This window comes from Hyperoodon ampullatus (assembly GCF_949752795.1).
Source record: "Hyperoodon ampullatus genome assembly, chromosome: 5".
NCBI lineage: Eukaryota > Metazoa > Chordata > Mammalia > Artiodactyla > Ziphiidae > Hyperoodon > Hyperoodon ampullatus.
This window is the reverse complement of record NC_136918.1, coordinates 50,638,728-50,782,906: the sequence shown is the minus strand read 5'-3', so window position 1 is coordinate 50,782,906 and position 144,179 is coordinate 50,638,728. Positions and strand designations below refer to the sequence as shown.

Genomic DNA, 144,179 nt, shown 5'->3' with positions numbered 1-144,179 from the left:
GTACCAAATATCTGTGTGAGCAGATCACAACCTGCCTACATTCTGTATTGTTCAATATATACAATTGGAGTGCTGGATCTTAACAGGATTGGCAAATAGCACTGATGCCATCCCTCAGTACTATGCCCAATGTATAACTTCACTAATCAGAAATGCACTCTTCCCCTCTAAGCCTCATTACCATCCCCCAAATTCTTCTGAACACAGGTATCCTTCCCCAGCTTCAGCAGTTCACTTTACACCACTTCACATTTATGAAGGACCTACACTAGAACCTGTTTTTACTAACTGAAAGAAATCTAATGAGGATTTTGCTTTTATGGAAAAGCAAAAAGACCAAAAGCGAGAATTGCATTCAGCATTTGTTTTTTAACAGCCCTTACAGAGGCATTGCACACCCAGAGCAGCAAGGAGAGCAGCACTACCCAGCTCCTTCCCTGGGAAATGCACTCAGCATCTCAGCATCCAGCCGCCATATCTTTGAACTATGTCTGTGAGCATCTGGGCTTTATCTCGATTTATTTTGTGTTTCCATTAGGAAGATGGGTCCTAAGGTAATTACTTCTTCACTTTAGGCCATTTCAGCTTACAAATGGTTTCCTAGGAAGGTTCTACTTTTGGATAGCAGGGGAAACCTATACCACACTCCAGGAAGGCATTCTGATCTATTGGTTTGATGAGTAAAAACATTGTTATTGGCTATCTGTTGCTGTGGGACAAGCCTCCCCCAAACTTAATGGATTAGCACAACAGCAATCGTTTATGTTGCTCATTATAACCTACTTAGGCAGGGCTTGGCTAACACACTCTGCTCTGCTCTGGGCCGTGTCAGCTAGTTTGACTCTACTTTTAAGATGGCTCTGTCATATGGCTGGCAAGGTGGTGCTGGCTATTTGTTGGAAGACCAGCCAGGGCTGTGGACAGAGACCTCTGTTCCTCTTCACTTGGCCTTTCCATGGGCTACTTGGAATTCCTCACACTACGGTGGCTGAGTTCCAAGAGCAAGTGTTCGAAGACAACAGGGAGGAGGTGCATAGCATTTTCATCACTTAACTTGGGGAAGCACATACTGTAGCTTCCAGCATCCTCTCTTGGTCTAGACAGTCACAAATTCAAGTCATAGGGACATAAAACTCTTGATGGAGGAGTAGCAAGGTTCTAGAAGAGCATGTAGGCTGACACGTATTTCTGCAGCCATTTTTGGAAATACAAGCTGCCACAAGCATATTTGCTGACCCTGGGTTAATCTATGAGTCTAATGATCTAAGATTGTGTTTTTCCATTCCTTTTTCCCATTTAGCATTGTTTTATTTATTTATGCTAATGTGCTCTGTCTTACAGATATTTCAAACAATGGAAAATATCTTGCTTTCCTTGCTAATTTGGTTTTTTTGGCTTTTTTTCATTTTTAAAATTATCATACTGTGAAATTGATATTTTTCTTTTGGTGTATGGTTCTATGATTTTAAACACATGTACAGATCCATGTAACCATCACTACAATCAGGATACAGAACAGTCCTATCATCCCCCCCAAATTTCTCATGCTATCCTATTATTATTATTATTATTATCTCATCTCCCTCCCTATGCCCTAGCAATCATTGATCTGTCCTCCATCCCTACAGTTTTGTCTTTTCGAGAATATTACATAAATGGAATCATATCATATGAAACATTTTGAGACTGGCTTCTTTCAGTCAACATTGTACCTTGTTCCTTCTTACCACCGAGTAGTATTCCATGGTATGGAGGTACCACAATTTGTTTACCCATTCTCCCACTCAATGACATTTGGGATGTTTTCCAGTTTGGGGCAATTATGAACATAGTTTCTATAAACACTCATGTACAGGTTTTTATGTTAATGTATGTTCTCATTTTTCTAGGGCAGGTAACCATGAGTGGGATTGTAGTGTTATATGGTTAGTGTATGTTTAACCTTATGAGAAACTGCCAAATCATTTTCTGGACTGGCTATTCCATTTTTCATTCTCACCAGCAATGTATGGGAGTTCCAGTTGCTCTGAGTCCTTGTCAGCACTTGATATTGTCAGTGTTTGTTTGTTAATTTTTACCTTTCAAATAGATGTGTAGTGGTATCTCACAATGGTGGTTTATTATTGTATCTTCTTCAGCATCATATATACATGTTATCTCCTGCCTTCCCCTACCCTGATCCAGTCTATGCATTTCTGTCAAATTAATTTTCCTAAAACACAATAGTGATTAGATTCACTTTTGGCTCAGAGAACCTGCAACAATTTCCAATTACTTACTGAATTGAATATATCTGCCTTGCACTGGCTTTCAAGGCCTTACATAATCTGACTCCAACCTACATTTCCAGGTTCACCTTTTACTCCTTTATTTTTCTCTCCACCTAGCCTTTTTGCTCTTCTGAGAGTAGCCTTCTCATCTTTGTCAGTGTTGTTCCCCAAACTGTCTCCTCTGTCCTTCTCTCTGTATCTCTCAAGAACCAAGAACTTGAGGGGACTGTCCTTGCCCCTCTGTGCCTGGAATACCACCATGTAATACCATGCAATCTAACCCAGACACTCTTCCCAGGCTCTTCGAGCACCCTCCTGGACAGGTCAGAAAATCCAGGACCGGACAGGTATCCAGCTGGGGAATGAGTCTCCTTTGCTGATACAGACCAACTACTTTCCAAGTGATTCTACTTGGAAATAATGATGTTATCTCATGCCTATCTTACCAGTTCTCTGAGAGGTTTTTGAACCATTTTTGAGATTTGAGATTAATGATATGGTAATTTTTCAACTGACTTTGCAATAAAGCATGAAGAGCTCTGATAGCTGTCAACAATATATCACTTCCCTTCAGCAATGAAAGCTGAGAAAGAATAATTTAATAACATTAATTGTTTCCTGATAGAAACAATTGCTTTGGTCTGATACCAAGTCACTTAGCCTGGACTTCAAACTCTACCTAGGAAGTTAAAAAAAAAAGGTGAAAAGATGATATATAAATCAACTATTATGCTAAACATTTTTATTTGAATGTTGAAGAGACACCATTCTCAGTAACAACAAATATTAACAAACCTCCTCTTTCGAACAAACCTCTAACATTAAAGGAATGATTTTGAAAGTCTTCGCTTGCTCCAAGGATTATTTAAGAGAAAAAGAGTTATGTGTTGAGACTCCCTTAGCCATATTCTCTAAGTGGACCAGGACATCTAAATCATGTTTTCAAAAGCCTATATAAATTCTAAGAAAGTTAAGTGAAATTGTTAATGATAGCAAATTCAGTTCAGGTCAAGAGTAAGATGTATATTCAAGTTACATTCTACATAACTTCCCTCTTCTATAATTATGCCCATAATTATAGTGTCTAGAGCATAATATATTATTTTGCATGAGCTAGAGGTTTACAATTATATGACTATTCCATGCCACAGTCTCACTCCTGGGACTCACATCTTACCACTGTATCCTTAGTCTTAGCACAGTACCTGCATATAGCAGGGATCTCTCATGTTTGCTCAATGAATGAAACAATACAGAGCTCTAAGGAGAGGTTGCTGGGAGTTTCACTCATTCATTCATACATACATCCACTCATTTATTCATTCAATTGCAAGCATTTAATAAGTTCTCACACAAAAATGTACCTTCATAGCTATTTAGGAACGAATAGAATCAGACTAACAAAATGCTTGATTCAACATTAATGCTTCTAGGAGTGGAGTCTTCTCCTGGCAGATGGGTGGTCAAGCTGAGGCGGAAGCAGAGCACAAGGTCTAAGGCTTGGGACAGTTTTACACTTTTCCTTCACTCCGCCCTCTTATTGTCATTTTAAGTTCTTAATGTGATGTGGGGAGGGGCAGGGGACTGCTCTCACACTTTTGTCATCCAAAGGACAGCAGCTAATAAGGGTTTCTGGAGCAATTCACTCTCCTCAGGGACCAAGGATGGGCGAAAACTACTGGGCAGAAGCCAGCTTCTGTTCTCATAGGGTGTGCTGAGTGCACTAATGGGTGTGATATCATCACCTGTTTTTAAGTGCTCTATGGGAAAGCCCAGCTCCTTTGCATTTGAGACAGACTATTAGTGGGGGTAATAATGGTTTAAACAGGACTGCTTTTCTCTTCTTTAAAGTACCTTTAGAGGAAAAAAATCAACAAATAGGACTAAATGTCTGAAAATAAATATTTTAAATGCTCTAGAAACACGGCAGAGTTAAGGTTTTTTCAAAACAGAAACAATCTTCTTTGGAACAGATATCCTAAGTTAGTATTTCCCCTTTGGTATCTTTTAGGTTTATATACATTTATTGAATATTTAGGAATCAGCACTTCACATTATTTACCTCATTTACTATCTACAACAGACTTAAAAGGAGATATTATTATTCTTATTGTGCAAAGGAGGAGATTTAGGCTCAGAGACAATAAACTCTTGCTCAGTGTCCTGAGGTAGTGCCAGGGGATGAGTAGGAAGGGTTCAGGCTCCCATCCTTCTTATCTCTCTCTAACCTCCATCTCCAACAGCCCTCCTGGCTACCCCAATAACTATACTACCTAAGGAAAGGGTTATGCAAATTTTATGCAAAACCTGCCCCTCCCTCAGCAGTTCCCTACCCCTTGAGCCTCTCCTGTACCGAATCAAACACCTAATACATGATAGAGCTTTCAAATGGAGCCAGAACTTTCTGACCCGATGCTTGGGTGTGTTCCCGTCCCTGCTCTTTGAAGCCTACTCACCAGCAGTAACACAACTGCCCTCACTTAGGTTTCATTTTGGATATTGTATTTCCTTCTAAATAAATTAGGTCAAAACCTCTGGTTAATGAATGCCTCAGAAGTTTTTCTATCTCTTCAGTTGTATTACATAAAGAAAAATCAGGCAGGTGGAGAATTTAACCACTCCACCCTCATCCAGTTTGACTTGCCCCAACACTTACCCAAATCCGAGAGACTTCACAAATTCTTTCAGTCAGAGAACATCAACTTCTTTGCTCTTGTTTGCCCCCCACCCCTGCCCCTTTATCAGGATAGCTACTTACTGCTCTTCCCGTTTTGCTTTAACTGAAATGAATTTGAGCTCTTATCCCTTCTGCTGTTTGGATTTCCTGCTTAAAAGCTCTGAATCAGAATGACATTAATCCTACTTTTCCTGCCATGTGGCATTTTTGTTCATTACAGATACTTGTACTGCTCCTTCTTACTTTCTGAGAATTTCATGGACTTTCTCATTGCAAATGAGTCAGTGATTTGGAATTTGCATCTTCCCAAGTAACAAGTAGGCTGCCTCATTTTTTAAATCTCATTTTTTAAAGAAAATTCTAGTCCAATTTATCAATTTTTTCAAAATCTGATTTAGTTACACCCAAACCCAGAATTTAATTAACTAGTGTTTACATTATTAGCAATGTCCAAATTTAAGTATAGTTTCTGTAGAGATCAACCCTAGGGCAGCTGCACAAGTCTCTGCAAGAAGGTTCCTCTTCTTTGGTGACAATGAGTCAGATTTGTATTAACTCAAAAATGAACTTAAGGAGAAAAAAAAGAAACTTTGTCATCTAATGAGTAACTGTTTCATCTTGGTTTAGTTGATAAAGCAGCAGCTCTAAAAATAAAACTTTCTGTACATTTGTTCTTTTTTCTCTCTTTTAAAAACTAAACTCTTAACTTTGCCCTTTGTCACACCTAACGAATATATAATTTAACAAAATGACTCCAAGAATTAGTAGTTGGAAGGAATTTCTTGGTTTGGAGATGGTGTGCTAATTGCTTGGGTCCACATGTGAGCTGAAATACAAATTTCAAGAAAGTTTAAATGTCCCCAATTTAATTATTTTCCATGAAATCAGACATAGTTTTTTTTTTTTCCCACATTGACAATGATTGCCTAATAAGTCTAACCTAGGCCAACTAAAACATGACAACTATCCAGATCTTTTTCTTCCTCAACCTACAACTATGATGGTATTTTACACATTCCAGTGACATTTATTAAAATCTGCCTTTTATTGAAGTTATTTGTATAACTGTGTAAAAAGTGATTGTGTAATAAGAGTCTTAGAGATATAAATCAAGTCTGAACCACCTTTGTATCCCTTATGGCACCAAACAGAGTTTTCTGACTTTCTGGACCCCAATCCATCCAATATACTACTGTTAAATTCATTTTCCTGAAGTTGAGCTTTGCTTAAGTAACTTTTTGGATAAGAATCTACAACATTTTCATGTTGTTTACTGATTTAAATGCCCCTGTCACACCTGGCACTCATAGCCTGCCATTACCTAGCCCTAACCTGTCCTTTCCAGCTTTTTCTCTATGGTATTTTCCATTGAAACTTGGCTCTTCCTACTTCTGAGAAGAGGTCCTGGGATTTCCCACATTTCTTGTGCTATTCTCACTAACTAGAGGGCTTCATATAGGAACCTATCCACAAAGCCACATCCGATCCTCCCAACTGAACACATCTCTCCTTGTTTCTGATCTTGGCAGCACTTGGTTTATACTACTCTTGTGTACTTCTGTCACTACTGCCCACTTTGGCTTAAATTATAATCATCTGTGTGCTTGTTTTATCTCCCAGATTTGAGATTAGGCATGACATGCTGCAGAGAACACGAGCTATGACGTTGGAAAAATCTAAATTCATATAGTGCCTCTATCACTTCTGAGCTTTTTTTTTTTTTTCACTTATAGAAAAGTCATTGAATCACTTGCCTTCTCATGCTCTGAGTTATCACAAAATTATTGTGAGTAAAAAGAAGATTCTTTCCACTTTACCCAACCCCATTTGTCAGTACCAAAAAAAAAAAAGTGATAAAGATAAAAGGGAGTAAACAGAGTAATGAATAAAAAGAGACAGAAAGCTTGTACAGAAAGTCTAAGGAGGTTTGAAAAAAATAATTAAGGGTGTTTAGCTGAGAAAAGAAAGAACAGAAGGACAGATTGTATTTTTCAATTTCTTTGAGAAATTTTATTAGCGGTCTTTACATTCACTGAGTCAGGGAGCAATACCTGCAGTCACTCAAAGCAAAGAAGCCCCTGGAAATCAAAAAGAAGTCAAACTCATTTCTCTCTGAATCTGTCATTCCTCTACTATGTCTTTCAGAAACAAGACATTGAAAAGAAACAGTGCCATCTGGCATATATTGGGAGATCAGATACTTTGTCTCACAAAACAGAAGAAATTTATCATATTATAAAGGACAATTTCCTGAAATAAATTTGCCATTGTTTCTGCAGGAGAGGAAAAGAATTAATATACACATTAATAATAATAGTAAAAATAATAACCCTAAACATTTGTCAGGTGTTTATTATGAGCCCGTTAAGTAATTCGTATCCAAAACTGTTGTCTTGCTTAATAGTCCAATAATTTTGCTACTCAAAGAGTGGTCCATGGAGCTTGTAACAAATGCAGAATTACAGGTCCTGCTCCTCATATTCAACCTATAGAATAGAATCTACATTTAAAAAATATTCCCAGGAAACCACCAACAGAATAAAAAGACAACCTACTGAGTGGGAGAAAATATTTGCAAATCATATACTGATAAGGGGTAATAACCAAAATACATAAAGAACTCATACAACTCAACAGCAAAAAAAAAAATTGTGGTTTAAAAATGGGCATTTTTCCAAAGAAGATATGCAGATGGCCAACAAGCACAAAAAAAGATGCTAAACATCACAAATCATAATGAGATATTACTTTACGCCTGTCAGAACGACTGTCATCAAAAAGACAAGAATTAACAAGTGTTGGCAAGGATGTGGAGAAAAGGAACACTTGTGCACTGTTACTGGGAATGTAAATTGGTATAGCCACTGTGAAACACAGTGTGGAGGTTCCTCAAAAAATTAAAAATAGAGCTACAACGTGATCCAACAAGTCCACTTCTGGATATTTATTCAAAGAAAATTAAAACACTAACTGGAAAAGATATATGCACCACCATGTTTATTGCAGCACTATCTACAATAGCCAAGATATGGAAACAACCTAAGTGTCCATTAGTGGATGAACAGATAAAGAAGTTGTGGTATATGTATACATATAGTTGTGGTATGTATATATAATAAAATATTATTCGGCCATAAAAAAGAATGAAATCTTGTTATTTACTACAACATAGATGGAACTCGAGGGCATTATGCTAAAGTGAAATAAGTCATACAGAGAAAGACAAATACTGTATGATCTCACTTATATGTGGAATCTTAAAAAAAAAAAACCCAGGGATTCCCTGGTGGCGCAGTGGTTGAGAGTCTGCCTGCCGATGCAGGGGACAGGGGTTTGTGCCCTGGTCTGGAAAGATCCCACATGCCGCGGAGTGGCTGGGCCCGTGAGCCATGGCCGCTGAGCCTGCACGTCCGGACCCTGTGCTCCGCAACAGGAGAGGCCACAACAGTGAGAGGTCCGCATACCACAAAAAAAAAAAACACCAAAAAACCGACCTCATAGATACAGAGAACAGATTAGTGGTTGCCAGAGGTGTGGTGGTGGTGGTGAAATGGGTAAAGGGAGTCAAAAGGAACAAGCTCCCAGTTCTAAGATAAATAAGTCATGGGGATGTATGTACAGCATGACAACTATAGTTAATACTGTATTGCATATTTGAAAGTTGCTAAGAGAGTAGATCTTAAAAGCTCTCATCACAAGGAAAAAATTCTCTAGCTACGTATGGTGATTGTCAGTAACTAGACTTATTGTGGCGATCATTTTGTAATACATACAAATATTGAATCATTACGTTGTACATCTGAAACTAATGTAATGTTGAATGTCAATTATATCTTAAAATATCCCCAGGTAACTCATAAGTACACTACAGTTTGTGAAGCACCGATAAAGTCCTTTCCATGAGGATTCTAAGATCCTTAACATTACGAAACAGTTTTTCCCTCTCTCTTTCCACCTCAGTCTTAGTCACTTGAGGTTCTTTAGTGTCCACTATGATTTGGACTAATATGGGCTTGAAAAATGCAAAAACATACTAATGTTAATATGGTTGCAAGAAGGTTCTGAAAGTGATGGCATCTTTTCCACCTTGACTATACTGAGGCCAGGGAAATGCAGTCAATAATCAGAAATTCTTTTCTAGTCATCTATACCTGACCTTTTCGGGAGAGTTAGTATTAGTCTCACATAAAAGAGCTGTGGGTTGAACAGGTGAAAATAGACTTTGAGGAAATCAAATGGAGAGACCACTTGTAGCAGAATTTCAGATTCAGGTGGATAATTGTCAGTATACCCTTTCTGTAGGACAATTTGCCAATAGGTATTAAGAAAACTAAATCTCTTTGACCCAGTGATACCACTTCTAAGAATTTAGCTAAAATACATAATCAAAGATGCACACAATGATTAATGATTGAAAATTTTGTATGTGCCATTATTTATGTTAGTGAAAGTTATGTCACTTAGATATTCAACCCAATAATGGAATGATTAATTAGATGATGATGTAGCCACATGATGAATTAATATGCAGCTAATAAAATTTTATTTTTGATTTGGGAAAAGCTCACAATATTGTAAATGTAAAGGTAAGCTCACCAAATAAAAATGGAGTATGATCCAAATTTTATACAAAGTACTTACACGTAGAAAAGAAATATATCAAAATATCAACAGCAGTTATTGCTCAGTTTTAAATTGTGGGAATATTTAATTAATTTATTTATTATTTGTAATATTTACCAAAATTTTTACAGTGTGTTATTTCTATCATTAGGAAAAAAATTAAATAACAACAAAATGTATAGTCGGTACTCCATGATTAGTGCTTCTGATTTCAAGTCTTGAGTTGGAAAAGAAAGTGTATTTTTGAAGGAATATTCTATCATTTTTCTACTTACTGCCCCTATATTTGGAAAATGACCCTCCACAGACAATAAATATACCCTTTGAAAATGACAAAGGTCTGACTACAGACATCCCTTCCTTTATTCTTCTACTAAATTCAAGAATATAGCAGTAATTTTATCCAAGGTTAAAAGTCAATTACCCATAGTGAAGGAACTTTAAAAAAAAGTTTTACTTTGGAATAAATATAGATGCACAGGAAGTAGTAAGGATAATACAGAGAGGTGTGTTGTGCCCTTCACCCAATTCCCTCTTGAAGCAACGTTTAAACATGAATTATTTGCTGGATTTCATTTCTTTATCCTTATAGCAGGAGACTAGTGCTGAGCAGCTGTGTCATCAGTTCTAAAGGCAAGTCCAGTCCTTTCAGTTTCTCTATTTTGAAAACGGGGAAATAACTTTTTTCTTAACTTCCCACGGTGACTCTGAGTCATAGATGTTTACAAAGAAATCTCAGCCTGTTATATTGTATCATTTCTTCTGCCAAATCCATGTGTAAATGTAACCTCTTAGTTGTAGTTTCAGTTCAAGAGTGCATTTGCGCTGAGCTTCTCTCTTTATAGGGAATTACCAGGTACTGCTGGTACTCTGTTCGGCTAAATTGATGTAATGGATGCAGAGAAAGAGAATGGAAAAAATAGTCTTGACTGATATAAACTTCTCTATTGTTTTTAATGTGTTGAGGCTTCAACATAACTGAAACTTAAAACATTGAGGATTGAGCTTCCCTGGTGGTGGTGCAGTGGTTAAGAATCTGCCTGCTAACACAGGGGTCACCGGTTCGAGCCCTGATCTGGTGAGATCCCACATGCCACAGAACAACTAAGCCTGTGCGCCACAACTACTGAGCCTGCGCTCCAAAACCCGCGAGTCACAACTACTGAAGCCCATGAGGCACAACTACTGAAGCCCGCATGCCACAACTACTGAAACCCACGTGCCTAGAGCCCGTGCTCCACAAAAGAAGCCATCGCAATGAGAAGCCGTCACACCGCAAAGAAGAGTAGCCCCCACTTGCAGCAACTAGAGAAAGCCCACGTGCAGCAATGAAGACCCAACGCAGCCAAAAAAAGTAATTAAATAAATTTTTAAAAATTGAGGATTGAAAAAAATAGTACCCTATTAAAAGACATCTGCTTGATGATGAGATTAAAACCAAACCAAACCAAACAAAATGACAAAACCTGACTACTTTTCTTAACCATTGTTAATGGTAAAATCACGGAGGCTCAGAGATGGCAGGAGTCAATGGTTAAGTGGGCACTCTGGAGTCACTTTGCCCAGATTTAAATTGTGGCTCTGCCGCTTATGAGCTGCGTGGCCCTGGGCAATTTCTTATTCCTCAATTTCTTTATCTTCCTGGCGCATAGTAGGCACTCAAGAAGTATTAGCTATCATTCCTGTTGTAGAAATTATAAATAGTGAATTCACATTCTTTGGGATTACCAACCCCACTTTACTCACATTATTCAAGAAATCTTTCTCTTTTTTTTTTAGAGTTTGAGTAGGATTGGTATTAATTCTTCTTTAAAAGTTTGATAAATTTCACCAGTGAAACCATCTGGTCCTGGACTTTTGTTTGTTGGGAGGTTTCTGATTACTGACTCAATCTCCTTACTAAAAATCAGTCTGTTCAGATATTCTATTTCTTCATGATTCAGTCTTAGTAGGTTGTATGTTTCTAGGAATCAAGAGATCTTTAAAACCAGTATAAAGTTGCATATGTACTGCGATAATGTTGATTTACAGGACACTAAGACACAATTCAATTTTAGCCTTTAGCAAGTGATTCTATATAATATCACGTGTCTACTTGTTTTTAATTTAATTTATTTTTTAATTTTTTGGCCACACCGTGTGGCATGTGGGATACTGGTTCCCCGACCAGGGGTTGAACCTGCATCTTCCCCTCATTGGAAACGCAGAGTCTTAACCACTGGACAGCCAGGGAAGTCCCCACTTTTTTTTTTTTTTTTTTTTTTTTACATTATTATTGTTATTTTGTCTGCACTGGGTCTTCCTTGCTGTGCATGGGCTTTCTCTCTAGTTGTGGTGAGCAGGGGCTACTCTTCGTTGCGGTGCATGGGCTTCTCATTTGCAGAGGCTTCTCTTGTTGCAGAGCACTGGCTCTGGGCACGCAGGCTTCAGTACTTGCAGCACTCATCTTAGTAGATGTGGCACACGGGCTCTAGGGCATGCAGGCTTCAGTAGTTGTGGTGCTCGGGCTCAATAGTTGTTGCTCACAGGCTCTAGGGTGCAGGCTCTGTAGTTGTGACACACGGGCTTAGTTGATCCGCGGGATGTAGGATCTTCCTGGAACAGGGATCAAACCCATGTCCCCTGTGGATTCTTAACCACTGCGCCACCATAGAAGTTCCCCCACTTGTTTGGGTTTGTTTTTTTTTTTTTTGTGGCTGTGTTGGGTCTTCGATGCTGTGCACGGGCTTTCTCTAGTTGCGGTGAGTGGGGGTTACTCTTTGTTGTGGTGCGCAGGCTCATTGCGGTGGCTTCTCTTGTTGCAGAGCATGGGCTCTAGAGCGCAGGCTCAGTAGTTGTGGAGTGTGGGCTCAGTAGTTGTGGCTCGCGGGCTCTAGAGCGCAGGCTCAGTAGTTGTGGCGCGTGGGCTTAGTTGCTCCGTGGCATTTGGGATCTTCCCGGACCAGGGCTCAAACCCGTGTCCCCTGCATTGGCAGGCGGATTCTTAACCACTGTGCCACCAGGGAAGCCCCCCACCCACTTGTTTTTAAATGGCTGGAATTCTTTTCTCTCAACACACATCTCCAGGTGCCCAGTTGAACAAATTTCCTGTCTACAATTGGGTTTGTCTCCCATAAACATTCAGGCATCCTAACATTTTTATGTTCATTTTATGTAGAAATTGAAAAATTATTTGCGAGAAAATCAAATGAGATTATTAACCAGAAAGCCACCACTTTTCAGGCCAGGAGACCAGGACAGGGATAATTTGGCTTTGTCTATCCAGTGAAGGAGTACCAAAATTGAAAAACAAATTAAAAATCCCTGTCATTTTGCGAAGCTAATGGAGGAGTATTTCCCTAATCCACATAAAGGCATCCTATGAGCTAATTAATTAGTTCAATTAAAAGTAGAAGAGGGCTTCCCTGGTGGTACAGTGGTTGAGAGTCCGGCTGCCGATGCAGGGGACACGGGTTCGTGCCCCGGTCCAGGAAGATCCCACATGCCGTGGAGAGGCTGGGCCCATGAGCCATGGCCGCTGAGCCTGCTCGTCCAGAGCCTGTGCTCCGTAACGAGAGAGGCCACAATAGTGAGAGGCCCGCATACCGCAAAAAAAAAAAAGTAGAAGAAACATTGAAGTGCACAATGTATAAGAGCGCATGTTAGAAAAAATACTCAAATAGCTACAAACTCTTCTTAAGTAGCAAGTATCAGATTATTACAGTCTTCAAGTCTTCTTAAGTGCTCCAGCATCCCTTAGAAATATTGTTCTCAGGTCATAGAATAACAGAATTTTAGAAACATGAGAAATCCTAAGGATGGTGCAGCCCAACCCTTCATTTTACAAAGGATAACAAGTGCTCCAGTGGAATTGACTTGCTTAAGTGCATTGGATACAACTAGTAGCTGAACCCAAATATTCTGACCCCCTGTAATGACAGCAGTAATAATTTTCTGGTGCACAGCTCTGAACACCTTTCCTTATGCTATCTCTCTTTAACTCTCACTGTCTTTATTTTTCCTTCTCTCCATCATAAGCCAGCCTGTCATTCCCAAGGTCCTGGTATCCTCTAGGAGAAGCCTGGGAAACAGCTTGTCTCCTTCACAGCCCTTTTCCCATACCATGCACAATCCCACCCACTACTTGATACTGTCATTAAGTACAGAGGGGCTTGTGTTTATTATCCAAGTCCATACGGATGAGATATAGTATAAAGAAGCAGAATTTACTATTACATGAAAATACTCACTAATGAAATCACTGATCAAATTCCAACATCTTTAACACTGGTCTATTCTTGTCCATGGCATCTACAACTTGGTCAGTCAGTCATCTCTATCTGATTTTTAGATATGGTCAACATCTGCTAAAAGAATGGGAATACAGTGCAAACTGACTGAAAACTGAAGTTGTAAATCTTGTTAAAGTTGCCAGAATTCCATGAGGTGTGTAGCTGTAAAATCAGTCCTAAGAAACAGAGTTTCTTACTTCTCTCCTTCTAATTTTTCAAAGACAGCTAATGTCGTTGATAGTGATGATCTGACACAGTTTAAGAAGATTAAACTTGTTAATTAAACAAAAGAAGTAGACAAGAATCATACCACAATAGGCATTTTTTAGAAGAATGATTTAATTTAAAAATCAATGAACCGTCTTTTAAATTATGCTACAAGTATCAAATATATTTTGTTCAATCAATTGCTCCAAAACAAAGTTAAGACTTGATTCATTCTAAGACTTTGGGCATAGTTTCAACTCCAACCTAAATTTTGTTCAATATAAGATAAATTGAATTTATTTTCATAATTTGCTCCTTTTAAATATCAAGTTTCAATCAAATATTTATTTATTATCTGCTGTAAAAGTATGGTCCCCTTCTTTAAGTGATCTTTTTGTAACGCCATAGCTCCTCAGAGAGGGAATGTATGCATACATAAACAAAGATTAGAAGACTAGAAAGACAGAGTAAAACCTTAGTACAAAATAGGTAATCTCTGGAGTGGTAGTGTGGCAAGTGATTTTTGTGTTCTTCTGTGACTTTTTCTAAATTTTTCAAAATTTTCTAAAAAATAAACACATCCTGCTCTTGAAATATGAAAATACTTACTTTTAAAAAGACTGAATTCTCCTTCCACTCCATCTCCTCATAAGCCCCCACTCCCACCAAGAACCTGAAGCATTGAGGCTGCAGTTCTTCTTTCTACTAAGACACTAATTATTCCTGCTGTTTTCAAGGGTAGAACCACTTCTACTGCCTGTCATCGATGCAGTTAATCTTCAGTTTTGCAATTCAAACTTAAAATAATCTATTTTTCTGAGTAAGTTTGCAATTATTCTAAAGCTTTTCATGACCCTCCTTTTTCAAGCAAGGGAGGTGGTGTAAGTAACATCTGACAGGTGGAAATCTCTTCATTTTTTGTCTGACTTTTCTGGCCTTGGGCTGTAAAGTTAGTCCTGAGAAATAAAGTATCTAATCTTCCTCCCCCTAAAAGATAGTGAGCCTTTTACGATTTTTACCCTTTATCATGTCAAGTGTAGGAAGTCCTTACCCTGAAGCCCTTCTTCTAGCAACAATCAGCTAATGGGCCAGTGGTCTGTTAAGGCCAACCCTGGTTCATGATCATAAAACCATGATGCCCACATATATAAGAAGCCATAGACATAGTTCTGCCGGCTGGAAAACAAGGGCTCACCCTCTTTCTATCCCAAAGACAATTTAATGTTTTCTTTTATTTATTTATTTCCTTTATTTGTCTGTTGTCCTGTGTATGCTCTGTCTCTTTCCACAACAGAGAATACTTTTTCCCTTCTAATGCCAGAGTTGTATGGCTGACAACAAAAGACCCATAAAATGAAAGAGTAAAATAGAAATAGGAGTTAAAAAGTCAAGGATTGAGAAAATTATAAATAAATAGTAATACATTTGTAATTAATTAACATATATATACTATATTATAAACATATTTTTAGTCAATTTATAAGTAAGTAGTATAAGTTACAAATAGGATTAGGAAGAAGAAAAGGCTCATAAAGGCACAAGTCTTGAAAAACTATATAGTTGTTATTGTGGAGCTTCAAATTTCACTCTAAGCTGCCTGGCAATTAAAGCTAAAAGAAAGAAATAATCAGCATAATTTCATTTTCCTTCGTTAATTCAGTGGGGGACTCTATAGTAGATTTATATGATAAAGCAATTATTGACATCACAAATGGCAGAAAACCTGTGACAAACAGACAATGGTTTCTCATGATACTAAATATAACCTCTATTATTAAGACTAAAAAAATTGTTACCTTTTACCAGATAATGGTTTAAATAATCTTTTGATATTCTCTGTACATTATTTAGATAGCTTGTTTCCATTTTCACTTTAAGAGAATTCTTTTCTTTTCTGAGAATGTCCTAATAAAGATTAGGGTTAGAAAATGTTAACTAAAGTAAAAAATATTTAATGAGTTTTATTACAATCAATATAGTTTAAATAATTTTGAATTATCCCTCACCTGTTCCTTCTTAAGCCTCTTCAGTCTCTCAAAATTGTGGAATTCAGGCCCCAAAGAAAGGACGTTAGAACTTCTCTTGTTCTGTCTCCTCATTCAGCAGTTATGGGCAGATTTTCTCAGTGTCTTAGTCTCTGAAAATGTATAAAGTACAATTTCCAAACTGTAAAAAAAAGTGACTCTCAGGTAAATAAAAAATGAACACGTGTCAAAGATTTTATTCAACTTGTTAATTAATAAAGGAACCAGGGAATTCCCTGGAAGTCCAGTGGTTAGGACTCATTAGGACCTGCGCTTTCACTGTCGTTGCTTGGGTTCAATCCATGGGCCGGCAACTAAGATGTCGCAAGCAGTACAGCGCGGCCAAAAAAAAAGGAACCAGAAGATATTAAAATCAGTTCAAAGAGCAAATGAGAAACTGGACTGACAAAGGCAGACTAATTGATTTCTGTCTTAGGTATAAAATTGGGTAACCCTCCAGCAGAGCCATACACCATGAACTATTGGGTTCTTTTCACTGGTTAGAAATTATTTGCATCTCTGCAGGATGAAGAAATTCTATCTTCATTATTTGCGGAGTCCTTATCTGCGAAATTCTGCTCATTATAACTTATTTGTAACCCCCAGATTAATACTCACTACGCTTTTGTGGTCGTTCGAGAACATGCACAGAGCAGCGAAAAATTTGAGTTGCCTGATGTGCATGTTCCCAGCTGAGGTCAAACAAAATGATACTCTGCCTTCTTCTTGAAGCTCTCACATTGTAAACAAGTGTCTTTTTTTGTGGTCTATTGAGTGCCATGTTTTTTACATTTTTGTGGTTTTCTGTTGGTGATTTCACTGTTTAAAATGGCATAGTGCTGAAGTGCTGTCTAGTGTTCCTAGTTCAAGCAGGCGGTGGTGTGCCTTGCGTGTGGTGTGTATTAGATAAGCTTTGTTCAGGCATGAGTTATAGTGCTATCGGCCATGAGTTCAATGCTAATGAATAAACACTACATATGTATATATTAAATAAGGTATTTCAAACAGAAACACACGTAAAACAAGGTTCTATATTGCTCAGTTAATGAAAATGTGACCTGAAGCTCTCAGGAACTTAACGTTGTATTTCCCATAGAAGCAGTAGTATTTGCTAATTCAGTGTTCATGGTGACTTTATAGAACACTACTGGGAGTACTGAGACTCAACTGTATCTATAAGTTAATCTCTGCAGAATTATAAAATAGGCCTGGAAATAGAAAGTCAAACCAGCACTGGACGGCAAGAACATGTGATAACTCTTTCCCTTATTTCCAAATTTCAGATAATATTTCTAGTAATATTTAATTAGCTTTGTAAAATGCCTTGACACCACTAGAGTTCTCTGCTCTTTTCTGAAACTGTGAAACACAAAGCAGGACATACTTCTCCACTAACATTTTGATGAGTACCATGTGGAGTGCCTTTTCCCCCTTCTGACTCCAGAAATGCATTGTCTTCCAACATATAAAATGCAGTCTCCTGTGCTTTAAACATCATCACTTTAAATTCATATTTAAGCTGTTATTCACTGACTCTTAAATCCCTTTCTGCTATTCCTACTCTTTTTGTTTTGTTTTGTTTTTAAAATTTTATATATATATATATTTATTGGAGTATAATTGCTTTACAATGTTGTGTTAGTTTCTGCTGTACAATGAAGTGAATCAGCTATATGTATACTTATATCCCCTCTCTATTGGACCTCCCTCCCACTGCCCCCCATCCCTCCCATCTAGGTCATCACAGAGCACCAAGCTGAGCTTCCTGTGCTTTATAGCATGCTCCAACTAGCTATCTATTTTACACATGGTAGTGTATATATGTCAATCCTAATCTCCCAATTCGTCCCACCCTCCCCTTCCCCGCCGGGTCTACATGTCTGTTCTCAATGTCTACGTCTCTATTCCTGCCCTGAAAATAGGTTCATCTGTACCATTTTTCTAGATTCCACATATATGCGTTAGCATATGGTATTTGTTTTTCTCTTTCTGGCTTACTTCACATTGTATGACAGACTCTAGGTCCACCCATATCTCTACAAATGACCCAATTTCATTCCTTTTCATGGCTGAGTAGTATTTGATTGTAATATGTACGACATCTTCCTTATCATTCATCTGTCGTTGGACATTTAGGTTGTTTCCACATCCTGACTATTGTAAATAGTGCTACAATGAACACTGAGGTATATGTGCCCTTTTTGAATTATGGTTTTCTCAGGGTATATGCCCAGTAGTGGGATTGCTGGGTCATATGGTAGTTCTATTTTTAGTTTTTTAAGGAACCTTCATACTGTTCTCCACAGTGGCTGTATCAATTTACATTCCCACCAACAGGGTAAAAGTGTTCCCTTTTCTCCACACTCTCTCCAGCATTTATTGTTTGTAGATTTTTTGATGATGGCCATTCTGACCAGTGTGAGGTGATACCTTATTGTATTTTTGATTTGCATTTCTCTAATAATTAGTGATGTTGAGCATCTTTTCATGTGCCTCTTGGCCATCTGTATGTCTTCTTTGGTGAAATGTCTATTTAGGTCTTCTGCCCATTTTTTAACTGGGTTTTTTTTTTTTTTATATTGAGCTCCATGAGCTGTTTGTATATTTTGGAGATTAATCCTTTGTCCGTTGCTTCATTTGCAAATATTATCTCCCATTCTGAGGGTTGTCTTTTCATCTTGTTTATGGTTTCCTTTGCTGTGCAAAAGCTTTTAAGTTTAATTAGGTCCCTTTTGTTTATTTTTGTTTTTATTTTCATTACTCTAGGAGGTGGGTCAAGAAAGATCTTGCTGTGCTTTATGTCAAAGAATGTTTTCCCTATGTTTTCCTCTAAGAGTTTTATAGTGTCCAGTCTTACATTTAGGCGTTTAACCCATTTTGAGTTTATTTTTGTGTATGGTGTTAGGTAGTGTTCTAATTTCATTCTTTTTGTATGGAAACACAAAAGACCCCGAATAGCCAAAGCAATCTTGAGAAAGAAAAACAGAGCTGAAGGAATCAGGCTCCCGGGCTTCAGACTATACTACAAAGCTACAGTAATCAAGACAGTATGGTACTGGCACAAAAACAGAAATATAGATCAATGGTACAGGATAGCAAGCCCAGAGATAAACCCATGCACATATGGTCACCTATTTATGACAAAGTAGGCAAGAACATACAATGAGAAAAGACAGCCTCTTCAATAAGTGGTGCTGGGAAAACTATTCCTACTCTTTGGAAAACTTATATTTCAGTTATACAGTTATTATATCATATTTTGGTCTCAACCCAAATATAAGATGGCAAATCAAACTCTTACAATTCCTTAGATTTGTTTGCTTTTGGAAGTTTAGTGAACCTTATTTAGGAAATATTGTTTAGGATAAGAGCCATTTAGCTCACTTAAAAGACTTGCTATATACCATCAGAAGACATTTCATCAAGTTCTGTCACTCACTAGTTGTGTGATCACAGGTAAATCATGTCACCACTCTGTGCCTCAGTTTCCTTATCTCTGTCTCTCAACCATAAAATGAGGTTGAGAACAACCTAACTTGCTTACCTCTCAGTATTGTTTTAGTGGCCAGGTACAAGTGCATAAGGCAAACAATGTCTAACCTAGTCTCAGGGATCAGGAAGTAACATTTAAGCTGAAACTTGAAGAAAATAAGGAGAAAGAAGGGATAGCTTGTGAGAAGTCTCATCTGGAAGACAGAGAGTGACACAAATCTTCACACTGCAAATCCAGTGTGACTGGAGGGTCAAGGGGGCCTATGGTGAGGTTGGATTGAGATGTGGGTTTTGTAACCGCCTTCTTTCCACTAATTGTGAATATTCTTCAAGCCATTCTTCTGTTAAACAATTGAAACTAATCACATGTTTATTTACTTAATAAATCCCCTTTTAGGTGAACATTTCCCTGCTTATTTTGCTCCACCTTAAAATTGTGATATTAATCTGAGGGGTCTTAATCTAGCTTTTCCAGTTCTCAGCTACAGTCATCAATTCTTGCCTAAAGTTGAAGAATATTTGTATATCTTTTGCTAAACAAGAGTCAGAAAATGTAAAAAGTAAACAAGAATACCACTGACATCTCCTGCAATATTATAGGATGCCAACTGAATTTTAGGAGGACTTCCTAGTGACATAGTACAGGTTTTGATCCTATTTTAGTTGATGTGGCAAATTACAAGCACACTTAATCCCAAAAGACATCTTAGCAGGCAGAAACTGGCCAACCCATTTTAGAAGGCAAGGTTTTACCTCAAATTCAGTAATCTGGGTGCACAAACATGCTGCTGCACTGCCATGAACTGGATTACGAGGGAAAATCTAAGGCTTCAGAAACAGTTTTCACTCAAAAATTAGGACGTTGTGTTGCCCTGTGAAAGGTGAGCTCGTGCCTGCAACTTAAAAACAAAACTGTTTAAACATCTGGCCTCACAACATAATCATACAACTCTTTTAAAAACATATTGGCATAAATCAAGCTGGAGAAATTGGACCTGTAGTTAGAAAACACTTCTATTTAAAAATGGCTCCTTCTGGGGCTTCCCTGGTGGCGCAGTGGCTGGGAGTCCGCCTGCCGATGCAGGGGACATGGGTTCGTGCCCCGGTCCAGGAAGATCCCACATGCCATGGAGCTGCTGGGCCCGTGAGCCATAGCCGCTGAGCCTGCGCGTCCGGAGCCTGTGCTCCACAACGGGAGAGGCCACAACAGTGAGAGGCCTGCGTACCACAAAAAAAAAAAAAAAAAAAAAGCCTCCTTCTAAGAGAAATCTGAAAGAAAAAAAAGAAAGCTTTCATCAGAAGCATGAGACACTTCATTATTTCAAAATCTAACCAAACCTATTTTAAATAGAAGTCATTTAAAGCAACTTGTGCTTACTTTGAATGTCTTTAGACTATAAACTAATTCCTACAGTGTTTAACAAAGAAAGGCATACTGTTAACTGTGATGAATATGCTAATAACATTTGAAGGAAGGAAGATTATACAACCACATCTTATCACATCACCTAATTTTGTTAGAAAAATATTCTTCATATGTTATCAGCATCTTATATTAAGTGTTTTTAAAATGGGTCATATATAGGAGCAATGCCAGTTTAAGATCTAAAATGCTAGCTCTAATTGTAAAATATGAATTTTAGTTGTAAGCTGTGAGTATTCTATGACCAAGTGTTCATGACTGTGAAATAGCTATATCTATTTTAATTTGAAGTGATTTATTTTATAAGGAAATAACTGCAAACTTTCAATTCAGGAACATAAAATGTTTAGTAGTACCATATAAATTAAAAGGCATAGTATATAGTAGCTTTTTTATGTTATGTTCTATCTACATCCAAAAAGCTTAAAATATTTTACCATAAAGGTCACATTATACTATTTGGCTATTGTAATTTAAAAAAATGGAAAATAAAATGGCATGTTATTCTACAGAGGCAAATATACCAGTTCCACAAATGAACATATTGATTGCTTATCACACTTAGCTCTGAGCCTCCTGTCAGCCAAAGCATGAAGAAAAATACAAGTTACATAATTCTTACCATATGATCAAAAGAAGCATACTATTTCTTCAGGCAATCTTTTCCTGATACTAAATTCTGAAAGGAAGTGGAATTAACATTTTTTTTCTATCTTATATATGCTGGGGAATTTACAAACATCATATGATTTTTATCCTCTCAGTGAACATCATAATAATCTATTTTCCATTCTATGAAATGTAGGTTCAAATATAGGACTGCTTAATTTCAAGGTTTATGCTTTTTTGCACATCTCCCAAATTCTTCGCACAGAGCACTTTAAACCCTGCAGTGGATCAGGATACATCTTAAGGACTTTCCTAGCAACTCAGAACCATTCTTCGTATGGTCATTTCTTCTATTTAACCTCTATAGAAATGAAGGACATACAGTTTTGTTTTGTTTTGTTTTTTGCGGTACGCGGGCCTCTCACTGTTGTGGCCTCTCCCATTGCAGAGCACAGGCTCCGGACGCACAGGCCCAGCGGCCATGGCTCACGGGCCCAACTGCTCTGCGGCATGTGGGATCTTCCCGGACCGGGGCACGAACCCGTGTCCCCTGCATCGGCAGGTGGACTCTCAGCCACTGCGCCACCAGGGAAGCCCAGGACATACATTTTTTAAATGACTTAGTAAGGTTCTGTTCTGGGCAAGATAGCACAATTCACTCTATTTCATCCACTGAATACCACTATGAAATCTAGACGGAATGCATGGAACAGCTATTTTAGGACTCTTGAAAAGTAAATCATAGCAGATAGATTGGAAAAGAAGATCAGAATTGAAGTATCACTGAACTGGTGGTAACTTTCCAATTTTTATCCCTCTAATATTCCCTAACCTGAACTGAAGGCAGCCCCAAACCCAGAAGTGTGATCAAAATTTGTAGCCTGAACCCAACCAAGTCAATTACCCACTAAAACAAAAATATCAGCATTCTCCATAGGATTTCAATAAGACCCAGAACCCTATAATATTCAAAATATCCAGAGTACAATCCAAAATTACTCAGCATCGAAAGAACCAGTAAAGTCTTGACTCACATTGGAAAAGACAATCAATAGATGCCAACACCAAAATGACACATACGTTAGAATTATATGACAAAGTATTTGAAGCAACTATTATAAAAACTCTCTAAGAAGTAAGGGTGAACAATCTTGAAACATATAGAAAGGTAAAAATTCTCAGCAAAACTCTGAATACTTCCTTCTTTCTAATTCTTTTTGAACCATCCTCAGCATCATGCAAGTTCTATCATTCATTAGTGAATTAAATATTTGACATGTGCTCACTTTATGTTCATATGAAAGTTATATATTTAACTTTTTGAAAATTATACTCTGACATATGAAAAAAATTCTCAGCAAAGAAACAGAAAATATAAAGAACCAAATGGAAATTTTACAGAGAGAATAAGAAAAGGTCCCTGTGCTCAAAGCGCTTGTGATCTAATTGGAAGGATAAGAAATGTTTAAGTTACAAGGATCCAAGTTAACGGATTGATGTCCATTCACAGATTTCAACAAACTCAGAGCACCTACTAAGACACGTAGATCATGACAATCCATTATGGAAAGTGCTGTGACAGAGGCATGCACAAAGAGCAGAAGGGCCAGATGGAGGGAATGGTCAACCCTGGGGTAGAAAAAGATTAGGGTACGTGTACTATTTAGGATTAGATTAGCCTAAGAGCGACAGAAACTCCAAAAAAAATCACTATTTTTTGCTCTTATAAAAGTCTGGATGAAAGCACTCCAGAGCTCACGTAGAGAGTCTACCATTCCAGACTGACTGGATCCCAGACTGACTGCCTCTTTCTACTCCACAATCCCTAAGGTAAGGTGTCAACCCTGGCCAGGATGGAGTTTTAGCCATCCCAGACATGTTCTAAGCAGCAGGAAGGAAGGGACAGGAAAGGGCAAAGCTCTTGCCCTGCTGTTTTTGTTTTGTTTTGTTTTGAAGGAAGATTCCCTGAAGCAGCCACTGACGTATTATTGGCCAGAACTTATCACATCACCACAAAAACTTTAAGGGAAACTGTGAAACTTTGTCTTTATTTTGATTGGCCAGGTGTCCACCTGAAATCTGGGAGTTCTAAAACTCAGGAAGAAGACAAGAAGAGATATCGGGGGGCACCCCAGGATGTTTGATACAGCAGGTTTCGTGGAGCAATCATTCGAACTTCTCTGGGCTTCTAAGTCTCCCCTTTTTCTTAGTTACTCTCCTGCTTCAAAGGCCTCTCTTTCTCTCCTAACCGGTTTCTCCTTGTTTTTAGGTTATAGGTTTAGTTCTCTGGGAGCAGATGCTAACACAGTTTGGTGTATGCGACGTGTCTTAGGAATCAACACCTATGAAAGCAAGGAGGAGAGAGCCAGAATGGATGGAGAGAGAAGTCACTTGCAGTAGAGACACAGCTAAACAGTGGTCAGTCCAGTGGGGCGCCTGAACATGTGTTACTGGTCAGCGCTGTCCTGTCATTGGACAAAAATGGCCAAGCTTCTATACTCCAGCCCTGGGAGAGGGTGGGGCTTTGGGCAAGGTGCCCATGTTGGCTGCGGAAGCTTCTGCTGGCAGGTAGGGTGAAAGTCTTTCCTTGAAGCGGAATCTGGGCAACACCTCTCTTTGTCTACCTAGCTCTCAGTTTCCAGACCTTGATTCCTCTTTCTTTATAGCTACTCCCTAGATTTTTTCTGGTGTTTATAACTCTAGCCTGGACATGGACTTTTTCACTCTCCTGAACTCCAGACCCAAATATACAATTGCCTACTTCATATTTCCTCCTGCATGTGTAATGACCATCTAAAACTTAACATTGGAAACTTCTAACTGAACTCCTGATCCCCTTCTTCCCCCTCCTAATATTTTATCCCCATCTTCCAATTCTCAGTGAGTAACTCAGGTAAAAACTTGGGGTCGCCCTTGAGTTCTTTCTTTTTCTCATGCCACATGTCTGATTCACCATCACAGTCTATTTTCTCTACCTTTGAAATGCCCAGAATCTGACCACCTCTCACCACTTCCAGTATTACCTCTTTATTCCAAGTGCCACCATCTCCTGCTTGTGATTATTATACATGCATTTATTTAATAGGGTAATATGCCCTCTTATTCTTCTGTTTTAGACTTTTCTGTCATAAATTTTATAATTATTTAGCTATAGTATAGATAGAAATTCCCACTGATATTTCCATTTCAAAGGTCTTAAGCCTATAAATTAAGTTGGGGAGAATCAACATCTTTATACTGTTTAATTTCTCCACTTAGGAATCTGGCTTTTTTTTCATATTATTAAAGCTTTCTTTTATCTTTCAGTTGATTCATGGTTTCCTTTATTTATGTCACACATTTCTCTTGTAAACTTGTTCTGAGGTATTTCATATTTTAGATGCATTTGTGAACAGCACCATTCTTATAATATTTTCTAGTCTGCTATTGCTGGTATATTTGTTTAATGAGTGGAGGGAATAATTAAGTAGGTGGTGGTAGCCTGTAGTTTATCCTTTTGGTGGTCTTTGAAATTCAAGCTTTTGAAAAAAAAAAACTGAACTTCAGTAAAACTTGATGAGGTGGAATACGCAATCCTAAAAGTAAAATATAGTCATTTAGATCAGAGATTAAAAATCTATGTTCCAGGTGTATGCATTTGTTAAAACCTGTCAAGCAGTACATTTAAGATTTGTGCATTTCACTGTGTGTAAATTTTACCCCACACACAAAAAATCCCTAAACAAATGTTGAACTCTAGCTAATAGGCAGGCTTAAATGTTTAGAGGTGAAGTGTACTGATGTCTGCAGTTTACTTTGAAGTGCATAAAAAAATAAGATGGATTGGTGTACAGACAGAAAGATGGGTAGGTAGATATCTATATAAGAAGGCAAATATAGCAAAATGTCAATTATAACATCTAGGTGGTGAATACGTGAGAGGTTACTACAATTTTATCAACTCTGGTATGTTTTTGAAATTTTCATAATAAAATTTCAGAAAAAAATTCCTCTTATCAACTACACAGTTTGTTAAAGTATCCTGGGCTTCAGTAGCTGGTCAATATCTCAGTGGTTTTACCTCCAACAGAGGGAATTTCTGCCATTTGTGGCTTGCCATTTGCTTGCTAGTGGTGAACTAAGAACATCTTTGATTTTCTGTTCCATGTTTCTATTCTAAGACCCTTATAATTAACACCGTTGGGAGCATAATGTCATTGCACTCAGTGCTATGTAGTGCCAGCAAGCAGCCCAGACACAGCCATCAGCCTTCATGGTGTGTTGGCTCATTATCCAGATACAAGGTTGCAAACCTACTATAGTTGCATTCAAAAGGCTAAATTAAAGGGCAATGGCTTTCAACTGTAGAATGAATCATAAGCCAAATTTGTTCAATCTGTTTTTCATTTGCTAGCAGCCGAGATATGAAATATTACTCCTGGGTCTCTGCATTGCTTTCTTTTGCTTATAAGATTAATAACAGATAAAGCTAAGTTGAACTAAACTGGGGTATGACTGAGCTCTGAATTCCCAGATCTTTCTAACCCTTTTCCCAGTTGATCAGAGTTTCCAGGGATGGATGGGACATGTAAATTTTCATAACTGCTTTCCTTTGGTATTATAATCCTTTTCATTTATATCAATCAGAATTCTGAACTTTCTAATCTTGTTTGCTATTTCACAAGTCTGTGCTTTTAAAAAAAATAGTGGTGAAAGTCTTCTATGCAGCTATCTTAGATATAAGAAAGAGGTAACTTTTTATAAAAATAACTAGATGTCACCCTCTCCCATCTCTCTCATGCCTGACATTAACCAGTTTAGGTGTAAAACATGTCACAGAAAATATAAATTCTGAATATATATGGCATGATATTCTTTTGTCTTTGTAATGGTTATTGCCCCAAAGTAGTAAACAAAAGGAGCTTTAAGGAACTGGTAAGAGGTTATAAAACTTACTTTGTGACTCTAAGACCAACTCCCGCCTCCAGCCTGTAGATGAGATGAGGACTGTTGGAGGTGAGTCACTTTTGGAAACAGTTATTGGGGAGCTATGCTTTGAAATCTTCCCATCCCACCCCCACCTTAAGTGAGATAAGAGCTGTAAGAGGGAATTCCCTGATGGTCCAGTGGTTAGGACTCAGCACTTTCACAGCCAAGGGCCTGGGTTCCATCCCTGGTTGGGAAACGAAGATCCAGCAAGGCGCAAAAAAAAAAACAAAACCTCTAAGAGAACATCTCAGAGAACTTGCCATGGGTCTTCAGGTGTCTGGAGGACCCCAAAACTGACTTGCACCTGGAAGTCTAAAGGCAAGGGCTCACTAGAGCTGCTGCTGATGACAGAGTGAGGAGTGAGGGCTGTAGTGGGAATAGCCAGCACTTTCAGAATTTGGTGGAACAAAAATATGAGCATTTCCAGTGAACCAGACTGGACATCGCAGTAGGTGATCAGCATGAGTGTCTCAAAGCATCTTCATTCTAGAGGTCTGTCTATCTGACAAGACGGCCCTGAGAGGAAGAGTGGTCCTGGGGTGTAAAGCGAGAAGCAAGAGCTATGGGAATAGTGGTGGGGTCAACTGGAAGATGCTTGCCCACATCAGGGAACAGTGCAGTGGGGACCTCTAGCAAGGAGTCTTTAAACAACCCACAAAACATCCCATAAGAGAAAGAGCCAGAAACTCTGCATCTGTTAGACAGAGGGCCTAAACCAATGTGGCACCAGTGAAGCAAAATGATTAGGGGAAGAGGTAGAACAAGTAGAGAAAAACCGACTCACTGCAAGTGTCCAAACCTAGGTCTGATTAAGAGCAGCTGTGGAACAGAGAAGTGTTAACTGAATGAGGGATTAAAGTTTTAATTTTTATCAAATTGACCTTTTTAAGTCATAAAGACAAGACTGTGTGATCAAAACCTCAAAGCTGTAAGAAAATCTTTCAGTTCTGCCCAAGATAACATCCATAGTTGGGAAAGGGGATGCCACTCAGTCATATTTGAAAGACAGTAAGAAAAATAAAGCTATTTAATAATTTTTCCCACAAAATCCACCTAGTTCATAAAGATGATACATAAAGAATAAGCAAAACACATGTATCCATAGGAATTTAGAACTGAGGTGGATTTTATTATTGCTTCAATGACTCACTGCCTCTCCATGTGAGAGGATTCTACTTCCCCACCCACTGACATCAGGCTTCACCATGTTACTTGCTTTGACCAATAAAGCATGAGTGGGAGTGATGTACAAAACTTTCAAGCAAAAGCTTTAAGGGTCATTTCATGACTTCCCCAACATTTTTTCCCCCTGCCACAGAATGGCATGTCCCAGATAGAGGTTGCTTCAGCCCACATCCAAAAGTGAAGAGCATGAAATATGAGTGAGAAATAAATATTTTTGTTGTTGAGACTTCCCTGGTGGTGCAGTGGTTAAGAATCTGCCTGCCAATGCAGGGGACATGGGTTCAAGCCCCGGTCCAGGAAGATCCCACATGCCGCGGAGCAACTAAGCCTGTGCGCCTCAACTACGGAGCCTTCGCTCTAGAGCCTGCGAGCCACAACTACTGAAGCCCACGCACCAGAACTACTGAAGCCCACGTGCCTAGAGCCCGTGCTCCACAACAAGAGAAGCCACCGCAATGAGAAGCCTGTGCACCACAACGAAGAGTAGCCCCTGCTCAACACAACTAGAGAAAGCCAGCGTGCAGCAACGAAGACCCAATGCAGCCAAAAATAAAATAAATAAATTTATTTTAAAAATATATATTTTTGTTGTTGTAAGCCACTGAGATTTGGGGGTTGTTGGCTACTGCAGCATAACAACCTAAGCTGATACACACAATATTTGGTAAAACCAAAACACAAGCTTATAAAAAGTTAAAAAACAATATAAAAATACCATAAAGTAGATTGTGATAAGAGGTAAAATAAGTGCCACTGACAATAAACATTTTGAATTTGGAGAAGGGAAAGATGGCATAATGTTGGAATGGTCAGAGTTGTTCTTAATCCTGAAAATTGGAAACGACAATAAAATACAACATAGTGCTATTAGGTCATTAAACATTATGCTATAGAGGAACCTTTAAGGGCAGAGGAAGAGATCCTTGTTATACTGTTTGGGTTTGAAAAAAGCATGTTAAAAACCAAAATATACAATATGATCCTCTTTTTGTAAATAAAAAAATATGTTTTCTCTCCTCTCCGCCCTTCATTAGGAAAAAAATGGAAAATTATCCTAAAACATTAACAGTATTTATCTTTGAGTGACAGGATCATAAACTGTATTTAAATTTTCTTCTTTTTGCTTATAGGAAAATATTTTTAAGGAAAATATTTTAAAATAAAAAATACAAACAAAAAGAAGGAGAAATACACAGATTAAAGGAACAGGAAGAAAGTGTCTGAGCTCTGGTGATAGCAATGACAATGAAAAGGAAGCTACAAGAAGATAAAAGAAGGTTCTCCAGCCTCTGAAATTCTCCGTGGCTTCAGCATCCATTCATACTGAAGCAATTTTAGGTCAACATATTGTTCGGATCCTTGAGATCAGTTACTTTCTTCATGATTCTCAAATGCAAGCTCCATACTCTCATCCCCATTAATACTCATCCCTCTGCTCTTTTCCCTCTCATTTTTCCTAAGTCACCCTCTCTAATCCTCTCTCTATTGTAAATAAACTCCTGCATATCATGATCTGTTGCAAACTCCCAAGAAAACATCGTGCCTTTCACAGAGTAGAAGATATTTGTTGAAGGAATACTTTGTTCATACTGTTATTCCAATTGGTACCGTCATCATTTTTCCTCACCCTCCAGCCTGTTGCTTATCCTTTTGTGCTCCTATTCTAAGTGAATGGCGCCACCACCCACTTAGATGTCAAAACCAGAAGTCTGGGAGTGTCCTAGAGTCACCATCCATTTGCCAGTCCTATTGGTTCTGTCTCCTAAAATTCTCTCAAGTCAGTTTTCTTCCCACCATCTTTTCTGCCACTGCCCTTGGTTCAGGCACTCAGCGATTCTCCCCTGAATTATGGCATTAGTCTTGCCTTCAGATTTTTCCTCTTTCATTTCATTCTTATTCTCTGACCAACCTTAGGGCGATTTTTTTAAAAGAGCAGTTCTGATTATATCACTACACAATTTAAAATCCTTCAAGGGCTTCCCCGAGAGTTCAGGTAAGAAACCAAAATTTGTAACATGGTAAGGGAACAAAATTCTTCACCATCAGGTCTCTGATTCTCTTTCTTCTTCCGCCCAACTGTGACACTCCAAGAATAGTGAAAAATATGTAGTTCTTGAAACACATCCTGCTCTCTTTTACCTCTGAGCTCCCCCTGGAATGCTCTTTCTCTCATCTTCATCCTCTTCTTCTCATGAGTAAATCCTACTCCCACTTCCCCCACAAAACTCAACTCAGGCATCACTCCCTTTATGAAGTTCTCCTTCATTAGAGTTTTTTGTACTCCCTTTGTTCTCCCAAACCATCCCCTGCCTACTTCGATTACAGCACCTTACACCATACTGGGATCATTTATTTTTTTCTTTGACTTCTCCACTGAAATGTAAGCTCCCCCTTGGAGTCACCAATCATGTCTTATTTATCATGTGCTTGGCATATAGTTGATGCTCAAAAAGTATTGATGTCAGATGTCTTAGTGATTGATAGAGTATGAGACTAAACAGAACAGAGAAGTCCACATTGACCAAAGTTTTGATACTGGGTGATTAAGAGAATTGAGGTGCTGAGAACACATAGAGGGAAGTTTGGAGGCAGAGTTAGTTCGAGAAGAAGAGAGATGCTTTGGCTTTATACATAATGAATTTTAACTGACAGTATCCAAATGGGAAAGACAAATATGGACATTTTCTTACATAACCACAATGCTCTTACCCACACAGATCCATGGCAAACATACCACCATGGGGGACATGTGGGCATGGCTGACCCCTCACTGGAGTGGCAGCCAGGGCAGTGTGAGTGTCCCCTGGTCACTCCTCTCAGTATTGATTATGAAGAGGATATGATTAAAATAGATACCTATATGCTTATATTTGCAAAACAAAATGTTGCAAACATAAACCAAAACTAATAAAAATGTAGATGGAAGTAATCCTTCCCAGAGTATACTTTATTTTACAGTTTTAGCATCTTGTTAATATTTTAAATTTCCAAGATAAGTCAAAAAAGAAAAGCAATCTCTAAAAATTGAAAAAGAATTAAAAAGAATGTTTCCTTGTTTTAAACTGTGTATCAAGTTGGTGATATAACTACACAGAGAAAATAATTACTTCAAGTTATTAATCCAGCATTTTGACTGGATTAATATATCAGTGGGATATATTCTAGGGACAAATAGAGCTGCAAAGAAATCATAAACTTCGTGCATTAGTTTTATTGTTAACAGTAATATTATTTTGTAACTATTTTTTATATTGCAGGATAAAGCAAATAACTATGTTAATGTTGTTAGGAATCAAGATTTTCCACAGTAATATTATATATATATCCCTGTAATGTTAAATTTGAATTGGAAATATCAGTATGTGCCTGTGGTTTTTTTTTTAAAGTTTACAGAAATATGTATTTCCTAACTCTGACCACAGAAAAGGCCTAGATGTAATGACAGCACAGATTGTGGCCTTTAAATACCATTTCCCACTCATGAAGACAAGGCTCCTTGAAGGAATGACTGATTCCAAATCTAAGACCTGGTATATATATGTCATTATATATATATATATATATATATATATATATATATATATATATACACACTTATATATATCTCATCACAAAGAAATTTAATTACCAAGCATGTCTTAGATTATGAGGTCCTGGGTTTAACCAAAAGAGATGAATTTATAAAATCAGAATGCCTATTTATTATTTTAAGAGGTGAAGTGAAACTACCAAATAAACTGGATATTCATATTTGCATTCTCTATCCGTGGACAGATCATGGGAAACCAAATTATAAGCAGAAGTAGCATGGGGAGTACCAAACCCAAGTGACTAGAGTTAGCTGCATAATTCTAGAAGCTGTTGTTACCAAGCCATAACCATCTGAGGCAGTCATCTCCACCCAAATGATTCAATACACACCTGTTACGTGGAGCGGATTCTTGTGCTCTGCTTACCTGGTATTGCAGTATTACAGAGCCTTGGTCTCTGTTCACTCTCTACTCATCTTCCCTTCATTATTCTTTTTTTCTGACCACTCCTCTCCCCATAGGCAGCATTTTTCATTAGATATGGTGAGATTATCAAGTCTTAGGAGCAAAAGACCACATCTGTCCTGCAGATGTGGATTGTGTCACTTAAAGTACAGCATTAATTGCCCACATAGCACATGAAAATACAGATTTCTGACTTCTCCTTTAAAAAAAAAAGCAAAATGGAAAAAAGGAACTGGGCAACAATTAGCTGGAGTCACAGGAGCAGCACACAATCCCTAGTTCACCATGAACTCCACCAAGCCCACATCACTCGTTTCTGTCACCTGTCTTGCCACTGTAGGCACTGAGTTTGCAGCTGTCATTTTAAGGTGCCTCTGTAGAATCAGTCACTCTACTGAGCCACTGCCCTTGTTCAGTAGTTAAGTCTCAGAAGGCAGGCTTTCTTCCTAGGGTCCAGGTTCAAGGCTAGAGCAGGATATCTCCCTGGTGGCCTCCTGTCTATATTTGCACCATCTACTGATGCTGATTAAAGTCATGAAATAGAGTGACTTTGCTGAAGAGGAAGAAACTGAGGCCTGAGTCTTGGGGAAAACCCACAGCAGAAAAGTGAGAGGAGAAGAAGCCTCTTCAGAACAAGGTTCCTGTTTGCTCTTTTCCTGCTTTTTAATTTTTTTTTTTTCTTTAACAAAATTTCCCACTTACAGAGTTAAGAATCAGTGATCTTTCTGGAGCAAAGTCTCTGGAGTCAGAAGCCCTGAAGCAAATCTCTAATTCAAAGTTTCCTAGCTGAGTTTTGCACATGCTTGCTGTGTCACCCACGGACATGACTGACACAGGCATGTGCTCAGGTAGCCCCTGTGTTTAAGTTGTGCACAGGCTGAAACCCAAATTATTTTCCGTCCCCATTACAGATGTTAGCCTGCGTTCCATTTTTAACTCTGATGTAGGCACGTGCACTGGTTGCCCAGGAGACACGAATCTGGGCAAACCAGGGAGAAGAGTGCCCTAAGGGAGGGCAAATTTGGTTTCTGTGTGGTCCTGCTCACCCAAGCCTTCAGACTCACCCTTTCTCCCCCACCGCCCCCTCCCACAGAGACCGGTGGTAAACACATCACTGCAGGGGGCACAGCTGACCCTCACTGGGTGGCAGCAGCCAGGACAGTGCAGGCCCCCTGATCGTCCCTCCTCTGGGTGTTGCTTGCACTGTTCAAGTTTCACCTGCTCACAGGAGTCACGCCTGGCCTCTCTGACTGGGTCAAATCTCATTAAACATTCTCAGTACTGAAGGCCAATCCTTTGGCACACTGCTCCCCACAGCAATTGTCCATGTATTTACATTTGAATAATGTCTGCTTCTCTCACTATGAGGGACCGTGTAGGCTTTGTTTGTCGATGTATACCCAGAATCTAATATACCCCCATCCAGAGCAGACACTCAAGAACCACTGCGTAAGTGAATGAATCCTAGGCCGTTGGCAGTGGAAAGGACCTCAGGGGGCATTCGGTCTGCTTTCCTCGTTTGATGAGTGAGGTGAAGAAATTTCCCCAGGTCACATGGATTTTCAGAAAGGCAGCATTAAGTAGTGGTTAAGACCACAGAGTCTGAAGGCAGAATTCCTGGTTCCTAGCCAGGCTCTACCACTTACCGGCTCACTAAGTTAATGTCTTTGTGCCTCAGTCTCCTCATCTGGAAAGTGGGGATAGTTGTGAGGATTAAATGATTTTATAGAGTACTCAGAATTACACTTGGTACATAGCATAAGCACTACATAAGCGCTACATAAGGGCTTGTCAAAAAAAAAAAAAAAAAAGGCTGGAATAAGACCAAATTCTGGGTCTCTCAACTCCCTATCTAGTGCTTTTTACAAAATGGCCTAATGTTATTTTGTCATTGGTGTAGACCAGTGCAGTCCAATCGAGTTTTCTGTCATGATGGAAATGCTCTACATTGTCCAATATGGTAGCCACTAGCCACATGTGTCTACCAAGTACTTGAAATGTGGCTAGTGTGACAAAGAAAATCAATATTTAATTTTATTTTAATTCATTAGAATTTGAATTTAGACTCAATGAGGGACAGTCAGGAGCAGGTTCCTTGCAGCAGCCGAATCATCATGGCTGATGGAATAAGTGTCTGGCTACCCTGGGAGATCCTTTTGAGCATGAGAAGCTCAGTCTCCTGGAAGCCAAGAAATTCCCCACATCTTTATTTTGGTCAGGCCTCCCAGGCCAGGCACCTGGCATCAAGGCAGAGTTGCTATTCTATCAGGTAGCTGTGCAGGTTGGCTTCCCTGCAGAACTGTGGTTGAATAAACTAATTAAAAGCATCTTTCCTTTTTTAAGGGCCATACACTGTGAATTTTAAAACAACAGTCTACAGATAAACAAAAAGTTTCAAAGCTCTAACTTGAACCTTTTTTTCAACGGGTTTTAGAATATATATTCTTCAAGAACATTTAAAATGCTTAAAGCTCCTTTTCCAAGTGTATAGCTATCTACTGCCATTTAAAAAAAATCAATCCAAGGAAAAGGCAAGACCTCAACTGGTTGGATTCCAAATTAAGCTACGGCTTGAGCTAAAAATAGCTTGCCAGTGTTGAGAATGTGTTCTCTGAATTTAAATGGCTTGCCTCTCTCCCAGAGGACAACATTCAGTGTGTTCTATGGCAGGATTGGACTTTGGAAAAAGCACACTTCGTGTTTTCTCTGGACTCATTTCTACTTCGTGTTCAAAGCAGAGTGAAAGTAACTCACCATAGTTTTAGGTTCTACACTATGTGTTGTTAAGTGTAATGAGCATAAATATCTCTAGCTTCTCTTAGTAGTTGTGTGTGTGTGTGTGTGTGTGTGTGAATTCAGCTTTGTGTCGATAATCCTAAAGGTATACATAAAAAACTGAAGGAACATTCTGAAATAGATTTTACCTTTTTTTCCCCCAACCATGTTATCATTTACTGTACTAAAATCTATCTTCTCCTAATTATCACTGAAAGACTGCTTTTTTTTTTTTTGGCTGTGCCTCACGTGGGATCTTAGTTCCCTGACCAGGGATCAAACCTGCGCCCCCGGCAGTGGAAGCACAGAGTCTTAACCACTGGATGTCCAGGGAAGTTCCTGTGCTTTTTAATTTCAAAAACAATCTCTGTTTTGTCTCTGGAACTCTGGGATAGCTTTCCCTGTAGTGGTGAAGACCAGAAGAGAAAAATTAAATGATAAGTTGCAGATTCGATATGTGATAAAAATTATATTTCAAAATGGATTTCATTACATATACTTAAAGTTTTTTCAATACCACAGAAATTAAGGATAAGGCATTTATCATGCACAGCATTTTTTTTCAAATTTTCATTTTTGTCAGTAATTCATGCACATATCTTAAATAATCAAGTAATTCTAAAAACCTTGTAAATTACTTTTGGGGATGAGCACCTCTGCATGTGTACACACCTCGGTCAGGTGCCTCCAAAGCCCTCCTCCTTCACTATCTTGGCCACAAAGACAATGCATTTTAGGTCTAATAACCATGCTTCCTGACATCAATCTTCTTCCTCCCACCTACCTCTTTTTAAAGATGTTTGAAACTTTCAATACTTTTTTTTATTAAAAAAAAGTAAGGCATATAGATCAAAAAATTCAAAGAATTCAAAAATATACAAAATATAAAATGAAAGATCTCTGAAATCTCACTCCTCTAAGGATAACCACAGTTATGCTTTGGTGTTTGTCCTTCCAGATCCCTCCTACTCTGTCTGCTCCTACCTGGTTGTCACTGGCATGCAACTGACATTTCATTCAACTCATTTTTTGGAACATCTGTGTAGAATAAGACTCTACGCTGGGGAAGGATTATGGTGGATGAATCAGAACTGGTTGGTACCCAAAGAACTCATAGAGGAGCTGAAGAAAAATGGAGAAAATAAAAAGTTCTGAAAGGGAGACACCATACTTTGGGAGTTCAGCCGAGAAGGGAGGATTTCCATCAGGGAGGATTGAGACACACTTCCTGGAGGAAGCAGCAGCTAGGCTGGATTCTGAGATATAGATATGATGTGGACATGTAGAGGCTGGGAAAGGCATTCTAAGAGCAGGGAACAGAATGAATACAAAAAAGAACATACCTCAAGCAAAACAACACACAATGAATTTTGCTCAAGACATAGAAAAAGCCTAGAAGTGTGGTGAGAGATAACCCTCTTAGTCATCATGACTTAGGTTGGACCTGCTCTCAAGCCAGGGAGGAGAATAAGAATTTTAAGGCAAGGGAATGAGGCAGAGTTTTATGGACTGAATTGTGTCCCCATCCCTCTCCCCCCATCAAATTCATATGTGGAAGCCCCAATCCCCAATATGACCTTTAAGAAACTAATTAAGGTTAAATGAGGTCACATGAATGAACCGTAATCCAATAAGACTGGTGTCCTTATAAGAAAGACACTAGGAGTGTGTGTGCACAGGGAAAAAGGCCAGGTGAAGACACAGCAAGGAGATGGCTGTCTGTGAGCCAAGAAGGGCTCACCAGAAACCACCCCTGCTGGCACCTTGAGCTTGGAATTCCAGCCTCCAGAACTGCGAAAAAAACAGAATTTCTGTTGTTTAAGCCACTCTGTGGTATCCTGTTGAGGAAGCCCTAACAGACTAAAACACAGAGTTTAGCATTTGGTTTAGAACATTTCTTGGTCCTTACTAAAGAACTGACTTTAGGGAATTCCCTGGCAGTCCAGTGGTTAGGACTCTGCACTTCCACTGCAGGGGGCGAGGATCCGATCCCTGGTTGGTGAATTAACATTCCACATGCTGCACAGTACGGCCAAAAACAAAACCAAAACCAAAAAAACGCACAGATTGCTGGACTCCACCTTCAGAGTCTCTGGTTCTTTAGGCCTGGCAAAGGGCCTAAAAGTTTGCATTTCTAACAAGTTCCTCATTGATGCTGATGCTACGGGTCCCCACCTTTTGAGAACCAATGATTAAGCTATTTGGTTAAATTAGTGGTTATCTACCTTGGTTTTTCCCTTACACACCTGACTGATAAAACATTAACAACGCCCCAATCCAGGAGTCATGCCCCAGTCCAGGAGTAGGATGGGCAAGATCCCTGATCAGGGAACTAAGATCCCACATGCCGCTCAGAGCAGCCAAAAAAAAAAACAATTGACTTTTGGGCTTCCCTGGTGGCGCAGTGGTTGAGAGTTCGCCTGCCGATGCAGGGGACATGGGTTCGTGCCCCGGTCCGGGAAGGTCCCACATGCCATGGAGCGGCTGGGCCTGTGAGCCATGGCCTCTGAGCCTGCACGTCCAGAGCCTGTGCTCCGCAAAGGGAGAGGCCACAACAGTGAGAGGCTGCGTACCGCAAAAAAAACACAAAATTGACTTTAGAATGGTCACATCTTAAAACGATGGAATTGTTCTTACTGCTTTGTGCTTTGCTTCTCCATTTAAACAACTAAGACTGACACCATTGCAGTTTGTTATTTAGTATGACAGCCAGATATTGAATACCCATTCCTATTTACAGGATGCTAAGTTCTATACAAATATTCAAAGGTCATGATCTTAGCACACTGAGTAATTTTAGGTAAAATGGCTTAATAATAAAAAAAATAAAATTAACATAGCGGTTAACACAGTGCTTACAATGTAGCAGACACCCTTCTAAGTGCTCTTTGTGTATTGATTCATTTAATACTCACAACAATCCTGTCAGGCATTTACTAATATTATCCCCATTTCCCAGATGAGGAAATCAGGCACAGGAGGTTAACTAACTCATCCCAGGTTTTACAGGTAGGAATTGCAAACTGAGATTGATACAGCTGGAACTGACCTAATTTACCTAGATAATTGTCCATGTAATTAGCATCCTAATAGGAAGTATTACCATTTGACAATGTGTTGAGGATGATTTGTTTATTTTCAGATGCAACTGAAAATTTAAATAGAATATAGGGACTTCCCTGGTGGTCCAGTGGTTAAGAATCTGCCTTCCAGTGCAGGTGATGCAGGTTCTATCCCTGGTCAGGGAACTAAGATCCCAGATGCAGCGGGGCAACGAAGCCCGCGTGCTCTAGAGCACGTGCACCACGACTAGAGAGAAGCCCGGGCACCACAGCAAAGAGCCCGCATGCTGCAACTAAGCCCCGACACAGCCAAATAATTAATTGATTAATTAGTTAATTAATTAAATAGAACATGAGTTCTGCGATGAAACTAACTGCTGCGTGTGATGTTGTGTGTCAAAGGCAGGGTATGAGTATTTAGCCTCAAACTGAATTCAAGCTTTCTTTGCCTCTCTCCACCCAAGTATCACTGAAGAGAAAACATATTACAATCCAATTTGCAGCTTTCTAACCAAACGTTCCTCACAAGATTCTAATGTCTAAACCAAAACTGGGCCCATAATACTGAGGGCTACCCTTTGGAGACTGGAGGGCCTTTCTCTAAACCTCTGAGTGACCTGCTGATCTCTCTCCAGACATCTCGATTTCATTCTCTCTAACTCAGCACTGTTTCTACTATGTTTATTGCAAAAATCCGAACCGTGCCTCTGTGCCGAGACCCTGTCAAGTTATGCTCTAGACTGAGTTTTCATAGCCTGGGTATATAAATTTTGAAAAACAGAGAACAAAATCTTCCTCTCTCTTTTCTATGTTGAGTAGTTCCTTAGATGATAGAGACATTACAGTGTTGCACATATAGAAGATCTTCAATAAACACTCTGAGCTATAAAAAAAAATGATCTTTGGTGCCATTGCCAACAAAAATTTCATTTTATTTATTTATTTATTTATTTATTTATTTATTTATTTAGCGGTACGCGGGCCTCCCACCACTGTGGCCCCTCCCTTCGCGGAGCACAGGCTCCAGACGCACAGGCTCAGCGGCCATGGCTCACGGGCCCAGCTGCTCCGTGGCATGTGGGATCCTCCCAGACTGGGGCATGAACCCGCATCCCCTGCATCGGCAGGCGGACTCTCAACCACTGCACCACCAAGGGAGCCCCAAAAATTTAATTTTATATACGATTGGTACAAATGGATACTGTAGAATGGGTAAGAAGACTTTGGGGAAAGGAAAGGGGAATTCTGTGAACAATTCTCCATCCCAGAAGATAAGAATGTTGTAAGTTTGTACATCGTTCTGGGAAAAGGGTCTTTAGCAGTTAGAGTTAAGCCTGAGTGGCGGCAGGCAGCAGCAGGAGGGAGCATTTATGGTGCCAGGCAGGAAGGGTGGAGTCCAGGACTTGGGCTGGCAGGAAAGGGTAGAGGAGGGGGGAGGCAGAAGAGAGCACGGTGCCTGGAGGGGAGGGTTTTTAGTGGTTCTCAGCCTGGAAGACTTTCTCTCACAATTTGAAGCCAGATGTTGGCCGGGAAATTTCTCCCATTGCTGCAGAAAGGATTAAAAGGTACTGAGTGCAGATAGAGTGATGCCAAAGTTGGGAGATACAGGCCTTGTGCCCAGAATGTATTTGGGACTTCCAGCATTTGAATGGAACTACCTGAAAGTAGGAATTGAGATGCTTAGACATCTAGAAACACGCTGATTATTGTTTAAGAACGCTTTAAGATAAAGAGGTCTTAAATAATAATCATAACACCTAACATTTATTTAGCGATTTTTACATGCCAAGAGCTGCATTAAATGTTTTATATTCATTATCCCATTTAATTCTTAAGAACACTATGAGGAAAGTCTCTGTTTTAGAAAGTATTCCTCAGTGAGGCTTTGCAGGCTACATAGTTTGCCCAAAGTGTAAATTTAAATAGTACAAATTTTTAAAAGTTAGAAACATGATCTCCATACAAATATATAATGTCCAAGATTTGCTTACCTCATTTATGAGGGAAACAGATGGTTCAGAGGGGAGGATAAGAGATTGTGTGTGTGGACGCGTGCTCGTGTGTGTGTGTGTGTGTGTGTGTGTGTGTGTGTGTGTCTCACCATTGGAAGACAAGAATCCTAGATAAGATTGCAAAGAAAGATAGAGAAGACTGACTAATGTCCTACAGAGCAATAAAACCAAAACATTTAGGGTTCTTTTCCACTGGACATAAATTATTTGTTTATCTCTGTAGGACAAAAATAATTTGCAACTTAACAATCTTCTAGACATTAACATCTACTTCCAAAGACTTGGAACCCTATTCTGTAAAACACAGTAGGTCAAACAAAATTGATCCCCCAGACAATTGGATAACCTCAGGTGGACTTATTGGGCAATGTTGTTTACAGCACTATCCAATGAAACTTTCCATGATGATGGAACTGCTCTGCAACTGTACTGTCCAGTAGGGTAGACACAGGCCACATATGGCTAGTGAGCACTTGAAATGTGATTACTGTGATTGAGGAACTGAATTTGATTTGATTTGATTTAAATTTAAATAGTCACACCTGACTAGTGATTGCTGGATCGGATTGTGTTAGATGACATGGCTCTTTGAGTTGAAAAAGCACAGTCTGCAGAATATGCAGATGGTTCCAGATGCACAGTAAATATTAAAAGGCACTTTCTTGGGTGATACTGACAAAAGTTGTCTATTTTTTAATTGGAGTCGAGTTGATTTACAGTATTCTGTTAGTTTCAGGTGCACAGCACAGTGTTTGTTTTATGCTTTCAAAAGCTCTGTTCCAATCCATACTCTTCTAGAATCCACTTTCTAAAAACAGCAAAGGTGGTATTATCCATCCCATTTAACAGACAGGTAACTGATGGTCAGCTGTTGAAGGCAATACAATTAGTGGTAAAGCTGGAATTTGGACCCAGGTGTGTCTGTTGGAAGGTTGAAGTCACAAATGCCTACAGAGGCCAGGTAGGGCAGACAGATGAGTCAAGAGCTTTGGTTATAAAATAAAGCAGCTAGTCTGGATCTGGTTGATTACAGTCCAGAAGTGCCAGGTCACATCTTGTAATTTTTTCAGGAAAGTCCGTAATTCTGGACTCTTATGTAATATATTCTTGGTTTTAAGACGCTGTATGGACCAAACAAAACAAATTTGCAGCCCTGATACAGTCCGCAGGCCATCAGTTTTCAACCCTGGCTAGCACAACAGTGGGAAAGCTTTCCTCTTTGCCCGGCTGCTTCTACAGGGAACTGAGAACGTGGATTTGGTCTTCCCAGTCCTTTCCAGGCAGAGTCAAGGGCTTCTCACAGCAATGACCCTTTCAATATTTGTCACATGTCACTAGATGGTTATTTACATGTTTGCCTTCTCAGCTAGATTGCAAGTCCCTGGAGGAGAGGAACATCTACTCAGCTAACTATTGCCTGCATAACACCTGGCAAATAGAAAGCATTTAATACATGCTAGTTGAACAAGCATGCATAAAAATTAGAAGCTTGGGCTTCCCTGGTGGCGCAGTGGTTGAGAGTCCACCTGCCGATGCAGGGGACACGGGTTCGTGCCCCGGTCCGGGAAGATCCCACATGCCGCGGAGCGGCTGGGCCCGTGAGCCATGGCTGCTGAGCCTGCGTGTCCAGAGCCTGTGCTCCGCAACGGGAGAGGCCACAACAGTGAGAGGCCCACGTACCGCAAAAAAAAAAAAAAAAAAAAAAAAAAATTAGAAGCTTAAATAAATACAGCAGTTATGGGCCATTTCTTCATTTTCACTTTAAAATTCTATGGCCAAACTTGTTGTGTTGTTGTTGTTGCTGTTGTTTTTAAGCCTAGGTTCAGACTTCCACACAAATATTACACACAATAATTCAGAAATAATCTCAAAGTAATAATGGCTACCATCTTTTTATTTTTTTTTTTAATTTTTTTTTGCTACCATCTTTTAAAAAGACTGCTATGCATAAGGCTCTTTCTGTACATTATCTTATTTAATTCCCTCCAATAACACAGTGAAGTAAACATTGTCATCTCTATTTTACTGAAGAGAAAACAGATTCAGAATCATTAGGTAAATTGCCCAGGGTCACACAGCTCTCAACTCTGTTGCTTCCCAGTACGAACGCTCTGTGAGCTCTGCTCAGTGACTCCCCCTGTGCATTTTAAATCTGTCTGGAAAAAGTTAACATGTCTAATCCCTTTCCTTTTGTGGGAAGTCTGTGAGTGGAGGAGGAAGGTGAGCCAGGGTGGGTCCCTGAGGCGGAGCTAGTGGGGCGAGGCTGTCTCAGTGGGTGCAGTCTGCCAGAATTAAGCAAACCAGGCAGCACAGAGCTGGTGTTGGTGAAGACCGGTAGGAGGTCTAAGAATGTCACTGCAAGAAGGAGAGCCAGAAAAAAGAACCCAGAGCCAGAGTATCTGTGAGGAATAGGAGCTTAGGGAAGAACAGATTGTGCCTGCATCAGAGGGTCATACTGGTTTTCTTTACATAGTCTCTGAAGGTTGATACTTGGGAAGGTCACAGGAAGGCACAAATTCTGTAACATTCCAGAGCAGTGCCAGACACCAAAGCAGGGACTCAATTACTGATGAACTGTCATAAGGTTGCTTATAAGAGAGTCACTAATAGATGTCTCTTACCCTTAAAATTCAAGCAAAACAGAGGCTCAGAAAATTTGAGAAAGCCAACACAACCCAGTGGGTATTTTGAATTGTAATTTTCCCCTCCCCACCCGTTTCCTGCACCAGCAATTTCTTCACCCCATGAAGATGTTACCATTCAGCATCTATTAATCTGTTCATTTGTTTTAAGGATCAAACTAAAATCCATTTGCACATTCACGTGAAATGCTGATCACTCTCAAGGAAGGCATCATGGAGCTGGGGAAGTTCCAAAATAACCCAAGGAGAGAGAATGACCTCCAGGATTTTAGACTTTGAGTGCTGGGCCTCTAGTGGAGACTCAGGAAAGTGGTATGATCCCATCCCATGAAATGAGGAAAGGAGTGGACACAGAATTTTCCATCAAACTTCATAGCAAAAGGGCACATGATTTGAAGCTTGAATCTTACAATTCTAAGATGCATAAAGAGAGATATATTATTAAATACAATCTTACACACTTGGTACTAAGTTTATGGAATCTTTTGCCAAGGAGTGGCTCAGGCTGAAAATAGAAATTGTCTCAAAAAGAGGTAAATATATTCGATCATCAAATTCACAATGGGTTATTAAGAGAATATAAGGGTGTTTGAGGACAGATGTGTTTCTGACTCTCTACAGTTGGCATCCTAGAGGGCGAGCGTGCTCAAGAACAAGAAGTCCCTGTATCTCATATAAAACATTTAAACATGTCTGTTCAAGCATAAAAAGATTTCTGTATCTTGCAAAGTATTTCCTTAGAAAACGACTTTTGCTTAATGGTTTGGACTTCATTTGAAAGGTAAATAAATGAATTTCAATAATGCCAAAAATACACACTTAAGAGTTTACAACATTAAGTACTTATTTTGAAATGAATGAGCCACCAACAGAAATAGAATATTGAGGTTCATGCCAGAATGCGATTTTCTAATATTAGGTTGACTTCATTTCAAAACAGAATGAAATTCAGCTTAACTGTGATGAGTTCCTCCTCAACACGTGATGCTTTATTTATTGCTGCCAAAATAAAAATATATTTGTCAATGTGTAAAGTTGTAAAACTTACCCTTTTGCTGATATAAAACTTGGAGTTAGTGTGATGTGACAAACCTATCCCATTAGAAATATATCAATTAACCATGTTGACTGATAACCCCAAGTATTATTTCTTAATTAATTTTCAAAAGCCACATACTTTCCAAGGAACCTGAAATATTCCCTTTTTAAACAGATTCCAATTTTTCCCATGCCTGCCTTTGAGGTAAACTAGGTCTTTCTGTTGACCTTACCAAAAATTATTTTACAAAATACAGCCAGCACCTCCTCACATTTTTTTCCCCAGAAAAAAACCCGTGGCATATATAAAAGTATGTTTCGAACAACTCCAGTCATTAAGAGCAGAGCTGTAAAGACAAGGGCAGGTTGGTGGGCGGTAGTGGGGGGAGTGGAAGAGTTCTTTTCTGTACTTTGAAATTTGGTTCTCTGTGAAGTAGAATTTCATCAAACTGAATGTGTTATGAATTTTAAATATATTTGATGCTAAAAGAGAAAAAATAAGTATGCTGTCCTTTCTTGTAGGCCTGTCTTTAGATGTCATTACCCTGGCAACCCTTACAAATGGCAACTGACGTCAAGAAAAGAGGAAAAACACTGCTGAGAGCATACACTCCATGCATTATAGATCATCCCGAGGACTTAGAATTCTCAGGCTCATACAGGCACTAAATGGCTTTAAGATGAGCACAAGCAATCTTCCCTTTTACAAACACTCTTCATAAACTTTTTAAGGACTCGGAGATCTGAAAAGAGCAACTTCGAGTCTTTAATTTAAGCAAAATACATTTCAACTATTAGCTTAGGTGTTCTGTCTCACAATAACTGCCAAGTCCATTAAAGTGTTTGTCACTAGTAAATCTTTTTTTTTTTTTCTTTTTTTTTTCTTCAAGTGAAAGATTTAGTCTATTCAAGCTGCTATAACAAAAATACCATAGACTGGCTGCCTTAAATAACAAACATTTAGTTCTCACAGTTCTGGAGGCTGGGCAGTCCAAGGTCAAGGCAACAAGGGTGGACTAGGCGTCTAGTGCGATCACGCTTCCTGGTTCAAAGAGAGCTGGCTGTCTCCTCACTGCTGTCTCCATCCGTGGCAGAAAGAGCAACAGAGCCCAGAGGCATCCCTTTTATAAGGACGCTAGCTCCACTCACGAGGGCTCCGCCCTCATGACCTCATCACCTCCTATAGGTCCCACCTGCAAATACGATCGCAGTGGGAATTAGGTTTCATCATGCGAATTTGGGGCGACAAAAATATTCAGTCTCGGACTTCCCTGGTGGCGCAGTGGTTGAGAGTCCGCCTGCCGATGCAGGGCACACGGGCTCGTGCCCCAGTCCGGGAAGACCCCACATGCCTCGGAGCGGCTGGGCCCGCGAGCCATGGCCGCCGAGCCTGCGCGTCCGGAGCCCGCACTCCTCAACGCGAGAGGCCACAGCAGTGAGAGGCCTGCGCACCGCAAAAAAAAAAAAAAAAAAAAAAAAAAAATTTCAGTCTCTAGCCACATCCCTTGACCCTCCAAACTCAACAAGCCTAACCAGTTGAATCACTAGTAAATCTTAAAAGCAAATGGAAGTTGCCCTTTTCTTTTGAAAGTATTTTTCCCCAAATTTCATTATAAAAGAGTTCAGACATAGGAAGTTGAAAGAATTTTACAGTGAATCCCCATATACTCATCACCAGAGTCTTCCATTACCATTTAACTCTACTGGCCTTATCACATACCTGTCTGCCTATCTATCATCTATCTGTCTATCTATTTATCTATCTATCTATCTAGCCATCCGTCCATACATCCATCCTCATATTCATACTTTAATCCATCTAATTTTTGATGCATTTCCAGCATTGAAATTGTAGACATGAGTGTAGTTCCCCCTAAATACTTCAGCATGCATATCATTGACTAGAGTTAAATATTTGTTTATAGGTTTTCTTTTGATATAACATTTGCAAACAATGAAATGCACAAATCTTAGATGTACTTTTGCTGAGGTTTGAAAAATGCATACAAAGTCCTATCAAGCTATAAAACATTACTATCACCACAGACAGTTCCCACATGCCTCTTCCCATTCAATCCCTGCCCCCACCCACCCTCCATAGGCAACCACACTTCTAATTTCTGAAAGTATTTTTAAGAACCTTGTATTAGGGCTCATTACATCTAAGAGCTTCCTCCCTGAAAGGTCCCAAAGACTGCATTCATCCTTCAGATTACAAGTGTACATGTTCAGTGACATATAAATTAATGTGGTCAGCATTTACTTTTCCTCTGTTATAGCTTTTCCTCCACTTCAACCGTGTAATCACAATACCCACCCTCCAGGGATGAAAGGGAAAATCAGAACAGGCTGTGTAATTTTCGAGGCTCAGTGCAAAATGAAAATGCAAGGCCCTTGTTCAAAATTAATTAAGAATTTCAAGATGGTGACAGCCAAGCAATAAACTAAATACAGGGCCCTTCTAGATGCAGGGACTTTCCAACTACACAGGTTACACACTCATGAAGCTGGCCCCGGTCAAAGTATTGAACAACTACTGTGGTGTGGCCCAATTGATCAAATTGTAGTTCAACCATAGCAGCCAAGTTGGGTTGTGGAGCTATTCTTTTAGTAGCTGGATGGTGAGGGGAGGTCCAGGGGACATGGCAAAGGGCCAAGGTAGTTGGCAGCAGAGAGGTACTTGGGGGATTCCAGCAGTGGTTATATAACAATATATATGGATGTATCAGGATTTCAGCCTTGGGGATGGCCCTTCTGGTGTCCTCTGGCTGAAGAAGTCCCTGGCAAGTGAATCTGGTTCATTCTTTCTTAATAGCCCACTGTCCCTAAGCCATGAAGCAGTCTTGTAACCCAAGGTAGACTAACTGGAGATTTTCCCTATGGTTTTTGTATTTGGAGCTGCAGAGGCAGTACCTCCCCACCTCCAGCCTCCTCCACCATACACATACTGCATTTTTTATAAGAGAACCAAACTAGGGTTTTTCAGGGTTCTGATTACTTTCAGAGTTTAGTGGGACAGGTTTTCTAGATTTATGGTCCATTTTTCTCCAGGGTCTCCACACATATTATTTTTAATAGACTTTACTTTTAGAGCAGTTTTAGTTTCATAGCAAAATTGAGAAGAAAGTACAGAGAGTTCCCATATACCCCCCTTCCCCCCCCTCCCAACATGCATGGTTTCCCCCATTATCAACATCATGAACAAGAGTGGTAAATTTGTTATCATCAATGAATCTACTTGTCACCAAAGGCCATAGCTTATATTAGGGTTCACTCTTGGTATTTTATATTCCGTGACAAATGTGTAATGGCATGTGTCCACTATTATAGTATAATACAGAATGGTTTCACTGCCCTAAAAATCCTCCATGTTCTACCTATTCATCTCTCCCTCTCCGTTCTTCCCTGGCAACCACCGATCCTTTCATTATCTCCAAAGTTCAGCCTTTTCCAAAATGTAATATAGTTGCAATCATATAGGATATTGTCACTTCAGATGGGGTTCTTTCACTTAGTGATATGCATTTAAGGTTCTTCTACATCTTTTCATGGCTTATAGCTCTTTATTTATTTTTTTTTTTTAAGTGCTGAAGAATATTCCATTGTCCAGATGAGCCACAGTGTATTTACCCATTTACCTATGAAGGACATCTTAGTTGCGTCCAAGTTTTGGCAATTATGAATAAAGCTGCAATGAACACCTGTGTGCAAGTTTTGCGTGGACATAAATTTCAACTCATCTGGGTAAATACTAAGGAGTACAATTGCTGCATCATATGGTAAGACTATGTTTAATTTTACAAAAAACTGCCAAACCATCTCTGGAAGTTGGCTGTAGATTTTGCATTCCCACCAGCAATGAATGAGAGTGCCTGTTACTCCACATCCCTGCTAGTACTTGGCATTGTCAGTGTTTTGGATTTTGTCCATTCTAATGGATGTGTAGTGATATCTCTTTTTTTTTTTTTTTTTTTTTTTTGCTGTATGCGGGCCTCTCACTGTTGTGGCCTCTCCCGTTGCAGAGCACAGGCTCCGGGCATGCAGGCCCAGCGGCCATGGCTCACAGGCCCAGCCGCTCCGCGGCATGTGGGATCTTCCTGGACCGCGGCATGTGGGATCTTCCTGGACCGGGGCATGAACCCGTGTCCCCTGCATCGGCAGGCGGACTCTCAACCACTGTGCCACCAGGGAAGCCCGTTATATCTCATTTTAATTCCCAATTCCCTAACGATCTATGATGTTGAGCATCCATCTTTTCCTATGCTTATTTGCCATCTGCATATTCCTTCTTTTTTACTGAAAATTTTTTATTGGCTTCTGTTTTAATTAAATTTTTTTCATTGATATATATTTGACATTTTATATTAAATTAGTTTCAGGTGTACTTTATTGGCCTTTGGATAGAAACGGGAATTTATTTGCCAGGAAGGATGATCCCATCATGCTTCTGCTAGAACCAGCGCATGGCCTCCTATTTGCTGATTCTGTGTTTGGCCCCAATGCAACCTGTTCTTCACTTCTGTGATGCTGAAACTTGGCCTACGGAACACCACACAGAAGTCCAGACCATAGATACCAGTGCTTGGGTCACATTTGATCCCCAGATTGATGTGTTCCTGGATCCCAAAACCAAAGTTTCCAGTATCTGAGCAATTATTTTTTTCTTAACTCATACTTCATGCCTTTAGACTTCTCTCCAGGATTTCTTCTGCCTTGGCCTTACAATGGATGGCAATCTTTTCATTTCTCCTGATGCCAAAGGACCTGATGGTGTGTCTAGCTTTGGAGAACACAGAGGTCTGGCCGGTGAGCTGCTCCAGCCCTGAGGCTGCCCTGCTCAGTCAGTCTCCACTCTGTCCCACACAGATGTTGAGGCAGAGCTTACAGATGCGAAGTTCCCGCATAAGCTCTCCTTTTCACTCTGATCCTGAGCCTTGGTGGAGAATGGGAAGAGTAACTGTGTATCTTCTTTGGTGAGGTGTCTGTTCAGGACTTTTGCCCGTTCCTTAATCAAGTTTTTTTTTATTGTTGAATTCTAAAGGTTCTTTGTATATTTTGGATAACAGTCTTTTATCAGAGATGTCTTTTGCAAACATTGTCTCCCCATCTGTGGCTTGTTTTCTCAGTCTCTTAACAGTGTCTTTTGCAGAGGTATTATTTATTTTTTCATTCAAGAAAGTCTATTCAACTGAGGGGACTACTCAGTAGACAAGAAGATCCCTGCCTTCATAACACCTACACTTTAATGGAGAAAATGACAATAAACAAATAAATGAATAAACATATGACAGGCATTTAAGTAGACATGGTTGGGGAGAAGGAGTTAGAGAGTGACTAGAGAAAGATCACTCTGGCTGCTGTGTAGACCTAACGTGGCCCAAAGTAGAATCAACCATAGTGGGAACAAGAGCAGGGGTGGGGACACCAGGTGGTAGTCTATTGCAGTCATACAAGCAAGAGATATGTGGGTATGGATTAGGGTGGAAGTTGTGGAGGTGATGAGAAGTATCCAGATTCTGGACACTAGTTTTTTTTTTTTGGCTGCACCACATGTCTTGTGGGATATGGGATATTAGTTCCCCGACCAGGGATTGAACCTGGGCCCTTGGCAGTGAGAGCTCTGAGTCCTAACCACTGGACTTCCAGGGAATTCCCTGGACACTAGTTAAAAGTGGAGCTGAACCCTATCCATTAAACCATTGATGTCTCTGTTGAAAAAAATAAAAAAGTGGAATTGACATACTTGCTCATGGATTGGATGTAAGAGAAGTAAATGATTCAGGGATGAAAGCTAGGTTTGGGTCTAAGCCATCAAGTGAATGGTGGTAAAACTGGCGGGGGAGTGGGGAAGGAACAGGATAGGCAAGGACCAGACCTGGGCATGGGACACTCAAGTGACAATTCGGATAGAGATGTTCGAGCAGGCCATTGTGATTCAACTTGAAAAGTTAGCATTGGAGCTATACATGTGACTCTTCCACTTATGAGAGCATGCTGGATATCTCTGCAGGCCTTCCAGATTCTCTCTCCACCCTGCTCCCTGCCTCCGTATAGACTAATCCATAGGGATTAAGTCAGTGGACTCCAATCTTCTGGTTTCCAGAAGATTTAGCCCGCTGGCAGCAGATCCGAAGAGAGGAGAGCAAGGTGGGATGGCTTATTCTCCAACTCCGTCCCTGCTGCCTGAGCCTCTCTGTGAAAATTTGCAGCTCCTGTCAGGCAGGCTTCCACACAGCTGTCTCTCCAGATGCAGTAACTGCTCTGTCCCTCCACCACCCCTTCTGGTCCTTGGGTGGAAACAGCTCCTCCCCTTACTAGCCTGAGAGTACTGCTGTCCTTACACTTTTACAAATAGTCCCTTTAGTGAGCCCTGCTTGAATTACTGTCATTTGACTGTGCCATCTGTTTCTTGTTGGGTCCTTGACTGAATTTAAAAACCTGAGATTGGGGCTTCCCTGGTGGCGCAGTTGTTGGGAGTCCGCCTGCCAATGCAGGGGACACAGGTTCATGCCCCAGTCCGGGAAGATCCCACATGCCGCGGAGCGGCTGGGCCCGTGAGCCACGGCCGCTGAGCCTGCGTGTCCAGAACCTGTGCTCCGCAACGGGAGAGACCACAACAGTGAGAGGCCCGTGTGCCGCAAAAAAACAAACAACAACAACAAAAAAAACCCCTGAGATTGGATAAGATCACTTAGGGAGTGAGAAGAGATACAAGAGAAAAGAGATTTGAGGATGGACTCCTAGGACAGTCTTATTTAGAAGCTGGAAAGAGGAGGTGGGTTCCACAAAGCAGAGGTCAGAGGGATGGGAAGAAAAACAGGAACACGTGGTGGTGTCCGGGTGGTGGCTCAGTGAAGACAGGTGCAGGAAAAAGCTCTCCTACAGTGCCCCGGGCCACCGTTGCTCCGGGACTCCCGGAACCTCTTGCTGCCCTCCTATCACTCCTGACTCCTTGCCTCAGGTGAATTCTCTCTCATGGGTCTTGAAATTTCTTTGTAATTTGGCTTCCAACATTCCCAGGTCAGCTGATATGTTATACGTATCTCAATCCTAAGGTTTGAGTCCTCCTCGGAGGCTCTCAGCAGCTGTGCAAATGTACAGATGCATTAAGTAGGGAGGGGGGGAAACAGAGTGAAACCGCCAAGGAATGCACACACAGGCACACCCAATGACACCTGCCTCAGGCACTATTCTGTGACTATGGCCAGGGCAGGAACTATTTCATATTCACTCTGATGTTGAGCACTGAACATAATACCCAGTACACAGTGGCAGCTCAGTACATTGTTTTGGATGAATTAATGCTTTTTTAAAACATGGCTTATTGTGATATACTATGCTTTTGGTGCATGAAGGCCCCTTTACAGACTTGACAACTAATTCCTTGAATTGCCGTATTATAATATGTCCCTGATTATGCTTTTGTATGCTATGTAATGCCTGGGTGTGAATGCGCTTTTTTTTTTTTTCTTTTTTTTCCCTAAACAGAATTGTATTGAGAAGATGACAACATGAACTCTGCAGAAACAAAGGCTGTGGATTTTGGTCACTTGGGCTCTAGGGCCCTCAGATAAATATATTACTACTGTACTTCTAAGAACAATTCTCTTTGTTTAAAGTGTGAGACTGCTATTCATTAATATCTTGATGCCATTCCCAGAAATCATGCTTCATGTAATTGGCAAGTTTTTGCAAAGGCTGTTCGCTACTTGCAGCCTCTGTATTAGAGTTCTTGACTGATTTCCTCAACTCTGACTCAGTACAGGTGAAAAAAAAAGCTCCCTCTTTTACAAACTGGAGTTTGAATCCTGGCTGTGCCAACTTCACAAGCAGTAACCTTGTGAAAGATCTTAACTGCTTTGAGTCTTAGTTTCCTTATCTGTAAAATGGGATTAATAGTACAGTTGATCCTCATTACTTACAGATTCTGTGTTTGCGAATTCATCTACTTGTTAGAATTTATCTCTAACTCCAAAATCAATACTTGCAGCACTTGTGCAGTCATTCACAAACACATGCAGTGCAACAAAAAATTTGAGTTGCTCAAGACGCGCGTTCCCAGCTGAGTTCATACTGTAAACCAGTAACCTTTTAATGATCTATTTAGTGCCATGTTTTTGCATCTATGTGCTTTTTCTTGGTGGTTTTGCTATTTAAAATGACTCCCAAACATAGTGCTGAAGTGCTGTCCCAGTGTTCCTAAGCACAGGAAGGCTGTGCTGTGCCTTACAGAAAAAATACAGACATTAGATAGGTTTTGTTCAGGCATGAGTTATCGTGCAGTTGGCTGTTAGTTTAATGTTAATGAATCAACAATTTATGTTAAATAAGGTGTCTTTAAACAGAAACACACATAAAACAAAGTTATGTGTTCCCTGGTTCATTGACAAAAATGTTGTGATCAGAGCTCGCAGGAACCTAATCCTGTACTTCCCTTAGAAGAAATGGTTCAGTATGTTGGCTAATTCAGTGTTTGCACAGAGTTTATAAAAGATAGTTAGAATTAGGATTAGGGTGCCCCTTAAAGACCTCATTTTAACTTAATTACCTCTTTAAAGAATGTATCTCCAGATACAGTTACATTCTGAGATCCTGGGGATTAGGACTTCAACATACAAATTTTGGGGGACCCAATTCAGCCCATGACACCACCTATCCATCCTCATTTCCCACACCTGATTCTCTAGCCAGCCAAACTGTCCACTTGTCATTCCCTGAGGTTTCCTTGCCAGGTTTCTGGACTTTGTTCATAATACTGTGTCCTTACAGCATCCCCTATCTCTGCATATCTAAGTCAAATCTGCTTTTCAAAAATGAGAATATTGACAAGTGCTCATTAAGGGGGTAATTAAGTTAAAACGAGGTCTTTAAGACTCATTGGTCCTAATCCAATATGATTGATGTCCTTATAAGAAGAGAAAATTTGGACACAGACATGGGTGCACACAGAGGAAGGACCATGTGAAGACAGAGATAGAAGGTAGTCATCTACAAACCAAGGAGAGAGGCTGACACCTTGATCTTGGATTTATCTGCCTCCAAAACTATGAGAAATACATTTCTGTTGTTTACAGTTGACCCTTGAACAATACGGGTTTGAACTGCATGGATCCACCTACATGTGTATTTTTTTCAATAGTAAATACTGCAGTGTTACACCATCCCCGGTTGGTTGAATCCCGGGTGCAGAACCACATATATGGATGAACTGTGTATAGGGAGGACCAACTATGAATTATACTCGGATTTTCAAATGCACAGAGGGTGGGTGCCCCTAATCCCTGCATTGCTCAAGGGTCAACTGTATAAGCTACTCAGTTGACGGTATTTTGTTATAACAGCCCAAGTGGACTAAGACACCAGGCAAAGGAGTTGGGGTTGGATTCTGTAGTTAGTGTGAGCAACTGAATTTTTTAAAGAGTGATCCATGCTGTGCTTCAAGAAAGGAACTGGAACCATTTTCTGAAGAGAATGAGCTAAAAAGGGGAGAGGCAGGAGGCTGGGTAGGTTATCGCTGTTAGAGCGATTCTTACAGGTTTATACACCTATAGTTGAGACTTTTATAAAACAGTGTATTGTAAGGCCCTGTTATAAAAGGCTGTTCAGAATAGTAGTGGAACAAAAAGGTCAAAGAGTCTGGGACAAGGCCGGGTGAACACTCTCTAACAAAACAATGATATTGCATGGGTTCTGGAAACTTTTGCAATAGCATGTTTGAAATTTTCAGTGGGGCCATGAGGACTACAAAAGAATTTTGCAGCAATGAACCCTGAGCATAAGATGTACTATTCCCAAGTGTGCTGAGGATGTCACTGTGGATATGAAATATTGAGATCTGGCTTGTGAAAATAACAGGTCTCTAGCAAACATTCAACAGAGAGTCCTGAGCTGATGTATGTGCCTGGACAAGAGGTAGCAACTGAAAACTTACTTCATTTTGTATCTTTTTACTTCATTTTGTTTTTGGCCTGCTGGAGTTTGATCATCCTAGGGAAACTGTGGCAATGATTGCATGAGTCTGCAAAGCAGATAATAAAAGCCAGAACTAGTAGCTGTGTTTGTAGTAAGGAGGGTATAGTTTGGAGAGGTATCATAGAGTGGTATTGATAAGACATAGTAACTAATTGGATCTGAGGGTACAGAGGAGAGAAGCTGAGATTGCCCAGAATAACTCAGAGTTTGAATTGAGTAGAATAATTTCACTTTTGGACATGTTGAGTTTGAGGTGCATTTCCAACTGGGGCATGTGAATGCAAAAGTCTAGCAGGCCAAGCCTGGAATGTATAGACTTGAGAGCTATTTGCCTGTGGGTGACAGATAAAGCCAAAGGAATAGATACCAGGAATCTGCAGTGGAAGAAAACACAGGTAGAGGCTGTGAACAGTTGTTCCCAGGCTGCAGTGGAAAGAAGTGGAGACACAGGAGTGATCAGAGATATAAGAGGAAAACCAGGACACAAAATCCACCAGCAGAGGAACAAGTGATACGGTTAAGTTTGGAAAGAGATGGATAGATGAAAATACATAGGAATAGGGTTAAAGTGGAGGACACTCAAGAGAGATGAATTTCATTTCAGAGAAGTGAAAGGCTAGCTCCTCTTAGGGAGTGGGAAAGGAATTAAGGAGAATAGAGAATGTTTGGAATATGCACCATGAGGAGTACACTAGGAGGTAAATAAAGCTGAGCAAAAGGATTGCTGATCCCAGTGAGAATTCAGTTGATATTCTATAGGATAAAAGTATAAAGGAAAATTGTACGGTTTCCTGATGTTTCCCTTAATGCTTTGCAGCTGTTTTAATCAGCACTTTTTCAGTTGCAAGTGACAAAAATCTCAATTCAAAATAGATTAAAGGAAAAAAGGAAATTTATTGGCTTACATAACAAGAACGTCTAAAGAGCATAAAGATTTATGACATGGCTAAATCCAGAGCCTCAAAAAATGTCATCAAAACTATGTTTTGGGCTTCCCTGGTGGCGCAGTAGTTGAGCGCCCGCCTGCCAATGCAGGGGACACGGGTTCATGCCCCGGCCCGGGAAGATCCCACATGCCACGGAGCGGCTGGGCCCGTGAGCTATGGCCGCTGAGCCTGCGCGTCCAGAGCCTGTGCTCCGCAACGGGAGAGACCACAACAGTGAGAGGCCCGCGTATGGCAAAAACAAACAAACAAACAAAAACTATGTTTTTCTCCATTGTTTAGCCCTGCTTTCCTAAGTAGCCACTGCCAGCTCCAGAATACAGTCTACCTGCTTTAACAAGCCCCCACAAAAAGAGCATTTCTCTCCCAATTTTCCAGCCAAACCCTAATACAGACTACAGTTGGCCCAACTTGGGTAATGTGACCACCACTGGACTAATCACTGGGGCCTAGGGGATGGGATAGTTTGACTGCCTGGGTCTGAGTCATACACTTACCCCTGAAGTCATGAATTACATAAACCCACATTGAGGAAGGGGTGGTTTTCAAAGGAATGCTGTCAGGTGAAACAACCAGGTCCACTACAGACCAGGAATATGAGAGGAGAAAACAGATGGGAGGATCAGTATCTGTCAGGATAGGTTAGGTTATGTACGATAACAACCTCCTATTCTCAAATGCTTAAAACAACAAAGATCTATTTCTTCTGTTGCTACGTGTCCACTGTCAGTCGACTGGGGCCACTCTCCTCACTCAGAGTGTGCTGTAGATCATGGAGGCGAAGGGAAAGAGAATGTGGTAAAGGAAGCGTTCTCTCGTAAAGCTTCTGCTTGGAAACGAGACTTTTCACAATTACATTTCATTGGCCAGAGCAGAGGGGTTGGAGAAGTAAGACCCTACCAGTTACCTAGAGGGAAGAGAACTGGAAGTTTTGTAGATGGTGCTAATGATGACCCCAGGGACTAACCAAGTTTGGAATATTGGCAGAGAGAAGGTGGCAGAGAAACCAAGACGTGAGAGGATATAAAATGTTTGCAATGTCCTGGAGCGGTGAGGGAAGGAAATAATGCAAGAAAAAAGTAGAGAGCCTGTGGGGTGAGCTACTGGAGAACAAAGGGAGAAGGAAAACCCAACTGGATAGCAGTGAGAGAGTGGTAGAGAGCATGGGGCTATTATATCTCATTGATTAGCTGGTCACAGAAAAGTTCATTGCAGCTTGGTGGGGTAGACTGAATTGAAGCTAGACCAGTCTACTTGGGTGAACAGGTGCCGAGGATAAAGACCCAGCTGTTGGTACTGGAAGAATGTCCAGCCAAGCAGGCAGAACACAGTAGTCAGGAAATATGTGAATCTATCAAAGTCAGGGTCCAAGTGAATGCTCAGCCTCAGGATGGATGTGGCTGCTGGATTCTAGATGCAGGTAATGTTCAGAGTTGAGATGACACAGAGACGCAGGTTTCAAGTGCCAGGAAAGTTTGCCACAGCCTTGAACTGGGGGGAGGAGAGAGGTCAGGACCCCTGGAGGCCTATGGGGAGAAGAGACTGTCACAGGCCTTAAACAAAAGGGAGCAAGATGAAAACCAATTTTATTCCTTGGTAACTTCTTGACATCAAGTCGAAGCCCAGTTTCTAGAAATGAAAAATAAAGTCAGAGTTCAACTGCAAGAAGGTCTATTTGCTTTTGAGCTTTCCAAATGGCGATGCAGAGCTTCCCAAAGCCTTTGACCATGGAAGGTCAGGGCAGAATCAATGAGTGAGTGTTACTGGACCCAGCTGGCAAGGAGAGGAGGCATGTGAAGACTACGGAATTATGTTGATCCTAGTAAGAATTGTGAGGTCAGAATGTTGGAAAGTTTGTATGCAGCTGTTGAGGTAGATGGCGATAGATAGGGTAGAGAGAAGGATTGAAATCCTGAAGTGATCAAGGAAAGTTAAGAGTATCCTGAATTTCCATAGATAATTAGAGAAGGTAGGGGAAGGGACATGTAAGTGAATGGCTCGGGCTTCCTTCCAAAACACATACGGTATTGAGAGCAGTGGTGGAGAAAAAGTAGTGAAGTAGCAATTAAATAAAATATACCAATGCCTCCTTACCCTGTGAGCACTGGGGAAACACAATGGGAAGTGGCCTACATTAGAGATGACAGTGGTATTGGTGGAAAACCAAACTTTAACCATAGTTAGTGATGAACTATAATTTAAGAGAAACTGTGTTCAAGGATGTAGGGGAGCTTCTTGATCTTGGAATGGGGAGTTCCTAATGTGCAAAAGAAGATCCTAGTTAAAGACCAGGCATGGGAGATATGAGAATGGGTGGAACCAAGGTATGAAAGGAGGGAACTGGCAGAGAGAACATGTGGTTGTGTAATTATAGAAATAGATCATTACAGAACTGCATTTGCCCTAATATCTTCTTCTGCTCTCTTCATGGACATAGTTATTGCCTTTATATTTTAGTTTTAAAAGCAAAAAATATTAATGGTGTTTTCCCATTAGTGAGTTATCCAGGCAAAATTATAAAGTAGATTCAAGTATGTGACTGGATTAGGACAGAATAATGGTCTCCCCAAAAATGTCCACATTCTAATCCCTGGACCCTGTGCATGCAAAAGAGACTTTGCAGATGTGATTAAGGTCAGGACCTCAATACTGGGAGATTATCCTGGGTTATCTGGGTGAGCACAACATAATCACAAGAGTCCTCATAAAACAGAGGTAGGAGGGTCAGACTCAGAGAAGGGGATGTGTTGACAGAAGCAGAAGACAGAGTGATGTGTGACCACGAGCCAAGGGTTGCAGGAAACCTCTAAACCTCTAAAGAGAAGGACAAGGCCTGTGTTCTCCCCCTGAGCCTCCAGAAGAAACACAGCTCTGTGAATACCTTGATTAATTCTCCCTAAGATTCAGTTTTGGACCTCCGACCTTTAAAAGTGTAGGAGAATAAGTTTGTGTTGTTTTACACCATTAATTTTGTGATACCTTGTTACAGCAGTAATAGAAAACTAATCTAAAGGCATGATTAAGGGAAATCCAGGCTCTGACATTCCAATGTCAGGAAAAGGCAAGAAAACAAGGGCTGGAGTTAGGTGGCAAAAAAAAGAGGGATTATCATTTGCTATTCCTCATCTTTAAAATTTAATAGAAGTAATAGGCAAATTCTCTCAGAAAGAAATTCCATGATTCTATGCTTATACACAGATTCCAGGGTGATTTGAAGTTATTTTTGTCAGTCTACAAAGAAAATTGGAAATTCTTTGAAAGATTCAAAGAAAGAGTTATAAATGACAAAAGAGAAGATAAAAGAATTACTGCATTTTAGAAATACTATTCCATGGGTTTATTTTTTTTACAAGATATTCTGTACAGTTTATGAGAAAATGAATTCTTAGAGCAAGAAAACAACTTGTGACAATAAATTCTCATAAACTTCAAGAAAGAGTATTTTTTTAAGTTTACTGAAAATTCCACACTGTTTTATAAATTATTATGCTGTAGAGTCATCTTCTAGGTCTTCCGAATCATTTTATTTTCATTAGAATATAGCTAATCGTAAGAGTTAACTCCCTTCATATAAATATGTCCTCCTCACCTCTCTCCCTTGGCATCCCCCCTCCCACCCCAGATCTCTTTCTGGATGGTATTAGGAGTATGCTGTGATTTAATTTAGATATCTGAAAGTGTGTGTGAGGCATTGTCTTCAGAGGGCTAATTGGATTTTTCTTACTTAATGGATTTTTTTTCCTTGAGTAACAAATATGCATCATTGCAAACTCTATACACTGTGAACTATTTGAAGAGGCGTTTCATTTGGCATTTGTTCTGTTAGCCTTTCAGAGCTGGGGACCACACAACAAACAAGGCAGGTCAAGAGTTAAAAAGTTGCAGCCAAGGGTGTGAGACTAGTTTGGAAGGTGTGAGCAAGTATAGAGTTCAGGAAGACCAGTGAGGTTGGCACCTTGGGAGTTCAGCTGTGCCTGGCTAGCCAGGGGCACAGGCAGAATCAAGGGAAGCCGGAGTGGGGAGAGTCAGGCCAGGCAGGACCCCAAGCAGTGTGCCTCAGTGTGCCAGTCAGATTTTGGATTTAGCCGGGAGATAGAGTTCAGCCAGAGCCTCGGAAGATCAACTCAGCTGCCAGCAGCCGGAGCACAGTCAGGGCAGGGCGACTGAGTCCTGGGCAGCAGCTACCCCTTCCTGCTTTGATTTTGAGCAGTTTTCCTGATATAAATGAAAAAATGATGAGCAGGGCCATCCAAGTACATATTGGAGAATTCAGCAGAGGGCTAGATTTTCTGAAAAGCAAATAAAACGACAACAAAATACCCCAGTTCCTGGCAGCTATACACTTTTTTTTTAAAATAAATCTTTTAATTAATTTATTTATTTGTTTATCTTTGGCCACACCATGCAGCATACGGGATCTTAGATCCCCAACCAGGGATCGAGCCCATGCCCCCTGCATTGGAAGTGCAGCTTCTTAACCACTGGACTGCCAGGGAAGTCCTTATCCACCCTTCTATGCATGATATTAAGTACAAAAATTATAAAGAAAATGATTGATGTATTAATATGAATGTCAACGTAAAAAAATTTTAAACTTGTATACATCACTCAGTATTCACAAATATGCAATGACACAGACATCCAAGGTATCTATAACAGGAGATAAAACTATCATTTAATCTATATGAATATTTATAACAGCAGAACATTAGAAATAATAGAAATGTTGATCATTAGGCAGTTGCTTAAATAAATAATGAACTATCCCTACAGTGAAATATTTTTTTAAATTAAGTAATTAATTTATTTTTGGCTGCGTTGGGTCTTTGTTGCTGCACGCGGGCTCTGTCTAGTTGTGGTGAGTGGGGACTACTCCAGTAGTGCGCGGGCTTCTCACTGCGGCGGCTTCTCTTGTTGCCGAGCACGGGCTCCAGGCACACGTGGGCTCAGTAGTTGTGGTGCATGGGCTTAGTTGCTCTGGGGCATGCAGGATCATGCAGGATCTTCCCAGACCAGGGCTCGAACTTCTGTCCCCTGCATTGGCAGGCGGATTCTTAACCACTGCGCCACCAGGGAAGTCCAAAATAATCATTTTTTAAAATTATGTAAATCTATATATAATATTGTGGAAATCTGTCCATATATATTAAGTGAAAAAAGCATGTTTCAGGGCTTCTCTGGTGGCGCAGTGGTTGAGAGCCCGCCTGCCAGTGCAGGGGACACGGGTTCGAGCCCTGGTCTGGGAGGATCCCACATGCCGCAGAGCAACTGGGCCCGTGGGCCACAACTGCTGAGCCTGCGCGTCTGGAGCCTGTACTCCGCAACAAGAGAGGCCGCGATAGTGAGAGGCCCGCACACTGCGATGAAGAGTGGACCCCGCTCGCCGCAACTAGAGAAAACCCTCGCGCAAAAACGAACACCCAACACAGCCAAAAATAAGTTAATTAATTATTTTTTTTTTAAAAAAAAGCATGTTTCAGAACAGAATATGGGACTTCCGGGTAAGATGGCGGAAGAGTAAGACGCGGAGATCACCTTCCTCCCCACAGATACACCAGAAATACAGCTACACGTGCAACAACTCCTACAGAACACCTACTGAACGCTGGCAGAAGACCCCAGACCCCCCAAAAGGCAAGAAACTCCCCACATACCTGGGTAGGGCAAAGCGGAGAGATTCCCGCACAGAGGAGCGGTGCCGAGCGGCACTCACCAGCCCGAGAGCCTTGTCTGCTCGCCCGCCGGGGCGGGCGGCGCTGGAAGCTGAGGCTCGGGCTTCGGTCAGAGCGCAGGGAGAGGACTGGGGCTGGCGGCGAGAACTCAGCCTGAAGGGGGCTAATGTGCCACAGCTAGCCGGGAGGGAGTCCGGGAAAACTCTGGAGCTGCCGAAGAGGCAAGAGACTTTTTCTTCCCTGTTGGTTTCCTGGTGCGCGAGGAGAGGGGATTAAGAGCGCTGCTTAAAGGGGCTCCACAGACGGGCGCGAGTCGCGGCTGAAAGCGCGGAGCCCAGAGACGGGCGTGGGACGCTGGGGCTGCTGCTGCCGCCTCCAAGAAGCCTGTGTGCGAGCGCAGGTCACTGTCCACACCGCCCTTTCGGGAGCCTGTGCAGCCCGCCACTGCCGGGGTCCCGGGATCCAGGGGCGGCTTCCCTGGGAGAACGCACAGCGCGCCTCGGGCTGGTGCAACGTCACGCCGACCTCTGCCGCTGCAGGCTCGCCCCGCACTCCGTGCCCCTCCCTCCCGCCCGGCCTGAGTGAGCCAGAGTCCCCGAAGAGGCTGCTTCTTTAACCCTGTCCTGTCTGAGCGAAGAACAGACGCCCTCCGGCGACCTACACGCAGAGGCGGGGCCAAATCCAAAGCTGAGACCCAGGAGCTGTGAGAACAAAGAAGAGAAAGGGAAACCTCTCCCAGCAGCCTCAGAAGCAGCGGATTAAAGCTCCACAATCAACTTGATGTACCCTGCATCTGTGGAATACATGAATAGACAACAAATCATCCCAAATTGAGGAGCCAGGAGTCAGTGCTGTGCCTCTGAGGTGGGAGAGCCAACTTCAGGACACTGGTCCACAAGAGACCTCCCAGCTCCACATAATATCAAACGGCGAAAATCTTCCAGAGATCTCCATCTCAACACCAGCACCCAGCTTCACTCAACGACCAGCAAGCTACAGTGCTGGACACCCTATGCCAAACAACTAGCAAGACAGGAACACAACGCCACCCATTAGCAGAGAGGTGGCCTAAAATCATAAAAAGTCCGCAAACACCCCAAAACACACCACCAGACGTGGACCTGCCCACCAGAAAGACAAGATCCAGCCTCATCCACCAGAACACAGGCACCAGTCCCCTCCACCAGGAAGCCTACACAACCCACTAAACCAACCTTAGCCACTGGGGACAGACACCAAAAACAACGGGAACTACGAACCTGCAGCCTGCAAAAAGGAGACCCCAAACACAGTAACATAAGCAAAATGAGAAGACAGAAAAACACACAGCAGGAGAAGGAGCAAGATAAAAACCCACCAGACCTAACAAATGAAGAGGTAATAGGCAGTCTACCTGAAAAAGAATTCAGAATAATGATGGTAAAGATGATCCAAGATTCTATTTCCAAGATCCAAAATCTTGGAAATAGAATAGACAAAATGCAAGAAACAGTTAACAAGGACCTAGAAGAACTAAAGATGAATCAAGCATCGATTAAAAACACAATAAATGAAATGAAAAATACTCTAGATGGGATCAATAGCAGAATAACTGAGGCAGAAGAACGGATAAGTGAAGTGGAAGATAAAATAGTGGAAATAACTGCTGCAGAGCAAAATAAAGAAAAAAGAATGAAAAGAACAGAGGACAGTCTCAGAGACCTCTGGGACAACATTAAACGCATCAACATTCGAATTATAGGGGTTCCAGAAGAAGAAGAGAAAAAGAAAGGGACTGAGAAAATATTTGAAGAGATTATAGTTGAAAACTTCCCTAATATGGGAAAGGAAATAGTGAATCAAGTCCAGGAGGCACAGAGAGTCCCATACAGAATAAATCCAAGAAGAAATACACCAAGACACATATTAATCAAACTGTCAAAAATTAAACACAAAGAAATCATATTAAAAGCAGCAAGGCAAAAACAACAAATAACACACAAGGGAATCCCCATCAGGATAACAGCTGATCTCTCAGCAGAAACTCTACAAGCCAGAAGGGAGTGGCAGGACATAATTAAAGTGATGAAGGAGAAAAACCTGCAACCAAGATTACTCTAACCAGCAAGGATCTCATTCAGATTTGATGGAGAAATTAAAACGTTTACAGACAAGCAAAAGCTGAGAGAGTTCAGCACCACCAAACCAGCTTTAAAACAAATGCTAAAGGAACTTCTCTAGGCAAGAAACACAACAGAAGGAATATACCTACAATAACGAACCCAAAACAATTAAGAAAATGGGAATAGGAACATACATATCAATAATTACCTTAAATGTAAATGGACTAAATGCTCCCACCAAAAGACACAGATTGGCTGAATGGATACAAAAACAAGACCCATATATATGCTGTCTACAAGAGACCCACTTCAGACCTAGAGACACATACAGAATGAAAGTAAGGGGATGGAAAAAGATATTCCATGCAAATGGAAACCAAAAGAAAGCTGGAGTAGCAATTCTCATATCAGACAAAATAGACTTTAAAATAAAGACTACTAGAAGAGACAAAGAAGGACACTACATAATGATCAAGGGATCGATCCAAGAAGAAGATAGAACAATTGTAAATATTTATGCACCCAACATAGGAGCACCTCAATACATAAGGCAAATACTAACAGCCATAAATGGAGAAATCGACAGTAACACAATCATAGTAGGGGACTTTAACACCCCACTTTCACCAATGGACAGATCATCCAAAATGAAAATAAATAAGGAAACACAAGCTTTAAATGATACATTAAACAAGATGGACTTAATTGATATTTATAGGACATTCCATCCAAAAACAACAGAATACACATTTTTCTCCAGCACTCATGGAACATTCTCCAGGATAGATCATATCTTGGGTCACAAATCAAGCCTTGGTAAATTCAACAAAATTGAAATTGTATCAAGTATCTTTTCCGACCACAATGCTATGAGACTAGATATAAATTACAGGAAAAGAGCTGTAAAAAATACAAACACATGGAGGCTAAACAATACACTACTTAATAACGAAGTGATCACTGAAGAAATCAAAGAGGAAATTAAAAAATACCTAGAAACAAATGACAATGGAGACACGACGACCCAAAACCTATGGGATGCAGCAAAAGCAGTTCTAAGAGGGAAGTTTATAGCAATACAATCCCACCTTAAGAAACAGGAAACATCTCGAATAAACAACCTAACCTTGCACCTAAAGCAATTAGAGAAAGAAGAACAAAAACATCCCAAAGTTAGCAGAAGGAAAGAAATCATAAAAATCAGATCAGAAATAAATGAAAAAGAAATGAAGGAAACGACAGCAAAGATCAATAAAACTAAAAGCTGGTTCTTTGAGAAGATAAACAAAATTGATAAACCATTAGCCAGACTCATCAAGAAAAAAAGGGAGAAGACTCAAATCAATAGAATTAGAAATGAAAGAGGAGAAGTAACAACTGACACTGCAGAAATACAAAAGATCATGAGAGATTACTACAAGCAACTCTATGCCAATAAAATGGACAACCTGGAAGAAATGGACAAATTCTTAGAAATGCACAACCTGCCAAGACTGAATCAGGAAGAAATAGAAAATATGAACAGACCAATCACAAGCACTGAAATTGAAACTGTGATAAAAACTCTTCTAACAAACAAAAGCCCAGGACCAGATGGCTTCACAGGCAAATTCTATCAAACATTTAGAGAAGAGCTAACACCTATCCTTCTCAAACTCTTCCAAAATATAGCAGAGGGAGGAACACACCCAAACTCATTCTACGAGGCCACCATCATCACCCTGATACCAAAACCAGAAAAGGATGTCACAAAGAAAGAAAACTACAGGCCAATATCACTGATGAACATAGATGCAAAAATCCTCGACAAAATACTAGCAAACAGAATCCAACAGCACATTAAAAGGATCATACACCATGATCAAGTGGGGTTTATTCCAGGAATGCAAGGATTCTTCAATATACGCAAATCAATCAACGTGATACACCATATTAACAAATTGAAGGAGAAAAACCATATGATCATCTCAATAGATGCAGAGAAAGCTTTCGACAAAATTCAACACCCATTTATGATAAAAACCCTGCAGAAAGTAGGCATAGAGGGAACTTTCCTCAACATAATAAAGGCCATATATGACAAACCCACAGCCAGCATCGTCCTCAATGGTGAAAAACTGAAACCATTTCCACTAAGATCAGGAATAAGACAAGGTTGCCCACTCTCACCACTCTTATTCAACATAGTTTTGGAAGTTTTAGCCACAACAATCAGAGAAGAAAAAGAAATAAAAGGAATCCAAATTGGAAAAGAAGAAGTAAAGCTGTCACTGTTTGCAGATGACATGATACTATACATAGAGAATCCTAAAGATGCTACCAGAAAACTACTAGAGCTAATCAATGAATTTGGTAACGTAGCAGGATACAAAATTAATGCACAGAAATCTCTGGCATTCCTATATACTAATGATGAAAAATCTGAAAGTGAAATGAAGGAAACACTCCTATTTACCACTGCAACAAAAAGAATAAAATATCTAGGAATAAACCTACCTAAGGAGACAAAAGAACTGTATGCAGAAAATTATAAGACACTGATGAAAGAAATTAAAGATGATACAAATAGATGGAGAGATGTACCATGTTCTTGGATTGGAAGAATCAACATTGTGAAAATGACTCTCCTACCCAAAGCAATCTACAGGTTCAATGCAATCCCTATCAAACTACCACTGGCATTTTTCACAGAACTAGAACAAAAACTTTCACAATTTGTATGGAAACACAGAAGACCCCGTATAGCCAAAGCAATCTTGAGAACGAAAAATGGAGCTGGAGGAATCAGGCTCCCTGACTTCAGACAATACTACAAAGCTACAGTAATCAAGACAGTATGGTACTGGCACAAAAACAGAAAGATAGATCAATGGAACAGGATAGAAAGTCCAGAGATAAACCCACGGACATATAGTCACCTATCTTTGATAAAGGAGGCAGGAATGTACAGTGGAGAAAGGACAGTCTCTTCAATAAGTGGTGTTGGGAAAACTGGACAGGGACATGTAAAAGTATGAGATTAGATCACTCCCTAACACCATACACAAAAATAAGCTCAAAATGGATTAAAGACCTAAATGTAAGGCCAGACACTATCAAACTCTTAGAGGAAAACATAGGCAGAACACTCTATGACATAAATCACAGCAAGATCCTTTTTGACCCACCTCCTAGAGAAATGGAAATAAAGACAAAAATAAACACATGGGACCTAATGAAACTTCAAAGCTTTTGCACAGCAAAGGAAACCATCAACAAGACCAAAAGACAACCCTGAGAATGGGAGAAAATGTTTGCAAATGAAGCAACTGACAAAGGATTAATCTCCAAAATTTATAAGCAGCTCATGCAGCTCAATAACAAAAAAACAAACAACCCAATCCAAAAATGGGCAGAAGACCTAAATAGACATTTCTCCACAGAAGATATACAGACTGCCAACAAACACATGAAAGGATGCTCAACATCTTTACTCATTAGAGAAATGCAAATCAAAACTACAATGAGATATCATCTCACACCAGTCAGAATGGCCATCATCAAAAAATCTAGAAACAATAAATGCTGGAGAGGGTGTGGGAAAAAGGGAACACTCTTGCACTGCTGGTGGGAATGTGAATTGGTACAGCCACTATGGAGAACGGTATGGAGGTTCCTTAAAAAACTACAAATAGAACTACCATATGACCCAGCAATCCCACTACTGGGCATATACCCTGAGAAAACCATAATTCAAAAGAGACATGTACCAAAATGTTCATTGCAGCACTATTTACAATAGCCCGGAGATGGAAACAACCTAAGTGTCCATCATCGGATGAATGGGTAAAGAAGATGTGACACATATATACAATGGAATATTACTCAGCCATAAAAAGAAATGAAATTGAGCTACTTGTAATGAGGTGGATGGACCTAGAGTCTGTCATACAGAGTGAAGTAAGTCAGAAAGAGAAAGACAAATACTGTATGCTGACACATATATATGGAATTTAAGAAAAAAAATGTCATGAAGAACATAGGGGTAAGACAGGAATAAAGACACAGACCTACTAGAGAATGGACTTGAGGATATGGGGAGGGGGAAGGGTAAGCTGTGACAAAGTGAAAGAGCGGCATGGACATATATACACTACCAAACGTAAGGTAGATAGCTAGTGGGAAGCAGCCACATAGCACAGGGAGATCTGCTCGGTGCTTTGTGACCGCCTGGAGGGGTGGGATAGGGAGGGTGGGAGGGAGACGCAAAAGGGAGGGGATATGGGAACATATGTATATGTATAGCTGATTAAATTTGTTATAAAGAAAAAAAATAACAGAATATGAACTTACATAGTATGTTGTTACTTTATTAAATATTATATATGTCAAAGTATATAAATAAAATTATGTGTAACTATATATAATTATATATTAAAATATTGTAATTATTTATAACTTATGTCTATATCTTTATAGAGATAAAGAGATAGTATAAGCAAAGGAAAAAACCCTGAAATAATACGTACCAAAATGTTACCCTGGGGTTTCCCTGGTGGCGTAGTGGTTGAGAGTCCACCTGCCGATGCAGGGGACATGGGTTCGTGCCCTGGTCCGGGAAGATCCCACATGCTGCAGAGCGGCTGGGCCCGTGAGCCATGGCCGCTGAGCCTGCGTGTCCGGAGCCTGTGGTCCGCAACGGGAGAGGCCACGACAGTGAGAGGCCCGCGTACCGCAAAAAAAAATAAAAAAGTTATCTTGGAAATTAAAACCCCAATTTAGGATCGTAAAACTACTTTCCTAGTGTAAAATTTTAAATGTGTTGTTAAAGCCAATAATGTTTAAAACAAATTTATGACACAAAACAAAACATTTAAAAACGTACACATAACTGTGCTAGTCACGTACAGCTATTTTTGTTTCTCTGTGTTCCCTTTCAACACTTATCTGCACTATATGTTTGTTTTCCTGGTTTTCTTTGCCTTATTCCTATTGTAACTTCAAGGTCAGCAGTTTGCAATAAACACAGCTCAATAAATATTAGTTGATAGTTGTGAATATGATCATAGTGATAGCTATGTGAAGTAGAGCAAATTTAGGTAAAGTTTTTAAAATAAGGCTTCAATCTAGCAATTACAATTAAAACTGTTACTGTCAAGTGTTACTCAAGAATCTTCCAGAAGGGATATCGTGTTGGATCCTTCAGAATCTCCTTGTTCACATGTCCCAGGGGATAGACACCAAAAACGTTCTGGGAGCACTGCTGTCTCTGTTTCTTACTATAGCCCAGCTGGCACAGTGGGAATGACATGGATCCTTCTAACAGCTGACAGAACAACATGAAATAATCAAAGGTTCAGCTTGTAAGTTATTCTGCTTGCTTTTGTTGCCCAGAGTCTAGAGTCCCCCCAAAATAAAAATACTCCTGGATTTGGTGCAGCACTGATGCTACAAACAGTAAAATCAGCAGCTTTTTAATCCCTATGTAAGTTTATCAAAGTCTGACAGTTGGTAACCAAGGTGAGTAATCTCACTACTCTCAAGAGTAGTGTAATGTGATTCTGTAGAAGCTATATGAGGTAACAGGAGGGGTGGGAAAGAAAGGCTGGACTCAAAAATCATAGTATTTTTTATAGTATTGATTATGCATAATAGGCTAATTATGACCTAATTTTATGTTCAAATTCTTCAACGATTGGGTGTTTCCATCTGGATTATGGGTGCTTTTTGATTTTTTTAAATCAGAACTCAACAAACATAATGGTAAGTTTAAATATAGGCTTTCCTCATTTGCAGCAACATGGATGGACCTAGAAATTATCATACTAAGTGAGTAAGCCAGTCAGAGAAAGACAAATATCATATGATATCATTTATATGTGAAATCAAAAAAAAAAAGATACAAATGAACTTATTTACAAAACAGAAATAGACCTGTAGACATAGAAAACAAACTTATGCTTACCAAAGGGGAAAGGGCGGGCGGGGAGGGGAATGATTAGGAGGTTGGGATTAATATATACACACGACTATATATAAAACAGATAACCAACAAGGAACTACTGTATTGCACAGGGAACTATACCCGGTATTTTGCAATAACCTATATAGGAAAAGAATCTGAAAAAGAATGGATAGATGTATATATGAATCACTTTGCTGTACACCTGAAACTAACACAACATTGTAAATCAACTATACTTCAATTTAAAAAAGATTATAAATATATGGTGCATTTATAACTGTTGCATTCTCAAGTATACCCTCACAGGGAAGGATATCCATTTTGACCAGATATCTGTTAAAAACTAAACATTCTGCTTATTATTTTACATATCAAATGATTAAAATAATTTTCCACAAAATAAAGCCTTTTGTGTAGTCAGTTTAGAGCTGGAAGATGACATTTATTAGAATCATCTGCAAATGCTGATGATTTTATAATTAATAATTCCTCTGTTTCTCATATTAAAAAAAAAAAGTTAATATCCTTCCCCTACCACCCAAAAACAGAACAAAAGAAATACCCTCTCCCCTCTCCAACAAAATAAAACAAACCTTATAGACTGTTCCCTGGCTGTAGATACAGAGCACCCTGCACTTAAAATATGAGTACCACCGATTAGGTGTGCCAAATGCCTTCTCTTTTGTTTGCAACTGTCTTATTCATATGCCAGAGGGAAGATAAAAGACTTCAAATGAAAAAATTGCAGAACCACCACCCACCACTTCTCAAGCTTTGGAGGCCTAAGCCTAAATGAACTTCGGGGATCCATTCTCCAAGTAGCAACTGGAATGTGTTTGCAGCCATTTTCACCAAAAGTGGGAACAGTTATAGTCCCTGAGTAGAGCCCAGGCTCACTTCTCCCTGTATTCCCGGTGCCTGGCTTAGAGTAGGTATCCAATAAATTAGCTGATCAAAGGTTCACCTTTCTTTTGTCATCCACAGTCTGGAGTCCCCTGAATCTACTCCTGGGTCTGGTATACCATGAATCAGTAGATTCAATAAGTAGAATCAGGAGCTCTACCTAAACAACTAGTGAATGAATGAAACATCTTTTATAAAAACTCCATCTTGACAGAAATTTGATAAAGTTCTGTGTTGGTGAGGTTTGGATGAAAAAGTGTACTTCCGAACATGTTAGTGAGGGAATGTAAATTGTACAACCTCTGTAATGTGGCAATGACCATTGAAATAAATGCATATATCTTGTGACTCAACAATTCCACTTCTGAGAATTCATCCTGCATAAAAGCTCTCTCACATATGCACACAGAAGAGGATAGTCATTGCAGTATTCTTCACACTAGCAAAAGATTAGAAATAATGTAAATGTCCATGTAATAGAGAACTGGTGAAATAAATTATGGTGTATACATATAACGGAATTCTGTCTGATGTTTAAATTTAAAAGATAGAATTATACAAACTAACACGGAATGATCTTCAAGATATTATGGTTTAGTGAAAGAAGTCAGGTGCAAGACAATGTGTTCAATATGCTACTGCTTATCTAAATAAACAAAATATAGTAGGGGGAAGGATACAAATATATGTTTTTATTTGAAAAGATGATCTCTAGAAGCTTACAAAAGGAACTGGTGGGCTTCCCTGGTGGCGCAGTGGTTAAGAATCCGCCTGCCAACGCAGGGGACACGGGTTTTAGCCCTGGTCAGGGAAGATCCCACATGCTGCGGAGCAACTGAGCCCGTGCGCCACAACTACTATGCCTGTGTTCTAGAGCCCGCAAGACACAACTACTGAGCCCTCGTGCCATAACTACTGAAGCCTGCGCACCTAGAGGCCATGCTCCGCAACGAGAAGCCACCGCAATGAGAAGCCCGCGCAGCACAAGGAAGAGTAGCCCCCGCTCGCCGCAACTAGAGAAGCCCGCGCACAGCATCGAAGACCCAACGCAGCCAAAATTAATAAAATAAAAAAACTGGTGAAGGTGGTTCAGTCTGGTGGGAAGAATTGAAGAATTTCAAGGACTGGAGGGAGAGAGACTTGCTTTTCACTCTTTTGTACAGTAACTCGCCTACATACGAATGAGTTCCGTTCTGAGAGCACATTCATAAGTCCAGTTTGTTCCTTAAGTCCAACAAAGTTAGCCTAGGTACCCAACTAACACAGTCAGCTATATAGCACTGCACTGTAATAGGTTTATAATACTTTGCACACAAATAATATGTAAAAAACAAACACAAAAAATAAAGAAAGCATTTTTAATCTTACAGTACAGTACTTTGAAAAGTACAGTAGTACAGCACAACAGCTGGCATACAGGGGCTGGCATTGAGTGAACAGGCAAGAAGAGTTACTGACTGGAGGGGGGAGAGGAGGTGGGAGATGGGAGAGCTGAAGGATCATCAGCGATAGGAGACGGAGGGCAAGCTGCAGTTTCACTCACACCTGACGTTGTTGGCACAGGTTCTGGTTCCTTGCTGGATTCAATTCCATCTACCCTCTTGAAAAAACGATCCAGTGACGTCTGGGTAGTAGCTCTTTTTTTCTCGTCATAGATGACACGGTATCACTGGATTGCATTCTGAACGACTGTTGCAACCTTCGTGTACCATTCTACGTTCGGGTCCCGTGCCTCAAAAACTAACAGATAAAGAAAATCCCCTTGCTATTCCCTGCATCATGAATCCTTCAGTTCTTCAGTTATTTCTTTTTCCTATTGCCTCTCTTTGTCCTTTCTCTGGGTGTCCAATTCCTGGCGCTTCTTAGCAGTACCAGCTACTTCACTGCTGCTTTCACCCTTGCTTCCGGACACCCTGGGCTTGAACTAAAGATACTGTACTACTGTACTCTATACAGTACTGTACAGTAAAGTACACAAAAGCACAACCACTTGTAGAAGAGGCACGCACATGACAGTGTATGCCAGACACATGAACTATTGGACATGATTGGACATGCGAATGCATGTTTGAATCTTTTAAAGTTCTCAAGTTGAGGGTTCATATGTAGGGGACTTAATGGTATTGTTTCAGTTTCTAGCCAAGTGTATAGACTATCCACTAAATTTTTTAAAATAAAAATGTTAAAAAGTAAACATCTTAAAATTAGTTTCCGAGGAGAATGCTCCTTGGGCTGTGTAGCAGTCCCATAACATGGTGTTGGCACTGTCCTAGATCAGCGGGATGCCCATGAGTTGCCCCAAAGCAACCCAAGGCAGCATAGTACCCCTTTATGGCACCAATCGATTAAATTCTGACATCGTTTACTCGTTGTGATATCTCACAAGAACTATATCAAATGAACAAAGAGATTTTAAAGTGATAATGAAATAGTAAAGACATAAAATCCAGAGAGCATCTAGCACTTCATCTGCTTTACTTCTTTGTCTTTTCAGGATCACATTGTTAATACTATAATAAACCAGTTGTTGTGTTATAAAGGTACCAGCTATGATCAAATATAATTTCATTTGCTTCTTTGTATATCTAGGTCATATTATTTGAAATGGTTAGCAGATCTCTTACTGTTCTAATGGCAAACAGATGAATCTGACTGATCATATGTCTACTGGTAAAAAATTCTGGACTCCAGATATTCATTCTTTATCTCAGTAGTGCTTGCATGAGTGTTTTATTTTTGGACTTTCTATAAAAAGAGGAGGGTACTTATGATGACTCTTTAAATATACACATATCTACACAAAAATGTTTACATTGAAAGTTCTTTTTCATAATTGCTAATGTCATGTATTTTGCAGCGTGAAATAATTCTAAATGTACATAAATTTTTGTGTTATTCTTAACAGATGATAATCCCTTGAATGTGTTTCCTAACTTGCATTAATAACAGCTGCAATTCTCTTTTTCAACTCTAAACTTGTTAAAGGCTAAGACAGAGGACAAGAGCAGTAACATTTTGTAATGACTGCTCTGATCTGAATTCTGACAGAGCTGGTAAAAAGAAGGAGCAAGGATGAAGCATCAGACGCTTTCTGGTGCAGTGTTACAATAATAGAAGACCAGCGACCCAGTGAGGCAAAACCGAGGGTTGCACCGAGTATACAGGAAATTATTTTTTTAATTAATTTATTTTTTAATTTATTTTACATCTTTATTAGAGTATAATTGCTTTACAATGGTGTGTTAGTTTCTGCTTTATAACAAAGTGAATCAGTTATACATATACATATGTTCCCATATCTCTTCCCTCTTGCGTCTCCCTCCCTCCCACCCTCCCTATCCCACCCCTCTAAGTGGTCACAAAGCACCAAGCTGATCTCCCTGTGCTATGCGGCTGCTTCCCACTAGCTATCTATTTTACGTTTGGTAGTGTATATATGTCCATGATGCTCAGAGATTACAAAGGATTTCTGAAAGGGCACTTATTTCTATAGATCTGGATTCAGAGTCAACCACTGAGCGTCTACTGTGGGTAGGTGTTTACATATGTGTTACTTCAATATCTTTTATTTTTAGGTTTACATACAGGATATGCTGGCTCAGGCGGGAAAATTGCAAGCATTGATTGTTTTGGTATATTATGCCCTTGAGAACTGACATACAGACAATAACCTTGAGTTGTTGTTGTTTGATCTGACTAGCTATCAGTAACAATAACGTAGGCTGAGTCAAGACTTTAGAGAAAATATAGGCTATAGAGGAGAAATATTAATGTAAAAAAAGCTCTCAGATATTTTATACTTTGTAAAATAGATTCTGCTGGGTCAGTATTTTTCTTTTAATATATATTCCACCAGTTTTCTAATTAGGGAAGAAAACAAGCTGCCATGGTATAAGTCTTGCCTCAGAGGAAACAATGTCATTATTACTGACATCTGAGGAAGCACAGTTCCCTTAGGATGCTGAATAGGTTTCCTTTCTCAAAAGTCCCTTCCTCCAGCAATTTAGTGCATTAGGGCCAATAATTTTATTGCCCTATTACATTTTTTGCTGATTAAAATTTATGAAAGGCTTACGTGTGCCCTTTTATCTGCACTAACGTGATTAATCCTGACATCAAATGTACTCTGAAGTTCATTTCATTTGAAGTATGTTTCAAGTGGTTTATAAAGCAATGTGTCCACTGATACATCTAGAGAAAAAGCTGACCTGAAATTACGAATGATCTGTTTTCTTTTTTTTTAAAGTGAGGTATAGTTGATTTACAGTATTATCGATATATTAGTTTCAGTTGTTCAAAATAGTGATTCAAAAATTTTTCATAGACTGTAGTCCATTTAAAGTTACTATAAAATGTTGGCTACATTTATTGTGCTGCTCTGTTTTCTAATATTTTTCAAAATTATCAGATGAAGCAAAACACTTTAAGTAAAAACATCTAACCATGACTTTTCAGTATTTTCTCAAGCTGTCTCTTTGTGCTGTCAGACTGAAGAGTCCCCAGCACTCCAGTGTGTTCTCTGTGGGAGGGGACAGTCACAGAATCTCAGGCCTCCCTGGAGGCTAGGGGTGTGGTCCTTATTAACCCTGCAGAACTGTTTTGTTTTCTGATGCACTCTGAACTAGTGGGACAAATATTTCACTTTTTCAACCCAGATGGTATCTTATTTCCATGGGAGATGTTAGAGATAGTAATGATGAGAGATATCAATATATATAATCTATTTAAATTGCTATGGATGCATTACTATGTGTTTAAATGGTAAATTGATAAAAATGGATTATTGTGTATTATAAACAAAAATAGTATCTCTTCAATATTTAACTATTACCAAAGTAATAGTTTTTATATTTTATTCATTTTGCAACTCATCAGCTTTATTAGTCTAACACAACATAAAAACATAGAGTGGAAATAGAATTATTTGGGGGATTTGCTATGTATCCACAGTGAGAGCTGTAATCATGGGGCCCACAGTTAACATAGAGTACGTGGTGCACTGTGGTAGATGTGTTACATGCACTGTCTCTGGGGTCAGTAAACTCTTTCTATAAGGGATCCAATAGTAAATACATCCTCCAGCTTAGTGTGCCACATGGCCTCTGTAGTAAAACTCAACTCTGCCCTTACAGAGCAAAAGCAGCCATAAATGTGTTCCAGTAAAACTTAGTTTATTACAGAAATGTGAATTTCATATATCACAAAATGTTTTTCTTAAAAATATTTTTAAAAATATTTTAACGCAATAATCATTCTTAGCTCACTGGCCATACAAAAACAAAGCAGGGAACTACCTATAGTCAATATCTTGTAATAACTTACAATGGAAGAGAATGTAAAAAAAGAATATATATATATTTGTATATACATGTGTAACTTAATCACTTTGCTGTACACCTGAAACTAACATAACATTGTAAATCAACTATATTTCAATAAAATTTTTTTGTAAAAAATTAAAATTAAAAACAACAACAAACCACACACACACAAAAGCAGGCTGGATTTGGCTCTGGGGCCATAGTTTGCTGACTTCTGCATTATCTCATTGGGTAAACGGAGTTTCTAAATGATCAGGGATACTGAGATTATACTGCTAAGTGAACAGGAAAGGGTTTTCTCACTAGCCTTGTTCCCCACCCTTCTATCACTTTCTGCCGCGCTGCTGGCACTGAGACTGGTGGGGTTTTATTCAATTGTTCTTAAGGTTAAGAACTACCTATATGTCTAGACTCTAGACAAACCAATTTAAGAATCGCTATCCAGGCGCATCCCGCGGGCAGCCAGACCCAACGCAGCCATAAATAAATAAATTTATTAAAAAAAAAAAAAACCCAATGGCTCTCAACCCACCAGGGTATACAACCGATCTAGGAGTTTTAGTTGGAGAGACATGATCATGATTTGGGCGTTTTTATAGATCAGGCTGCCTGCAGTGTGGCCAAGAGGCAAGCGACAAGCTGTTGCAGTAATCCAGGGGAGAGATAACGATCATCTGGACAGGGCTGATAGACATAGGGGACTAAGAGCAGACCGTCCTGAGATGTATTTAGGACTAGGTGCTTGCTTGGATGAGGATTGATTACACTGCTTTATACCTGTCTCACAGGATAAAAGAAATTGATGACACTTAAAAAAATTTTTTTTAAGTGCTGCCTAAATTTAGCTGGGGTACTGAATCATCTCCTTCTTCTTTTAATTATTAATAACCTTTGTTAAAATTTCTGGGTCCTATTGCTTTGTACGATTCACTGGTGCCTCCTACCCCAAAGTGGAGCATAACATTTAATTTTTTCAACATAAGTTAGTTGAAAATACTTTTTCAGAAAAAAAAAAAAACACCTTCATTCACTACAATCCAGAACCGTCGGAACTATTGCGTGGAGACACCTCAAATTCCAGATGTCTTCCAGAGGTTTACCTCGCTCTACCGGATTGCCACAGCTCCTCCGCGCCCAGCCACACCCCCTAGGCCCGCCCCCGACTCTTGCCTTCGGCCTTCCTCCTCCCTCTCCTGCTCCCTCCGCCCCACTTTCCCGCCCACTAGGAAAGCCCCGCCCCCCCAGTTCCGCAACCCAACTCCTCCCCTCTTTCCGTCGCTTTCCCCTCTCCCCGCCCCCATGGCTGCCTTCGATTGGCTAAACTGGCTGTGCCGCGACAGGGATGCAGCATAGCCTCATTCTGATTGACTGAAGGGTAGTCGGGCCTCTCGTGATTGGCTGATAAGGGGAGACAGCAAGTGTGACTGCGCGCCGGGGTGTGTGGACGCCGCTTTGTTGCCTGAGGGGGGTGGCAGTGGAAGTTAAGGGAGTCGGGGACCAGCGCTTCTCCGGACCCGCAGTCGCGGCCGTTGCAGTCACTTCGCCGGGTGGCCTTTAGCGTAGGAGTCGCGTCGATAGCAGCCATGAGCGGCGGGGTGTACGGGGGAGGTGAGTGAGTGCGGCCGATGGAGAGAGCGCGCCTTTTTAGCGCGTGGGGTTTGTAACCGCCGCCCCCAGCCCTCCCCTCTCCTCCCCGGCGGCCCTTCCGGTCTCCCCATCTCGGGACCCCGGCCTCCCCGCCCCATCCCCGCCCCGCGCTCTGCCCGCCCCTGGAGCCCACCCGGCTCAGCGAGCGCCTCAGGCGCCCGGAGTCGCCGCCCCGTGCGGCCCCTGCCAGCTTCGGCCCGCGGAGGAGCCGGCTTTCGAGGGTGCGCGCCGCCCCGGGGCTGGGCGGGCAGCTCCTCTCGGGGGCCCGGCCCGGCGAGCCGTGGCTGGGGTGACCGGCCCCGGGGTCCCCTCTCTTACAGCCGGCTCTGTCGGCGTGTGTGCGCTCGCATGTTCTTAAACTTGGGAGGTCCTGGCAGTTCGCTGGCGTGGACGGAAGGTTTCCGCGGCGTCCCGGAGATGGCAGAGCGAGCACCGAGGAGTGGAACTGATTGAAGGAGTGGCGGTCACTCAGGACGCAGCCTCCTCTGCATCCGCGCCCCGCGCTCACTCTGCCTCACACCTTTCAGTGACTCTTGCCTATTTGTTGACTGTGGATGCTCCGGAGTTACCTGTGGGCGGCTCTGCTCCGGCTTAATTTAGGAACACATGGAATTGAAGGATGGTTACGGTTGGGTGGGCTGCGGTGTAGTGAACGATTACCACGGGCCTGGGGACTACACAGGCCGGGGTTAGAATATCAAGCTCACCATTTAGTAAGCTCATTGGCCTTGGGCAAGTTACTTAACTTTTCCCAACTTCAGGCTCCTCTTTTGTGGAATGATGGTTCCTACCCATTGGGGTGGTTGTGAAGGTAAGTGGGATAATGCTACACTTGCTGCTCAAAGTATGGTCCAAGGATGGGCAGCATCAGCATCACCTGCAAGCTCGTTAGAAATGCAGACCCTTAAGCCCCGCTCTAAATCTACTGAGTCAGAGCCTCCGTTTTTGCAAGATACCTAGATGAAGCACTGATGTGTATGATTCATGCTTTGTGTTGTGTTGGATGAGTTAGAGAAGAAAGAGGCAAACCCAAAGTGTTGCTTTCGTTATTGTTGCTTTCTGAAGCGGATGACATTTTATAGGTGGGAGATGAAAATAAGGTTTTCAAAGTTTTTAGTAGTTTTGGAGTGAAGTTTGAGTCTCCACTCAGGTGACACGCTCGCTGACCCTCACCCTCTCCTTCTCCATATATGCTTTTGGTTTTGATTTCTCAAATGTGAGAGTCAGTAGTTTTCCAGTTTTACTTTGGAGAAAGCCTAGTGGATCTTCATGATTTACTTCTTCCCCATCTGAAGATGTAATCCTGACAGAAAGACTTGATCTATGTGCCTTTGCCTCATGGAGGCTGCTGACTCTTGACTTTCAGGTTCACTGATCCAAGAACCTAAAGGCTGTCCACTGAGTATTTCCTTACAAGGCATTGTTTAATGTGACTAACGTAGAAATGGATACTAATAATGCCAACAGTAAACATTTATTGAGTGCATACTGTGTACCAAGAACTGTTCCAGAGGCTTTTCATGCATTGCGTTTAATACATGCATTAGGTCAGTTAATCCACAACAACCACTGGAGGTGGTACTACTTATCCCCATATTATTAAAGAAGAAAATGAGGTGTAGAAGAGGTTAACCAGCCCAGAGTTACATAACTTTCTAGTAAGTGGGGAGCAGGAAAAGAAAGGCATTTCAGTAAAACCCTTCCCCATAAAAAAAAATTAAAAATAAAAAGATTTTGGTTGTTTCTCCATAAGCCATTTTTCAAGTATGGAACCACAACATATTCATATATGGTTTAGGTATTCAGAATAAACATCCTGTTTCTCATTTGCTTATGTAGAGGAATATATCTTAAAGCCTATTTCACATATAAAGTATATAAAACTCACAAAAATAAGTGTATCATTTTGTGTTTGAGCTACTACTGTATGGCCAGTATTTATAGTGGGTCACATTTTCCAAAGGGTTTACTGTGAAAGGGTTTCCAAATTCTAAGAATCAAGAGTCTTCTTCAAATTAAAATTCTACTATGTCCAGTTTACCGCACTGATTAAGACAGGAAAATAACTGATTTGTTAGATTTTTCTTTTCACACAAAAAATTTTGAGTGCTTGCTATGTGCAAAGTATAGCTTCTGCCTTCAAGAAGCTCGCAGTCTTGTAGGTGAGTCAGTCAAATAAATAGACACCATATTTAATTTATTTTTAGTTGTACATTCCACCCCAGACACACACACACACACACACACACACACACACACACACACACACACACACACACACACACTTAAAGAGCTGAAGTTGGAATATTATTGATGGTGTGGCAGAGCTTAATTGGCAGCATGTTTTTCTTCTAGTGGTGCGTGAACTAATGGTGCAACTTATAGTTTATAGTGTCTTATGGATGATAAATTCAGTGAAGTATGTTCAGTAATGACAATATATAGAAGATACAAAGGTAGCACAGACAAAAAAGTTATTAACTCAATGTGGAAGAGTCAAGGGACTTTACAAAGGAGGTTATGAGGATGATGAAAGAAGAATAGAGGGGGACAGCATATGCAGAGTAGATGGTGTGTTTAGGAGACAACATAATCTTCAGTAATGGTAGTGTATGAGGTGGGAGGAGAGACTGCTGCCATATTATGCTAGGTCTTGAATATCACCTGGGTAGAATAATTTGAATTTTATCTTGGGATGATGGAAAACCACTGAATGATTCCCCCTTTTCTTTTCATTGAAAGATTTATGTACCAAGATGTTCAGTTACAGTTTTGAAAGATAACAGTGCAGCAGTTTGAAAGGTGGATTGAGACGGTAAAGATGGAAGCACAGTACCTGTAGGGAGTTGTAATTCCTGGTTGAGATAAGAGCTTGACTCAAGGCAGTGACAATGGTATTAAAGAAGAAGGGATTTGAGAAATATTTAGCAGAAATATTTGTCAGAACTTGATGAGGGGTATGAAATATGAAGGTGTTCAGGAAGATTTTTGCCTCTGATGACTGGAGCTACTAACTGTGATAAGCACAGCTGAGATTAAATTAGGCAGGATGGGGACAAGGAGACAGTGCTTCAGGTATGTTGAATTTGAGGTACCCATGGGACATCAGGTGGAAGCAATGTACAGTAAGAAGTTTGAGATCTGGATCTGGATGAAGGTGAGGGCTTGAGAGAGAGATTTGAGATTGGAAGTATCACTGTTTAGGTAGAAATTGAGGCTGTAAGAGTGGAGCAGGTTACCTAAGAAAGGGTAAGTTAGAGGAGGGGACTCCTGACATGGAGTCCTTGGCCTCCCTAAGGAGTCCATGGATATAACTAACTGAATTTTATTCTAATTAGTTTCTTTTATAGTCTATTCGAAAACATTCTAAGAAGACATTCATAAGTGTCCTAAGCTGTCTGTATTAGTTTGCTAGGGCTACCATAACAAAGTACCACAGACTGGGTGACTTAAACAACATAAATTAATTTTTTCACAGTTCTGGAGGCTAGAAGTCTGAGATCAGGTGTTGACAGGGTTGTTTTCTTTGGAGGCCTTTCTGCTTGGCTTTCAATGGCCGTCTTCTCCCTGTGTCTTCACATGGTCTTCCCTCTGTACATATCTGTGTCCAAATTTCTTCTTCCTGTAAGGATATCAGTCATTGGATTAGGGCCCACCCTGATGATCTCATTTTAATTTAATCACCTCTTTAAAGACCTTATCTCCAAACACAGTCACATTCTAAGTTACTCGGGGTTAAGACTTCAACATGTGAATTTCAGCCTCGAACATTGTCAGAGGGGTCCATGGAACAGAAAAGGTTAAAAGACCTGGTGCAAGGCAAAAGGCTGATCCTTGAGAACAGGAGTAGAAAATTTTGGTTAACCAAGCAATTAATTCATTTAGTTAGGATATTTCTTTACCCAACATTCTGGTTAATCAAAGTGTTAGAGTTTACCATTAATGTCATTGGTATACAATACTTACTGTTTGTACCTGAGTTTACATGCTGTGGTGAAAACAAATGCAGTGTTCTGCTTTTAAGGACCTTTTCTTTCAGACAAAATAATTTGGATCAGAGATTGTATAGAGAAAAGTTGATTACTTTGGGAAATGTAACAAATACAGAAACTTCCTTTCAAACATAGGTGGCTCTTCATTTTATTTCAATAAAAATGAGATCACTATTCTGTAAGTACACCACCTCTCAACTGTGATAATTGTAGTGTAATAATTGATCTTTATTTTTTAAATTATTTTTTTAGTTTTTGAAATACTTTAAACATTAAAAAATAAAGTGTATGTAAGTTTATATATGATATTTCTGTACTCACTACTGAGATTAAATAAATGTAATGTTTTGTCAAATTTGCCTCAGATATTTTACGAAATAAAATTGATATTGTTGAAATCAACAATATAGATAAAATCTATATTGTTGATATAGATTCCTCTTCTCTGCCTCCTTAGGGGTTACCAGTAACCTAAAGTTGGTATGTAATAGTCCCCAACCCTATGCATATTTTTATACTTTTATTAAGTGAGTGAATCCATAATGAATTAAGTAGTATCAAAATATGTGTGCATAGTAACTAGCTTTTTAAACTAATTCTTTTGAGATTTATCCATGTTAATACATGTAGATGTAGACCATTCATTTTTAACTGCTATGTAGTATTTCACTCTATGAATAAGCTGTAGTTTATTTTCCTACTGAGAGACCATTTAATCTTCCTACCTTTTCCTGTGGCACGCAGTGTGATGATAATAATTATAATGGCAGCTACCACTTATTGTGCTTATTATGTACCAGGTACTGTTCTAAGTGCTTCCATACTTCTAGCATCCTGCATGATAGGGACTATTATGCACATTTTACATATGAGGAAAGTGAGGCAGAGAGGTTAGTAAATCACCTGAGGTCACATAGCCAGTGAACATTCCCTTACATGTCTCCTTGTGATATACGTGAGAGAGTTTCTCTAGAGAAGACATAAGTGTAATTTCTATGTATGCACATTTTCAACTTTAGTAGATATGACTAAATTGCCCATAGTGGTTGTATCAGTTTACAACTTTTTTTTTTTTGCGGCGCGTGAGCTTCTCTCTAGTTGTGGTGTGCGGCTTCCAGAGCGTGGGTTCCAGGGCTCTGTAGTTTGCGGCACGCAGGCTCTCCTCTAGTTGAAGCGCATGGGCTCAGTAGTTGTGACGCATGGGCTTAGTTGCCCCGCGGCATGTGGGGTCTTAGTTCCCTGATCAAGGGTTGAACCTGCATCCCCTGCATTGGAAGGCGGATTCTTTACCACTGGACCACCAGGGAAGTCCCAGTTTACAACTTTACTAGCAAATGTGTAAGAGCTCCTCTTTTTCTACATCTTTGACAATACTTGGTCTTATCAGCCTTACTAATTTTTGTCAATTTAATTGAGCTAAGTAGTATTTCTTTATTATTTTTAATGACTGAGTGAAAAAATCCTTCTTTGAAAAATCAGTGCCTAGAAAACCCAAGTGCTTTGTTTTAGGAGGCGTGCTGTTTTGGGTGAAATATTTTTAAAGCGTAATTAGAGGCTTTTCTCTGAATTTGAATATGAAAAAAAATACTAGCTTTCTCTCTCAGTATTAAACTTTTATTATTAAACTTTATTAAACTTTTATTATTAAACTTTTATCTCCTACAAATCTGGAAATGTGCAAACTTTAATGATACCTTCATTTTAATGATTTTTACCTGGCCTATATTATTATACCTTAAATTCTTATTCTTTAGGTTCCTTATTTTTCTTGGGGTTTTGCTAAGTTTCTTCCCTAATTGCATGAAATATCATGTTGATTAACATGAAAAAAATGGTATACCTTAGTGTACTGGATAGCTTTCCTTTGCCCCTCCAGATCCACTTTCCACCCATTTCCACCCTCTCTGTGCCCTTAAAGACTGACCCTTGTAGACTGCATCAGTGGACTCTCTTGGCCTCTGGTTTGGCCAATGGTAGGGTAACTATACTTCCTGCTTTGTGCCTCTTGTCCTGGTACAATTATTAATAGGGGTTCCTATTACATTCAGTAGTGGCTCAGTTTGGGTGAGAAATTATAAGATTACCCTAGCCAGTGGGGAGAGGGGTTGGCAAATGTATTAGTCTGGTTCCTTTTCCTCAGGGTCAGCCAAGGCTGATTCCATCCCTTAACTGAAGATCACAGCTCCTGTCCAATGCCCTCCCAATACAAGTCTCTCTCTGGGTTCTGGTAACAGTTCCTTCCCTATGTTTCTTCAATTCTAAGTGTGGCAACAGATTTCTGTTATTACTAGTCCTAGGGTACCATACTGTCCTTTCTGGTTTTCCTATATTTTGCCTTTATATTTTTTGTATTTTTGTAAGTAGACCCTTTAATAGGTAAACTCTCCTTAAATTACCTAATTTTAGTGTACCACCTCTTTCCTGATTGAACCTCTACTGATATACTGTGTATGACGTTATATTTTAATTAAGTGAATCTTTAAGGTGTATTTAAAACTAGGTTCAAGCTAGTAATAATATGAATATAAGCACATTAAGTACTCTTAATTTTCACATGATACTTGTAAGTCGTTAATGTTAATTATCTTTTCATCTTTTCAGATGAAGTTGGAGCCCTTGTTTTTGACATTGGATCCTATACTGTGAGAGCTGGGTATGCTGGTGAGGACTGTCCCAAGGTAAGTGGAATGGTAGAGCTAATTGGATACGCAAAAGCCATTCATGTAGAGTTAAATTCATGTGGAAATTCTGACTCAAATATGGTAAAAGACATTAGTTGGTGGCAATGACTTCTTGGTAAAAGCAGGTAAAATTTGTAAATAATGTTTTTGACTCTTACAGGTGGATTTCCCTACCGCTATTGGTATGGTGGTAGAAAGAGATGATGGAAGTACATTGATGGAAATAGATGGTGATAAAGGCAAACAAGGCGGTCCCACCTATTACATAGATACTAATGCCCTGCGTGTTCCGAGGGAGAATACAGAGGCCATTTCACCACTGAAAAATGGGATGGGTACGATGTTTTTTTCTGTGGATTTGATTCTAAATGTAGAGTATGCATAGTATATTTTAGATATAAACCAATGGCTTCTTAAAAGTTGAACTTCGGCTATTTTTTTGTTGTTTTTATTCCATAAACTGATGTTACAGGCACTGAGAATACAAAGATGCATAAAACGTGTTTCTTTTCCTCAAGGAACTCATAGGTAGAGGAGATAGATGTGTGTATATGTGTGTGTGTATATATATATACACACACACATATATATATAGGATAAGTGCTATAATATAACTATGTTTGATAAGCAGTGGGATTAGAGAGGGGAGGTATTTAACTCTATCATTGGGGGTCAGAGATGGTTTTCACAAAGGAGGTAACTTTTGTACTGAATCTTGATCACTGAATAAGAATTAGCCTGACTGACAAGGCTGGGTAAATTAGAGCAACCAGCATGTGTGAAGAGATGGTGTTGTGGAAGAAACTTCCATGTTTAGAAGTGTCATCAATTAAGTATGGCTGTAACAGTAGGTACATTACGGCCAATTGCAGGAAAGGTAGGCAGAGAGCAATCATAAAAGGGCTTGTAATACCAGGAGTATATTAAGCTGGTAACTGAAAGGTAACTCCAGAGGAATTTAAACAGCATTTTATATATACATGCTCATATATGCCAGCTGGAAAGATTAGTCTAACAGTCCTGTGTAGGCTGGATTGGAGGGAGATACTAGAGATAGGAAGATCAGTTAGGGAGGTGAGTCCAAATGAGAAATAAAGAGGGTTAAAATTTAATACTGATGGCCGAGATCCTGAGCTGGCTGTCAGAGATATCCAAGACAAATGGTACAAAGTGTTTAAAGAGTTGAGAAAGTTTCCTAGATTTTTGATTGGAGTCACTGAATGAGGGGTACCATGCATTGAGGTAGGTATAGCAGGGGAAGGAGCAAGTTTTATGGTCTTAAAAAGCAAGTGTAAGACCCAAGATCACTCTCAGGTCCAGTTATTCACTAGAAGGACTCACAGGACTCAGCATGTCAGTGTACTCACAGTTAAGTTTTATTGTGCTGAAAGAATACAAAGCAGAACTGACAGAGAAAAAAGGGGCATGTAGTGAAGTCCAGAGGAAACCAGTGCAAGCTTCCAAGAGCTTACAGTGAAGTCATAAAGGATGTGCTTAATCCCTCTAGTAACCAGGAACATGTGTGTGTGGTCTACTAGTAGAACTCATTAAAGACTCAGTACCCTACTTCACACTCACAGGATGGCTGTATTATAAAGACAGACAATAGCAAGTGTGATGGGGATATAGAGAAACTGAAACCTCCATATCTGTTTCTGGGAGAGAACAAAAAATGGTTCAGCAGCTTTGGAAAAGTTTGACAGTTTCTTAACAGGTTAAACATATATTCACCATATAATCCAAACAGTTCCACTTCTAGGTATCAACAAAAGAGAACTGAAAACATATGTCCACACAAATACATATATGCAAACGTTCATAGCAGCATTATCCATATTAGCTGAAAAGTGGAAATAGCCCAAGGTGCATCATTGGATGAATGGGTATACAAAATGTGGTATACCCATAAAATGAAGTACTATTTGGCAATAAAAAGAACAAAATACTGATATAAGCTAAAATATGGAAGAACCCCAAAAGCCTTATGCCAAATAGAGGAAATCAGATGCAAAACTCCACATAATGTATGGTTACTCTGATATGGAATGACCAGAGAAAGCTAATCTATACAGACAGAAAGTAAAGTAGTGGTTGCTTGGGGCTGTGGATGGAATGGGAAGTGACTGCAAAAGGGCATAAAGCTTCTTTTTGGGATGATGGAAATATTCTAAAATTAAATTGTAATAATATTCACACAACTTTGTAGATTTACAAAAGAAAATCATTTAATTGTACACTTAAAATGGATCCGTGTTATGGAAAATTATACCTCTATAGAGCTGTTAAAAAAAAAACTGGAAGAACATTTTTTGTTAGAAATATTTTATTTCTTATATTATCTTGATACTTGGAATAAATGAGTGTGTTTTGAATTCAGAAAAAAAAGAACTCGGTAACCGTGGTTTTTATTAGGGGCTGGTCATGTAGGTACTGTGTGCCTAACATGTTCCAAAACCCCAGACTCCCAGAAGGAAAGGTATTCCACATAAACCACACTGTATAAACAGTTTAGGCACAGTGAGCTATTCGTATTTGGGGAAAGTTTTTTTTTTTTTTTTTTGCGGTAGGGGGGCCTCTCAGTGTTGTGGCCTCTCCCGTTGCGGAGCACAGGCTCTGGACGTGCAGGCTCAGCGGCCATGGCTCACGGGCCCAGCCGCTCTGCAGCATGTGGGATCCTCCCGGACCGGGGCACGAACCCGTATCCCCTGCATCGGCAGGCGGACTCTCAACCACTGCGCCACCAGGGAAGCCCCTGGGGAAAGTTTTATATCAGTGTAGGGAACTGTTTACCAGACAAGTTCCTAGATGCCAGCCAAGGGTCAGCCTTGCAAGCAGGCCTTTCTCAGGTCTGCTAAGTTAGCTTTTTCTGCACAGCAAGTAGATGAGTTTATTAGTTCAAAGTGTTTGAATATAGGTGCTGATCTAATAAGCAGGTGAGAGAGATTTTAAGACATGGAGTTGATTTTTTTTTTTTACCAGAAAGAGTTTGGGATATGAGAAGAGGATTGAGGATAGGATTCCTTATGAAAATTTATTTCCATGTATTTAACCAATAGAGGTGCCTGTGAAGGAGAATGAGAAGGAACAGTTAAGGAAGTAGGAGAAATTCAGGAGAAGGCCAAGAGAAGAAAAAGTTCTAGAGTAAAGAAGTTGTGATTCTCATTGTTCTCAGCTGTGGCACTGAGCTTTACGCTAAGAAGGGGAAAGAGAAGTTAAAGCTACAGAGGAGGTCCATTGATCAAAAAACCCCCATCCTGAGAGGCCTATAGAAGTATGTTTACAAGGAATGACATTGATTTGTTGGACTGTGGCAGAAAAAGTTTGTAAACTGTTGAGTCAGTAGTGTCAGATAGTAATTTGGAGAGGTCAGATGAGATTACAAATGTGAAGTATCCACTGGATTTGCCTGTTAGAAGCTCATCAGCAACTTATGCGAGCAGTTTCAGTGGGATGTTTAGGTGGAAGGCAAATTGAAAACATACTATTCTCTAAATTTTTTTTAAGTCTTTACATCTTTTTTCATATAGATTGTACGCTTTTTAAATGTCAGCTGTAGATCATACAGTTCTTCTATGTTTTCTCCTACCATTTGAATTGGGCCTCTAATAAGTACTTACTGAATAATATTTATTTGGTATTTTTCATCTATTTGATACATTAATTACACCTGGGACAGGTCTAGGGGTTGTAACTGTTGGGGCTGGAGAAACCATATCTAGAAGACAAAGATGATGTCTATATGAAGTGCTGTGTTACGAGGCAGAGCTGTAAAATAAGTAGGTTCTGTATATTACAGTATCAATATTAGTGCTAAACCATTAGACACAGTCTCTCAAAAGATGCTGTATTCACCTTCGATTAAGCATTATTTTCAAGGTATTAATCTTATATTTTAGTTGAAGATTGGGATAGTTTCCAGGCTATTTTGGATCATACCTACAAAATGCATGTCAAATCAGAAGCCAGCCTGCATCCTGTTCTCATGTCAGAAGCACCGGTGAGACAAACTTTTTCGAGTTTCTCTAGGTTGTTTATTTACTCATTTGAAGAGTGTTTCCTTTTTCTTTAAGAGACATAGAAATTCGTATTTTGAATTTTGAAGATTAGGGAAAGGGAGATTCACTTATAAATACTCTTACAACTTTTATTTTTATTATTTCAATAATTAAAATACTCAAAGAACAATAATTAAAGCACCCTAGTGGGTTCTGGTGGTTATTTATCTGTTTTTTTCCGGGAATTTAACATTTGATTTCCTTGGGCTGCTTCCCATTTTGGTCAGTTGTCCCTTATCCCTCAAGGGCCGTGTATATCTGCTTTTATACTCAACCTTAAGAGTGACTAGATTCACTCTTTTTTTTTAATATAAATTTATTTATTTGGCTGCATTGGGTTTTCGTTGCTGCATGCGGGCTTTCTCTAGTTGCGGCGAGTGGGGGCTACTCTGTTGAGGTGCGCGGGCTTCTCATCGCAGTGGCTTCTCTTGTTGCGGAGCGTGGGCTCTAGGTTGCGCGGGCTTCAGTAGTTGTGGCACACGGGCTCAGTAGTTGTGGCTCACGGGCTCTAGAATGCAGGCTCAGTAGTTGTGGTGCACGGGCTTAGTTGCTCTGCGGCATGTGGGATCTTCCCAGACCCAGCATTCTAACCCGTGTTCCCTGCATTGGCAGGCGGGTTCTTAACCACTGCGCCACCAGCAAAGTTCCTAGATTCACTCTTAAGGTTTAATAATACTTCATGTTTATAAGAATCCTGATATCCCTATACTTTGAAAAGTCTGTAATTTCTAGAATTCATAGCAACAGACAATTTTACTTATTAAATAATAAAATTTATATTTAAAGTCAATATTGAACTAGGGCTGGAAATTGCTAGACCAGAGTCTCTTGTGAAATACATTTGGTACAGAGTCAAAAGGGCCCAGAAGACTAGATAATGATTATAAATTATCAATATTTTGTTATTTTCTAAACTCTAGTTTCTTTTGAGTACCATCTACAAGTGGGAGAATTTGGTGGTTTAAAATGCATATTTAAGATTTTGATGACTAGATTCACTCTTTTTTTTTTTTGACTATTACCAAAGTTTATTTAACAAAAAAGTTCAGTAAGAAAATGTACACGACCCAGTTTTCATCATAGTAAAATGTGGAGAGGGGACATGTGGAAGCAGTTGATTTCTCTGTTGAAGACAGCTATTGTTCATAATTCGTTCCAAGGCTTCTAACATGATGGTACTATTTCCTCGTATTACCACCATTCCAGTATTGTTCTGTTGCCTACTAGTTGCTATCTCCACATATTCATCTATCACAAGATTCATAAAGAGATCAAATGCCCTTAATATTCCTTGGACAAGTCTGCCACCATTTAATTTCAATGATAACTTCTTGTCCATAAATTTCTTCAACTCGGGAGGGTGAGCTTTGCTCATGATGTCTACTCTACGAGCTCAAAGATGCCTCCAAATGGAATTCGAGTTGTCCCTCACGCTTAGATTCACTCTTAAGAGTTAAAAAAAAGATTTAATAATACTTCATTTATAAGAATCCAGATTTCCATATACTTTGAAAGGTGTAATTTCTAGAATTCATAGCAGCAAACAATTTTACGTATTAAATAATAAACTTTATATTTATTAAATTTATTACAAATACATAGAAATAAATGTTGTAAAGATATTATGAAGAAGATTTTCCATGGTATTTTACTCTATTATTAATGTTTTACATCTTTGTTAATGTAGTGCTGAAATGAATTTTGAGATAAATCAACACTTTAGTTTTTAAACAATAAATAATTTGCATCTCTTTTTCCCTCTTTTCAAGTGGAATACCAGAGCAAAGAGAGAGAAACTGACAGAGTTAATGTTTGAACACTACAACATCCCTGCATTCTTCCTTTGCAAAACTGCCGTTTTGACAGCGTATCCTTGAAAGAGTAATACCCAACTTCTCTTTAGGAGTAACTGTGGTGCTGCTAAAGGTGATGCCCTCAGCAGGAAGACAGGAGCCACTTCCTGCTTGTTCGGAAGTTGAGGCGTTTTTCTCCATTGCTTTTAGATATCTATCTTTTAGTATTCTTATTGGAACTGATGCATGTGAAAATGTGAGAGGGAGAGAGGAAGGAAGCACTCAAATTCTTCTCATTCATTTAACAAAGTTTAACAAAAACAAAAATTTTTGTTTTTAGAAGAGGAATGTGACGACAGGACAGTATTTAAGTCAGCTGACCTAGTTGAATTCAAAGATTGCCATTCCCTTCCTCTTCTCCAGTACCTTAGAAAAGTGGGAATTGGCTGTAAATTCATTTAAGATTTAATCACCAAATATTTTTTACAAGCATATTAAGGGACAGACAAGGAAATATTATGTCCTGATCTCAAAGAATAATATTCTTGTTGAAAACTAAATAACATTTTTTTTTTTTTTTTTTTTTTGCGGTACGCGGGCCTCTCACTGTTGTGGCCTCTCCCGTTGCGGAGCACAGGCTCTGGACGCGCAGGCTCAGCGGCCATGGCTCACGGGCCCAGCCGCTCTGCGGCATGTGGGATCTTCCCGGACAGGGGCACGAACCCGTATCCCCTGCATCGGCAGGCGGACTCTCAACCACTGCGCCACCAGGGAAGCCCCCTAAATAACATTTAAATAGTACTTCAAAATAGCATTGGCAGAAGTCATAAAGAAGTACATGATTAATTTGAATTTTTCAAATAACAATTGTAGTTCAGTCGAGTAATATTGTAGCCTGACAAGCCTTTGTAAAGAAAAGAGAATTTAGTTGCAGGATGTGGGGGAAGGAGACCTATATTTAGAGTTCAAGTTCCAGTGCTTATAAACTGATCTTGAATTAGGTACTTAAAATTTGAACTTCACTTTTTACTCATTTATCCGGTATACCTCCCTGGATTGCTGTAATATTCAAGCGAATTTTATATGTGTGAGAATCACTGTGGTGACTGTAATCTAACATTTGTCTGTCGTGGTGTGTCTTGGAGATGACTTTAGCACAGGTGTGGAAGTGGAAAATGTAAGCGTTCTTCACAGTGACTTAGTTTAGAGTTGAAGATTCATGTTTGGCTTCAGAACAAGTTGTAAAAATATGTTTAGATCAGACTGTAGAAGTCTTGCCTGTTAGATTTTAAAAATGTGAACTTTAGACTCAAGAGAACCATTGCAGGTTTTGAGTAGAGGAAGGAGGGAGAGTATTAGCAGACTCATTGTGTGCATTATATCATTTAATTTTCATAATAATCCTGTCAGGAATCGGAGTCAAAGTAGGCAAACTGGTCCCAGTCCACAGCTTGAAAACAGCAGTTCTGAATTTGAACATAAGATCTGTTTGGCTGCTTCCTTACAAGGAGTATGTAAACAGAATTGGTATTGTTTTAGTTTTTAACTTTTTATTATAGAAAATTTCTTACACAAAATAAGATAGAATATTATATTGAACCTCCATGTGCCCATCACCCAGGGTCAACAGTTTTCAACACAGAGCTAAGTGGTATTAGCTATAACTGCAGGCACTCCCCCTCCCACCATGATTTTGAAGTAAATCCCAGACATTAAGCATGTATCTCTAAAAGATGTTACCATATGTCTCTTTTTTTTTTTAAGATATAACCACAATTTTTCTTTTTTAAAAAACAGTTTAGTATATTTGAATCAGGACTCGAACAACAGGGATCATGCATTGTATTTTGTTCGATATGTCTGTTAGGTCTCTTATGGTCTGTAGATTGTATCCACCCTCCCCTTTATTTTCTCTTGTAATTTATTTGGTAAGGGAAGTAGATTGTCCTCTAGAATTCCTAACACTCTGGCTTTTGCTGACTGGTGTTTTTTACTGTGTTCTTCTAGCCCAGAGGTTCTCAAACTTTTTATACCTAGAGCTTTTATTTATGTGGATCATATCTGGTAGTATTTGCCATATTAGAAATTAAGACAGAAACTTAAAAATTATATTTGCTTATTTTAAGTAAATTAATAAGGCCATTGTTTGTTAATATAAATAACATATTTTAATAAAAAATAACTGTTTTCCAAAACCAAAAATATTAATGAGAAGAGTGGCTCTGTTTCACAATTTTTCAAATCTCTTTAACGTTGGACTTAATAGCAGAAGTTAGATTCTCATATCACATTCAGTCTGTTGTGTATCACACATGACATAGCCTCTGGAAAAAAACTCTCTTGTACATTTATGAGAGAATGACAGTGAAAGGGGCAAATAACATCTTAGTATTATTCTAAAAATTGTTTTGACTTCTCAACCATGGCCTTGGGATTCCTTTACGCTTTTAAAAATTACTGAGGATGACGCAGAGCTTCTGTTTTTTGTAGGTTATAACTATCAATATTACTGTTTGAGAATTTAAAACTAAGACTCCTTTTAACATTTTCTTATTAATTTAATTAAAAATAACGAAAATAGACACATTAACGTCAACAAAAATAACAGTTTTATGAAAAAATAACTCTGTTTTCCAAAACAAAAATATTAGAAGAGTAGTATTGTTTTATCTGACTTAATTGATAGCTGGGCTCTCATATCTGCCAGCCTCAGGCTCTGTCCTCTTGACACCTCAATTTGCAAGGCAGGCTTCAGCCTTCTGCTGTCAGAGCTGCATACTGTTGGAGAATTCATTTATTTAAAAAGGTAGCAAAATCACAGAACTCATTGGTTCACCTCTGTTTTTCAAGAATGCATTGCCCTTCTGTTCTCTGCATTTTGTTGGTCCCCCTGCAGTCCTGCAGTTGAATAGTTCAGTTGTCAACCAGAGATTTGGGTAGATTTTATACTCAGATTTTGGGTTTTATCCCTTCTGTGGTTCTCTTTCTTCCAGAGTTTCTACCTTAAATGTCCAGCTTTTCTTCCAGCCCTGAACTCCTTTCTGTGTTCACTCAAGGTGGTAAAGTTGCACTTTTTCATCACTGCTTTCCTGAACCATAGCCATGGAGCTGGGAAGCACTTTTAAGCAAGGAAGCTGCAGACTTGCAGTTTTTACCCCCTCTGGTTGCAGTTTCATGAGAATAAGTTTTGGCTGAGTTTTGACTACTTTTGAATACTTTCCAGTATCTTAAAATGGTCACTTAAAATAATTTGTCCAGGTTTTATAATTGCCATCTTTAGGAGGGCTTACATGCTTTTAGTCTGGTGTTACTGTATCACTTTGTACTAACAGAGATAAAATTAGTGTTTATGTATATAGATGACCAGAGATCAATGGAGTACCAGTAATAGCAAAGATAAATTACTAACCTATCTTTCTGGCCATTTATTCTCAGACCTCTTTCCTCTGATCGTTCCTGCCCATGCCTTAGTTCTTTGCCCTTTGCCCTTCATCTCTCTTGACATGTTCTTTCTGGTTTAACTATCTATTTCCTTGGCTTCAGATACCAGTTATACACTGACAAATTCCAAATCCATATCTGTATCCCAGATCTCTCTTGTGAGCTCCAGGCCCACGTCCAGCTGTGTACTAGAACTTTTTCTATTAGTTATCTGTTTAAGCACTTTATACTCAATATATCCAAAATTCTTCTCTCCCATCAAATTTATTCTTTCTCCTTTGTGTATTATCTTACTCGCAGTTGTTTAGACCAGAAATCTTTCTCATTAACCCTTCAAATTTTGTAGTTATCAAGACCTGTCTATTCTCCAGCCTCCCCCGGCCCCAATCCAAACTCTCAAAGCCATTTATTTCTCTATCCACTGCCATTGCATTAGGTGCACCTCTTCCTCTTATCTTGCCCAGTCTTCACACTGCAGCTCTGATCATCTTTGTTAATTGCCAGTCTGCTGATTTAAGCCAGAATCATCTTCCACAGCCTTGCCTTTCTTCTCCTTTCAGGCCCCACTGAACTACGCTGCACTTCCCTGACCTCTTAACCATGCTCTCTTGCCTCCTGGCCTTCCTGCATGTTTCTCCTCTTCCCCATGTCCCCCTCCCCAGCTTACGCTTGAATTTCCCAGGGACCGGTTATATTCCTATATACTCTCCCATGGCATCTCAAACTGTTCTTTTTATAGCTTTATTGATCTCTGCTGCACTTATCAGGATATCCTTCAGGGCAGAGACGGTTTTGGTTCACCTCTTTGTGTCTTCTCTGCTTAAGGAGTGCTAGTGAGAGAATGACCTCCCTGCTGCCCTCCTTTACTGGGCGCCAGACCTACCACTAGGCACATAATAGATGCTCAGTAAATATTTGAGGATCCAGTGAATGACTCTACTCCTAAATGTCGGTTTATGATGTTCACGTGATGTAGGCCTTCTGCAGCACAGAGCTGTGGAAAATGGGATAAGTGGAGTCTGCTGATATTCACTGGCTGTTGAATCTGCCTGGAATAGCTCTTCCAATTGAGTTGGGGGAGATGATGATAACCGCCACTCAGCTGCCAAACTGCTGAAATGGTTCTTCTTTAATCCTATCTGAGAATGGTTTTAGTTCTTATCTCAAAGGTCACAGCCTCCCACTGTTCTTACCAAGTTTCTATAGATTTTGTTAAATGCTTCTCAGTTTGTTGTAAGCCCTTTGATATGTGCCAGGGACTTTGAATAATTGTGCTAATTTGGACCAGTTTAACAGATGTCTCTCTGGGATAAAGGTTTCTCTGACTTCCTCACACCACCATTCTGGAAGTCCTGCCTGTTGTCATTTGTTTTGAAACCAGAGTTATTATTTGACGCCAACTTTCATCCCCGTATTTATTTTAACGCATTTTAAGCCACAACGCACATGTTTTAAAAATGCCTTAATAAAACCTTCCCTTTACAATAAACATTATTGTAGGAACCTTGATACTTTCTTTTCCTTAATGCTTTAAACTAGATTTGCTAATGGTCGTTCTACTGGGCTTATCTTGGACAGCGGAGCCACTCATACCACTGCAATTCCAGTTCACGATGGCTATGTCCTTCAGCAAGGTAACTGTATTTAACCAGGGTGCACCGAGGACACAGATCATGAAATAAAGCAATGACTTGGACTGTCAAAGTATATCAGTTTCCCAATCATGTCTTTAAGTGTTTTTTTAAAAATCTTTAGTATATATTGTATATTTAAAACTGATGCATGGCTTCATTCATGCTTGGAGGGATAGTTCCGTTAATTCTGCTTGAAAACAATTAATCATGTATAAATACACAGAGGAAATTTGTCCCAGGGAGTTTGGATGGAATGCTTTCTTAGCCTTGTTTAATCTGTTTCATAGGCATTGTAAAATCCCCTCTTGCTGGAGACTTTATTACTATGCAGTGCAGAGAACTCTTCCAAGAAATGAATATAGAACTGATTCCTCCATATATGATTGCATCAAAAGTAAGTGATGAATGAATTTTATTTCTGGGATTTATCTCCAACTCCCCACCCCCATGTTGTGAACTCTGTTAACCTAGCACTTGCTCTTGGCACTCAGGAAGCTGTTCGTGAAGGATCTCCAGCAAACTGGAAAAGAAAAGAGAAGTTGCCACAGGTTACAAGGTCTTGGCACAATTACATGTGTAACGTAAGTAACCCTTATTCTCTTTACGAAAGCATTATAGGCTGTAAGTCTTTGACTAGAGTATGAGCACTTTATATTTTCAAACTTATATTTTTAATGATATTTTACAAACAAAATTAATAGCTTTTGGCGGAGTAGGGGGGTGCTTTTCATGCTTGTCAGATATCTCAACAAAATACTGTATATTCACTTGGATTACTGTGGTGAGACCTGAAAGGAGCTTTGGGATAAAAACAAGCATTATGCTATTCTGTACATTTTTTGACTAAGAAAATGGTTTTAGTGTATAGAGACCTGCTGGTGTGGCTCAGTTACGTTCTCTTTCCTCATATGAGTCAGCTATGTAAAAAAATGTGTTACTGTTCAAGCAAGGAGCCAACAAAAGGTTTTCTTTACTGAAAATCCATCTCTGAACATGACTTACTGACAGGGGAGAGGTTAGTAAAACAGCCTCTCGCACCACAATATACATTCATTTTTAACAGTAAAAGGATATGAAAGTCATCATTTACTATGGCAGGGATATATCCTGTTTGACAGTTTCTTACATCTAAGGATAAAGATTTTTTGTGGGTGTTTTGTACCAGGAAAAATTGTGAAGATGATTAATAATTGCGCCTAGACCTTAGACAGGATTTTTCCTTAGCAGCTCAGAGATTCTATGTATTTCACTGCAAATTTTTTAACTGTTTTATACTATGTCAGTCATTAAAAATTCCATAAGATACAATATATATGCATTTTATATATATTCAGCTAATGAAATCTTGCTTCTAAGCTTATTTTAAAGGGAAAAACAGTAAATCAACTATACGCCAATAAAAATTTTGAAGAAAAAAATTTTTTTAATGGGAAAACAGTGTTCTAAAACCAATTTTGTTATGCAGGACTGGGGTACAAGGGTTCCCACTTGTTTTTATCTCATCATTTTTCCATAATGGTTGTAATTTAAATGTTATATAATTTAGCTTATGATGCGAGTGTTTAGAATTGGGTTTCTTGATGCTCAGAGTCCTTACTGGGTAGATTTATACCCTTGAAATGAGTTAGCCATCCAGGAATGTGGTACAGTTTCATTAAGAAAAGTGTTTTTAAAATAATGTTACAGAAGTATAGACTGCAAAGACAAATCTCAATAATCTTGTTTCTTATCCTTTTTTTTAAATCCATAGTGTGTTATCCAGGATTTTCAAGCCTCAGTACTTCAAGTATCAGATTCAACTTACGATGAACAGTATGTTTTCTTATTTTTTCTACAAGACTTAAAACTTAATAGCTTATTAAAACCTTCATACTAATCTTTTAAAAAAACTATATACTTAATATATAACTGAATCACTTTGCTGTACACCAGAAACTAACACAACACTGTAAATCAACTGTACTTCAATTAAAAAAAACTGTAGGGACTTCCCTGGTGGCGCAGTGGTTAAGAATCCGCCTGCCAATGCAGAGGACACAGGTTTGAGCCCTGGTCCGGAAAGATCCCACATCCGCGGAGCAACTAAGCCTGTGCGCCCTAGAGGCCGTGTTTTGCAACAAGAGAAGCCACTGCAATGAGAAGCCCGTGCACCGCAACGAAGACCCAATGCAGCCAAAAATAAAAAATAAAAAAATAAAAAAATTTTTTAACTGTGTACTTCATAAATGAGGAAAGAAATTGATTTGTTTAGTTTAAAAAAATGTAGGATATGCTTAACTGGTCTAAAGGTAAAAAGTTAAGAATACTGAATAACATTTTAAAAGAAATAAGATCACTCTGCTTTCTTATAAGTTGATGATTCCTTAGTAGTTTATAATTCTGAAAAGGATTGTTTTTGTCTTTTGTTTAATATTGTTTGATATGTTTTCAGAGTAGCCGCACAGATGCCAACTGTTCATTATGAATTCCCCAATGGCTACAATTGTGATTTTGGAGCAGAACGGTTAAAGATTCCTGAAGGATTATTTGACCCTTCCAATGTAAAGGTATAAAAGCTTATTTTTATAATTAGCCTGGTTTTTCCTTTAAAGATCTCTTGTAATTACAAAACCTAAATAAGACTGACTAAACTTTCTTGGATGTGCTTTATTGTTTGAAGGTCTTCTGTGTGACTACTCATTTCTATTTTGTTATAGGGGTTATCAGGAAATACAATGCTGGGCGTCAGTCATGTTGTCACTACAAGTGTTGGAATGTGCGATATTGATATCAGACCAGTAAGTGCCAGTCTCGTTTATGGCATAAAGGTATCTTTTAGGGCAATCTAGTGCTCCATTATTTATAATGGCCATCATTATTTAAGTTGGCAACTTTGGCCATTGACTTTGAAGTCCATTTTATAAAAATATGTTAAAAAAGTGAAGTTCTACTAGAAAAGGAAAAATGCAAAACTCTAGAGCTGTGTCCAGTGTGGTAGCTTTTGGCCACATGTGGCAATTAAGTTAAAATAAACAGAAATTTAAATTTCAATTCTTCGGTTGCACTAGCCACATTGTAAATGTAGCTAGTCGCTGCTTTATGACAGTGCAGATAGATGTAGAACACTTCCATCATCACAGAAAGTTCTTTTGGACACTGCTGTTCCAGAGATTTCCTAAAACGTGACATACCAAGATATAGATTATTGGTGATTTTTAATGTACCTAGTACAGCTTTACTTTTTAGCTAAGGGTCTATAAAAAATCATGTTGTTCAATAAAGACTTCCGAGTAGTTATGAAAAATGTTCTTTATTTCAACTAATTACCTGCCAGGGATGTGCTGCTTCTAGGATAATGGGGTTGTAAGTATGCAATTTTTTAGTATAAACTCAAGGGGAAGGCAGTTGATTTGAAGTACATTTACTGTAAGACATTGCTAACTTTGTTTTGTATTGAGTTTTCTCCTTTAAACTATTGTTGACTGCAGAGGAGATGCTTCTATATTCCATTTTCTCTTTCAAAAGTTAGATGATTTAGACATTTGGAATAAATTTTTAAAATATGAATTTATCCACTAAAAAAGCAGGCTGACATTTAACTTTCTGATGCATACATGCAGATTAGAGGTAAATATACTCCTTATTACTGTGAATTTATTTTTGGCGGGGGAGGCCTCAGCACGTGGATTTTGAAAAAGTTCATCTCTGCAAAAGAGAAAGGTAGCAGTCATTTTGGCCAGGACTATTGTCAGAGTATGCATTATCCACCATAATCATTAAACCTTGTCTAATTTTAAACATCGTAACTTCTAGATGTGCATTCTGAGATGATGTAATTATGAAATATACCTCTAATGAAATACTGGCAGCTATCTGCCAGAAAATTATGATTGGATTGTAGAATAATTGCTTTAAGATAGTGATTCTTAAATTTTAATGCACAGTAGAATCATCTGGAGAGTTTTCTTTTTCTATAAATTTATTTATTTATTTTTGGCTGTGTTGGGTCTTTGTTGCTGCGCGTGGGCTTTCTCTAGGTGCAGAGAGCAGGGGGTTACTCTTTGTTGCGGTGCGCAGGCTTCTCGTTGTGGAGCACAGGCTCTAGGCGTACGGGCTGCAGTAGTTGTGGCGCACGGGTTTAGTTGCTCCGCAGCATGTGGAATCTTCCCAGACCAGGGCTCGAACCCGTGTCCCCTGCATTGGCAGGCGGATTCTTAACCCTGCGTCACCAAGGAAGCCCTCACCTGGAGAGTTTTAAATAAACCAACAAAAACTTTTCCTGGACCCCATCCCCAGAGATTTTAATTTAATTGTCCCCAGGCATTGGTGTTTTAAAAGCTCCCTAATGAGTTGAATGTGCAGCCAGGATTAAGAACCACTAGATTAAACTACTAGGTCTATGTAGAAGTAAAAAATTCAAAAAGGGAAAATTGTACTGGAAGACATGGTTTTATTTGTAGTTGTGTTTAAAACTCTTGGAAACATTTGGAACTAATTTATTTTTGTTTTCATCCCAGGGTCTCTATGGCAGCGTTATAGTGGCAGGAGGAAACACGCTAATTCAGAGCTTTACTGACAGGTTGAATAGAGAACTCTCTCAAAAAACACCCCCGGTAAGTTTTGTGTGTTCTTTAGTGGTATTTTTCAGTCATATGTATCCTCACTGCTGGTGGAACTTTATATAGTTTGTTTTTCAGTAGGTTGATGGTATTTTGTGTCTGCCTGGTATGGTATTACTTAAAGTTAATACCCCTTATTAATCAAATTTTTCTAGATGACATCTATTAGTTACTCTTGTACTGTTTGAATCTCACTTTATTCATTGATTCCATACTTAAGTACCTATAGTCTGTTAGGCACTAAGGATAGAAAATATAGTCCCTTCCCACCAAGGGCTTAGTCAGTTAGGAGGAGTAGACATGCAGAAAATAAAAACTGTAAGGTACTAAGTGGTTCAGCATGTCATCAACCAGGCACTCTTAAGAACACTGAGGGGAAAGCACTTAACTCCCTAGGAGTGTCAGGAAAGCCTCATTAAGAAGCTGTTTGAATGAATAGGAGTTCAGCTGGTTGGCAGTTTATGAAAGGACATCTAGGTAGAGGGAATATCATGTGCAGAATATGAAGGGAAGATGGCATATTCCAATATTTTGAAGTAGTTGGCTTATAGTCTGTGTAGAAATGGGGAGAGCTATATGGCTGGAAAGATGAGCACGATGGTATATTATGTCCTAGGGCTGCCGTAACAAAGTACCACAAACTGGATGGCTTAAAACAACAGAAATTTATTACCTCTCAGTTCTGGAAGCTAGAAGTCTGAAATCAACACGTCATTAGGGCCATGCTCTCTGAAATGTACAGAAGAGAATTTTTCCTTCCCTCTTTCTAGCATCTCATGATTTGCCAGCAATCCTTGGCGTTTCTTGGGTTGCAGTTATAGCACTTCAGTGTCTATCTCCATCATCACGTGGCATTCTCCCCTTGTGGGTATGTCCTCTTAAATGAACTCTAGTTGTAATGGATTATGGGTCCACCCTACATCTGCAGAGGCTCTATTTCTAAATTAGGTCACATTCACAGGGACCAGGGATTATCAACATACCTCTTTGGAGGATACAGTTCAACCCACAGAGATAGGTGGTACCAGGTCATGTCACTTATTAATAGCAAACTTACAAGATAAAATTTGGCAGAGGACTGAAGAGCTTTTATGTTTTAAAAACATCCCTTGGTGCACTGTGGTAACTTTCAAAAGGATAGAAGAACCTGGTTTAGGGAGAAGGTAGTTTACATGGTACATTAGTAACAGAGTAGTAGTCATAGTCTTTAGATTTTTAAACTTCCATCAAGTAGTTTTTTGTAAGGTATTCTGCAATAAATATTACATTAAAAAAAACTTTATTAGAGATTACATAGGCCCTAACAATCTATAGAATCTATAGAATTTGTGTACTTGATAGCCTTTGGTTTCTCATATAAAGGACTGTTTTACATATGCCACATTTTTATATTTGTTATGTAAGTATTGATATAGGCACAAGATTGATACCTCCTTACATTCTTGGAGATATAGACTCATCTGGCATTTACCTTAATTATAGTACTAATCATTAGATTTCATAAAAGTCCCAGAATAATGAATATAGACTTGGGCTGTCCAAGGTCTGGTCAAGACCAGTTAGATACTATCCTTGTCTTTTAGGAGGCAATTAAAATTTAATGAAATCCATTGTAATAGGTATCAACCAGTTCCTCACCTACAAAACCCTGTATTCATCCCTCCTGCTCTCAGCACCCCTCCCTCCCATTCCACATACTCCACTCCTGCTACATACACAGTTATTTCACTGTGAAAAAGACACAAACTGTATGTTCATATATAGAATAATTGGTAAGTATCAACAATTTGAGAACTATCCCCAGAAGCAAATTCCTAGGTAGGGGGAAAATCTCTCCATACAGGAAGTGAGATAGGGATAGTGCTGAGCCATAAAACCATGTTTATTCAGAGTGTTCCAGCAGAACAGAAACACTAACTTGAAAGAAAGCAGTGTGAATAAACTTTCCTGAAATCTTATGTCTGTGTTTTGATTTGGATGCGGGCAGGGAGGAATAGGGGAGGGGTGAACTAAGATATGAGGGATGAACTAAGAGAGGAGGGATTTTGAAGGCCTAAGAAAGTAAGTTAGAAAGTTGAGGAGCACTACAGAAAGGGCAGCAGGTTGGGATAATAATTATACTTGGTGTTGGACAAAATGAAATAATATATGAAGCACTTAGCACAGTACCTGATTTATAGTGTTAAGTACTTATTTTGCTGTTTTAGGATTAAATTCTGAATGCCATGCTCTTTAGTATGCAGTTTTGTAAGGTTTATATAATTTATTTTCTTATTCAACTACACATTACAAGACATAATCAAAGTACTTTAAAATCCTATACAGTAGTCCAACCTATGCCTACTATTAATCTGGCTACTACAAAATAATCATGTGTAATTAGTACTTGAACCAGAGCCACTAAAAAGTCATAATTTGAATTTCCTAAGTTGAGTCACTTGTTCTATTTGATCCTACTAATACTTATTCTTCCCTTTCTATTTTAGAGTATGCGGTTGAAACTGATTGCAAATAATACAACAGTGGAACGGAGGTTTAGTTCATGGATCGGTGGCTCCATTCTAGCTTCTTTGGTTAGTAGATAAACTACTTTGCAAAATAGTTGAAAATTCTTATTTAACTTAAATGTATCACTGAAAATACTAAATTTAGTAGAAAGACTAAAAATCCCCATGGATCACTTATCTTTGCATTTTTTAGCTATCAAATTAGTAGAGGACCTGATACCAGTTTTACATGTTCCAAAATGACAAAATGCCTCAATGCCTTATTAGTGGGTATTGTCAGCCTAATTACAGTTTCCCCTCTCACACAGAGGCGGGCATCTGTTAACGTATCATCGCCTCTTTTAACAATACTCCCATTGGCACTGGTCAGGACTTATCTGCAGCACATTTAAAATTAAATCATTCCGGGCTTCCCTGGTGGCGCAGTGGTTGAGAGACCACCTGCCAATGCAGGGGACACAGGTTCATGCCCCGGTCTGGGAAGATCCCACATGCCCCGGAGCGGCTGGGCCCATGAGCCATGGCCGCTGAGCCTGCGCGTCCGGAGCCTGTGCTCCGCAACGGGAGAGGCCACAACAGTGAGAGGCCCGCGTACCACAAAAAAAAAAAAAAAAAATTAAATCATTCCTTCTTGGGTTCTGGTTGCTCCCTGGCCTGTTGGTGAGGTAGAGGAAGTCAGGAATTGGTTCTTGGGGCAAATGGTGAAGTCATGGTGTTGGGGTTTGCATGCTGCTTGGACTGGTGTCTACTGTGGATCAGGAGGAAGTCGTTGTACTTATCTGCACCCTAAATTTGGAAGATTTCCCCTTCACCTCAGAGCAGCCAAATGTCACTAAGTACTTATGCTAAACATTTTAAAAAGCTATTAACTATTAAATGTTTGTAACTGTCCATTTATATATTTCTGGTCTATGTTCTGTTTCTAGTCTTTTAATAGATCTTAGTTCAAAACTGGATACAATATATGAATCCACTTGAATAATCATAGGGAACGGATTTCTCCTGCTTACATGTCTTAGTAATGTAGTCCACGTTCCTTCCTCCTTTAGTCATTTTCCTCCTTTGACCTTCTGTTTATTTTGCATAGTGCGTGTGTACTGTCGTTTGTGTACTTGTAAAACTTTATCCTAGTTTGAGTTCTAAACGTTACCATTAATCAAATGCTAGAACATTTCATCAATGCTGTACTAGGATCAAGCCTTCCAACAATTTGTTGTTACCTTAATCAGTCTATCATAGCTAAACTCTTCATCTTCCTTTCCCAGCATTTTCTAAATCCTCATGACAGTATAGAAAGATTTAATATTCTATATAAACTTGGGCAAGACTAAATAGCGTCTTTGCGTGTTCTGGAGGAGGGCAGAAAAAAGAAGGGTGTAATTTGAGTACTATTTGGGGAGGGGTTTAAGAGTTCTTCAAAAATTAGGAGTTGTGATAATGAAGATATTAAAAAAAAATTTTCTAATAGAAAGGTACATACGTAATTTTTTCTTTCCATTTCACAGGGCACCTTTCAGCAGATGTGGATTTCCAAACAAGAATATGAAGAAGGAGGGAAGCAGTGTGTAGAAAGGAAATGCCCTTGAGAAGAGTTCCCAAACGTCTACCTTCTTTGTCATCTTACGTTTCATAGCTTTAGTATACTCAGGAAAAGAACAACCATCTTTTGTAGAATGTTTATACATTTTTGCATATTTCAATTTCCACTTAAATTTTTTAAGGCTTTAACTGGCTCTGTAAATTAAAATAAGTTGGTGCTTTCCTTGAAATGCACTTATTCTTATTACAAGCATTTTATAATTTTGTATAAATGTCTATTTTCTCTAAATATTTTGCTTTCAGTAAAATGCTTTCCAACTGTTTATGGTAGAATTGCTTTTTATTGACTAGTAAAACTTACTGCCTATGTTTTTTACCTTAGGCTTTTAAAATTAAATAAAAATTACTAGCCACTCCAGAAATACTTTTTTTTTGGACTGCTGTGTTGTAACTTGCCACTTTAAGTACTAAATGTATTTATCATTATTTTGAATGGAAATACTCACTGTTTATTAACAGTAGAATCCACAGCCCCTTCACATCTAGTAACAATAGTAGTAAAAAGGTTACCTGAATTCCAAACTTACCTTATTGCCTTTGCTATAGCAGTTGATATCACTTTCCCACTCTATGATACAGGCGATTAAAAGTCTGCTTAGATGTCAGAATTTATAAAATGGGAATTTAATCTGAACTTTATACCTGATTTTGACCACTTCCAGATTTAGCATGCCATAATAACACTTAAAACAGTCGACAGTCATTTGACTAAAAACACAAGTTATTTATAAACCACTTAATATGTATTTACTTTTGTATACAGATTGTAATCCAAGAAAAACAAGATGGTAAATTAAGAGCTCAGATATCTTAGACAAGACTTGACTTCTGGGCTTCAGAAAGATGTGGAAACTTTTCCTGAAGAAACTTTGCTTTCTTGCTTGCTAAACTTCTCTTCCTTGCTTTGATGCGGGCTTGTTTCTCAGTTCTCAATCTAGGTAAATAAAAGCATAACAGCAATTTATACAAAACTATTTCCCTGTTACTCGGTACCGTCAATATATGTCCAAATCAATCACTTAAAGACCTCAATCATGCCCATCTCTGTATTAGGTGTGTAATGTATATTATTAAGCTTGAATAATCATCGTAAACCTACACAAGTCAAAGATAAACATGAAATCAAAGCATCTGTAACGCTACACCAATTCTCCTTCCTATTTCCTGACTGGAAAGGAAGAACAGACCTGTGAGCCTCTAACGGACTGGGCTTTCTCCTTTATTTTTAGAAATAATGTAGTTTTATTGAATACATTAGATATTTTAAAGAGATACATCCTGAGATGTTTAGGAATTCCCTAATTTCAAATAGCACTCAGTCCAACATCATTTCCCCACAACTGAGAGAATAAAGCCATGCTAAGAGATGACGCTTCATGCTAGCTGGACTAGCCACTCTGAGTTTGCCTTTACCTATCAGCATCCCAGGGCATTAGGCCTTTGTGCCTCAGCTAAATTATGTTGACTTCTAAGGTCACTTTCGAATTATCAAAATTGCAAATGATAAATTCATGGATGCCTAGCCTCTACTAAAATTGAAATATAACAGTACAGTTAAGAGACAGGTACTGGGACTTCCCTGGTGGCACAGTGATTAAGAATCAGCCTGCCGGGCTTCCCTGGTGGCCCAGTGGTTGAGAGTCCGCCTGCCAATGCAGGGGACACGGGTTCGTGCCCCGGTCTGGGAGGATCCCACGTGCCGCGGAGCGGCTGGGCCCGTGAGCCATGGCCGCTGGGCCTGCGCGTCCGGAGCCTGTGCTCCGCAGCGGGAGAGGCCACAGCAGTGAGAGGCCCGCGTACCGCAAAAAAAAAAAAAAAAAAAAAAAAAAAAAAGAATCAGCCTGCCAATGCGGGGGACACGGGTTCGAACCCTGGTCCAGGAAGATCCCACATGCCGTGGAGCAACGAAGCCCATGTGCCACAACTACTGAGCCTGTGCTCTAGAGCCCACGAGCCACAACTACTGAAGCCCGCGCACCTAAAGCCCGTGCTCCGCAACAAGAGAAGCCACCACAATAGGAAGCCTGTGCACCACAACGAAGAAGAGCAGGCCCTGCTTGCTGCAACTAGAGAAAGCCCGCGCAGCAATGAAGACCCAATGCAGCCATAAATAAATAAATATTTATTTATTTATTTAAAAAATTAAAAAAGAATTCTATATTCAGCAAAACTCATTCCAGAGTGAAGGTGAAATAAAGGCCTTTATATTAAAAAAAAAAAAAAGGTACTGAATAACTACAATATGCCAGTGCTATGGGGGAGGTCACAGAAATTTGAGAAGGGTTATATTTGGATAGAGAGAAAAATACATATACAAAATATATAAGCTACTTTATAAATTAAGTATAAAGTAAGACTAAACAAAGTTGAAATCAGATTACGCATTCTATTCTTCAGTCTTCGCTCCAACTAAATTTTGGCCATTTAAAAAAATAAACCCATGTGAAAGAATAAAGGTTTGCTATTCTTAAGAATATCCAGAAGATTATGCTGCATGCTCTGAAGGTAAGGCTAAAGGTAGTTTCAAAAACAATATATTTAAGGCCTGTAAAAGTGACACTGCATTCATAAATTCTCATACATTAAAGTCACATTATTTACAGCTTCACATTACGGTGAAGGGACAAAAGGATCAAATTGCACATTAGGTTTGGAGACAGCGAGGAGGAAAAGCCAGTGCAGTTAATTTCTTCAATTGCTTATTTCATTTCACCAAGCCCTGCAATAACATGAGCTCACACTCCATGCAGCTGAAGTATTTGGACCTTCCTTTTAACAATCCAAAAAGATTTAATCATCTACTTACACAGAACAGATTGATGAATAGGAAGACAAAACTTTTGAAAGGATATATATTAAAATGTTAACAGTAGCTATTTCTGGATGGTGAAACTACATAAGACTAATTTTTTTTACCTGATTTTTCTAGTTTTTTGACAATGAACATGTATTAGTTATATAAAAGCTTAACACACGTCATCTGATGTAACGATACATTTTAATACTAATGGTACTTGTGCTCACCTGACAAAACGTTCCACATAGGGCATTGCAAAGAATCGTTTTCTATTGTATCTTTTATTTAGGTACCAAGGTATAGGCCACTGCTTGAACTTGTGCCTGCCAAGAAAACAAAAGGTATCACCCTACAGAAAACATTTAATACATTTTCACTTTTTTACAGAGTTTTAGCCTTCTTTGAACTAAATATGTTTTCAATAAAATGAGATGTAATTGGCTTTTTAAAGATTTAAAAATTTTTATAGTTTAAATATAAGACACTTATGAATCCACTGCAAAATTTCAGATGTTAATATTTTGCAATGTTTGCTTCAGATCACTCTTTTAAAAATATATATATATAAAAGTTTAAAGACACAGCTTAAGTTCTCTACTTTCACAATAACAATAGCTTCTAGCCATAAACTGGAGTGTATCATTACCAGATGTATTTTGTACTTTTACTACATATATATGTGTGTACTAATTTTATATATGTACACATACACATGTATACACACACATAATTTGAAACATTGATATATACATGTATATGTTTTGTTTTTAAAATGTAAGTAAATTGCACCAACTGATATAGATATCTATTATCTATCTCAACATAACAAAACCTAAAAAAATCATAATGCTGAGTAGGAAAAAAGGAAATTGTGAATTCATATTGTAACATTTATTTGAAAATATTTCAATTAAAAAAGTAACAGGATTAATTTCAGGGCATATAACCAATCTTCTCTAAAAATCCATAATTAATCTGTAATATCAGAAGCCTAAGTTCCAATCTCTTTGTAATTTTGGCATTTAGCATATAATTTGACAGGCAGTGCCACTGGAGCAATGAACCACACTGCTTTAAGCAGAATAGATAGAGGCACTGAATTCCCTCAGTTCATCAGGAATCCCCTCAGTTCGTCAGGATGATAGTCTACCACTATTTTTCAACAACCAAGGGAAAGACACATCCAAAAAGTATTCTCTGACATTACTGCCACATGATTTTTTGTCAGAAAAAAAAATTTAGATGTAATGTTTTGAAGAATCTCTGCATTTAAAAGGCTAATTTAAATATTTTAACATGCAACAGAAAATTAGGGAAAAGGCATTGGAATTATAATGTTTCATTTAATAAGCTACATTGGAAAGATGATGTAACTGCTTTTTTTTTTTTTCCTGGCCACACAACATGTGGGATCTTAGTTCCCAGACCAGGATTTGAACCGGAGCCCCCTGCATTGGAAGCGCTACATCTTAACCACTGAACCACCAGGCAAGTCTTGATATAACTGCTTTGTTCCCTACTTTGTTTAACTCCAGGAAAGTTAAAAAGCAAAAATTTTTAAACCTTAATGAGAATAGCACTCTTACAGATTCTAAAATTGACACACATTCTCTCCCGTATCCTCACCCCTTCCTAACTGGCCTCAATTGGATTAATCCCAATAAAGTTTAGTAGAAAATAAAATAGATCAAAGTTCTTAGGCAGGTGTTTTGGCAATTCCTCTCTTTTCTGTACTGGATTACACAGTTACAGACAACACAGCCACTCCCCTAAATGTGGCTCCAAGCAGCCCCATTACCGCAAACTCCATTAAAAGAATCTACCAAATGCATTAAGTGCTGTTTTGTAGTGTAATTTCAAGAGTACAGGGAAGGTCTCCAACCACCCAAAATGCCTTCCTCATCTTGCTGACTGATGACAAAAATTTTACTAAAGATGCTTCCTTTTGGTAGTTCAACCCAAATGCAAATAAACCACTGGAAGAGAGAATATACTGGGTCTTCTCAATTACTTATACCTCAGTGTGAATGTTTACTATCACATCCTTTCCCAACGTCTGAAAGGACTTTGGAACTGGACATAGGGGACAAGATGCCACAAAGGTGGAAAGATTTAATGAAAATAAACTGTTTATTTTATTCAAAATTTGGTCTAGGGCCTATCCTAATGGCAATGGGAGCAAACTGAGACCGGTTCATGTGGCCTTATTCCTGGAGAACTTCTTTTTTAATAGTTCCAGGTTCTTAATGGGCAAAGAGGATAGGTGTGTCCTAAAATTAGCTTCATGGGATTTATAACCCTCTAAAATTACATGTGCATATGTAACTTTTTCCTGGGGGAAGGATCTATAACTTTCATCAAATTCTTAAAAGGTCATTTGATTCACATAAGATTAAGAACCACCATTATAAAGAACCTATAAATAACTGAATCATGCGAATGGGATGCCTGGCTACCAGATACAGCTACCTTCATTCATATCCTGAAGTTCAAAAGGGGTTTTGGGGCCTCTTTGCATATTACATACAGCTAATATATCTCATATTCTTAAAAGATGCTGGATGGGGAATGAGGCATGGGACTTCACTCTCATCTTAGAAGAGCCACTATGTACCAGATGATTCTTCCAAAGATATCTCTTCTCCAAGCACCAGGTCTAGCTTTTTCTTGACCAGTCTGAAGAAGTCTGAGGGCATCTTCCCTTTCCTGAACAACTTTATCTAATGCATCCATGGAATCTACTACCTGAGAAGAGAATAGAAAGATATAATTTCAACAATCACCACATGACAGAATTCCAAAGAAAGAAAACACATAATGACTATGCTACAGAAAACCTATGATGAATCTCTTTGTCAAAGAACCATTCTGTCAAATATTTCCTAAAAATCTTTCTGGCTGGGTATACATATACATAGGTGTCTGTAATATCACGTTTTGTAATTTTTTTAGTTTAGTTTCATTTAAATGAAAATCTATTCAGCTCAAATTTCCATATATTACTTTTGTTTGGAGTAGGATACACTTGCATAGATTCCTTTTGGAGACCCAATTTGACTCATCATTTTAAAACTCAATGAGCTATTAAGAAGTGATTAACAGCTGCTTTTTAAATATTAAAACCTATGTTTTGGCCTTAATTAATTAGTGTGTCCCTAACACTCAGATACAGAAATTTTGACCTACTTGGCAGCTGTTGCTATTATAGGGAACAGAATACCAACCTATCCTGATACTAATCTACAAAGATCCATCAAGACACAAGAAGATACCATTAGAACTTCTATTTTTTATCTCTTTCTTTTAACATTTCTATTATGTTTGACATTGTACATAATAATATATTGGCTGAGCAATACATACTTATTCAAAAATAAATATTCATACATTGGGGATTGTAATGACAGGTGAGCTAAATTTTTTCATAATTCTAAATCCTGAGAGCCATTTTTAGGTAGTGATATATGTGTATTATCTTAAGCATCATAACAGATATGAAATACTGCATATACGTACTTGTTCCTTATAAGAAACCTAAAAAGGGGAGGGGTATTAGATTATAAAGATAATTCCCCAGGTAGCTGTGGAACCTAAGAGAGATGTGAAAGCCACATATTTAGATAAGCTACTTCATAACCTATATATGCAGCTCACACTCAGCACTTTTATGGCCTACTTGACTCAAAGCCACACTAAATCCTCACACTACACGAATTTCTACAAAATCCTTGAGAAATAAAAGATGGGTAAGAATGACAAATCCTATCTTGAAGACAGACAAACTTAGAAGAGTGAAGAGACTACACTGATGAGGGCCTAATACAAAGCTCTCTGACCCTTAGGAACTCAGTAAACCTGGCTGTTGACTGACTACATTAAAGAGTCTGCCCAAGGTCAGGGCTGAGGTTCCTAACTGAAATCTAATGTTAGCTCACAAAGATAGAAAATAATGGCTACCAAGTCCACAGAGTTAACATCCAATTATTCATGTTCAAAGATAGAAAATAAATGGCTACCAAGTCCACAGAGTTAACATCCAATTATTCATGCTCATGCCAACAGATGAGAAAGAAAATCAAAAGTATCAATTAGATACACCCCATTCAAAAAAGCCAACTTCAAAGAGCTTTCTTTTCTAGTTTACAACTTTCCCAGAGCCAAAAGTGTCCTTACATAGTTCCGAAGCTTCAGCTTATATCTTAAATTGAGAATAATTCTTTTAAAACTTTTCTTGATAAATTTTCGTTAGTAGTATGTCACAAAGCACTGAGAAAACTGTATTTGAGGTTAAAAAATTATAATCACTTTCAGTTTAAAACTTTTACTTTTTTTTTTTTTTTTTTTAATTTTATTTTTTTTTGCGGTTTGTGGGTCTCTCACTGTTGTGGCCTCTCCCGTTGCGGAGCACAGGCTCCGGACGCACAGGCCCAGCGGCCAAGGCTCCCGGGCCCAGCCGCTCCGCGGCATTTGGGATCTTCCCAGACCGGGGCACGAACCCGTGTCCCCTGCATCGGCAGGCGGACTCTCAACCACTGCGCCACCAGGGAAGCCCATAACTTTTACTATTTTAGATTCTACTAATTCAGAAAGTATAGTACATATATGATTTACTGGGCTGAAGTTCACCTCTGAAATATATTCTTTAAAGCAGGGAGAGGGGATAATCTATTATTGCAGTTTAAAAGTCTTATCAGAACAGCACCATTATAGCAAAAGCTTTTTCATCAAATAAACAATGTGCTACTTATAAACAGCCGATCCACCTAGAAGAGTCTCTAAAGCATAACTTTCCTTAAAAGAAGAGTTGCCAAATATACCTAAAAATAAAGTAACATTACTTTACAAATGTTTTGTAGCAATGAAAACATGTACCACCCAGATCTTAGTTTCTAAATATACCATTCTCCATTCAAAGGAATCAGGGTTCCTCTGTAAAACAGCTGATTCCAGGGTTGGGGCAGGAAAAGTACAAGATGAATCCAGAATATCTTGCTATTCCTCATCAAAGAATGATGAGGACATATAGGCCAGCTTGAAGGAAAACACACTGGCCAAATCTAGAATGATGATATTAAAGGATTTTAACTCATTGAATAAAATTTGAATGCATGACTCAAGAAAGAAAAGGGAAAGGAAGGAAGACATGGAGAAAAGGAAAAGCCCTTTCTTACAGAAGAAAGCTAACAAATAATGTAGAATGAACAATGAAATTAGAAAATCACCATTTAGCAAACATCACAGTAATAATCACTGACTGAGGCAAAAATCATCATCAATAGATGCTAAAACCAATGAGTCCAAGTTGGAGGGTTTAAAAGATATTTACATGATCTCAATGTAAAGAAAAATGTAGTTACTCTACAGTGGAGAAACCTGACACCAGGCTAACCAAATTACTAATGCTAACAAGTTCAGTAACAGAACAAATCAACATTGCATGCCTCTTCATATGATGCACTGTGAAGAATACAGCATCACTTCTATGATATTACTGCCAATCATCATGATTATCATGAGAAACATCACAAACCCAAATTGGCCCATCCTCTTCAACAGTGTCAATGTCATGAAACACAAAGAAAGACTGAGTAATCAGATTCAAGGAGACTCAAGAGACAACACTGAAAACACACCAGCCAGGGTTTTTTTTTTTGCTATAAAAGGACATGTTGGAATAACTAATGAAATTTAAGTAAGATCTGTAGATTATAGTATTGTATCAATGTTAATTTCCTGATTTTGAAAACTGTACAGTGGTTATATAAGGAAATATCCTTGTTTTTTTTGGCAATATACACTAAAGTAGTTACGGGTAAAGGGATATCACATATATAACTTTCAAACAGCTGAGGAAAAATGTAGTTATGTGGAGAGGAGGCAAAGACGGATAAAGCAAATGTGGTAAAATACATAGGGAATTTGGGTGAAGGATGCCTCTTTGTATTTTTCTTGTAATTTTTCTGTCAGCCTAATGTTTTATCAAAATAAAGTTTAAAAACGCCAAAATATGATTAACTCAATGTTTATAAAGGCAGAATAACCTTCTCCATAATTAGGGTAAATAATTGAGATTTTATCCCACACCTTCTTTGACTCTCTGCAGGAATATCAGGTCCTAATGGTGGTGAGCAGTGTGGGGAAAGAAACCTGAAGCAGCTGAGGTAAGGTAGCAAGACTGAAGCCATTACAAAAAGCTGGGTTCCAATCTCACTGACTACTTACTATGAAACAGAAAAAAATCAATAAAGAGCTGACCCTGAAAGCACTCTATGAAAAAAAGAAACAACCTGATAAATCTAACTAAATAAAACATAAAACCTCTACATGGAAGAAATACCTTAAACATGTACAGCCATGAAAAAAATAATGGCAGATCTTCTGCACTTACTGATACGGAAAAATCTCCAAAATAAACTAGTAGGTAGAAGACGCAAGTTTCAGAACAGTATATACTGTATAACCACATTTGTGTAAATAAAAATAATCAGGCACATGCAGAGAAAAATTCTGATGAAATTCTGATGGATAAATAGGAAACACACAGGATTGATTACCTCTAGGAATGGAAATAAAGAACCCAAGTGATTTCTTTTTAATGATGAAGAAAATCTAACCTAAATAATAGTTGACCTTTTCACAGTAATGTGAACATACTTAATATTATTGAGCTACAGCAGGGGAATCAAGATGGCAGAGTAGGGGGAAGTAGAGCTCACCTCCCCCCCAAAAAACACATCAAAAATACATCTACATGTGGAACAATTCTCACAGAAAACTAACTGGAAACTGGCAGAAGATCTCCTACACAACCAATGCTGCACGGAAGATCTCCATGTAACCAGGTAGAACAGAAAAAAAGGGGCATCAGGTGAGGACCTGTGCCCCTGGGAAGGATCTGTAAGGAAGAGAAGGTTCACATGGGCAGACCCTCACTCTAAGGAGGGAGTGGATCAACCCACAATCTGGGCACCCCCATCCCAGTCCTGGGGTCCTGCACGAGGAGACAAGCCCCCTTGCCTGGTGGGAAATCCGCTGAGACAGATGGAAGAGCTAGAGAAGCCTTGACTCTACTTGGGAGGAGTGCACGCATGCTGGCTTGCTAACAATTAGGTCTGAGAGAGCCTTGCACTGGCAGCTGCTGTCCTGCTGTACTTCCCAATCTGAAACGGCTAATGCCCCGACCTCGCTCACTCCACACCATAGCCTGGCAGGAGATCAGGGCAAAGATTCAGTCTACTTAGGCAGAGAGAGACCAGGGTGCCTGGGATGTGATCTGGGCAGAGCCACAGAGACTATTATCAGTGCACACATGGGAGCAGTGTCTAGTCAGGCAGACACTGTCAGAGGGTGCACTGGGCACTGGCCACAAGAATGCAAAGCAGCTAAGCACTGAATCTCAGGCAGACAGGCCCAGGGCAGGAGTACCCAGACAGGCCAGGCTTTGTGTCCCAGAGAGAGCACCCTGGCTCTGCCCTCTCTGTGCAGCTGAGCACTAGATCTGGGGAAGACAGGTCCTGGAGAAGTCTGTCACAGAGGCAGCCCAGATCTCAGGCTGTAGCACAGCCACCTCAATTCCTGAAGACACAATGACCCAACCTCCACCCTACTCCACGCCACAGCCTTGCACTAGATCTGGAACAAACACAACACAGAAAGTGATAGGACCCTGGGATGCTTCCAGACAGAACCACACAGGTGGTGCAAAGATTTGCTGTGACCACAGGAGCCTCACTTGCTTCAGCAATCACCTCCTTTGGGGCAGGGCAACAGAGACTAATTGAACCTGACCCTCAGGCTTATACTCCAACAACTGGGGAGCAGACCCCACCCCTGACTGGGCAGTGACAGCTACAGAGCCAAGAGGAAGCCCTGCCTCACATCCAGCACAGACTCTAGACACCAGTCACAGCCCCTATTGAGGAAGTAATGATGAGTACTCTTAAGAAGGACATGACTGGCATCCAAAACCAGCCCTGACACCAAAAATACTGGACACAGTCTACACAGGGACACTCCCACATAAAAACATCCCTTTAAGACCACAATAGATAACTGTTTTTCCTAAATTCAGAGACAGAGAAAATTCAGTAAACCGAAAAAACAGAAGAACTGCTCCCAACTTAAAAAAACAAGAGAAATCCCCTGAAAGAACAAGTAATAAAATAGACCTCACCAGTCTACAGTCCCTGAGTTCAAAATGGAAACAGTAAAAGCAGGGACTTCCCTGGTGGCGCAGTGGTTAAGAATCCACCTGCCAATGCAGGGGACACGGGTTCAATCCCTGGTCCGGGAAGATCCCACATGCCGTGGAGCAACTAAGCCCGTTGCTCACACACAACTTGTGCTCACCCACAACTCCTGAGCCTGCGCTCTAGGGCCCATGAGCCACAACTACTGAGCTCACGTGCCACAGCTAATGAAGTCTGCACACCTACAGCCCATGCTCCACAAGAGAAGCCACTGTAATGAGAAGCCCATGGACTGTGATGAATAGTAGCCCCTGCTCGCCCCAACTAGAGAAAGTCCATGAGCAGCAACGAAGACCCAACACAGCCAAAAATAAATAAATAAACACATAATTTTAAATAAATAAATAAATAAATAAAAGCAGATAAAAATAATAAAAATAAAGATCACTATAACAAGGAACCAGAAGCTTTATAAAGATGAACCAATCAAAATTAGACAATTCAATTGCCGGTATGAAAACCAATCTAGAAGCAATGAATAGCACACTAAATGACACAGAAGGACAAATAAGTACTCTGGAAGACAGAATAATGGAAACTACCCAACAAAATAGCAGACAGAAAGACAAATGAAAAAAATGAAAGCACCACAACAAAGAGTAGCCCCCACTCACTGCAACTAGAGAAAGCCCTCATGCAGCAACAAAGATCCAGTACAGCCAAAAAAAATTTTTTTTAATTTAAAAATAAATAAATAAAAATAAATTTTAAAAAATGAAAGCAACAGACGAGATCTATGGGATACTATAAAGCACTCCAACCTACACATAATAGGGATTCCAAAAGGAGAAGAGAGAGAGAGAGAGAGAGAGAAGGGGATCAAAAATGTATTTGAAGAAATTATGGCTGAAAACTTCCCAAACCCAAAGAAGGAAACAGATATCAAGGTACAGGAAGCATAGGGGGTCCCAAACAAGAGGAACCCAAACAGACTCACACCAAGACATATCATAATTAAAACAGCAAAAGGTAAAGATAAAGAGAAGATTCTAAAGGCAGGAAGAGAAAAACAAAAAGTCAGTTACAAGGGAACTCCCATAAAGCCAGAAGGGAGTAGCACAATATACTCAAGCCCTGAAAGGGGAAAATCCTGCAACCTAGGATACTCTACCCTGCAAGATTATCATTTACAATAGAAAGAGAGAGAATATCTCAGACAATCAAAAATTAAAAGAATTCAGCAATACTAAACTTACCCTAAAAGAAATATTGAAGGGTCTTCTCTAAATAGAAAAGAAGAAAGACTCTATAGGAAAGGGAAAATCACAGTAGGAAAGGCAAACATGTAAAAGGACTGAAAATCATTTAAATAAGCCAGTACATAGATTAAAAAACAAAGAAATTTTGTAAAGCAATGATAGCTACAATTAACAGCAAAAGGATAAGCATGAAGATGTAAAACAGGACACCAAAATCACAACATGTTGGGGAGGGAAGAATAAAAATGTAGATCTTTTAGAATGTGTTTGAACTTGTATGATTATCAGATTAAAGCAACTAGATATAGTTATGGGTCAACATACCATACTTACGATATGGTAACCACATATCAAAAACCTACAATAGATTCACAAAAACAAAAAGAAAGGAACTCAAGGGAATTCCCTGGTGGTCCGGTGGTTAGGACTCTGTGCTTTCACTGCCAAGCACACAGGTTCAATCCTTGGCTGGGGAGCTAAGAATCCTGCAAGCCACGCAGCATGGCAAACAAAAAAAAGGAACTCAAGCATACTACAAAAGAAAATAATCAAGCCACAAAAGGAAAAACAAAAAGAAGAAATTAACAAAGAAAAACTATAAAATAACCCCTGGAAAACAAAGATTAAAATGGAAAAAAGTACATACTAATAAATAATTACTTTAAATGTCAATGGACTAAATGCTCCAATCAAAAGACACAGATTGGCAGACTGGATTAAAAAACCAAGAACCTACAATATGCTGCCTGAGAGACTCACTTCAGGGTGAAAGACATAGTCTGAAAATGAGGGGATCAAAAAAGATACTTCATGCAAATGGAAATGACAAGAAAGTGGGGTAGCAATACTCCTATCAGACAAAATAGACTTTAAAACAAAGGCCATAAAGAAAGACAAAGGACACTATATAATGATAAAAGGATCAATACAGAAGAGGATATTACACTCGTCAACATATATGCACCCAATATAGGAGCACCTAAATATATAAAATGAATACTAACAGATGTAAAGGGAGAAACGGACAATAATACAATAATTGCAGGAGACTTTAACACCCCACTGACATCAATGGACAGATCATCCAGATAGAAAATCAATATGGTAACAGAGGTCCTAAATGACACAACAGACTAGTTGGACTTAATTGACATATGGGACACTACATTAAAAAAAAACAGAATACACATGCATTCAAGCATGCATGGAACATTCTCTAGGATAGACCACATACTAGGTCACAAAACAAGCCTCAACAAATTTAAGCAGATAGAAATTATCTCAAGCATCTTTTCTGACCATAATGGTATAAAACTAGAAATGCACCACAGTGAGAAAAATGGGAAAAGAACAAACACATGGAAACTAAAGAACATGCTACAAAAAAACCAATGGGTCAATAATGAAATCAAAGAAGGAATCAGAAAATACCTCAAGACAAAAGACAATAACCACCACTGGGATGCCACAAAAGCAGTTCTAAGAGGGAAGTTCACAGCAATACAGGCCTTCCTCATGAAACAAGAAAAATCTCAAATAAACAACCTAAACTACCACCTAAAAGAATTAGAAAAAGAACAAACAAAACCTAAAGTCTTCAGAAGGAAGGAAATAATAAAGATCAGAGAGGAAATAAATAAAATAGAGATTAAAAAAAAAACAATAGAAAAGATCAATAAAACTAAGAGCTGTTTTTTTGAAAACATAAACAAAATTAACAAACCTTTAGCCAAGCTTACCCAGAAAAAAGGACCCAAATAAACAAAATAAGAAATGAAAGAGGAGAAATAACAACCAATATCACAGAAATACAAAAAATCATAAGAGAATACTATGAATAGTTATATGTCAACAAATTGAAAAACCTAGAAGAAATGGACACGTTTCTAGAAACATACAGCCTACCAAAAGTGAGTTAAGAAGAAACAGATTATTTGAACAGATCATCACTAGAAGTGAAATAGAATATGTAGTTTTAAAACTCCCTGCAAACAAGAGTCCAGGACCGACTGCTTCACTGGGGAATTCTATCAAACATACAAAGAACTTATATATTTATACCAAACCTTCTCAAACTATTCCAAAAGACTGAAGAGGTGGGAACACTCCCAAAGATATTCTATGAAGCCACCAGTAGCCTGATTGATACCAACACCAAAGACACTACAAAAAAAAAGAAAATTACAGGTCAACACCTTTGATGAATATAGACACAAAAAATTTCAATAAATATCAGCAAACTAAATCCGGCAATACTTAAAAAGGATCATACACCACGATCACGTTGGGTTCACTCCAGGGTCACAAGGATGGTTCAACATAGGCAAATCAATCAATGTGATACACCACATTAACAAAAGGAAAGACAAAAAGCACATGAGCAAGCATCTCAATAGATGCACAAAAAGCATTTAACAAAATTCAACATCCATTCATGTTAAAAGCTCTCACCAAAGTGGGTAGAGAGGGAACATATCTCAACATAATAAAAGCCCTTTATGACAAACCTACAGCCAACATAATACTAAATGGTGAAAAGCTGAAAGCCTTCCTGCTAAATTCAGGAATAAAGATGCCCACTCTCACCACTTCTTTTCAATGTAGTACGTAGTATTGGATGTCCCAGCCTCAGCAATCAGAAAAGAAAAAGAAATAAAAGGTATCCAAATTGGAAGGGAAGAAGTAACACTGTCACTATTTGCATATGACATGATACTCTATATAGAGAACTCTGAAGTCTCCACACAAGAATAAATGAATTCAGCAAGGTAACAGGATATAAAATTAATATACAGAAATCTGTTGCATTTTTTTACACTAACAATGAAATACCACAAAGAGAAAGTTAAAAGAAATTTTTTTAATTGTGTCAAAAAAAAACAAAGCCTAGGAATAAACTTAACCAAGGTGAAAGACCTATACACTGAAAACTATAAAACACTGATAAAGGAAACTGAAGATGATTCAAAGAAATGAAAAGATACCTTATGCCCTTGGATTGGAAGACATAATACTGTTAAAATAGCCATACTACCCAAAGCAATCTACAGATTTAACGCAACCCCTATCAAAATACTCATGACACTTTTCACAGAACTAGAACAAATAATCTTAAAATTTATATGGAACCACAAAAGACCCAGAATTACCAAAGCAATCCTGAGAAAAAGGAACAAAGCTGAAGGTACAACCCTTTCAAACTTCAGAACTATACTACAAAACTACAGTAATCCAAACACAGTGGCGTTGGCACAAAAACAGACATATAAATCAATGGAACAGAATAGAGTCCAAAAATAAACCCATGCACCTACAGTCAATTAATCTACGACTTCAGACTATACTACAAAACTACAGTTATCAAAACACTATGGTACTGGCACAAAAAGAGACAGATCCATGGAAGAGAATAGAGAGCCCAGAAATAAACCCACACACCTATGGTCAATTAATCTTAGATGAAGGAGGCAAGACTATACAATGGAAAAAAGAATCTCTTCAGCAAATGGTGTTGGGAAAGCTGGACAGCCACATGTAAATCAATAAATTAGAACACTCCCTTACGCCATATGAAAAAATAAACTCAAAATGGTTTAAAGGCCTAAATATAAGACATGATACCATAAAATTCCTAGAAGAGAACATAGGCAAAATGTTCTTAGACATAAATCATAGCAATATTTTCTTAGATCAGTCTCCCAAAGCAAAGGAAATAAAAACAAAAATAAACAAATGGGACATAATCAAAATGTAAAAGCTTTTGCACAGCAAAGGAAATCATCAACAAAATGAAAAGACAACATATAGAACAGGAGAAAGTATTTGTAAATGATGCGACTGACAAGAGGTTAATATCCAAAATACACAAACAGCTCATACAACTCAATATTGAAAAAACAAACAACCTAATCAAAAAATGGGCAGAAGACCTAAATAGACATTTCCCCAAAGACATACAGATGGCCAACAGCCACACAAAAAGATGCTCAACATCGTTAATTATTGAAGAAATGCAAATCAAAACCAAATGAGATATCACCTCACACCGGTCAGAATGGCTATCATCAAAATGTCTACAAATAATAAATACTGGAGAAGGTGTGAAGAAAAGGGAACCCTTCTGCACTTTTGGTGGGAATGTAAATTGGTGCAGCCACTACAGAAAATTTTCCTTTAAAAAATAAAAATAGCGCTACCATATGATCCAGCAATCCCACTCCTTGGTATACTTCTGGAAAAAAGAAAAACTCGAATTTGGAAAGATACATGCACCCCAATGTTCACAGCAGCACTATTTACAACAGCCAAGACATGGAAACAACTGAAGTGCCCATGAACAGACAAGTGGCTTAGGAAGATGTGACGTATATATACAAATACATATATATACACACACACATGTATATACATACATACATACACACACACACACGCACAATGGAATATTACTCAGACACAATAAAGAATGAAATACTGCCATTTGCAGCAACATGGATGAACCTAGAGAATATTATACTTAGTGAAGTCAGACAGAGAAAGATCAATATCATGATATCGTTTATATGCTGAATCTAAAAAAAAAGATACAAATGAATCTATATACAAAACAGAAACAGACTCACAGACATAGAAAAAAAGCGTATGGTTACCAAAGAGAAGAGGGAGTGGGGGAAGGATAAATTAGGAATATGGAATTAACAGATAGAAACTACTATACATAAAATAGATAAGCAACAAGGATTTACTGCACAGCACAGGGAATTATGTTCAATATCTTGTAATAACCCATATTGGAAAACAATCTGGAAAAAAATACATATATATAAAACTAAATCACTATGCTGTACACCTGAAACTAACACAATTTTATAAATTAACTATGCTTTAATTAAAAAACTGTACACTTAAAAATGGTTAAGATGATAAGTTTTGTTATGGGTTTTTTACATCAATTTTTTAAAAAAGCATTAAACAAATCTGACCTAGTTGGTGCAGAAGTAGCTAAACCAGGACTAGAAATGTAAAATAGTGCAGGTACTTTAGAAAACGGTTGGGCTGTTTCCTAAAATTTCAAACACAGATTTAGCAAACAACACAGCAGTTTTACTCCTAGGTATCTACCCAAGATAAATAAAAACATATGTCCACGCATATGCTGGGGGCTGTAGGTAGGAATGGGAGTGACTGCAGATGGGCATGAGATTTCTTTTTGGGGTGATGGAAATGTTCTAAATTAGACAGTAGTGATAGTTGCATAACTCTGTAAATTTCCTAAAAATCAAGCAGAAATAGAAAGAAATCTACTTGCCAAGAATTATACGAACCATACACTCACGCCTTTTAGCTTTTATCCCACACTCAGCAGTCTCCAGCCTCCCACAAATCTCACCTTTTCTAACCGCTCCGGACTTGGCATTGGCAATCTCTGTCGCTTGGCCTCCTGTTCTAGAGTTAGAAGCATGTTTCTTTCTTTCAGGAGAACATACCTATATCAAAAAACAGAGCTTGTAATGCTATTCTGTGCTTATATTAATAAAATTGTGATTTTTTGACATCAAAATTAATGATCTGTACTCAAAAGTCCTTTAGAATAATCCTTTATATAGAGCTATATCTATTCTTACTCATTTGTTCAATAAATTTTCCATGTGCCACATACTGCATTAAGTGCCAGAAGAGTTACAAAAAAGCATAAAACGTAGTCCCTACATTCCAAGTGGAGAGAGAAGATGGAAGATAAATAACACTTATTCAGTTCCTGTTATACACCAGGCAATGTGCTAAATAAGTACATTATATACATTTATTTCACTGAATTCTCACAACAATTCTGAAGTTGGAACTCTCTACACATTCTAAATGAAGAAACTAAAGCTGAGAGAAGTAAGGTTTGGGAGGCACATGGCTAATCCAAAATTCAAATCCTGAACTCCCTGGGTGGAAAACCCATTCTATTTTTAGCCCACTATGCTCCCTCCACAACTGAAATGTGGTGTGGTATACTCAGTGGTATAGACACCAACTACCAGGAGAATTAAGTGGGAGAGATGAGACATTCCTTCTGGCTAAGATGATCAACGAAAGCTTCATAGAGATGGGATATGTTAGGCTGGAAACGAAACCAAAGCAAACACAATCAAATCACTGAAATCAAAACACTGAGGTGGCAAAGCTCAAGTGTGAGTGACTTTTGTGAATAAATAAGTTTGATTGAGAATCAGAGCTGGAAGAGAGGAAAGGAAATAAATGTGGAGGGCAAAGAAAATGAAACAACGGAATTGGGGTACTTTTTGGTATGGAAGAAGACAATTTGGGGGGAAGGAGTGACAGAAGATAAACTATTTGGCTTTAGCCAGGATGAATATTAAAACTGCCTTAACTATCCCTTTATGAATAACCAACAGTAAACGTGCTTTAAAACAATGTATTTTTTACCATGAATCTGTGCTGTTTTAAACATAACACTTCTGACACCAAATGAGGGGTTCTTCTCTCCTGACAGTAACACGTTGTCTTTTCCAACTCCCTCACACTAACCACCTGAATTCCACAGATTCCACAGATTTAAGTGTTCAGTCCCACAAGAAAGACTGCCCCACACTTCAGATGCCAACAGCAATTTCCAGGCCTCCCACATACCTGACTGACCAGCTACAAACTGGGGGTTCCAACAACCCTGTCCATGGGTTTGATAATTTGATAGAATAGCTCACAGAATTCAGGAAAGCACTTTACTCTCTTACTGGTTTATTATAAAGGATACAACTCAGAAACAGCCAGATGGAAGAGATGCACAGGACAAGATATGGGGAAGGGGTGCAAAGTTTCCATGCCTTCTCAAGGCACACCACCCTCCCAGAACTTCCATGTACTTACCAACTTGGAAGCTCTCCAAACCTAGTTGTTTAGGGTTTATTATGGAGGTGTCATTATGCAGGCATGATTGATTAAATCACTGGCCACTGGTGACTGAACTCGATCTCTAGTCTCTCTCCCTCCCCAAAAGTGGGGGTGGTGGTGAGGCTGAATGCTCCATCCGCTAATCACACCTTGGCCTTTCTGGCAATCAGCCTCTGTCCTGAAGCTACACAACAATACCCCCCAGCCCCCACCGCCAAGAGCTGCCTGATGAGAAGACACTCATATCACTCAGGCAATTCCAAGGGATTTAGGAGCTGTGTGTTAAGCGATCAGAGACAAAGACAAAATATATATTTCTTATTGTATCACATAAATAAGCCTGTAATATTAGTGGTTTTATAAGCATTTTACAGTTCTTTAATCTGCCATGAAAGATAACCCTTTAAATCAAGGGATAAAACGTTAAATGCCTACTACAGTGCCTGGACAAATAGTAATTATGAGTAAAGGGAGCATGGTGAAAGAACAAGATGGGTAAGAAGTGGTATGCACTGCTCCATTTAGACCAGCCAACTGTCACCATGTAAAAATGCAGGTTCAGTGTTGCAACATCACAGGTCTGATTATTCAAGAGGAGCCAGAAATCCTTATTTTTGTGTGAAACTTCCCAATTTTTAAAACACAGTGCAGCCCAAACAAACATATCTCTGGGCTAAATATAGTCGATTAATGTGGGGGGATGGGGGGTCAAAAGATACAAATTCCCAGTTATAAAAGGAAAAAGTCATGGGGATGTTATGTACAGCAATGGTGACTATAGTCAATAATAGTGTACTGCATATTTGAAAGTACCTCAAAGACTGGATCTTGAAAATTCTCATCACAAGGAAAAAAACTTTTTGTAACTATGTATGGTGACAGATATTAACTGGACTTATTGTGATCATTTTACAATATATATAAATATTGAACCATTACATTGCACATCTGAAACTAATACAATGTTATGTCAATTATACTTCATTTATATATGTATATATACAATGCAAATCTGTCTTAAATCCTCTCAATTCTTTCTAATTTATCAGGAGAATCTGCCAGAAAAACCTACCCAAATTTCCAATTAAGTGCACCCTCCAATACTCTTCCTCAAAGCAAAATAAAAAGGAAGAAGGCCTAAATGTGACCAACTCATCCCCATTTTCTTTTATTAGTTTTTTGAAATTCTTAGTATAAAAGTGGTAGTATGACTGGTAGCAGTTACAGTAAAATTTCTAAACTCCCAACTACTTAAGAACTCTGATACATCTGTCATAATGTAATTTAACCTCTGTAGTACTTATAAAAATTTTAATGATCTTATATATCACCAACAGTACTATAAATCACTTTACTTAATTTTTTACATCAGATAAAGTTTATACCTCATTATTATACTACAACTGCTTCAAACACTTAGATGTTAATGTACTCAGTATACTTACCAAAGTTTATGTAAATCTTCATTACTTTTGTTCCTTAATTGCTGACAGGTCCATGAAGCTCCTATTAAAATGATAAATTCATAGCATGAAATAATTTTGTAGCTACATGCCCTGTGGCAAATTGCTTAACCTCTCTAAACCTGTTTCCTTATCTATAAAATGTGTAATAGCTTTATTATATTATAGTACAATATATAATTAGGATTTGTGATTAAATTAGATAACACATGAAAATATTAGTAATGTGACTGGCAATAGCATTCAAAAACTGTTAGTATAGAATGTACCTTCACAGTCTAATGTCAAAATACTTAATATCATTATAAATTAATTATCAATTATCTCTAAAAAAATGAAATGTAAAACAAACCCCAAACCTCACTTTAGTTAATTTCAACCTACTCCTCTTCTAAACCTTTTGCCAACCTTCCAAGGAACAGTTAACTCTACTACAGTTAACTCTACTATTATACTGTCCTTCTAATCTTCTCTAATAGACATTCCCAAAGGAAATCAAAAAAGGAAACACTTAAGTAATTCCAAAACTGAATAAATAGTCCCAAAATGACACAGGGTTCAATAAAATTATTTAATATAGGTCAACCCAAGTATCTCACCAGATTTCACTTTTTCTTCCCCCCAATTCTTTGGGTCATCAAAAAATTCTTCCAGTCCTCTCCTAGACAATGTGGTATGAAGTAATCTATACTGGTGAAAAGATGTGACATTTGGTGTATGCTTAGTCAACAGACTAAGAGAAAACCTGCAACTGAACATATATAAACAGGTGATTCAAGTTTCACAACATTTGGATTTTATAAGCAATAAACGGAATCATTTCCTCATCTACAGTGTCAAAAAACCAACTTGGGTTTTCTACCCAAGAAACGATAAACTCATAAAATGCTTTAGAAATTATTTTTAACATGCCATTATATATGTTGCTATCCTGCAACTTCAGAGCCAATATATTGACATAATTATGTATATGTATTTTAAAGGTATTTTTTAAAATTTATTTATTTTTGATTGCATTGGGTCTTTGTTGCTGTGCACGGGCTTTCTCTAGTTGCGGTGAGCGGGGGCCACTCTTCGTTGCGGTGCCCAGGCTTCCCATTGAGGTGGCCTCTCCTGTTGCAGAGCACGAGCTCCAGGTGCCCAGGCCTCAGGAGTTGTGACTCGCGGGCTCTGGAGCGCAGGCCCAGCAGTTGTGGCACACGAACTTAGTTGCTCCACGGCATGTGGGATCTTCCCGGACCAGGGCTCGAACCCGTGTCCCCTGCCTTGGCAGGCGGATTCCCAACCACTGTGCCACCAGGGAAGCCCGACATAATTATATTTTAAGGTAACATTTTTAGGTCCTTCATATGCAGCTAGTGGGCATATAAGCAGATAAAAACATTCTGAACTTTAATTTTGTAACACATCAGAGACCCCAATGCTTCCTCCTTTAACCCAGTAATTCCACTGAATTTAGAAATTTCAACTAAAGAAATTATCAGAGGGACTCCCCTGGTGGCACAGTGGTTAAGACTCCAAGCTCCCAATGCAGGGGGCCTGGGCCTGGGAACTAGATCCCACATGCATGCTGCAACTAAGAGTTCGCATGCCACAACCAAGGACCCCACATGCTACAACTAAGGAGCCCTCGAGCCACAATTAAGGAGCCTGCCTGCCACAACTAAGACTTGATGCAACCAAATAAATAAAAAATAAATAAATTTTGTTTAAAAGACAAATTATCATAGATGAGAATTGATAAATCAAAGTGTCTATTGTGGTGATCATTTTGTAATGTATAAAAATATCGAATCACTATGTTGTACACCTGAAACTAATATAATATTATAAGTCAATTATACTTTTAAAAAGTCTATTAAAGCATTATATATGATATCAAAAAGCTTATAATAATGTAAATGTGCAACTGGGGAATGGTTAAAAACATTATTGTGCATCTGTATGATAATCTATTATGCAGTAATCTAAAAGTCATGTTTATAAAGAATATTTAATGACCTGGGGAAATAACTTAAAATACAATAATGAAGTGTATAACAAGTGTTGTATTCCTACCAAGAAAAATTTAACGTGAATCTAATCATGAGGAAACAATCAGACAAATCCAAATGAAGGAATATTCTAAAAAGGCTGACCTTATAAAAAATGTCAATATCATGAAAGAGAAAAAAGGAACCATTCTGGATTAAAGAAGACTAATGATACACGACAATTAACAGGATAAATGTTCATTGACTGGACTCTGAATTAAAAATTAAGAAAGAAAAAAAAAATTCCCCAGTGTGATCATTGTAGTATTGTGGTTAAGACAGTGTTCTTGTTCTTAGGAGATATATGCTGAAGTGTCATGATGTTTGCAATTCTGACATGCCTCAAATAGTTCAGAAAAATAAAGGCATGGATATAAGAAGTATAGAGAATGTGACAAAATGCTGAGGATTGGTTAACATAGGTGAAGAGTATACGGTTATTCTTTGTACTACTCTTACAACTTTCCTCTTGGCTTGAAATTTTTTAAAATAAAAAGTTGGAGAAACAAGGGTAGAACACAAAAATGCATATACGTAAATATTATCCTGATTTTATTTTAAAATTTCATGTACGTCTATATATTCAAAGTTAAAAAGAATAGAAGAAAATCTGTTTATCTCTGAATGGTAAAACCATAGTTGATGTTTACTTTCTTCTTCAAAGCACTTTACCCTATTTTCCAAAGTGTCTGTAAATGAACAGATATTTATTCAACAGTAATGATAAAAATCCAAAAAAAATTTTTAAGGAAAAACGATGATGAGATGGAAGAGACGATTGATTCAAGTTTGCTACTTTTCCAGTTACAACCCCTGAACCTCTGCAAAAAAACAAAAAATTTGCTTATCTCTGAGGTTAATGTAAGTTCACTTTATCTGAGAGATGCCCAATAAATGTGCTGGATTCAAGAGCACATACATTACTTCCTTTAAGAAAAAAAAAATGACAGGGCTTCCCTGGTGGCGCAGTGGTTGAGAATCTGCCTGCTAATGCAGGGGACACGGGTTCGAGCTGGGAAGATCCCACGTGCCGCGGAGCAACTAGGCCCGTGAGCCACAACTACTGAGCCTGCACATCTGGAGCCTGTGCTCCGCAACAAGAGAGGCCGCGATAGTGAGAGGCCCGCGCACCGCGATGAAGAGTGGCCCCCGCTTGCCACAACTAGAGAAAGCCCTCGCACAGAAACGAAGACCCAACACAGCCAAAAGTAAATAAATAAATTTTTTTTAAAAATGACATACCCAACTACTTGTAAAATTTAACTCATTAAAAACAAACGCTAATAAAAGGGAGCAAACCGTACACCATAACGTCAAAAATGATCGATCTGTCCAGAAGACAAGCGGTCTTTCTAGAAATAATAACCAACACGTGTAGGATATTCTTTTATCACACCTGCAGGGCGGCTTTCCGTTCATTTGGCTACTTTCATTTATTCCCTCAACATTTACTGAACAATCTCTTTTTGACAGACTCTGGGAGTACACCCTCCAACCCCTTTTTTAATCCATCCAAACCTGACACAGCCTTCAGTTCCACAGCCAAAAGCTCTTCAGTGAAGTTTTTCCCAACTCACCCAGCCGAACAGGATGCTTCCGTACCTCTAGGTTTAGTTCAACAAATACTGGATTTCTAAAGACCCCACGAACTGCCTGGTCCACAGCAGCTGGCAACAAAATGTTTGAGGAAGATACGGAAATGTCGCAGGTGGGGGACTTCTCCAAGGTCACTCACTCCTCACGTAGGTGGGTTCGGGCCCAGCCATACCAGGGGCCTTTCCATCCCTAAGCGTTTCTCAGCATCTCGGCAACCAAACAAGATCCAAAGTTGGAGAAGTGGACAGACCTACTCCTCACATCACTTACCTTGTGCTAGCAGGGGCCTGAGGACTTATTAACGACCTGGAGGCCTTCAGGGCCGCCGAGACTCTTCGGCAGAAAACAGCCAAACTGGCGGCAGCCATTTTTCCGCATAAGTAAGCAAACCGCATTTCCGCCAACAATGATGTCACTTCCGGCGTCTCACGCCGACCGGATGACGAAAACAGGAATTGGCTTTGCCCTCACTCAACATGGCCACTTTCCGGCTTCGCTCTCGTTAAGAAATAGGCTCTCTCGGCTCCCGTTACATTTGCCCGCTCTTCTCTTGCCCGTAGTAGCCATGGCGGCCATGAGTTTGTTACGGCGGGCTTCGGTCTCTGCAGTGGCCACTCTGTCTGGCCGCCGCCTTGACACTAGACTTGTATTCGGGGGCTTCCTCACCCGTGACTTTCCGAAGACTGTCGGTGCGTATTGGCTTGGGGAGAAAGCGCTATCAAGAAACGCGGGAGGAGAGATGGAGGACTCTTCCCGGGTGACCTTGGTGGAATCCGGAGAGAGCTTGGAGAATTGAGGACTTGGGACTTGAGAGGCGGAGCATGGGCTATGTGAGGAGGCTGGGGGTTTTCCTGGAGTAATCAGATCGATCGTGTTTGAGTAATTAATTAGAATTTGTGAGACGCTTTGTCATTCACCTATCCTGTTGGTGGTAATTTGCGGATGAAGCTGATGTTAGAAAGGCAAAGAGCTGAGACCCATGTCTCTCAGGCACCAAGATTCTTTGTATGTTCCACCTGCGCTACGTTTTAATCTCACAAGGTGGGAAGTCATGTTGCTGAGGAGCCCGCTGATGCTAAGTGGAGAGGCTCAGGGCTAACTCATCTGCTAAGCACAGTGTCTTCATGATACTTTTAGGTGTCCACGAAGATGTTTTAATTTAAATTTCTTTTAAAATCAGAAGGAAAAGGGCTATAATGTTAATGCATATGTGATGCTGAATCCAGCCTGAATTGTATTCGTTTTATATCAATGGAATCATAAAATAATTATTTTTAATGTCTTCTTAGAGAGGAAGGGACCTATGAAGAAAAAGTTCCTAGGTCTTAGGAAAGTCAGTGCAGTCGTGGGAGGATGATTTGGAGCCTCTTGGAGACTGTGGGTTGAACTCTAGGAGAATGAATAATCATAATAGCAAAGCATCAAATGATTTGTATTCAGTCTGCTTTATTCCCTTTTGGATTCTGCAAAGTGAGTACAGTGTTACCCCATTTTACAAATGAGGAAACTGTGACTCAATTATTACAAAAATAATGCACTACTGTATTAAGTTGAATAATAATAATAATGGGAGCTAACATTTATTGAGCACATATTATGTGCCGGGCACCATTCTAAGATATTAAAGGTATTCATTTAATCCTCTTGATCAAAAATATACTGTAAGCGATTTGTCCTATGCAATACAAGTAGATACAGAGGAAGTGAAATTTAAAGCCCAAAAGATTCTTCTCCAACTTAAAAGTATCTTTTTCTGTTTACTGCTCTTCTCCCAATTTAATTTGAATTATGTCACTTCACATGATGAGACATTATACACTGATGCCATGAGGGACTTGCTGGAAAAATGGAAAGGACCAGTGGCATTGAAGAAATTTCCGGCAGGAATTTGAACCTGTTACAAAACTACATGTGCTTACATTCTTTGATAAAATTCCTTTGTAAGCCATTTCTGATTACAAATATCCTCTTCAAATACCCCCTCCCCCCATAGTACTTAATCATGCCTACCTGGAGATAAACTGAGGTAAAATTTCTCCCCTAGATCCCATTTATACACTATTCCCCATTCCTGGAGTTCTGGAAGGATCCTCGCAGGTAATCTACACCCTTTCCACTGGGAGCAGGAAAGGATATGATAGCTATAGTGAGGTTACTGTGTTTCAGCAGTGTACCTGCTTTCAAAGGTATTTCGCATGTGAAACAATCTATCACTGTGGAATGAAAGGTTGTAATCTGTTTTATATTATTGTTTATGTCTGCCTCTAGGAGAACGCAAGATCCAGCAGAGGAGAGAACCTTGACTGGTTTTGTTTTTTCTGGAGATAGACTGCATAGGTTTAAATCCTAGCTCCAGAGTTTAGTAACTCTGTGAGCTTGGGTCATCACATCTGGGAAGCTAAGTGGAAGGCACTTAATTGCTCCAAACCTGCATTTCTTCATCGTTAAAAAAGAGGATTTAGAAAGAAAAAAAAAGAGGATTTTATTACAAGTATGCTTACTTTCTGTTGACAGGGGAATAAAATAAAACTAATCTCTTTCCCACTGACAAGTATTTATAACCCTGAAATGTGTTTCTGCATAAGTTTGCATCTTTCTAGAAATGTCATTTTGAATGAACTTGTCTCTTACCATAAGAACTGTTTTGTTTTGCTTTTAAAAATAGGGTGATCATTTTAACTTACCTCAAAGGTAGTGGTAAAGAGTGAGTGGGAAAAATCTACAGCACTGGGCATTACCTTCTACAGGGCCCTGTGGTCTCACCTTTCTTAAACATCTAGTACTGTCATGTTATCATCAATCACTCTCAGTGAAAACCTTTCTCAGAAAATAAGCAGATAAAAGTATTCTGTTTAATTATTTATTAAACGTCAAACATCAAGGGATTCTAGAAATAAGCTTAAGTTCTCCCCTCAGCTGCAGAGAACTTTTATGTTGAAGGCTGATGTGCATATAATTATGGCTTTAAAACCTGAGAAGAGTATTAAACAAAGTAGTGTGGACTTAATTCAGACATGGATGATGAGGCATGTTAACTGGATTCTAGGGATAGTTTTAACAGGTGCAATTGATGGAAAAGTAAAGGATGTGTTTTCTGATATATCTGAATATGGGGCTCTTGGGGTAGGTAGGTGTTGAGAGAGAAGGTTAAAAAAGAGAAGTTAGGGGCTTCCCTGGTGGCGCAGTGGTTGAGAGTCCACCTGTCGATGCAGGGGACACGGGTTCGTGCCCTGGTCTGGGAAGATCCCACATGCCGCGGAGCGGCTGGGCCCGTGAGCCATGGCCGCTGAGCCTGCACATCCGGAGCCTGTGCTCCGCAACGGGAGAGGCCACAACAGTGAGAGGCCCACGTACCGCAAAAAAAAAAAAAAAAAAGAGAAGTTAGGACCTAATTAGGGGAGGGACTGAATACAAAGCCAAAGTATCTTAACGATTTTGTAGGCACCCGAGAGTATTTTAACGCAAGAGCAGCATCAGGAGTATGTTTTAGGAAGATGGTTCTGAATATTAGATGGCTTATCAGGCATGATGATTACTTAAGCCACTGAGGTGAAAAGGTCTTGGAGAGAAATGGAAAGTTTGAATTTTAGAATCAAGAGGGCTTGACAACTGCTGAATGAGACACAGGAAGATGACTGAGATTTTTAGCCTGGGTAATTGAGTTGGTGGTGCCATTAACTGGGAATAGTCTGAGAATGAGGGAAAGAAAATGACCAATTTTGGGTGTTGTCTTGGAGACACAAAAAAATCTGATATTGGGCTTCCCTGGTGGCGCAGTGGTTGAGAGTCCGCCTGCTGATGCAGGGGACACGGGTTTGTGCCCCGGTCCGGGAAGATCCCACATGCCGCGGAGCGGCTGAGCCCGTGAGCCATGGCCGCTGAGCCTGCGCGTCCGGAGCCTGTGCTCTGCAATGGGAGAGGCCACAACAGTGAGAGGCCCGCGTACCACAAAAAAAAAAAAAAAAAAAAATCTGATATTATCTGATCCTCACAAGTATCACAATTTTCCAAAGCATAACTTTCCTGAAGTTATTTGCATTAAAAAAAATTGGTTAGTGAAACCTTAGTTCCACGTAATTACTGAGTACCTTATTTGAGACATTCCAGGCTGTAGAGAGTGGAGGAAAATGCCTATTTTTGTGGTGGAAGAATTGAGTTCCAGAAATCCTGGCAGTCACCTGGTTGTAAGCAATGTTCACTCTAATAATTTTAGATTGTAAGCAGATGGCCCTACTATAACAACAAATCATGAAGGCTCAGAATATTTGAAAAGAGTTTAGTGCTATGAAATATCCTTTAGAACAGTTAATTGTATAACAGTTACCTAACACATTTAATGGCATGAGTAATTGTTGTTTAACAGTAGGGTAATTATATGTAAAGAAAGCAAGAAGTTCACATTACTAACTGTTTAATATTGCTAGAATGCAGCCAGCTCAAGCTTTCTTCCATAGTTTTTTTTGTTTGTTACACTTTCCACATCTACTAATACTGTCATTTGTAATCAGTTGTCCCTAAAACCCCACATAGAGTTTAATCCTTACGTGTTTCTCTCTCTCTCTCTGTGTGTGTGTCTGTCTGTATGTCCGTCTGATTGAAAGGGAAAGTTGGGAGTATACTGTCTCTTCTGAGAAGATTTATTTTCAGGGACTAAAGAAAGATCCCCTACCAACATTAAATTTACTTAAGGGCTTCCCTGGTGGCGCAGTGGTTGAGAGTCCACCTGCCGATGCAGGGGACACGGGTTCGTGCCCTGGTCTGGGAAGATCCCACATGCCGCGGAGTGGCTGGACCCGTGAGCTGTGGCCGCTGAGCCTGCGTGTCCGGAGCCTGTGCTCCGCAGCGGGAGAGGCCACAGCAGTGAGAGGCCCGCGTGACGGAAAAAAAAAAAAAAATTAAGAAATGTAAATTCAACAATATTTATGGAGCTCCTACCATGTGGCAGACACTAAAGTGCACTGGAGATACACTACTGAATGATTCAGCTTAGTGCTTATTGTTCTAAAGGAAATAACCAAATGATATTAAGGAGAATAAGTGGGAGACCAGCTTTGGATAGAGTAGTCAGAGAAGACTTCTTTGAGGAGGTAACATTTGATCTTACCTCTGAAGGATGGGGTGAGGAGCTAGCCATTCAAAGAGCCTGAGGAAAAGCTTCCAAGCAAAGAGGAAGGTTAAGTGCAAAGACCTGAAAGCAGGAAAGAGTTGTTGGTGTTGGAAGGAAACCATTGAGATTGATCAGTAGGAAACGTAAGTCTTTTTATTCTAAGAGAGGCCATCTATTCAGATTCTTTGAGGGAAAGGACCTTAGAAATCTTCTAGGCCACCCCCTGTAGTATGCTAATCCTTGTTACATTCCATTAGTGATACTCAAATAACCCCACAATGGGGACTGGGGAGGCAGTCCAATTTTATTTTCAACCACTAAAATTGTTAGAAACTTCTTCCTTGAATTAAGCCAAAAATTACTCTTTCGCACATCGATCCTAGTTCTTCCTTGCAGGTCAACACAGAATAGTGTAAGCCTCTGTCATTGGACAGCCTTCAGCTATTTAAAGACACTTCTCTGGTCTCTATCCTGACTTCTTTTTTGTAGGTCAGTCAGCTTCAGTTCCTTCAGTTTCAATAGGTCAATTTCCAGGTTGTTTGCCATCCTGGTTGCTTAACTTAGGACGTGCTCCAGATTGTCCCTCTAAAACAGTGTACTCTGGGATGGACACACTTCCGCAGGTCTGGTAAGACATGGAGGAGGGCTCCTTCTGTTTTGACCCTGTATTTCTGGTACATCAGATTAAGATTGGATTACCTTTGGGATTTTTTTGGTAACCACATCCACATGACACCAATGACTTTTTCTCTTTTTTTTTTTGGCCATGCCACACAGCTTGCGGGATCTCAATTCCCCGACCAGGGATTGAACCTGGGCCATGGCAGTGAAAGCCTGGAATCCTAACCACTAGGCCACCAGGGAACTCCCACCAGTGACTTTTCTTAAGTTTGTGAGCCACTAAACTTCTGGAGTGTTCAAGTAGGATTTTCCACTTACTATACTTAATCCTTTTAGATTCAGCCTTTTGTAAGTGTGTAGGAGGACTTTTGGGGAGATCCTATTTCATCACTGGTGTAGTAGCCACTCTTGTAGCAGTAGCTCTGTATCATCAGGAATACCATCTCCACCACACTCATAGGCCATTCATAGAAATTGTGAGAGAGCCCTTTGGCAGGTTACTGCATTAAGTAATCAGCACCTTTTGGGTATAATCAATCAACCAATTACCCATTACAGATTTCTTCTAACTTGCTACTTCTCTCGGTTTATAATGTGCCTTCCTCATACCTCCCCAACTCCACCAGCCTGTCTAAAGAGGGGCTTTACTTCTGAGCCTTTTCTTTTCTGACACTACATCCTGTTTCTTTCGTTTGTTGTCCTTATAGACAACAAAGACAACAAAGATTGTTGTCTTTTACAATATAGATTTGTATTTATAATTATATACAATTATAATTGTAATTTGTAATTATATTAAATATTTTTTCCTCCCAGCAGAATCTAAATCCCTCTTATACTATAGACCTAGCATAAGACCTGTACATAGTAGGCACTTAAATATTTATTAAATTAATGAGTGGTTTGTACTGTTATCCAGCCCATTTTTTTCATCTAGTCCACAGAAATTTCTATTGTATCTTTCAAATGATTTGCAGAAATACATACTTACCTTGTCAAATTCTCTTGTTATTTTAGAAGCCTTAGTAGATGATTTATACTTAGTAAACTCGTGCCAGCTTCTAATTCTCTTGTGAATTAACCTTCTAAATTCATTGCAGGCTGCTGCAGGTGGTATCAAAATTTAAGACAGTTCCTGCCTTCGAGACACTTATATTTCAGTGAGGGCAGTGAAAGCAAGTTTACACATCAGTAGAATATACAGCAGTTCAGAGGTAGGAGAGCTCTCATCTGGTTGGGAAGCATGTTGGTTTCTTGGAGGATAAGATGTCACCTGGGCCTAAAGAATAGATTTCAGGAGAGGGGAGTTCATTCTTGACATTTAAGCTTGAACAAAAGGATACAAATCTTTCTGACACCTATTATGATTAAAATTCCTTTAACGGGAAATTAGTTTTTTATTCAGCAATGACTCATGGGAAATTCCCTTGAATGCGGTTACACAGCAGAAGCATAGTAACCCTCAGTTTCTCAGTAATGTTAGAGCCTTTCCTGCTTTTAGCAGAAAGGGCTTAGAGTGGCCATAGTGATCCTTCCAGACTTCCAAGAAAGGGAAATCGCGTAGAAAGCAGATCCAAGAGTGAGAGTTTTGCCTCAGTTTATCTTCAGCAAGGCTTGATTAAATACCGTCTGGGAGAGGATTTGAAGAGAAGGATATTTACAATAAGAAATGGCTTATGCATTTGCAGCAACACGGATGGACCTAGAGATTATCATACTAAGTGAAGTAAGTCATACAGAGAAACACAAATATTATATATCACTTATATATGGAATCTAAAATATGATACAAATGAACTTATTTGCAAAAGAAAAACAGACTCATAGACATAGAAAACAAACTTATGGTTACCAAAAGGGAAAGCAAGGTGAGGGGGATAAATTAGGAGTTTGGGATTAGCAGATACAAACTCTATATATAAAATAAACAACAAGGTCCTACTGTATAGCAAAGGGACCTATATTCAGTATCTTGTAATAAACTATGATGGAGAAGAATATGAAAAGGAATATATATATTTATAACTGAATCACTTTGCTGTACACTAGAAACAAACACAACATTGTAAATTATACCTCAACTAAAAAAAAAAAAGAAATGGCTTATAAAGGGATTTTATCAAGACATGTTAGAGTGTGTTCTTTTGAACAAGTTCAAATTCCTGCTAGAGAGATATTGAATGAATATCTTTCCATTTATTTTGCATCGAGTCCCTAATGTATATTGCCTCATCATATGAGGCAATTTAAATTAATTTCTTTTGCAGCATTAGCAAATATTTATTGCAGAGGTAAACAAAGGTACATAGCCCACCAAGAGTATCTGATCTCCCTGCCTGCTACTGAAACAAATTCAAATAATCATTTAGATATTTCTTCAATAAATATCAATATCTTGAATATTGATGGATAAAAATGATGAAAATATTGATGAATATGTTGAATAAAAATGAGGAGAGCTATAGTTTAGAACAGTACATCAACCTCTGTTTAAAGATATCCTAGTCTTCCCTGCCTTTAGTACTCAAATAAAGAAGCATGTATTTTTTTATCTTAATCATATATATGTATATATGTATATATATATTTTGGCAGAGAAGGGATGCTTTATCTTAATTCATATTAAACATTTATGCATGTACGTTTTCTTATAGTCTGACTTTTATCTCAAAATATAACAGTATATCCATATAAACCTTGTATATAACAGGGTTATTTAATATTTCCAGCTCCTGTGCGACACAGTGGAGACCATGGGAAAAGACTGTTTATCATCAAGCCTTCTGGATTCTATGACAGACGTTTTTTGAAATTAATGGTGAGTTAAAACTTGTTGAACTAAACTCTTTACATATAAATAGAAAATTTTTTTCCTATTTAGAAAACATCTTTCATTTTATAAAAGATTTTTTTCTGTAAATTCATATTCCTTTTCTCAAAAAAATGTTGAGATTGAGTAGTAAGGTCTGGTTTGTTACTGAATTTATTTATTTATTTATTTATTTATTTATTTATTTGCGGTACGCGGGCCTCTCACTGTTGTGGCCTCTCCCATTGCGGAGCGCAGGCTCAGCGGCCATGGCTCACGGGCCTAGCCGCTCCGCGGCATGTGGGATCCTCCCGGACCGGGGCACGAACCCGCGTCCCCTGCATTGGCAGGCGGACTCTCAACCACTGCGCCACCAGGGAAGCCTCCTGAATTTATTTTTAAATTAGTGAACATTTCCTTCTTCAAAAAAAGAATTCATGTGTATTGGAGGTAAAAATTGAAACATTCCTTTCTTTTCAAGATTATGGTGTTTTGAAATCATCTGTGTTCCCTGACCAAAAGAAAAATCTATAAATTATAAAACTGAAAATGGATTCATTTGGGGATAATTATTTATATTACTAATATATTCTTTAAATTAACAAAGAACTCATTGAAGGACTTCTTTAAATATGTAACTCCATTATTTTGGGATATGATTTTTTATTTCTTTGTTGTTTAGGAACTTTGATTTCAGAGAGTGAAGCAGGGCATTGACTGCATGTTTGTATCTCAAGACTCTGTAAAGAAGAGTAGAGACTTAGAAGGTGGAAGACTGGACTCTGCCACTGTTCCTAAAGCTGTGACCCACTGGCTGCCCTCTAGACCTTCCCTTGCCTGTCCATTGTGCTTAATGCCCTTCTCCATCCTCATGGTTGAGCTCCTACTTTTCTTGTGATGACCAACTCAAACTCCAGAAATCGCCCTCATCTTCTTACACTTTTATTCTTAATATAAAAATTTCTTTTATGACATTGCTTTAACCAAAAATGAAAAATCACTTAAATATATATTGCATTATACTTGTACAATTAGTCTTTGCTTTCTTCTTTCATTTTTGACACTAAATATAGGCATCTAAAAGCTAGAGCAAAAGAAAATTACAGAAATAAATAATTTTATACAGTATCTCCAATTTGGCAAGTATATTTTATAAGAAATATAAGGAAATCATGTAATGAGGACAGTTTGAGTGTGAGGAAAGGAGTTAGGAAATGGTTATATGAAAACTTTTTTTTTTTTTAATCTTAACAGAGATTCTACATTTTGTTGACTGGGATTCCAGTAGCAATTGGCATAACTCTGGTGAACGTATTCATTGGTAAGTATCTCCCCACCGACTAAATTAGTAAATTTTTAAAACCTGTGTACATTAATATAAAAAAGAAATTATGGATATTATAAGGGAAAGTTCTTCAAATAATAAAATAAACATAAGCATGAGAATTTATTTTAAAATAACCAAATCTTAATCTGCAATAGCACACAGTGGTTCTTTTTTTAACTTTTTGTTTTCTCCAAAAACCTTTAAGGTCACTGACTCTATAGGCCACATAAAAGGCTTGTCTTCTTCCTCTTTCTCATTTCCCAAAACCAGCTTTGAGAAGTCTGAATAAGGAAAATAGAAAGAGATAGAGGTGGAAAAGAGGCTGAGGGATGGAAGAACTTTTTTATCCATCCTGGAACATATAAAGTTATAATCTTCCAAAAAAGAATGGATTTGTGAATGATAGTAACTATTAGGTCTCCTGGGAAATTCTGCTCACAGTACTTCTAACATCTTGAATCCTAAATATTTTGCCTAGGACGTTTAAGGAAAACCAGAGGAATAGTATGTCTTTTATTATATCTTGTTACACTATATAAAAACAAAATGAGAACCCTCATATAATGCCTATATACAATGCATTACACATAGAAGACATCTAAAAAATATCTAATGAATGATTTTCCACCAGCTTGAAGTGAATTTAAAATATTAGATATCTTCATTGCTACAAAACAAAAGGTTCTTTAAAACCACAAGAGGTTGGTTTCTTACTTAAATAGTGAAGAATTAACATTATAAACTCCTGATACTAAAGTTGAATATCACTGTTTTCTCTTATTAGGTGAAGCTGAGTTAGCAGAAATTCCAGAAGGCTATACCCCAGAACACTGGGAATATTTCAAGGTTGGTATAGGTCACTGAAAGTTATTTTCAGTTAGGTGTCTTGTCAATGTACTGTTTAATATCTTAATTTAGCAATTGTGGTATAGTTTTGTATTCAATTTTTTATGACAAGTAAATGATACATTTTGTGCTCACTTTTTATAAGTAACTTTTGGTAATTTTCTGCATTGTTTTATTACCTTAAGCTTTATGGTTTCTTAAAGACTGACTCAACCTAGAGAGTAACAGTCAATTTATCCTACGTTCTATGCCATAGGGAAAACTGTACTGATACTAATGCTAGCTTTCATTTATTGAACACCCACTGTGTAGCAGGCACTATGATAAGTGTTTTGAAAATATTATCTCATTCCATGTAAATGGTACTATTATTATTTCTGCTTTAGAGATGAGGAAGCTGAGGCTTAAAAGAGGTTAAGTGCTCTGTCTAAGGGCTAGGGTCAGTATTTGAACCCAGGCAGTCCTGACTCCAGAGCCTGTACTGTTAATTAGTCAAAAATTTTACCATACTGTCATGGCTACTAAAACCCAAAGTTAATTCTGTTACTTGTCTTTACAAGTGTTGTAGTGAGATGGCCTTGATTACAGTATATCTTATCATGTTTTATTATCTGAATGAATTATATTTTAGAAAAGAAATACTTCATTAATAAATCTTAAGGTAAGCCATATAATTAGTTTATCTTGGCTGACTAGTGGAAAGAGCGCCATTTTGAGATCACCAGACCCCGGGTTTGGCTCCAAAATCTGCCATACACTAAGATACTCATAGTGTAGTGTAATAGGAAAGAGCACAGGTTTTAGAGTCAGACAGACCTGGCCTGAGTGCAGATGCTGCAACCTAGTAACTGTACAACCTTGTGAAATTTGCTCATCTATAAATGAGGACAAAGGTAGTAGCTACCAAACAAATTAAAATTATTTTAAAAATATATAAAGAGGTTGATACATATAAGTGTTATTGATTTACCTGAGATGGTCATTTTAGGAGAATAGTAAACTGGAAAAGCAAAGTACTTTTCAGATACTAATTTTAAACATATTTTCCTCTTGTAGCATCCTATATCAAGATGGATTGCCCGAACTTTCTTTGATAGTCCTGAAAAGAATTACGAAAGAACAATGGCTATCCTTCAAATTGAAGCTGAAAAAGCTGAATTACGGTAAAAAGGGGGGGGTGGGCAGGGGTTGGAGTGCAGGGAAGAAAATCCTTTCCTACAGTTGCAAACCACAGGAAGAAATGTAATAAAACTATTTCAGCAGTGTAGGATGCTCTGTGTAAAAGGGTGAAGATGGAGAGAGAATTAGCCTGTTTAGAGAGGAGATTATGAGTTGGAGACTAGGAGGCTATTAGATAATATCTGTCAGATTAAAAAGAATTCTTTTTTGAAATGTCCTGACTCTTTTAAGTGCAAGGTAGCCCTCTCCTTCCCCTCCCCCACCCAATTTCCTTTCTTCTTACCCAGTGTCATCCTTAGAGGTGACTACTATTTAATGATCTCTTATATTTTATGCATTAAAAATATATTTTTTATATATCATTTACAAAATATATTAACACAAATGGAATCCTGTTATCAGCACTATTCTGCGCCTTGTCTTCCTTTGATGTAAATATACAGTCATTCCTTGGTAACTGAGGAGGATTGGTTCCAGGACCTCCAGTAGATACCAGTCTGAGGATGCTCAAGTCCCTATATAAAATGGCATAGAACAGTTGGCCCTCTGAAGATAGATAGGGCCAACTGTATCTTGATCTTTCAGTAATAGCATATACTCTATTCTTTTTAATGGCTGAACTGGATGGATGTGCCTTAATTTTTTTAACCGGTGGGGGACCTATTGTTGGTACTTAGGCTCTTTCCAAGTTTTCTGATAATTATACATTGTGCTGTGGTGAATATCCTCATATATTTTTGCATATTTATTCAGTGTATCTGGAATATAAATTCCTAGAAGTGGCACTGATAAACCAAATGTTATGCTTTAAGTTTTAGATAGCTTTTGTCAAACACTTCTTTAAAAAGTTGTACCAGTGGTCTTTTCTGTCACCAATACAGGATAATTCTGTTTCTCCATACCTTTGCCAGTAAAGGAATTTATCAAACCTAAACATTTTTGCTGATAAGACAGTTGAAAAATGTTATCTCATCATTTCAATTTTGTATTTTTTGACAAAGTTGAGTATTTTTTCATTTATCTATTAGTTGTTTATATTTCTTTTTCATAAATTTCCCATTTTCTATTAATTTGTGCATTGATTAAAGTAGCCCCTTTTGTTTTTGTTGCAGATATGTTTTCCTAGCTTGTCCTTTGTCTTCTGACAGTGTAGAATTTTTTTGCAACTTAGTGTTTTTATGTTTCAGATAACAAAAATACAGTAGTAGCTAATATGTTTTTGAACACTTACTGTGTACTGATGCTTTAATTGCTTTTAATATATTTACTCATTTAATGATTGTCAAGCTTGTCAGTCTTTTTCTTTAGCTTCTGGAATTTTGTGTCATATATAGGTCTCTGATAATAATAAAATAAGTAAATACACAAGTCCAAAATTATTTTTTAATGTTCACTCGTATTTTCTTTTTCTACTTTTAAATATGATCTTTTCTGAGATTTATTTTGGTGTTTGGAGTGAGGTTTACATACAATCAAAGGTACCCATTAAGATCAGTGGGTTTTGACAAAATATATAACTGTAACCACCATCAAGGTCATTTTGATCACCTAGTGAGTCTCTTTCCTGTCCCTTCAGTCAATCCCCATCCCTTACTCTTGACCCAGGCTACCATTGATCTGCTTTCCGTTCATTCTGCTTTAATTTTGTAGTTTACAAAAATTGCTATGATATTGAAAACTATTTAAATGATTAAATGAACATATGATTGGCTTGTTTTGTAGATATGTAATTACATGTATGTGTAGTTACCATATAGAACTGTCATTAAGTATTTAAGAGCATGGAATAGCATTATGCCTCATACTTAGTTAGCTTTGGACATTTTTGAACTTCAGACATATACCTTTGATAAAACATCAGATTCCAAAATTTCTTAGACATATAACAATCCCAAACAATTTCAAAACAAAGCAAAGTAAAAATAAAAACAAAAACAGGGGACTTCTCTGGTGGTCCAGTAGGTCGGACTCCACGCTACCAATGCAGGGGGGCCTGGGTTCGGTCCCTGGTCGGGGAACTAGATCCCGCACGCATGCCACAACTGAGAGTCCACATGCCGCAACTAAAAAGATCTCACACGCAGCAATGAAGATCCCGTGTGCTGCAACTAAGACCTGGAGTAGCCTAAATAAATAAATAAATTATATATATATATATATATATATATATATATATATATATATATATATAAAAACACTAAAACAGGACCCTGACTTTTACTCCTAAAAGAAAGATGCAAGTGTGAGAATGGAATGGAGAGTACCCACAGATTTTTTAAAATATATGTTTAGGTATTTGGAAAACTGAAGCTTAAAGGAAAGGTATAAAATAGAAAGGGACTGTCTTATGTAATTGATTCCCCCAGAGATAATTTATTTTTGGTCCTCCAGAATTTTTAATACTCTATACATGTGTACATATACATAGCAGAAATGATCTTCTCTGCTTTTTAATGAAATGGGAAGATGCCACACAGACTCATTTTATAACTTGCTTTTTCAACCTAATGATATATCTGTCCTCTCCTTCCATGTTACTATATATAGATTTCCCTCATTCTTTTTAACAGGTGCATAGGTTGTCCATTATATGGGTGAACAATAATTTATTTAACCAGTCCCCTGTGATGAATATTTTAATTACGTGCATTTTGGATAATTACATTATAAAGAGTAGAAAAGAAAAAGGATGATATTTAATCCTAAAAAAAAAAGATAGATGTATTCTCTTATATACACTATCACAAAGGTATATTATCTGTCATAGACAGGGTTGGTAAACTGGTTAAGGTTAATAAAGTGAGTAATTTAACTGTGACAGATTTCCAGTCATAAAAAGTTAGTATGTAGTCTATAAAAATGGAAAGTAAAAGGCTTGATGGAGAAGGGATTATTCCAGGAATGTGTGGTAGTTTTGTGCAAAGGCTTGGCTGTGGAAGAAGGAAAGTATCTTTCTAGAATAGAGATTATTCCGTTTGTGAAGAAGGATGAGGACAAATAAGTAGATCTTAGAGTTGGAGAATGTTTTCTTAATCCTGGTTTTTCTTTTTTATTTTCTTTACAAATATTGATTGTCCAATGTTGACCAGGCTCAGTGTGATGCTGGTGGCTGGTGAATAAGATACCATCTCTGCTCTCAAGAGGTTTTCTGTCCTAATGGTGATGGGCAGCCAGTATAGACAGGGGATGTGAGCTCTTCCAGGAAGGCTTGTTCCCTTTTAATTTCTAGCACTTGGCACAGTATGTGGTCATAATAGTAGGCATTCTGTAAATGACTCTCCTAACATTTAAAAGGCAAGACAGGAAATGCATTATCACTATTCAAGTGAAAGTGATCTGTCCAGACAGAGAACAGGGACAGGAGGAGAGAACTGATTATTAATTCAAGTGACGCTTGGGTGATTAAAAACAATATTCATTGGCTGACTACATAAGCAAGATAATAAAAGGCAAAATAAGTCCCAAATTTTGCTTATAGGTACATATCAGATATATGCATACACATGGATCTGTGGAGGGACATTATATTTTACATAAAAGCAAGACTCTTAAGTTGTTGTTCTTTATGGAGATAATTCATTAACTTTATAATTGGAAATGCTGTAGTCACAACATCACCATTCTGTTTGTTACAGGTTAAAGGAGCTGGAAGTACGAAGTTTAATGCGTGCAAGAGGCGATGGTCCCTGGTATCAGTATCTGACCATTGATAAGACACTTATTGATCATTCTCCAAAAGCAACTCCTGACAACTAATCTTTTATTTCTCTAAATACAAAGTATATTCTCTTTAGGCAAAACTAAATTACTAGATATATTCTGTATTTTTTCTGTGTGATGAATAAAAGATCCTATTCATTGCTCCATTTCTCAACATTGGTTCAGATTAAGGCTTTTTTGTGTGTGATTTCATTTTTTTTCCAGCTTTTTGAGGTGTCATTCACAAAGTTGTAAGATATTTAAAGTGTACATCATGATGATTTGATATACATATGTATTGTGAAAGGCAGATTAAGGCTTTTGGTTTGGGGCTTTCAGCTTCCTCTTTTAAGAATGTTTAAGTATAATAAAAAAAAAACTCAAAGAAATAGGAATTTGTGAACTCCTAAAGGTGTAGCTTTGAAAGATTAATGTTTTATTTGTCTGATAAATGGAAGTTAGAGAAGTCTATGTTAAATATCAGGAAATATGTAGTTTATATACATGTGAGTATTGTAGATATGTGGATTATTCAAGGGCAACTCAGAATTTTAAATTATATAAATAATGAACCAATTATATAAAACATTAACACCTTAATAAACAATTTTTCAGTGAACAGATCTCAAAGTTTAATGTTTTCATGTTTTTTTAGCCATAAATCATTTTTTTAAAATGTATATACACACACATTAATTTTTCTTAGATGCAATATCTCAGATTCCTTAGAGTCCTTTTCTGTAAACACTGGAGAAGTTCCACAAGGTAAAATGATTACTGTAAAGATTATGAAATGAGTAAAAGTTAAAATAATGACTGTCATTTATTAAGCATTTAATGTCTGCTGAGCACTGTGCTGAATAACTGCATTTATTCACATTTTCAAAATGACCTTATGAGGTCATTTTCTGCATTTTACAGTTGAGAAATTGAGGCTGAGAAATTGAGGCTAAGAAATTTTAAACACATGCTCAGTATTTACAAAAATAAAGTTATGCTTCAACTTCCAAAATAACCTTTTAGCTTCAAAAATTCATTATTCTCAGCGAATACCTTTTGAATGTCCTTGTGCCTTAAGGGCCCTAAACGCCCTTTACAATCCAGCCAACATCCTTTGGGGTGATGGCATTTTCTTATCTCCCCAGAAGAGGGTTGCCTCGCCCAGCTGCTTCCAGATCTTGTTTTGAGGATTCCCTATGCAATTACCACCTCATAATGTTGCCAAAGTATTTGAGAGAAGGACATGCTGTCCCTGAACCCCTGCTTGCACGAACCATTTGGTTTTGTAAGAGAAGGGGAAGGAGAATGGAAGCAGATAGGTCTTGTCAGTGGTCATTGTAAATGATGCTACACCTATGTTCATTTACATTCAATATTGTTAGACTTCACACGTTATTTTTCAACACCAGTAGGTTTTACTTTATTTTCTCCTTTCTATTATTATATACAAAAACTTAACATAGAAAATATGGAAAGTGTGGGACTTCCCTGTTGATGCAGTGGTTAAGAATCCTCCTGCCAATATAGGGGACACGGGTTCGAGCCCTGGTCCGGGAAGATCCCACATGCCATGAGCAACTAAGCCCGTGCACCACAACTACTGAGCCTGTGCTCTAGAGCCCATGAGCCACAACTAGTGAGCCTGCGTGCTACAACTACTGAAGCCTGCATGCATAGAGCCCATGCTCCACAACAAGAGAAGCCACCGCAATGAGAAGCCCACGCACCACAACGAAGAGTAGCCCCACTCGCCACAACTAGAGAAAGTCCACGCACAGCAACGAAGACCTGACACAGCCAAAAATAAAATAAATAAATTTATAAATATATATATATATGGAAAGTGTTGCAAGAAATACTGGAAATCCCACCAGCCATAAAGAAATCTGAGAAATTTCCTTTAATTTTTTTTTTTTTTTTTTAGCATAGCTGGGATCATATATATATAATGGAGAGGTTTTAAAAAAAAGTTTGAAAGTGTTTCTTGGAGGGAAACAATAAAACTCTACTGGGCACTAAGATGCATACCGGAGGTAGAGTGGTCATCACAGGACATGTTTCCCCCAGAGCACACTCCTCAGCACAGATGATAGGTATTAAATCAGATTACATGTGCTGGGGAAGAACAGGGCACTGCAGCAACCTGTGGCATCCCGAGCTAGACTAAGGGTACATGGAATGATCGGAAGCTCATTCCATAGCATCTGGAACATAGCAAGCACTGAGTAAAGATCTATTGAGTTAATGATTCATGGATTTAACATGAATTTTGAGTT

General features: G+C 38.9%; 4 protein-coding genes and 1 pseudogene across 5 annotated transcripts; 2 read left to right on the top strand and 3 right to left on the bottom strand.

Moving 5' to 3' along the window:
- Window positions 1-47,687: 47,687 nt before the first annotated feature.
- LOC307053234 (large ribosomal subunit protein uL5-like) lies at window positions 47,688-48,200 on the bottom strand (annotated as a pseudogene). The gene has a single exon. The product of its transcript is annotated as a large ribosomal subunit protein uL5-like (transcript).
- Window positions 48,201-75,714: 27,514 nt separating this feature from the next.
- ACTL6A (actin like 6A) lies at window positions 75,715-102,335 on the top strand (the record flags this gene model as incomplete). The annotated part of the gene is made up of 14 exons (XM_079704396.1): window positions 75,715-75,739; window positions 82,372-82,448; window positions 82,612-82,786; window positions 86,348-86,448; window positions 88,276-88,373; window positions 93,280-93,374; window positions 93,662-93,768; window positions 93,866-93,955; window positions 95,125-95,186; window positions 95,806-95,920; window positions 96,071-96,151; window positions 97,871-97,966; window positions 100,459-100,545; window positions 101,985-102,335. 14 exons carry the CDS (start codon window positions 75,715-75,717, stop codon window positions 102,063-102,065), a joined length of 1,290 nt encoding a protein of 429 aa, XP_079560522.1. The 3' UTR covers window positions 102,066-102,335.
- Window positions 87,552-87,881, bottom strand: LOC307053153 (small nuclear ribonucleoprotein G-like; the record flags this gene model as incomplete). Its single annotated transcript, XM_079704464.1, has 1 exon — window positions 87,552-87,881. One exon carries the CDS (start codon window positions 87,879-87,881, stop codon window positions 87,552-87,554), a length of 330 nt encoding a protein of 109 aa, XP_079560590.1.
- A 464-nt stretch (window positions 102,336-102,799) lies between the features above and the next one.
- Window positions 102,800-126,710, bottom strand: MRPL47 (mitochondrial ribosomal protein L47; the record flags this gene model as incomplete). The annotated part of the gene is made up of 7 exons (XM_079704410.1): window positions 102,800-103,012; window positions 105,103-105,198; window positions 107,490-107,620; window positions 119,713-119,809; window positions 122,669-122,729; window positions 123,286-123,437; window positions 126,586-126,710. 7 exons carry the CDS (start codon window positions 126,708-126,710, stop codon window positions 102,889-102,891), a joined length of 786 nt encoding a protein of 261 aa, XP_079560536.1. The 3' UTR covers window positions 102,800-102,888.
- Window positions 126,711-126,880: 170 nt separating this feature from the next.
- On the top strand, window positions 126,881-142,484 carry NDUFB5 (NADH:ubiquinone oxidoreductase subunit B5; the record flags this gene model as incomplete). The annotated part of the gene is made up of 6 exons (XM_079704272.1): window positions 126,881-127,004; window positions 134,773-134,861; window positions 136,107-136,173; window positions 136,964-137,025; window positions 138,082-138,188; window positions 141,840-142,484. The coding sequence occupies 6 exons, from the start codon at window positions 126,881-126,883 to the stop codon at window positions 141,958-141,960; spliced, it is 570 nt and encodes a 189-aa protein (XP_079560398.1). The 3' UTR covers window positions 141,961-142,484.
- Window positions 142,485-144,179: the final 1,695 nt, after the last annotated feature.